General features: G+C 47.7%; 3 protein-coding genes across 4 annotated transcripts in view; 2 read left to right on the plus strand and 1 right to left on the minus strand.

Moving 5' to 3' along the window:
- Positions 1-19839: 19839 nt before the first annotated feature.
- Positions 19840-75095, plus strand: LOC147737282 (uncharacterized). The gene is made up of 4 exons (XM_086924103.1): positions 19840-19970; positions 38448-38498; positions 52839-52958; positions 71865-75095. The coding sequence occupies exon 4, from the start codon at positions 72475-72477 to the stop codon at positions 73750-73752; it is 1278 nt and encodes a 425-aa protein (XP_086780229.1). The 5' UTR covers positions 19840-19970; positions 38448-38498; positions 52839-52958; positions 71865-72474; the 3' UTR covers positions 73753-75095.
- Positions 75096-114050: 38955 nt separating this feature from the next.
- Positions 114051-115598, plus strand: LOC147737283 (endogenous retrovirus group PABLB member 1 Env polyprotein-like). The gene has a single exon (XM_086934614.1). The coding sequence runs from the start codon at positions 114051-114053 to the stop codon at positions 115596-115598; it is 1548 nt and encodes a 515-aa protein (XP_086790740.1).
- A 12544-nt stretch (positions 115599-128142) lies between these two features.
- The window catches only part of LOC147737284 (uncharacterized), a 1685245-nt gene continuing 1669208 nt past the window's right edge, over positions 128143-144179 (minus strand). For both annotated transcript variants that reach the window (XM_086925022.1, XM_086925019.1), the window contains one exon: positions 128143-138290. In XM_086925022.1, coding sequence (XP_086781148.1) covers positions 135745-137040 — 1296 coding nt within the window. In that variant the 5' untranslated portion in view covers positions 137041-138290 and the 3' untranslated portion in view covers positions 128143-135744. The remainder of the gene's footprint in view (positions 138291-144179) is intronic.

Genomic DNA, 144179 nt, shown 5'->3' on the forward strand with positions numbered 1-144179 from the left:
TGTAGAGACTGTGCACTTGTCGGGCATGTGTGAGTGTTGCAGAAGGCATTTTATCTTTGTGCACTGTTGTGGTGCATTCTCCATCTTGTGTAAACAATGAGCGCACCTCAGTATTGTTCCATTAAATGTGGCCACGGTGGTTTGTACAGGTGATGTTGCAAAGCGTGAGTAGGAGGAGAGACCTATGGAAAGTTATGGGAAATATGTGGTTCGAAAATCTTGTTCACAGGCTTTGGGCTGGAAAAGGAATGTTGACAGCAGGGCTATGCATGTGGGGAGCAGGTGAATACATATAAGAACCGGGCCTACCTTTATGGATGAAAGCGGTGAGGGCAGCTGAGGTGTAGGACTTCTGGACAGAGCCATTTGACTTAAGAGATGTTTTTAAGAGAGTATTTTGCGTGCTGGGCATGGTCCAGGAGTGAAAGTATGTTACCATCCGTGCACCATCCGTGCCCTGCTGGTGTGCTATCGCACAAAGCACTAAAGTTAGAGGCGGGACAAGTCAACAACTGACCAGCTCAGCTCAGTCTCCTAGTCCAGCCGGTGATCTCCCACTCCGGTGGATAATACTGGCGAACTAAAAAAGTTTAAAAAAACATTGGAGAAGAGTAAAACCACAAAGTAAATGAAATCAATAAACTGCTGCACTACAGCATAATGTGAGAGCCATTTATTTATTTAAAGATTTACATAGGTGAACATGACTCGAGAGGGTATCGGAGCGCTTTACAAATGATCAGGGTGTGAGAAAGAGGCAAGGCTGACAATAATTAACAATAGTAGCAATCACAAGAACAATACAGGAAGTAGCAATATCCACGCAAGGAGAACTCCTATTAGTGCAAAATAGAGCAACATAAATGATTAGGGTGAGAGAAACCAGTGGTGGCAGGCAAGTTCACCGATTGGAGGGGCGGGCAAATGAGTGGGGGCATAAAATAAATACAAAACATTACTACATAAAATACATTTTGGAAAAAAAAAACTGTCCTCTTCTTTTCCAACGTCACATCCAGGGCCTCAGCTAACCAATCCAGGCAATGCTTTCAGCATGAGAGAAGCTCCAGGATTGGAGGGAGCGGTGTCTATTGTGGCTCCCGAGGACAGTAAAGGAATGTGCCGGCTTTCAACCCATCTGTCTAAGACGGCTGAGTTGAGAGGTTTATAGTGCACTTTTCAGGCTGCCCGTCGGAAGACGGCTGGCCAAAGGGACATGCGCACTAAAAACTATCGCACAGGAAGCCCACCACTGCTGCCACTCAGCAGGCCCGCCCCTTACTGAGTCAGAACCGGTTGACGAAAAATTAAATGGTTATTAATTATCTTCATTATCATTTTTCATCATGATAATGCATCATGGGAACAGGGCAGACCAAACTACCAAGCCAATTCTTATACTGGGAAGGAAACAAGCTACCGGGGACCGGTTTCTGGCATTTCAGCCGTCTTCGGCCCGGCTTGCTTGAATCCTGATGGTGCAATGAGCAAGGGACTCACATCTGAGTATACCCTTCCACACTTATGGTGGACAAAAATGATTCAGAAAAGGGGGGTAGTTTAGTCTGCCCTGTTCCCATGATGCACTGGGCCAGGGACAGACTGATTTGCATATAGCCAGGTTCTGAACTGGGATGGTGCAGTGAGATAAATAATGGTGATGGATCAAGCCCTGATCTTTGGACTGGGTAAGAGTGGTCTGCTTAATTCAGACACTCTGTTCATCACCACCCCCTTTTCTGAATCGTTATTGGCCACGATAGGTGTGGCAGGGTATACTCAGACATGAGTCCCTTTCTCACTGCACCATCAGGATTCAAGCAAGCCGGGCCGAAGACGGCTGAAATACCAGAAACCGGTTCCCGGTAGCTTGTCTCCTTTCTGGTGAAGAATTGGCTTGGTAGTTTAGTCTGCCCTGTTCCCATGATGCACTGGGCCAGGGACAGACTGATTTGCATATAGCCAAGTTCTGAACTGGGATGGTGCAGTGAGATAAATAACGGTGATGGATCAAGCCCTGATCTTTGGACTGGGTAAGAGTGGTCTGCTTAATTCAGACACTCTGTTCATCACCACCCCCTTTTCTGAATCGTTATTGGCCACTATAGGTGTGGCAGGGTATACTCAGACATGAGTCCCTTTCTCACTGCACCATCAGGATTCAAGCAAGCCGGGCCGAAGACGGCTGAAATGCCAGAAACCGGTCCCCGGTAGCTTGTCTCCTTTCTGGTGAAGAATTGGCTTGGTAGTTTAGTCTGCCCTGTTCCCATGATGCACTGGGCCAGGGACAGACTGATTTGCATATAGCCAGGTTCTGAACTGGGATGGTGCAGTGAGATAAATAACGGTGATGGATCAAGCCCTGATCTTTGGACTGGGTAAGAGTGGTCTGCTTAATTCAGACACTCTGTTCATCACCACCCCCTTTTCTGAATTGTTATTGGCCACTATAGGTGTGGCAGGGTATACTCAGACATGAGTCCCTTTCTCACTGCACCATCAGGATTCAAGCAAGCCGGGCCGAAGACGGCTGAAATGCCAGAAACCGGTCCCCGGTAGCTTGTCTCCTTTCTGGTGAAGAATTGGCTTGGTATTTTAGTCTGCCCTGTTCCCATGATGCACTGGGCCAGGGACAGACTGATTTGCATATAGCCAGGTTCTGAACTGGGATGGTGCAGTGAGATAAATAACGGTGATGGATCAAGCCCTGATCTTTGGACTGGGTAAGAGTGGTCTGCTTAATTCAGACACTCTGTTCATCACCACCCCCTTTTCTGAATCGCCAAATAATACCCTTCAAAATCTGGGACCGCCCATCATCCTGCGCCCCTAGGCCTCATCATCATGGCCAGAGCCACCCGCCGCCTACCATTTCCCCAAAGAAACCCCCCACCATGTACCGCAGTGCCCTAAACACCGACCCCGGGATCTCAACCAGCAGCGTCCTGAAGTAATGTAAAAGTCTAGGCAGCGCTACCATCTTCAGCAGCGCTACTCGACCCGCAACCAAGAGCGGCAGAGTGTCCCAGAACACCATACTCCCCTTGATCCCTCGCACTGCTCTATTCACATTGCCCTCCAATAGAGCCGCCTGTTCATGGTAGATGTTTGTTCCCAGGTACTGTAGGCAACTAGGCTCCCATCTCAGCCTCTCCAGCCCTGCGGGAGCTACACATAATCCTGACACCTCCCCAAACTTCCGCAACAGCTCCGTCGTCCCTGTGCCTACCTCATCGGGCTCGGCCAGAAACATCAATAGGTCATCCGCGTAAAGCAATATATAGTGTACTTCCCCACGGACCTCTATCCCAGCATAATACTTCCCAGACCAGGCTTGTCCCGCCAGTGGCTCAATTGCCAATGCAAAAAGAAGCAGAGATAGCAGGCAGCCTGTTGCGTCCCTCGTCCCATTGAACAGGGCACTGATACCGTCCCCCCTGTCCGCACCCGGGCTGTCGCTGAATCATACAAGATGCGGGTCCACCTCACAAAGTTTCGCCCAATCCCACTTTGCGCATTACCTGAAAAAGTAATGGCCATTCCAGGCTATCAAAATGCCTTCTCTATATCCACCGATAAAATTAGGGCCTTCACTGTCGGCTCCTGGCAGTCTTCCAGGATTCACAATAAGCGCCTGACATTGATAGCCGTGCTGCGTTTAGGGATAAACCTCGATTCATCCCGGTGCACTAACTGCGTCATGTTCGGGAGTAGGCGTGTCGCCAGGATCCTACTCAGGATTTTGTAGTCGGTCGCCCACATTGAAAGTGGGCGGTAGGCCTTCACATCCGCTGCTTCCCTACCCGGCTTCAGGAGGGGAATGATAATCACCTCCCTAGTGGTCCCAGGCAGCCTCCTCACCGTGAGTGCCTCCTTATAGACTACTTGCAGTCGCAGGGCCAGAGAGTCCAGGTATTTGGAATAAAATTCAATAGGCAGGGCATCCACCCCAGGTGTCGTGTTCCGGGCCATGTGCCTGATCGCGCATCTGATCTCGCCCACCGTGATCTCACCACCCCGCGAATCTCCCTGCTCAAACTCGGCATCGCAAGCCCTTCCAGATAATTCCCTCTGCATACACGGCCAGCTGAGTGCGGTATAAATTGGCATAATACTCTAGGAGCCACCCATTAATCGCTACCTGCGTGTGCATCAACTCACCTGAGGCCGCCCTTAAGCCTAAGATCGGTTCACCCCTTGGTAGTGGCTTGGCTAGCCACGCCAGAAGAGTGCCCAATTTGTCCCCCTCGCGTGTATCCGTGTCCTAATTTCCTGTAATCGAATGAGCGTAACCTCTTCATCTGCACCGCAACAGCTTCCTCGGCTTCTCGCACCTCAGTGCCTGCCCTGGGTCTCCCCGGTCTGTCCCTCTCCGTTCCCCTCAGTCTGCCCTCCGCTGATTCCAGGTCTGCCAGTAACGTTTTCCTGACCCCTGCCACCTTATTAATGCAAACGCCCCTGACCACAACCTTAAATGCTTCCCATTCTATTACCGCCGATATCGCCGTCCCCATTCTCCTCAAAATATCCGGTAATGCCCACCCCCAACCCTTTACTAAAGACTGGATCTTTCAGCGCCTCTGGGCGGAGGTGCTAGGTCTGTATAAGTGATCTCTCTCGGCTCCATCGTATCCGCACTAACAACGGATTATGGTCAGAGATTGTTCTCGCTAAGTACTCACTATCTGTCACCTTAACATGGACGCCAGGGGTGCACAATATGGCGTCCAGTCGCACATGCATGTCATGGATGCTAGAGTAATATGAGTAATTTAGAGAAACAGTGGTCCCTAGATAGGAAGCGCAGAAGAGACAATAACATATAGACCTTAATAGGTACTATAGATATTCAATGCCCAGCCGGACAAAGAATTTTTAATTTGCAATTGGTCAGTAATAGTTTACATAAGAAACAACAAAACACAATGTAAAAAAGGAACGCAATCCTGCATCCAATGTAGGAGAAAGCAAAACAAAACACATACAACACAAAGGGTTTCAGGCAACAAAAGAGCAATGGCTGCTTGGAATAATCATAGAGTCAAGCAAGCTAGCCAAAACAGAGACCACATTCTTCATATAAATTGCTAAACAATGGTACTATTTTTGAAAATGTCGACGACGTTTCGATCCCTGTCTCTTAACATACAAGGATCATCATCAGGACTAAAGAAATAATTGCCTGGTATTTTTACACAATGCTTTGTAAAAGCGTGGATGCCATCCATAGGGTGAAGGATGACAATCCTGCTGTGATGGATATACTGGGGTAGTCAATAAGGCATTTAAAGTGGAGGAAAGCGCTGTAAGGGCTTCACTTCGGGATTCGAATCATGTATTGGGCCGTGGTATCAGCATAGTTGGAGCAATCGCGAGGAGTTCACGCGTCAGCTGCTACGATGGGCGTGGCACATTGACACTTCTCAGCCATTGAGCGATAAGGATTTTGACCATCATAGCAGCTGACGCGTGAACTCCTCGCGATCACTCCAACTATGCCGATAGTGCAGGATCAATAATGAAGGTCATGGAGCTGCAGCTGTATGATAGCCAGGTTGCGTAACTCACTTCAGAAGAGTTCAAGATCAATAATGAAGGCCCCGGAGCTGCAGCCATATGATTGCCAGGCCGAACACAAGGTGTCTGTTCAGCAGATACAAATTAATAATGAAAGTCTCTGACCCACATGCTGTGTGATAGCCAGGGTGAGCACGCAGCTTCTCTTCAGGAGAGTGAAGAATCATTTATAAATGTCAATGAGCCACATGTTGTGTGATAGTCAGGTTGAGCCCAATAGTTTTCTGCAGAACAGTAAAGGCTCATTAACAAAAGTCACAGAGCCTCACACGGTTTGATAGCCAGGCAAAATCACCATTTTACATTCTTGGACAACAATTTCTAGATGGCTAATGGAGCCAAATTTTGAAAATGATTGCTCCACAAAAGAAATGAAAAACAAAAAGATTGATTGCACAAAAATAATATATAGCTAGAACCAATCACGATGCTATAAAATGTACACAATAATTACTAGCTTTTTACATGTTAAAAAGAAATGCATGTTTTTTGATGTGTAATAGAATTTAAAAAATGATTTGGATTTTGGCATTTGACTCCTGATTGTAAAGAAATGAGATTGCTCCCCTAAACTCAAGATAATTTGTGCTGTCAGCAGGGAGTCTGATAGAGGAGGCAGTAGAAGGGGGTCCTGTCCCGACAGTGTGACTGCTGTCAGCAGGGAGTCTGGCACAATGAAGAGACAACGCTTGAAATGAATGTCTAGAGTCTTCCTCATCGGGAGTTGTGAGGGGCTCGATGTGACACTGTTAGTCAAATCTTCAAGGGGAGGTCACAGAGACTCAAAGCCAATGGATTTCAATGTCGAGCCTGTTTATTGCGACTTAATCATCCACACTGATCGTAATAAGTGATTGGATCAGGCCCTCTCCTACCAAATTGTGTTTAGTATGTATTAGTATTGTTTTTATTTGCGATTTTCTACTGTACCATTCAGCGCATTGATGTTAACTACGATCTCATTGCACTTGTTACTTTCTTATATGATTAGTTGATGTTTGTCCTTCCGTATATATCCTTGTATGTCTTTATATGTTTTACTGTATGTAACTTTGTCTGGAAACAACAAAGAAAAACTTGGTTTGAAATCATAAACCACTAGGACAGCCGCTGATGTCAAACTCTTGAAGGGGGAAGAGTCGCGTTTCCTAAACCGCTGCAGTTTGAGCTGACCCTAGGAAGCCACCCAAACTTCACGTAACTTGGCCTCCACTGGTTCTTTTGGTAGGGCACCGCCAGAACCTCCTTTAGGCTTACTTCAGGAAGTAGTGGGTTTGAAACTCTGTGACTTGGATTACAGTACGTCTTTGTGTAAGTAGCCCTAAAGTTGTAGGGTGCTTCATTGGGTTAGCATTAGAGTTGGAATAGGAATGTCCCCTGCATTTTATTCTGAGTTTTATTAAGCGTGCACTCGAACCGAAGGTATCGGGGATCATAGTGCTTTATCTGAGCCCCAGTTGCGTTACAGATGGACACATTCATTTTTGTTAGGCACAGGGATATTGAATGATTTGCCAAGAATCACAGGATGTCTCACATGACGGATCTGAGTGCCATGCATGAAGTATAGAGCTGGGAATTTTAAAGATTATTACGTCACCAACAGATAGTTGGAACGGTGCACTAATATACCGTCCCTCAGGAACTAAGACCAATTTCACGGACCAACTGATCGATCTAATTGCTATACATGTGCTCTCCTCAAATACATTTCTTTTGTTGGGGGATTTTAATTTTCATGGTGAAAATCATACGAACCCTGAGGTTAATAAACTCCTCTCTACTCTTGACATGATTGAACTCACCCAAAGAGTTACAGGCCCAACTCATCCAGCTGGCCACTCGCTAGACCTAATCTTTTCTAATATTGATCATCTAACCTGTAACCTCCCAGACTCTCTCACTTGGACCGATCATTCAATGATTAGGTTCTCTATCCAACAGCCATGCCCTAAGAGCTCAGACTTAAGTGCAGGGAAAAAACAAGTGGCGCAAGACCTTGGCGAAATCTTTCTGTAGAAGCCTTTAAGAGGATTTTCACCTGGAATCACCAAAGAAGGATAAGTAAGCTCCTACGACTTTGGAAGAATTTAATACCACCTTTGTGACAGTTTTGGATTCTCCCCAATGTCCACCATCAGCCCCCTGGTGCACTTCGGAGCTAAAGATTGAAAAATCCAAATGCAAGTGATTGGAGAGACTTTGGCGAGTTAGTAGAGACCCACAAAACAAACTACGGTTTGAACAATTCTTGTCTAGCTGTAATCTGAATTTAAAATCAGCCAGACTTCTATTTATTATTAACCAAATTGAACGTGCCAGTAACGTCCCAAAGGCCCTTTTTAATATAGTAAAAGACTGTGTATCTCTTCATGTCTGTAGACAATTGCCTATGGAAACCCAAGATTTTTGTAATTCGTTAGCAATCTATTTTCAAGAAAAGATAATTAATATTTATGCTAACTTTTCATCGATCACCTCTCAAGACCTTGAAGCCTCTACTCGAACCGAGGGCTTAGAAAAAATGGCAGCTAGCACCTTAGATTGTTTCGAGTTAACCATGCTTGAGGAAGTTTCCAATGCTCTCTTCTCAAAATCTGGCTCACCCCAAGATCTTTGTCCTCCAAAGACAATGGCCCTATTAGCCACTCGTTGCGTGCCAGCAATTCTAAATATCAATAATTATTCAATACAATCAGGTACCATTCCAATAACATGGAGGGAAGCATTCGTACGTCCAATATTGAAGAAACCGACTGCGGATACCCGAGAACTCAGCAACTACCACCCTATTTTTTTGCTACCCTTATTGGGCAAGCTGCTGGAAAGTATAATTAACAAGCAACTAAGTCTATGCCTGGAGTCCAACGAAATTCTGGATCAATCACAATCCGGGTTTCAACCGGGCTTCAGTACCGAGACTGCCATGCTCGCTGTAACTTCCTCGCTCACACATAAAATAGACATTGGAGGATACTGATCCTTCTAGATCTCTCCGTGGCTTTTGATACCATCTCACAGTTAGTGCTCGCGGAGAGACTAGCTTCCCGTGGCATTCAAGGGGCAGCCTTGAAGTGGTTGCAGAACTTTGTCAGACAGAACGCAAACTATCGTGCTAGGGCCATATCTGTTAGAAAACATTGTAGAACAGCTAGGTTTTGACATAATTTCATAGGCTGATGATACTCAGCTTATATTTACTATTGCCCAAAGATAGAAGCAGAGAAATTGCGGTTCTCCAGTGGAATGCCTGCAATCTCTAGCTGGATGACACAGAACTGCCTCCAGTTGAATCCTGGAAAAACCGAGGTCATGCTAACGGGGAAAGCCTTAGCTAGCTGGTCTGATGAATGGTGGCCCTCACAATTGGGACCAGCTCCTGTTCCTAAAAAATGTGTTAAAAATCTAGGCCTAAAATTAGATCAGTCATTAACCATGAAAGACCACATTGCTGTCACTACTAGCTCCTGCTACTATAGTATGCGTTTACTCCGCAAAATTCTTCCCTACTTGCCCACTAATCACCGCAGAACCTTAGTTCAAGCCATGGTCATCAGCCAATTAGACTATGGTAATGCTCTGTTGGCAGAAGTGGGAGAGACCCTGCTTTACTAAATTACAAGGGATTCAGAACACGGCGGCCAGAATGTTACTGAACCGCCCTGCTGGCTCCCCTTCTGCTCCCTTGCTGAGAGCGCTGCATTGGTTACTGAGCCGCCCTGCTGGCGCCCCTTCTGCTCCCTTGCTGAGAGAGCTGCATTGGTTACTGAGCCGCCCTGCTGGCTTCCCTTCTGCTCCCTTGCTGAGAGAGCTGCATTAGTTACTGAACCGCCCTGCTGGCACCCCTTCTGCTCCCTTTTTGAGAGAGCTGCATTGGTTACTGAGCCGCCCTGCTGGCGCCCCTTCTGCTCCCTTGCTGAGAGAGCTGCATTGGTTACTGAGCCGCCCTGCTGGCACCCCTTCTGCTCCCTTGTTGAGAGAGCTGCATTGGTTACTGAGCCGCCCTGCTGGCTCCCCTTCTGCTCCCTTGCTGAGAGAGCTGCATTGGTTACTGAGCCGCCCTGCTGGCACCCCTTCTGCTCCCTTGCTGAGAGAGCTGCATTGGTTACTGAACCGCCCTGCTGGCGCCCCTTCTGCTCCCTTGCTGAGAGAGCTGCATTGGTTACTGAGCCGCCCTGCTGGCTCCCCTTCTGCTCCCTTGCTGAGAGAGCTGCATTGGTTACTGAGCCGCCCTGCTGGCGCCCCTTCTGCTCCCTTGCTGAGAGAGCTGCATTGGTTACTGAACCGCCCTGCTGGCTCCCCTTCTGCTCCCTTGCTGAGAGAGTTGCATTGGTTACTGAGCCGCCCTGCTGGCGCCCCTTCTGCTCCCTTGCTGAGAGAGCTGCATTGGTTACTGAGCCGCCCTGCTGGCTCCCCTTCTGCTCCCTTGCTGAGAGAGCTGCATTGGTTACTGAGCCGCCCTGCTGGCTCCCCTTCTGCTCCCTTGCTGAGAGAGCTGCATTGGTTACTGAACCGTCCTGCTGGCTCCCCTTCTGCTCCCATGCTGAGAGAGCTGCATTGGTTACTGACCCGCCCTGCTGGCTCCCCTTCTGCTCCCTTGCTGAGAGAGCTGCAATGGTTACTGAACCTCCCTGCTGGCTCCCCTTCTGCTCCCTTGCTGAGAGAGCTGCATTGGTTACTGACCCGCCCTGCTGGCTCCCCTTCTGCTCCCTTGCTGAGAGAGCTGCATTGGTTACTGACCCGCCCTGCTGGCACCCCTTCTGCTCCCTTGCTGAGAGAGCTGCATTGGTTACTGACCCGCCCTGCTGGCACCCCTTCTGCTCCCTTGCTGAGAGAGCTGCATTGGTTACTGAGCCGCCCTGCTGGCTCCCCTTCTGCTCCCTTGCCGAGAGAGCTGCATTGGTTACTGAGCCGCCCTGCTGGCGCCCCTTCTGCTCCCTTGCTGAGAGAGCTGCATTGGTTACTGACCCGCCCTGCTGGCTCCCCTTCTGCTCCCTTGCTGAGAGAGCTGCATTGGTTACTGACCCGCCCTGCTGGCTCCCCTTCTGCTCCCTTGCTGAGAGAGCTGCATTGGTTACTGAGCCGCCCTGCTGGCTCCCCTTCTGCTCCCTTGCTGAGAGAGCTGCATTGGTTACTGACCCGCCCTGCTGGCGCCCCTTCTGCTCCCTTGCTGAGAGAGCTGCATTGGTTACTGAGCCGCCCTGCTGGCTCCCCTTCTGCTCCCTTGCTGAGAGAGCTGCATTGGTTACTGAACCGCCCTGCTGGCTCCCCTTCTGCTCCCTTGCTGAGAGAGCTGCATTGGTTACTGAGCCGCCCTGCTGGCGCCCCTTCTGCTCCCTTGCTGAGAGAGCTGCAATGGTTACTGAGCCGCCCTGCTGGCTCCCCTTCTGCTCCCTTGCTGAGAGAGCTGCATTGGTTACTGAGCCGCCCTGCTGGCTCCCCTTCTGCTCCCTTGCTGAGAGAGCTGCATTGGTTACTGAGCCGCCCTGCTGGCTCCCCTTCTGCTCCCTTGCTGAGAGAGCTGCATTGGTTACTGAGCCGCCCTGCTGGCTCCCCTTCTGCTCCCTTGCTGAGAGAGCTGCATTGGTTACTGAACCGCCCTGCTGGCTCCCCTTCTGCTCCCTTGCTGAGAGAGCTGCATTGGTTACTGACCCGCCCTGCTGGCTCCCCTTCTGCTCCCTTGCTGAGAGAGCTGCATTGGTTACTGACCCGCCCTGCTGGCTCCCCTTCTGCTCCCTTGCTGAGAGAGCTGCATTGGTTACTGAGCCGCCCTGCTGGCGCCCCTTCTGCTCCCTTGCTGAGAGAGCTGCATTGGTTACTGAACCGCCCTGCTGGCGCCCCTTCTGCTCCCTTGTTGAGAGAGCTGCATTGGTTACTGAGCCGCCCTGCTGGCTCCCCTTCTGCTCCCTTGCTGAGAGAGCTGCATTGGTTACTGACCCGCCCTGCTGGCTCCCCTTCTGCTCCCTTGCTGAGAGAGCTGCATTGGTTACTGACCCGCCCTGCTGGCGCCCCTTCTGCTCCCTTGCTGAGAGAGCTGCTTTGGTTACTGAACCGCCCTGCTGGCTCCCCTTCTGCTCCCTTGCTGAGAGAGCTGCATTGGTTACTGAACTGCCCTGCTGGCTCCCCTTCTGCTCCCTTGCTGAGAGAGCTGCATTGGTTACTGACCCGCCCTGCTGGCTCCCCTTCTGCTCCCTTGCTGAGAGAGCTGCATTGGTTACTGACCCGCCCTGCTGGCTCCCCTTCTGCTCCCTTGCTGAGAGAGCTGCATTGGTTACTGACCCGCCCTGCTGGCTCCCCTTCTGCTCCCTTGCCGAGAGAGCTGCATTGATTACTGACCCGCCCTGCTGGCTCCCCTTCTGCTCCCTTGCCGAGAGGGCTGCATTGGTTACTGACCCGCCCTGCTGGCACCCCTTCTGCTCCCTTGCTGAGAGAGCTGCATTGGTTACTGACCCGCCCTGCTGGCTCCCCTTCTGCTCCCTTGCTGAGAGAGCTGCATTGGTTACTGACCCGCCCTGCTGGCTCCCCTTCTGCTCCCTTGCCGAGAGAGCTGCATTGGTTACTGAGCCGCCCTGCTGGCTCCCCTTCTGCTCCCTTGCTGAGAGCTGCATTGGTTACTGACCCGCCCTGCTGGCGCCCCTTCTGCTCCCTTGCTGAGAGAGCTGCATTGGTTACTGAGCCGCCCTGCTGGCTCCCCTTCTGCTCCCTTGCTGAGAGAGCTGCATTGGTTACTGACCCGCCCTGCTGGCTCCCCTTCTGCTCCCTTGCTGAGAGAGCTGCATTGGTTACTGACCCGCCCTGCTGGCTCCCCTTCTGCTCCCTTGCTGAGAGAGCTGCATTGGTTACTGACCCGCCCTGCTGGCTCCCCTTCTGCTCCCTTGCTGAGAGAGCTGCATTGGTTACTGACCCGCCCTGCTGGCGCCCCTTCTGCTCCCTTGCCGAGAGAGCTGCATTGGTTACTGAGCCGTCCTGCTGGCTCCCCTTCTGCTCCCTTGCTGAGAGAGCTGCATTGGTTACTGAACCGCCCTGCTGGCTCCCCTTCGGCTCCCTTGCTGAGAGAGCTGCATTGGTTACTGACCCGCCCTGCTGGCGCCCCTTCTGCTCCCTTGCTGAGAGAGCTGCATTGGTTACTGAGCCGCCCTGCTGGCGCCCCTTCTGCTCCCTTGCTGAGAGAGCTGCAATGGTTACTGAGCCGCCCTGCTGGCGCCCCTTCTGCTCCCTTGCTGAGAGAGCTGCATTGGTTACTGAGCCGCCCTGCTGGCTCCCCTTCTGCTCCCTTGCTGAGAGAGCTGCATTGGTTACTGAACCGCCCTGCTGGCTCCCCTTCTGCTCCCTTGCTGAGAGAGCTGCATTGGTTACTGAACCGCCCTGCTGGCTCCCGTTCTGCTCCCTTGCTGAGAGAGCTGCATTAGTTACTGACCCGCCCTGCTGGCTCCCCTTCTGCTCCCTTGCTGAGAGAGCTGCATTGGTTACTGAGCCGCCCTGCTGGCGCCCCTTCTGCTCCCTTGCTGAGAGAGCTGCATTGGTTACTGAGCCGCCCTGCTGGCGCCCCTTCTGCTCCCTTGTTGAGAGAGCTGCATTGGTTACTGAGCCGCCCTGCTGGCTCCCCTTCTGCTCCCTTGCTGAGAGAGCTGCATTGGTTACTGAGCCGCCCTGCTGGCGCCCCTTCTGCTCCCTTGCTGAGAGAGCTGCATTGGTTACTGAACCGCCCTGCTGGCGCCCCTTCTGCTCCCTTGCTGAGAGAGCTGCATTGGTTACTGAACCGCCCTGCTGGCTCCCCTTCTGCTCCCTTGCTGAGAGAGCTGCATTGGTTACTGAACCACCCTGCTGGCGCCCCTTCTGCTCCCTTGCTGAGAGAGCTGCATTGGTTACTGAGCCGCCCTGCTGGCTCCCCTTCTGCTCCCTTGCTGAGAGAGCTGCATTGGTTACTGACCCGCCCTGCTGGCGCCCCTTCTGCTCCCTTGCTGAGAGCGCTGCATTGGTTACTGACCCGCCCTGCTGGCGCCCCTTCTGCTCCCTTGCTGAGAGAGCTGCATTGGTTACTGAACGGCCCTGCTGGCTCCCCTTCTGCTCCCTTGCTGAGAGAGCTGCATTGGTTACTGAGCCGCCCTGCTGGCTCCCCTTCTGCTCCCTTGCTGAGAGAGCTGCATTGGTTACTGAGCCGCCCTGCTGGCTCCCCTGCTGCTCCCTTGCTGAGAGAGCTGCATTGGTTACTGACCCGCCCTGCTGGCTTCCCTTCTGCTCCCTTGCTGAGAGAGCTGCATTGGTTACTGAGCCGCCCTGCTGGCTCCCCTTCTGCTCCCTTGCTGAGAGCTGCATTGGTTACTGAGCCACCCTGCTGGCGCCCCTTCTGCTCCCTTGCTGAGAGAGCTGCATTGGTTACTGACCCGCCCTGCTGGCTCCCCTTCTGCTCCCTTGCTGAGAGAGCTGCATTGGTTACTGAACCGCCCTGCTGGCTCCCCTTCTGCTCCCTTGCTGAGAGAGCTGCATTGGTTACTGTCCCGCCCTGCTGGCTCCCCTTCTGCTCCCTTGCTGAGAGAGCTGCATTGGTTACTGAACCGCCCTGCTGGCTCCCCTTCTGCTCCCTTGCTGAGAGAGCTGCATTAGTTACTGACCCGCCCTGCTGGCTCCCCTTCTGCTCCCTTGCTGAGAGCGCTGCATTGGTTACTGACCCGCCCTGCTGGCTCCCCTTCTGCTCCCTTGCTGAGAGAGCTGCATTGGTTACTGAGCCGCCCTGCTGGCTCCCCTTCTGCTCCCTTGCTGAGAGAGCTGCATTGGTTACTGAGCCGCCCTGCTGGCTCCCCTTCTGCTCCCTTGCTGAGAGAGCTGCATTGGTTACTGAGCCGCCCTGCTGGCTCCCCTTCTGCTCCCTTGCTGAGAGAGCTGCATTGGTTACTGAGCCGCCCTGCTGGCTCCCCTTCTGCTTCCTTGCTGAGAGAGCTGCATTGGTTACTGAGCCGCTCTGCTGGCGCCCCTTCTGCTCCCTTGCTGAGAGAGCTGCATTGGTTACTGAGCCGCCCTGCTGGCGCCCCTTCTGCTCCCTTGCTGAGAGAGCTGCATTGGTTACTGACCCGCCCTGCTGGCTCCCCTTCTGCTCCCTTGCTGAGAGAGCTGCATTGGTTACTGACCCGCCCTGCTGGCGCCCCTTCTGCTCCCTTGCTGAGAGCGCTGCATTGGTTACTGAACCCCCTGCTGGCTTCCTTTCTGGTCCCTTGCTGAGAGGGCTGCATTGGTTACTGAGCCGCCCTGCTGGCTCCCCTTCTGCTCCCTTGCTGAGAGAGCTGCATTGGTTACTGACCCGCCCTGCTGGCTCCCCTTCTGCTCCCTTGCTGAGAGTGCTGCATTGGTTACTGAGCCGCCCTGCTGGCTCCCCTTCTGCTCCCTTGCTGAGAGAGCTGCATTGGTTACTGAGCCGCCCTGCTGGCTCCCCTTCTGCTCCCTTGCTGAGAGCGCTGCATTGGTTACTGAACCGCCCTGCTGGCTCCCCTTCTGCTCCCTTGCTGAGAGAGCTGCATCGGTTACTGAGCCGCCCTGCTGGCTCCCCTTCTGCTCCCTTGCTGAGAACGCTGCATTGGTTACCTGTAAGGAAGAGATCCTTTTTCAAAATCTGTTGTCTCACTTACTATGCGCTGAATGGCAGAGGCCCTTACTATCTACAAAAGAAACTCACCTTTCATACACCGAACAGAAATCTCAGATCCAGTACTCTAGGCCTTCTACAGGTTCCTCGTATACGTTTGAGTCAGACTGGTGGGAAAGCTTTTTTGTATTTGGCCCCAAGATACTGGAATAAACTACTGCTGTCCCTAAACACAATTTCCATATACAGCACCTTTAGGAAACAACTAAAAGCATTCCTGTTCTAACTCTGTTCTGACTTTCAGTCCTCAGGCCAAATTTCTAGGCGAGCGCAGAGATGCCCCCGGGTCAGTCATGCGCTATAAAAATTAACTTAACATAACAAAATACATAACATGCCTGAATGTAGCTAAACCAGAACCCCTAAATGTGCGCTGCCAGCTTTGCTCAGTTTGACTTCTAATTATTATAGTAGCGCTCCAGCACTTGACAGCTCAGGAAGCCATAAAAATGTGTGTCTTTGCATTTCAGTACGGTGATGCGGACCACCACTTTGAAATGTGTTACTCTAACCCCTGATGCGTGGTACTTGGCAGGCCTGTTCCCCTCAACGCAGGCAACCTTGCAGTATGGTGCAAAGCTGCCTGCATTGGCGATAGGCAGCTAAATTCAGCACCAGCACAGGGAGAAATGCAAGGTTGCATCGTATTCTTGTAAATACGGTGTAGTCCTGCATTTCAGAAGTGGAGAGCGTGGCGTTAAGCCAAGGAGGCCAACGCCGTGCTCCACCACTTCCTTGTAAATATGCCCCTTAATGACAACAGCCTGACCCATTTTATCATGAGACAGAAAATCCTCTCATTTCAGAAGATGCACCGCCTTGATGTAGCATTGCTCCAGGAAACACACCTGTCACCTAGTGAACATAATACAATCAGAAGGGATTGGATGAGTACGGTACTACATGCCAGCAGGATCCTGACTACCCTTACACACCCACCTACTCCTTTGGAACATGGGGAGAGTGGGTTGGACATCTGTTTTCACAAATCCCTGGGGGTTTCCACACTGCAAACATGGTGGGACCACCCTGGGCAGATATATTTTTGTCAAGGTTCAGATTCTCAATGAGTCTTTGTGTGTGGGCTCTATCAATGCCCTGGCGGCTGACCAAACTCCTGCTCTCCTTTGGGGCAGCCAGGGTATTCATGAGGGGGGTGCTGGAATATGGCACCTTGACAAGTCCAGAAACCAAATGACCAGGCAGCCCTGAGACCGGTTAATCCTCTCTGACATTATTGATGATCATGCCGTGATGGATCCATGGTGATTGACGCACCTGAGGGACGCGGACTATACTTTCACCTCCTGCGTCCATTGTAAACGTTTACGCCTTGATCCTCCCAAACAGTACCTCTGATCATGATCTTCTGCTACTCGACCATAAACTTTGATTGTTGAAAACCCCTCAGGCCCGTTGGCGTATGTATACAGCATGGTATAAAGCCTCTGAAAACAAACACAGACGGTTCCAATATCTGAGCCAGTACTTGGAGGAGAACGCTGGGTCCATCTCCTCTGCACAGGTGCTGTGAGCGGGCAGGAAGGCAGATGAACGATTTGGCTGCCTATAAGTGCCACTGTGAGGCATAACAGCGTTGGTTGACTGACCTTGAGTTTCACCTGGCTCAGACGTATAACGCATTGCTGACCCCTGCTTTTCTCAAGGAGCTGCTTGGAGCCAAGTATGATCTGAACTCCGATTACACAGTGGGGGACCAGAGGGATACGCTCTGTGGACGATATAGTAGGGGACGTTGAGTTGGCCCCCTTTGCTACTCTCATGCGTGATTATGGGCTGCCACAATCGCATCACTGACAGTATTGACAGCCTATGCATAGCCTGCGACACATGCTGGGTGCTCCCACTTATGATCTTAAGACTGCCCCAATGTTGAGTTATACTCTGATGTGGAAAGGATTCAAGGACACTAGGGGCCCGATTCTGATGCGGTTTGGAACGCTTCCCGACCAAATGGGTTTGGGAATGGGTTCCAACCAAATCGGATCGGGAGAGTCCAACCAACTAAGTATGATGTTTCGGGATGCTTCCAGATATGATTTGGTAGGACTCCCATTGACGGTAATGGGAGCCTATGTTCCTAACCTCATCTTAATCGGGCCCGAGGTGGGAATGCTTTCCTAATCGCATCGTAATAGGGCCCTCAATTGGTAAGACACGTTCCCCATCGGATTTGGACATAGCAAATGCTGTTAGGAGGCCTTCCTAACCACATCAGAATCAGGCCCTAAGGTGGGATTGTATGTTACAGCTGTGGGCAGCCTTTTTTATAGCATTGCTGCCTACAATCTATGCTGTTTGCTGGAGCAGAGGTTGGGCCTCACTCTCTCTGAGCAGGACTCCCATGACCTTTGGAAAGATTATGGCAGTATACCTCAGGAGGTCAGGTTGAAATCAGTTATTTCAAGTTCCTACACCACTGGCACTGGACACCGGAGTGGATCTATAAAGCACATATGGCAGACGATTCCAAGTGCTGGAGGTGCTGATGGTGTAGCGCACTCGCCTGTGACATTTTGCATTTCCTGTGGTCTGTACAGTACTTTGTGCTACTGGGCACCGTTTGGGATAACTTGGTGACCAACCAAGCGGTGGCACCACAATTCATGGCCCGTCAGACCTTGCTTCACAAAATGTCAATATTCCATGATTTAACTCCCCATGGTAAGAGTAAGCTGGCTATGGCCTTAGTAGTGGGAGTTGTTTTTTTGGGGGGCGACCATGGGTCCTGGCACCCTGTCTTTTCTCTCATGTTTCCATGTCCCTTCCCCTCCTGTTCCCCCTCGTCCTCCTTCCCTTATCTTCTGCGGGATCTTCTAGGACACATCACCTCTATCTGGAGATGTTATTTTATTTATCATTTTTCCTGTTATCAATGTCGTCTCAACAGTTCTTGTTTACACAGTATCTTGGACTCTGCTGAATCGATAAACTTCAATCCCTGTTATATGCTCATTGTGTATGAAAGGCAATAAAAAAATTAGATATTAAAAAAAGACACAGGGAGTGGTGTCACTTAACATTTGACTTTGACAATTCCAAAGGAAAAGACATTACTGAATTTATAGACATGATCAGAACAAATGTCAAGTGATAAAATTAACAATCAAATGTCACTAAAATTGACATTCAATTTAACATTCCACTGAACTATGTGCAATACTCATGGTGAAATATAAGAAAAGTTTTGCCACTAAAATGTGGGACAGAGGGTCTGCTCTGTGCCGAATAGTCACGTGTGAAGTTCTAGTTAATCCCCATAATTTGGAAGAATGAGCCAGGTTTGAGTGACACTTCCGACCGACCTCCAAATGTGTGAGTGTCACTCGTGATGAGTGAGGTTTGAGGGATCTGATGTATGCACGTCGGAACTAATGTTGCTGTCGAGGCATTCAAGACTGCTTGCATGACAATGCTACAAAGAGTTGACGCACTCACTATTCAATGGTGTATTGGTGACGAGTGTACTATGGTGTATTGGTGACGAGTGTACTATGATATAGGGGCCTATGTGAAGGAGTAGAATATTTTCGAGTAATTAAATGCCCCTCCCTTTCCTCAGACCAGAAATACCCACTCATTTTTATGATACAATGCAAACTGTGTGAGAAATTACTCGTTCAAACTTGATATCTCTATCTTAGGAATTAGTTGTTTCAAGGATAAATTGCTTTATTTTTGTCAGTGAATCTTTGTTGAGAGAGGATGGTGGTTACTGTAAACAAAACAACAAAGCCTGGAAGAGACCGCTATCGTAATATTTTAGGAGACAGTTGTGCTCTTAAACCAGAAACTCAAAACCTAATTAGAACCTACAATTCAGTCTTATTCGAGGATATAAAACTGTACCAAATATAAGGAATAAGCCACAGACATAGGAAAATTAGAAATAAGCTGTTCCTTCAGTTGTCGCTTTGACACATGACCTATGCCTCATTGTCACTGATCTGGTGTCTTAAACTTCATGGTATTTACCTCTGTTTACTTTGCTTTCTAGGACGTTGTGGGTTTGAACAACTGCAAATAATATATTTAAAAGAATAAATAAGCTGTCCAGTTTAATTGCAAAACTGACTGAAATACTCATATATTCATTGAAATACAGATATATTCATTGAAATTCAGATATGTTCTTTGAAATACAGATATGTTCATTGAAATACAGATATATTCTTTGAAATACAGACTGCCACTTCCAGTTGTCACCTTTCTGTAACCACTCTCAAGTCCTTTACATCAGTGGTTGGAAGATGCTCATCTGAAGAGAAGCTATAAATACTTTTTTACAGCAGCAACCAAGTGTGAGGCCCTGTACTTGAACTGTCTGACCCTTTAAAACATTCACATCTGTGACATCTGAAATCCCAGTTCTTTACAGGTATAAATGCTTGTTTGTGTGAAATGTATTCACTCCTGGAGCCTGGAGGCGGCGGTTCTGTCTGCCGCCATCAGATGGCGCTCCTCGCCTGCTGAAGAAATCCAATGAGCTGTGCATTGTATGAAATGAAGGGTTTCCTCTTCCGTGTCAGCAGTGGCAGAGACAGCACCAGCAGCGGTGGTGACATCACTTCCGGTTTCTCCTGGTGTTCTCAGCCTGCTGCAGAGGAGGAAGGAGCCCTGTCTGGTGGGCAGTTACCCCCATCTTCAGACCCTCACAGACCCCAGATCTGACCCCCCTCATACCCCAGATCTGCCCCTCAGGAGGAGGAGAGAGCCTGGACAGGTTTCTGCTCAGGTAGGAGAGCTGCCAACTCACTTGGCTGCAATTTATTGATCCCCCCCCCTTGCCTGGCATTCATGGTGAGACCTGTCCAGGGGATGCAGGTGAGGTGAGGCCTGTCCAGGTGGTGCAGAGGAGATGAGGCCTGTCCAGGTGGTGCAGAGGAGGTGAGGCTTGTCCAGGGGTGCAGAGGAGGAGAGGCCTGTCCAGGTGGAAGAGAAGGAGAGGCCTGTCCAGGGGCAGAGGAGGAGAGGCCTGTCCAGGGGCAGAGGAGGTGAGGCCTGTCCAGGAGCAGAGGAGGTGAGGCTTGCCCAGGGGCAGAGGAGGTGAGGCTTGCCCTGGCGCAGAGGAGGTGAGGCCTGTCCAGGGGCAGAGGAGGTGAGGCCAGTCCAGGAGCAGAGGAGGTGAGGCTTGCCCAGGGGCAGAGGAGGTGAGGCCTGTCCAGGGGCAGAGGAGGAGAGGCATATCCGAGGGGCAGAGGAGGAGAGGCCTGTTCAGCGGTGCAGAGGAGGAGAGGCTTGTCCAGGGGCAGAGGAGGAGAGGCCTGTCCAGGAGGCAGAGGAGGTGAGGCCTGTCCAGGGGCAGAGGAGGAGTGGCATGTTCAGGGGTGCAGGGAAGGTGAGGCCTGTCCAGGGGCAGAGGGGGAGAGGCCTGTCCAGGGGTGCAGAGGAGGTGAGGCCTCTCCAGGGGCAGAGGAGGAGAGGCCTGTTCAGCGGTGCAGAGGGGGTGAGGAATGTCCAGGGGGCACAGGAGATGAGGCCTGTCCAGGAGTGCAGAGGAGGAGAGGCCTGTCCAGGGGGGCAGAGGAGGTGAGGCATGTCCAGGGGACAGAGGAGGTGAGGCCTGTCCAGGGGGGCAGAGGAGGTGAGGCCTCTCCAAGGGCAGAGGAGAGGAGGCCTGTCCAGGGGGGGCAGAGGAGGTGAGGCCTATCCATGGGGCAGAAGAGAGGAGGCCTGTCCAGGGGCAGAGGAGGTGAGGCTTGTCCAGGGGGTACAGAGGAGGTGAGGCCTGTCCAGGGGGCAGAGGAGGTGAAGCATGTCCAGGGGTGCAGAGGAGGTGAGTGTGAGAAGTTGGCCTGGCATATGCTCTCCACTAGTTATAGTGGGCACCTTGCACCAGTCCAAACAACCCTTATTGATGATAGATTAAAGAAAACCTTTATTGAAAGCTATCCTAGTGGTAGCTGTGGAAAGCAGCCTTCAGGCTAAGTCTTGAAGGAATATAAAGCAGCTTGTTTTACCAGTCTATAATCTCTTGGGTGGAGGAGGTGAGACCTGTCCAGGGGTGCAGAGGAGGTGAGGCCTTCCCAGGGGTGCAGTGGAGGTGAGGCCTATCCAGGGGGCAGAGGAGGAGAGGCCTGTCCAGGGGTGCAGAGGAGGTAAGGCCTGTCCATGGGTGCAGAGGAGGTGATGCTTTTCTGGTGGGGGGGTTGCAGAAGAGGCCTGTTCTGTGGTGTGGTGCCGTGCAGAGGAGGTGAGGCCTGTCAGGGAAGGGGGTGCTGCAGGCGAGGCCTGTCCAAGGTAGTGCAGAGGAGGTGAGGCCTGTCCAGAGCTGGGGGGTGCAGAATAAGTGAGGGCTGTCCAGGGGGGTGCACAGGAAGTGAGGCCTGTCTAGTGGGGTGCAGAGGATGTTAGGAATGTCCATGGGGTGCAAAGGAGGTGAGGTCTGTCCAGGGGTGCAGAGGAGGTGGGGCCTGTCCATGGAGCTGCATTGTAGGTGAGGCCTGTCCAGGGGGTGTGCAGTGGAGGGGAGGCCTGTCCAGGGGGGTGCAGTGGAGGGGAGGTCTGTCCAGGGGTGCAGAGGAGGTGAGGCCTGTTCAGGGGTGCAGAGGAGGTGAGGCCTGTCCAGGGGTGCAGAGGAGGTGAGACCGGTCCAGGGGTGCAGAGGAGGTAAGGCCTGTTCTGTCCAGGGGGGTGCAGCCTAGGTGAGACCTGTCCGGGTGGTACAGAGAAGGTGAGACCTGTGGAGAGGGGGTGAGGGGCAAAGGAGGTGAGACCTGTGGAGAGGGAGGAGGGGCAGAGGAGGTGAGACCTGTCCTGCCGGGGGGGTTAGAAGAGGTGAAGCCTGTCCAGGGGGAGGCACAAAGAAGGTGAGGCCTGTCCAGCAGGTGCAGAGGAGGGAGGACTGTCCATGGGATGTAGAGGGGGTGAGGCCTGTTTGGAGGTAGGTGCAGAGGAGGCGAGACCTGTCGGGGGATGCAGAGGAAGCAAGGCCTGTCCAGGGGGCTCAGAGGAGATGAGTGAGGCCTGTCCAGGGGGGTGTAGAGGAGGTGAGGCCTGTCTAGGGGTGCAGAGGGGAAGAGGCCTGTTCAAGAGGGTGTAGAGGAGGTGAGGCCTGTCCTGTGTTTGGGTGGTTCAAAGGAGGTGGGGCCTCTCCAGGAGGGATGGAGTGGAGATGAGGCCTGTTCGTCCAGGCGGGGTGGTCGACAGCTGAGTTTAAGTTTGTTAATTGTTCTCCCAAGAGATTTGTGGAATGAGTGTAAGTTGCTTGTAAACTGGCCAATTGAAGAGCCACAGAGTGAAGCTCCTCAAAATATTTTATTATATTACAAGAGATGAATGCAGATTTACAGACAATATTGCAAAGGCAAAGACCGGGTAAAAGAGGGCGCATCTTTTAGCGTTGCATCCAGAGGTTAGTTCACATATCCAGCAAAATGTGAGGGGCTGCAGACCAACATTCCGGAAGAGATGTTGTTTTACGCAAAGTTCTGTAGTGACAATTGTATTACTAAGCAGAAAAATATCAAAGAAAAAATAATGAGCGCTCAGACAAAAATGTTCCAAAGGGGTGACGTAAGTGCTTCTCATGGATTGTATTCTCGTTTTGATTCCGGGTTTGTTGCTGGTGTGAATTTGGATATGCACGGCGTTGGTGTGCAGAGTAATGATGTTCAGTATGAGCAAGGAGGAAATGTTGTTCCTCTGGGTCAGGGCCGGACTGGGAACCCAAACCAGGCCTGACAATTTTGACGGACCAGCCCCTGCCTCTTTTGTTGCTGGGGGTGATATAGCAGCACCACAGCAAAACCAGCCCCCAGTAACAAATACGTTTTCCAGCACTGAAGAATCAGCCCCCACTCTTCCAGCCCCCCGGGGAAACACCCGAAGCCCGTTACGGCCAGTCCGGCCCTGCTCAGGGTATAGGTTTTACTAACAGTGGCAATTTAAATACCTCAAACACTAATATTGTGCAGAATAAGACACAGTCCTTGCGATGTTTGCAGGAACCTGGGAAACTGGAACATGAATCAGATGGCCAGAATGGGATGTCGCAGTCAATGGTCCCAGCCCAACTGGCCTCTGTGCCGAGCTTGCAGAATCAAAGGCAGATATATTGGAACATGCCTTCAGTCCCGATGGTCCCACAGCCCAGTTCAGAATAGAACGCCAAATTCTCAACAATTTCAGTATGTCAACAAAATCCTTCAGTGATTAATAAGGATTTTCCACAACTTCCTCCTACACTAGGAGTTTCTACGGGAATGAATCAGACACAATGACGGTGCCTGAGACGGGAGAAGGATTGCATGCTTGGTGCAGTCCTAGAGGTCACCCAGAGTGGCTCTTTTGTAGAAGAAGTAAATGGGAATCCGGCATCTCTTTTAATCAATAAATGTGCCTCCCGTTCCACAGTCAGACTTACGGGAGCTCACAACCCACCCCTCTTGGGAAAGGAGTCCAAGTTGTAGGCATTTCTAATAAACAACTAATAAGCTGTCAGCAAATGTTCCCGTACAAATTGGGTCAATGATGAATGGCCAGAAATGTATATTGTAATTAAGATCCATTTATTATGTTAGGGAATTACCTTGTAAAATGACTTGTGGCTTTTTGGGGAAGAGTCACCATTAATTATTCATTGTGTAGGTGTGGTTTATTAAATTACATTTTGTTGTGCCATGTTTTCATGAACATTCATTGATTGCTGTAATTTTTACCTCATCGTGAACCATGTCAATAATGTGTTCTTTCTGTCTAAAAACTTAAGAACTTTTCCTTGATTCCTAACTGAGCAGATTCTATGTCAGTTTGCTATTATAAAAAAAATGTTTTCTTATATCTTTGCACACATTTGTTGTGTGTGGTCTGTCTATTGACTTTACGGCTAGAGTTATTTCTGATTCTGGCTTTTGATATACTTTAGAGGTTACCTTTATGTGAGTCTCCTGCAAATATTATGATAATTATTTCTTTGACTGAGTAACCATGTTTATGCCTTCAGTAATTATTTGAAACTTTTAATATAGCTTTGAAGCTTGCTGTAGCTCCAAAGGCAAGGGCCTTTACCAAGGGAGCGGTCCTTTAATGGGCAGTTTTGCCTGCGACGGCTGACTATAAGGCCGTTACACTGTTTGCCCCATGAGGGTAGAATGTGTTAATCCATAAAACAACGGTGTCCCAGAGACAGAGGGGGTTGAAACACCTCCGGTACTGTGAAACCTTTGATTCAAAGCTGTTGCTGTGAAACTTGAACAGTTAACAGTCGCATGCGGGACCACGGCGGTTAATTGTGGAACATTCACAGCAATAGCTGTTAAAGGAGGCTAAAGTCAGACTCTGGTTCTCCCTGGGCTTGGTTGTTTTGTAAATCTAGGACGGTTATTTGTAAAATGTGGTAAAGTGTGATTGTCGTCTGATGCAAAATTATTTCTTTACTTCCTTTCAAGTTATTCTGGGATGACAGGCAGTGCAGCGTGGCTGCCACCCTTGGGGGGAACGAAAAAAATAATTGTCAGGTAAAGACTCCTATGACTCTATATTTCCTTTTCCCCTGGCTTTTTCCACGGCTCGCCAATTGTATGGAGGGAAGTGAGTGTTTCACTCTTGCTGCTCTACTCCACTTCCTGTCCCAGATCGATGGGCAGCGCTCTAGTTATTCCTGACTGGCCCAGCTATTTAATCTGAATGCCGGGCCGGACTCGCAGTGAACGCACGCAGCAGGCACGCCTGTCTGTGTCCGTCTGTGCCAAGTTTACGCCTTGTGCCAGGGACGCTGTCCTTTTTATTGTAGACCCTGGTAAGCCCCGTGTTTACCCGAGAGGACAGCTCTTGGAGCTTCAAGGACAGAAGGATAGAAGGATGTGCACTGCAGGTCGATGAACTGTGAGCATTGGACTAGTAGGGAAGTGTGGCTCAATGGTTAGAGCAGCAGACCCTGATGTAGAGGTCTGGCCCGGGATCAGGGTTCAATTCCCGCCTCGGAGGGTCTTGGGCTCAATTTCCTCGGACCTGATAATTCTCGCCTCGGTGCCTATTCTAATCATGGGTCCCACTCTGCAACTCTGGGCAATAGCTTGCATAATCTCCACAACAGCCCCAACAGCGCTGGGATGCCTGGCTTCACCTTGGGGGTGCTCAGGAGTGGACATTTCACGGGGGAAAAGCCAGGAAGGGTTCCATAGTGGTATGCGTTACAGCGCCAGGACACCCATGGGTATTAGTGCGCTTTACAAGTACAAATTACATTACATTTACATTTACACTTTACATATGAGTGTGTTAACTGTAAGACAGTCATTCTATTGGGGGTAGCTAAAAAACCCAAGGGGAAACGTGTCAGCCGTACCCTTACCCATGAAACAGTCCTTTTCAGGGTATCTCCTGATCTCTGATTAAACATAGAGCAGAATTTATTGATTTTGTCTCCTTCCGTAGGCTTGATTGGGTATTTATTACTGAAACCTGGTCTAGAGATTGCTCAGAGCCTGACCTGGTGGAGGCCATCCCCTCAGGGTATGCGCTGTCCAGACTTGACCTGGTGGAGGCCATCCCCTCAGGGTATGCTCTGTCCAGACTTGATAGGGGGGGTTGGGAGTATTTTATAAAGACACCTTCTCGTGCTTCACTGAGGCCCTCACTACTCCCTCAGATCCCTATCAGGCCCTATATTTCTCCTTAAAGATCCTACCCACTGATAGTTTTGTGGGAGTGGTCAGTTACCGGCCTCCCGGACCCAGAGGAATGTTTAATCCGGACTTCAGCAATCGGATTGAGCCTTATTTGGCTAGATCCAATGTCACTCTTTTGGGTGATTTTAACTTCCATTTGGAGAAAACTCTGTGCTCTGAAACACAGGTTTTCCTGAAAGCTATGGACTCCTGTGGCCTTCCTCAGCTGGTGAGGAGCCCCTCTCATACAACGGGACACATTCTGGACAGGATCTTCTCTAACGATCCGAGGATGGAGGTGAATGATCCCATCCCACTCTCTTGGTCTGATCATAATCCCATTCCATTTTTTCTGCAAATTGCAGAATCCCACCCAGATCCCAATTTTAAGAAAAGGGTGGAGATGAAGAGAAACCTTAGCCGCATAAATAAGGAGGGTCTTCTAATTAAGCTCAGCAGTTATTGCTGTCTCCCCCACCTAGTTGTTAACTCAATCTATGATGATTTTTCCAACTGGCTCTTGGCGGCTCTGGACTCTCTTGCAACTCTTAAGGAGCATTATGTGGCCATAAAACGCCCTTCAGCGCCCTGGTTCACCGAAAGGTTGAGAAACCTTAGGCAGGTATGCCGACAGCAGGAAAGAATATGGCGCCGTGAGCTTATCCCAGCCGAAAGGGACCTGCATAAACTCAGATTGAAGGAATATAGGCTAGCTATTAATGAGGAAAAGATTATCTACTATTCCAAGATGACGAAATCCATTAAATCCCAGAGGGAACTCTTCACTGTGATTAATTCCCTCCTAGCCCCCTCGGCCTCTGCCAACACCGAGGTCTCCCAGGAGCTACGTGATAAAAGGGCATGCTTTTATACTGACAAAATCAAGGACATATATACCTCCCTGGAGATATCCAATGTCGTAGGGACAAAGGCCGATCGTCCTTTGGATTCTCTGGTAGCTCCTCCAAAGGATTGCCGCTTGTGCGCCTTTCCCCCTATACTTCAAGAAGACACGGAGCGGAAGGTAATGGGAATTAGATATGGCTCCCCTATGGAGCCCTGTCCCCTGAAGATCCTGAATCTAGGAATGGAGGCTATTGTTCCTCCTTTGACCGTAGTTCTTAATGCCATTATTACTTCTGGCCAGTATCCGACTGCCTGGAAAATGGCTGTGGTTAAACCTCTCTTAAAGAAGCCCTCTCTGGATCCGGCGGAACTAAAGAACTACAGTTCAATTTCCTGTTGCCCGTCCCAGCTAAAATCTTGGGGAAACACCTGAACCTCCATCTTAGCACCTATCTGGAGGATCATCAGTTGCTCGATGGCTCGCAACATGGGGTCAGAAGTGAGCACACTACCGAGACGGTGTTAACCGTTGTTTTTAACAACATTCGACAACAGCTCGACGCAGGTCACACCACCTTACTGACCCTTCTGTACCTAACGGCAGCCTTCGAGACCATCTCTCCCCTTAGATTGGCTGGGAGGCTCCGGGAAATAGGGATCGAGTGCTACGCCCTTAATTTGCTTACTTCTTTCATTACGGAACAGGCTCAAAGAGTTACGATGGGTCAATTCCTTTCTGCTCCTAAACGGCCTTTCTGCAGAGTTCCCCAGGGATCCTCATTGAATCCCACCCTTTTAACCTTTATGTAGCCCCGCTTGCCAGGGTTGTAAGATCTTTTGGCCTAGAAGTGTTATCCCATGCTGAAGACACTCAAATCATGATTAGCATCACGGAGAGTGTTGAAGCATCAGTAGCAAATGTTAAAAACTGCATGGAGGTGGTAGCTGCATGGATGGTAGAGAACTATCTAAGACTCAATGGGGATAAAACTGAGATTTGAATTTTTGGAGACCATCAGGAGATTTGGTCCAGGGCCTGGAAGCCAGATACGCTTGGATCTGGCCCTCACCCTGGCCTCAGTGCCGAAAATCAAGGCATCACAGTTGATACCTCCCTCTCCTTGGGCCCCCAAATAAATAGAAGTCTCCACCTGCTTCAGAATGATAAGAACTCTCAGAAAGATATGTCAATTTCTCTCCCCCTCCACGCGGAAACAGGCAGTGGTGGCCCTTGTGTTGTCCAGATTGGATTACTGCAATGTCCTTTATGTAGGGATCAATAAGGGTCTCCTACACCGACTCCAACTTGTGCAGAATGCTGCTGCCAGGCTGGTGATGGGCCTTCCTAAATTCCACTCTGTTGCGGCTACCATCAAGAGCCTTCCTTGGCTTCCTTTGGGTCGGAGAACTGAGTTTAAAGTAATTCGGTGACTGTGCCTAGATTCAGAAAATCTAGATGGGGGAAGGTCCTTTTCGCTTGCTGTGGACAATTTTTTGAACTCCCTTCCTCTTTCAATTTCGATTCTGGAAACTCATTCCGTAAGGCCTTGAAGGCCTGGCTCTTTACCAATACGACTCTGTAAGCCCTCTATCTATGGACACCCCTAATCATGACACTGATTGTAAAGGAGTGCGGGGGTAACCGCAGATAGAACATGAGATGGTACGGGAAAGTTCTGATAAAACGCGTAAAGCGGATTATAATGATGCTTTTAAATAGCCAACGAACACTAGTCACAGTAAGCGGGGTATGGGGTTTAATTCTTCGATTGCTTAAACTGGAACAGAGATTAGATGGAGGGCTCAGGGGAAAACTGGGGGTCTTGATGTACTTTAAAGTTTCCCCAAAGGATGCGATTGCCAATCCACTAACATGTAAGTTATATTAACGGTTTAGTTTTCCACATCAAAAAGGGAGCTACGTGATGTATTAAATTGAGGCGGGTATTGTGACCGAGCTGTGGAGTTTGAAAAATGAGCAATGAAATGTTGCACACTGTTTGACTGTTGTAGTAGATAGCACTGATAAATGAGGCTTTAGACTAGGCTTGATGCTTATGTACAGAAACTTAGAAGTTGGATTTTATTGATAGTTGTGTATATATTTTCCCCCAGATAAACCCCTGACGAAGGGTAATCCCGAAATGCATTGAGTGTTCTTGAATAAATTCTGACCTGTGGAAACACGCTTCTCCTGTGTTGTTGTGAAAAGACGTTGACAAAGAAATGAAATGAGTAAAATAAATCGAAGAAAACAAAGGATAAAAAGATTGATACAAATGGAGTAAATATGGATTAACGGAAGTATAACATGAGTTTGATTTATTGGACTTATTTGAAGGCACGGCTGTGAAGCTTGACGGGGTCATAATTGGCTCCTCTTCAGTTTGGCTTCACAATTGCAGCGCAATTGGGCGGAGCGCGGAGCAAGCTTGCACGCCGAACAAAGGTTGAAAATGAATGAATATGGAGAAAGCTAGAAGCGAACAACAAAAAAGGTGTGCATCTCACCAAAACTGTCTTTGCAATGAATGTTCATTGACCCTCATTTTTGGAGCTGGGTAACTATTTTGAAGGGCCTCAGCAAACATTGACAATTTTTTCGCCTGAAAAGTCTGTGTGATGAGAAGATCGACTTGAATTCTGTTTTTGGCTTTCACCAGACTAAAGGGGGGCAGCCCCGTCAATTGAAAGTGAAAGAAAACACTCACAGTCAGCACTGCCGACTGCGCCTCATTGCTACCTAGGCTTGGGCGTGCACAGCATCTTCTGATGTGGCTAAAACTCCCCCTAATATGTCTCAACCTCACTAGGCCCTCAGTAACCAGGTAACGGTCAGCCAATGCCCATCAGGTAAACAAGGATTGGCATGCTCACCATCTCTGAGTGGATGAATTTCAGTCAGCTAAAGCTTAACCACAGCAAGACAGAGTTGGTCTTAACAGGAGGGTCCTCAAACCCTTGGAGTTCCAGCTTTTGGCCCAAAGCTCTTGGCCCTCCACCTTGCCCGGTCAAGTCCGTGAGGAGCCTTGGTGTCATCATTTCTAGTGACCTCTCGATGAGTCCTCAAATCAACACCGTTACCTCGGCCTGCTTTTACCACCTATGCAGAATTTGTAAAATCCGAAGGTTCTTATCTATAGAGGCTCTTATACTTGTTATTATGGCCCTTGTCACCTCTCGCATTGACTATGCCAACTGCTTGAATGTGGGGATTCCTGCTTACCACCTCCATTGGCTCCAGCTGGTACAAAATCAGGCAGCCAGATTGGTTTTCCAACAGCCAAAGCACCAACATGTCATGCCCCTGTTGAAGAGATTGCATTGGCTTCCGGTCGCTTTGCGCTGTATTTTCAAAATGGGCTGTACTGTCTTTAAGTCTCCCTTTGCCCTTGCCCCTGCTTTCACTTCCCTCAGTCTTAAACGTCACATCCCCTCGAGGCATCTTAGGTCTTCTGCCCACAACCTCTTAATCACCCCTAGGTTCAAACGTAAAAAACATGGTGGTTCTTGTTTCTCCTTTCTTGCTCCTTTTACCTGGAATTCCCTCCCTCTTTCAATCCGACTCTCTCCTGGCTATATCACTTGCTGTAAATCTCTTAAAACTTATCTTTTTCAGTTAGTTTATGATTAATCCCTCTGTCCACACCCTACTGCTCTGCTATCTCCGCTTGTCTTTTAAGCGCCATGAAACCAATTGGTGTCCGTGCGCGGTAACACATTTTTTTAACATAACATAACATAACATAGCCAGTAGGTCTCGCCTTTGGGACCTTTTAAGTGTCTGACCCCTCTATCTACACTGATGTAATTGGAAACTTCTCCCCACCACCAATCCTGACGCGCGCTTTCAGGTCCGTATGGAGATAGGCCAAAAAATGAACAAGGGCCTCATCCAGTCCATATTCTAAAAGGATGAACCATAGACGGAACCTATTGACAGAATCGAAAGCTGAGGACTGGTCCATAAAAGCGAAGTAAAGTAGCGAGTGCTGTGAAATAGTGTACTTCCCTATGATCAAATTAAGATTAAGACTATGCTCGTTTGTGCAAACTTTACCCCTGAAACCTAGTTGGCATTGTTCTAAAATCTGATTGTCCTCTGTCCAGGTTAAAAGTTTTGAGTATAAAATGCTGCCTAAAATTTTAAGGGTGTTATCTATGAGGGAGATCGGTCTACAGCAACAAGGTTGTGTGCGATCGTCCTTTTTAGGTCGAGGGACCTATAAGCTGCGCAAAGCGCAGCTTCCGGTCCGGAGATTTAATGTTACTTAGTAGGGCTTTAGAACCCTCCTCCCTGCCCTGTCTCTCCTCCATTGGCTGGCTTCCAAAACGGAGGCCAGCCATTGGAGGAGAGAGCTGTCCCTCCAAAGAAGCTCCGTCTTTTTCGGATTTGGGGGCGTAAGTTTTGCTGTTCTTTAGACAGTGACATTGTCTGTCACTCAAAACAGCAAAACACGCACCCGAATCCGAAAAATTTCGGAAGGGTGAGGCCGCCATTTTGTTTCCTTCGCAGTGAAGGTGAGCCGTTCCTCGCTGTCCTCTTGCCTTCTTCCCCCTGCCTTCTGCCCCGCTGTCCCTGTATGTTTCCCGCCCCCTCCCACTGTCCGTGTCTTTTTCCCGCCCCCTCCCGCTGATGAGGTCGCCAGGGCTGAGAGCCCGGGCTGCTGGGAAGCGAGACGGGCTGTGGGGAGCCGTGAACTGTCCGTGTATGTTTCCCGCCCAGGTTCAGCGCTAGGTGCCTGCTCCCAATGTCTCTTACTATGCCCGGCGCGACTTTCTGCAGCAATGTAAGGTTGAGGAGGTAAATTTCCCAGTGACATTGAGTCATCAAGTAACCGTCATAAAATCTATCTTAGAAGGTAGCGCATAGGGTTTTACAAGGCAAGTGCACAAGAAAAGTCAGCTTGGCTCAAATTAAATGAAAGAGTGCCAGGACTACAAGTCACAGAATGCATTTGGTAGACCAATGAAAGACTCTGTCTGGAAACATACTGGATCCCAGTGACATAAAGCCACCTGGTAACACAACTAAATAAGCATATTTTATGTCCAAAATAAATGTTTAACAACTACATGCCAGGCATATATTGCAGAAATATTGCTCATCTGAAAACACAGGCTCGCGCTCTGTCGCCTCTTCCTGCTTTGCTCGGCGCTTTCCAATTTATACTAATGAGCAATTCTTTTAACAGCTGCCAGTTTTCCCAATTCTGCGGTAATCTCGTCTTTTTTTCATATTTTTTTTTATTGTCAGCGATGTGTGGATGAGCGGGTGGGTGGTCAGCCAGCTTTAGAGCGCAGTCTGCAGCTAACAGATGGAAGGGGAATTTGTTCCAAATCCCTCATGCGCTATCTGTTTGTATTTATGCAAGTCATCTTTGCACCTGTGCTGGGAGAGAAAAAAAAAGGCATCCCAGCTTCCCCCTCCCAAATCCCCCTCCCCCACCAACCCCCAACCCCCCCCCCCCCCCACAGAGGAACAAAGGTGGCAGTGGTTACAAAACGGAGATCGCGCGGAAGGGGCGCGAGCCTTCGCGCTGAATGAATGCTGATCTGGGTCTGCGCGCGAGAGACAGTGCTCGGTGGTGGAATGTTAGATCAGGTCTCTAACAACAGAGTATCCAGGCACGCCCAAAAATCATTTCATTAATTTATTTTACATCATAGTGTGTGGTGTGTCACAAATCCCGTTCCCTGGTTCACGAGGGCTCAACACGTAGCAAAATGCACAAGCTTGCTGCTGCCGAAATGATGTTTCTTTTATTTTGTTATGTTTCTGTAGGCTTTCGTGAACGTTCACTGAGTGGTCACTGTGAGTGCCTTCTACAAAAAAGCTAAAAGCAGGAAATGGTTACCATATTGCTACATGTTAGTGGGACCCATATTACCCTGTCCTGGTTGTCCTTTAAAAAAAAAATCATCATGCTCACGTCGGAACGTGAAAATATGCACTGAAAACATCTTCCAAACCAGACTGCCAAAGCCTTGACCTCACATAAATTTCTCCCTAGAAGTTCAACTAATCATGCGCTTGGTCTACAGATAGTCTAGGGTTGGAGTTACAACAGAGCTCCTGCGTTGCCCATGGGAAAGTACCTAAAGCAATCTAGAGTTTTTCCCTGCACTCTGTAACATTACTCCAAGTTCCAGAATGCAAAGGAAAAACCTAGACTGAATGGGATCCTCACGCATGGACCATGAAAGTTTAAAAGCTCTGGTTAGAATAGTAAATTTACTGATGTGTGGAGGTGAGAGGGGGCGGTGGTGGCCTAGGAAATGGCCAAGTGGCTGAGTTAACATGTAAACACCACCAGATCCACTTCTCTGGCACCCCTTTACCAAGGCCCCAGGTACTACCTAGTGAGAGGTTTGCATTTCACATCCGCTTAAAGCAAAGAGTCTCTGAAATTTTTAACACCAGTTGTAGATCACGTACTGCTGTGCAAAATGTAAGGCTTTACAAAGAATTGCTACAGACTCCAGTCTATGACCACATCTTCAAGACCAGGCCGGGGGGTTCCTAACACCAATAGCTTACAGCTTCACCACAAAAAACAAACAAGCGAGAAATGGATGTAAAAAACCTCGAAAACGTCCTTTTTAGTGCGAGGGACCGTAGGGCTCTGGATCCTCATCAAACTGAACTCAGATTTTAAAGCGCTACAGTATGCTTAACTCAGTAATCCCTACATGGCCACGCTCCTGGGTAGTTGATTTGTTTATGTATGTCCAAAGAAGGTCTAGAAGGGCTGGGTCAATGCCACTGACTACATATATTAATCACTTTAAATTAATTGTGGTAATTTTTTCATTATAAGGATTTCCATATATACGGCTGAAAAATAGCACAAGGCGAGGATAATGAAATTCAACAGTACTGCAAAAGCATGGCTTACATTACAAACAAAGTCTTGCAGTTGCCCATTGTAAATGACAATGCCATTTATTTAACGATTAAGCTATTGGCAATGTAAATGACAATGCCATTTATTTATGATTTAAAGAAAAAAAATGTCATGAGCAATGCCAATAGCTCTACCTTTAATGATGCTGAGACCATTGCATTGTAAATGCTTGTTAAAAATGGGAACGATTGTGCTAGTAGACCATGTCTTAGGCAGTGGGGCATTGGTTAGAATATTAAAAACGGTGGGGCCCAAAAATCTGTTTTTTATTTATTAAGATCGATGGACAACCCATCAGGGCCTGGAGTTTTATTGCCCGCACTCTGACGTATAGCCTCCTCAACCTCGTTTATTGATAATGAGACTCCAGGTGGCACCCTTTTCATAAAAGGGTCGGATTCAAAGGCAGGCTCTTGGTAAATAGTGGAAAAGTGACTTTTCCAGGTAGCGCTCATTATGTTGCAGCTGATGGGAGAGAACGGTTGTCCCATTGATCATAACTCTTTAATAGTAGTCCCAAATATATTCCCATTACTTAAGCTGGCAACATTAATGAGCGCATACCAGTGCTCACCTAATAACTGTTCCTTCCTATTAGCAATAGCCTGCTTATATGTCAACCGTAAGGACTTGACCAAATCATTACACCTAGGGCTTTGAGATAGGGCCTTGCGGAGCTTCCTGTTGACAATTGAGCACTCCTGATTGAACCATCTAGATCGTGCAGTACTGTACAAATGGGTTTAGACAGCAAGGATTTAATGGCTCCACTGAGTTTGGTAAAGGCGCTGATAGCCTCTGGGTGTGCAACAGGGCCTCTAAACAGATGTTAATAAGATTCATGTTTCCACTAGCCAGTTTAGAGTACAACCTTGCAACATTCCAGCTGAAGATGAGGAGGTCTGAATTTGCTGAGGCCTTAGTTTGCATAGGGGGATACGTGGGTTGTGGGAATAGTACACTCAGTTACTGGCAGAGCATGAGGTAACCTAATATCAGGATCAGCATTTTCCGCAAAAGTTGATAGTCAGTCTTGGATCTCTAATCCAGATAAGGCCTGGAACCTAATAGAGGTAGTAATTCAAGAGGAATTGTTGCTGAAAGGAGCATGACTTGGTTTGTAGGAATAACCAAGGGGAAGTGCGCTTATGTTAGTGCTATTAGGTGTTATGAATTCGCAACCCCTTAGTAGGTGTCTCACCAAAGAAAGTCTGCGAAAGTTAATTATAATACTTTACACTGGAACAGACTCCCACCTAGCTTGCGGCCGGAGACCTCAGAATTGGTGTTTCGTAAACAACTAAAAACATACCTCTTCCCTTCAGGGTAGAGGGGGGTGGGCTCCTCTGTGGGGATAGAGATAGAGATACTTGGTACTCTTAACTATTGCTAGCCGTATCATAGAGCGGGGACACACTGGCCTTAGTGTAACCAGGAGCTTTAAAAATTTCTTCTTCTTATTATTATTATTACCCTTCGATATTTTTTGTCGATACACTGACTCACCCAACCCTGCGTGCCATAATAATATCCTTTATTTCGGATATATGGAATCTTCTATGCCTTGATAGCCAGTCCGCACATTTATTGCGTAGCTGATCCCATGGCTCATGCTGATCCCTCTTTAAAGTAGGTACCCCTGCCAGTACCAACACAAAAGGGCAAGCAGCGGGCGGCAGACTCAGGACATCCTGATTAGCCATTCATACTTGGGGCGGCAGGAACATTAATGAACGAGGTACTAGACAACCTGTTCTGATTCGAGCCCCTGGGCCTGTTTAACCTATTAGACCCATCTCTTGGTATTTGAAATGGTTATTGGTATAGGGGTGTTGGGGGACCCTTTCCTATCTATGGGCAATTGAGGTAGCCCCTGGATTGATCGTATATCGGGTGAAGGGTGATTGCGGGAGCAGTAACTCTGGCGGTTTGCAACACAATTTCGGCATCCAATATACTCATACCAACACCTACACTATCGATGGCCCTGCTCCCATCAACCTCTTTGATTTCAGCCACCTTTTCCCCCCACTGTCCCCTTAAAACATTTGGCTACTAAAATAGCCACCCGCCTTCTTATCCAGGGTGGATGAAAAGAACAGCTGGGGAAAGAGTTGTGACCTCATTCTATGCCGGTCTTTGGAGAGGAGCTGTGTCTTTTGGAGGAGGCACACATCTCCCTCCATGTTATCCAGGTAGGAAAGGATGGATCTCCTTTTATTGGGATTGTTGAGGCCTCTCGCATTGAGAGTGAGAATGTTCAGTGTGGGCTGGGAAATAGTGTGTCATAGTGAGTGCACCAGCTTTTGCCTGTATTTGGGTCCCTGTGATCCCTCTTACCCATGAGCTCCCAACGTCTGCCCGGCCTCCATTGCCCTGTGATCCTCTCTTCAACTCCTTTAACCTGCATACCAGTTCTCCACCCTCACGTCCCTAACCCACACTTAGAAACCCATTAACCTCAAATTGTCCAGGGCCAGCCATTCATACGTGGAATTCGGAATAGTTGGCAATGTGTGTGGCCTGTTCCCTGTGTCTCTACACTCCCCGTGTCTCTACGCTCCCCACAGACTTCTTCGCCGCCCAACAAGCCTTGCAAATGTCACTTATCTGTCCCTCAGTCGTTCACGTGTCATCATGGGGGAATGTCTCCTTCGACAATGTCTTCAGCACTGCCAGTCTTTCTTGTGCCATGGTCTTGGGGTCCGGTCTCGTTGCTCACTCTGTTGTACGCCTCCCGTAGACCTTATGCCATCTTTCTCGAAGAGTTTTATTTTGTGGGCCCTCTATCACCTCCTGGATTGGATTCTCGATGCCCAGCACCTGGCAAGTGTCCTGCCTGGATATGAGCTGGAGGAGTTTGCCCTGCCATATGAAAATCAGCCGGAACGGGTGACCCAAAGAATACAGTATTCCTTGATTTCGAAGACGCGTGGTTGCCACTCGGAACACCCAACACTTTTGAAGGGGTATTAGAGCCAGGTCCTGGTACAAAGCTATAGAGTGGTCCTGATATCTTAGTGGTTGCTTGTCCCTGGCAGTACGTAGTGTACACTCTTTTAGTCGAAAGTCTGGAATGTAAGCCAAAATATCCGGTGGGGTTGCCCAGTATGCTCCTGAAGAGACCCTGCAGGTATTGTGTGATGTCTGGCCCTTCTTCTTTAGGTGGAACTTCCTTAACGCGGATGTTGATTCGCCAAGACCGATTCTCCAGGTCTTCTGTGTGTGCCTGGAGATCGCTATGTTGAGCCTTGAGCCCGAATATCTCTTGCTGTAGATGCTCCACCTCCTCTTCCCAGGTTTGCTCCTGATCCTCGAAGGAGGCCACACGATCCCCAACGGCGGGACGTTTATGCTGTTTGGGAACGTGTGGCCTCCATCAGTTATCTCCTTCATCTCCCCCGCTATTTCCCTTTTCAGCGTCTGCAAGCGTCTGCAAGTCGCCTCGTAATGCACCGAATAGCGACTCTAAAAAGGCGTGGGTAACTGGGGCTTCAGAGGTGTCTACCTCTTGGCTGATTTGTGTCGTTGGGGAGAGCCTCCCTTCTCCGCTGCCAGTCATCGGGAGCTTGGTCAGCATCTTTTTTAGATTCTGATCCTTCTTGCTTCTCGCTGAGGACATGGCTGCTATATCTCTTACCACATCACCAGACCAGCCTGCCTTGTTGTGGGAGACCCAGCCCCAGTGGCTGGCAGTCACCGGGTTGTCCTCCCGCTGAGCTCCACTACGCTGTTGCTTGATGGTGAGGGCGGGAGGTGTCACTCCCTTTCAGTCTCATCCGGGCCTTGCTGGCTTCGACCGTCTGCTATTGCCCTGCTGAGCATCTGCTGCTTGTTCTCAATAGTCTAAGCACTTTGCGCCCAAACTTGTAGTGAATCCCCCTGTAGCCCAGCAGCCCTATCTGATCCTGGAGCACTAGATGTCTTTTTGGACCACTGCGGCTAATTCCTGCACCATGTGCTTGCAGGCCGTGTCCTCGGTTTCCTCTGACTTGGCAGTCAGCTCCAGAGAGACTACTCTATGCCTGGGCCCCTCATCCTTTGGCACCTTGTGATTCTTACAGCTTTATAGTTCATATCTAATTCCCCTTAATGGATTTTGTCATTTTAGTGTCATTTTGTGCAATACATTTTACTTTATTTTTCTATTTCGGTTTGGGTTTTTTATTGTTTTGCATTTTGACTTTTACTTGTTTGGTTTCTGCATAAATGTTTTACATATTACCTTAAGTTAAGCCTGCCTGTTCGGTGCTTAGGTACCAGGGGGTTGATCCTAGGTTAATTGAATGGCTTTGAAAGTTCACTCTGACAACGGTTGGGATTGTTCCTCGTCTACCGCAAATAATAATTCAGTTTCTTACAGAAACTATCTGAAATTATCTGCAAAACAGGCAGTTGATAACCTACCAGGGCTGAAACACCCTGTGGACAAATTGGAATATGGGACGAGTATTGTATGGCAATAGAACCTCTAAAAAAATTCAGCTTGCAAATGAACCAAGAATCACGCTTGAATGTCACAACTTTTAAAAACAAGATAGCCAGGAAAGTGTGAGGAATATATTGCAGCTATTTGCATTTTGACAGCCCCAAGCAAATTTGAGAACAGAGTGGATGTATGTAGCAGAGACGAGTCTGTTCACCCAATGTGAGTGGTGATATCCGCTTTGCTGATCTGCCTGAAGTTATGATGCCGCTGACAGTATCGTGCCTGCTAAAAGCGATGGCGTGACTGGTGGAACTATAAAGCCAAATAAGAGAAAGTTATCTTCTGACACCGCAGTCTTCGTGACTGAGACCAGTAACACTGAAGACTCTGAGACTCACAGCAGTAATTTCTCCTTTCAGAGCGTTATTGCTGCAGATGGAGTGAAGCGAAGAAGTGAGCACATTACTAAGGTACCAACAAAGTTTAATATTTTTCAATCATATTAATGTTAATGTTAATGTTAATATTCATTTATTAAGCGGTCGTACGCCCAAGGGCTTCATGGCGCTATAGGAGGGAACACAGCACAGCAGTTAAAAATAGAGATAAAGCAGCTCAGCAATAAGCCTGGGAGAATACCCAGGTTTTGAGAGAGTGTCTAAAGCTCAGAATGTTACCGCTCAATTTCAATTGAAGAGGAAGGGAATTCCAGAAGGTGGCTGCTTCTCTTTTGCAGCTTTTGGAAATGCATTTTCTAGTTTTGTTGCTTTTTGTTTCGTTTTTTCTTGTAGGCTGTTACCTTTGGTTTAAAGGGAAAGATGTTGTAGTGTGTGACCTTCATGCTGCAGTTTGCATTTCATTACCATCATTTGCTTACCCTGGAGAATCTCCAGGGTGTAGGAGTTTTGCTATTCCAGAGTTCTTTCTTCAGCTTCTGGGCAGTTGTCACTCTGTGGCGATCTGTGGCCCTGTTTCTCTGCTCTTCTTGTAGTAGCTCCTATCAGAGCTTCATCCTCCCGACTAACGATAATAAGATGCCAGGCATCACCCAGCATACAACACAACCTATGTTGGGCTAAGTTCATCTGCTTGGCGCAGTTAGAGCGAGGATAAAGTTCTCCGGACCCATCAGCTGTGAATGTAACCTATGGAATTAAGATGAAATGTAGAGCTTACCTCCTTCCTGAGTGGCTCCAGTCTGCTGTGTGCAGACCCGATAGCTGGCAGCACCCTGGAGTATGTATGTATAAATCAGATTATGATGGAAGTAACCTGCAATATAGTGGCAGGCAGCACCCTGCCGTAGAGTAGGATTTCTCATAGTATTTTATTTCCTGACACATTAATGGAGATTGTCTTTTAACAGGCAGAAGAACAACACTGACCCTACATTTTTCTGGGTTTGTCTTTAAAATTACGTACACATTAGGAATGGCATTTCGTTCTGCTGGAATAATAACACAAGTTATCTTGCACTCTATGTTGTTGCATGGATTTTAGGCTGCAATGCATTCCATATTTCATTCAAACATGCTTTCTACAGGGCACATACATGATTTGTTGCTGTCGAGAAATAATGCTCCTGTGTACTGTGGCAGACTCAGAAATATTGAAAAACTTCATGATTTCTCTTTCAGCACTTCAAAGTAAAACATTTCAATTTATGACTCAATAGTTTGGCAGAAACATAACTTAGTATCATTAAAATAGTTGTGATGGGGAACATTCATGTGGGGTTAGGACTGGCTCGACCAGAGTGCTTGCTGACTCGGAGGAGTATGGAGGTGGCCACCTTGCCTGGTCCGGTGTGGAACCAAGCCAGCGATGCTTTGCTGCAGCCTCATTTGCCCTGATAGCTGGTCAACAGTTTGAGGAGGAGGAGGTGAAGAGCTGGCTAAGTGTGCCATGAGGCTGGCAGTTCAGTACATCCCTGAGAAGTGAGCTTTGAGTCATGTAGTGTTCCTCTTATACCACGTGCAATTCATCCTCTCCAAAGCTTCAAGAATTCCTGGGTGTGAAGGGTGGCTGAGTCTGATTGGGTGCTTGATACTTTTCCAGAAACTCATGTTCTTGATTGTTCATGTTTGTCAGTAGTTAAATAAACACGTCCAGGGGTTTTATCTCTTCAGTTGACTCAAGCTGCAATAAAGGTTTCTTTGTCATTGCAAAAAAATATGAACGACTGACGAGCCTCTGTCTGTCAAAGAATGGAAGGGCTGGTGAACTGTCATTCATCTCACTGCTAAGCAGAGCAGTGTCATGCTTCACCCTCACTCAGGCCTCTGATTTTAACCAACATCGCTTAGAACACTGGGACTTTAGAGCCCATCCTTTTAATGAGAAAAACAAAACTATAAGGCCCATAAGCAATAGTGGTGGAAGGTGTCACGCATGACATGGGACAACATCCGATTCAGGACATCCAGTTTCATTTTTAAGTATTTGACACAATATTGAAATTATAACCTTTGTTTTTTATGGTCATGAGTTACCAGAATACTAAAAATGTGTCTTTTATTTTCAGGGTCAATTAAGTAATGGTCACCAGCTTGGAAGCTCTGTTAATTCTTCAGTATTTGCTCAGTGGCATTCCTAAATTCTACCTAGGCCTTCAGCGCCTTCTAGTATTCCTCATTCTTGGTGAGGCCTTTCATAGAGACTTTAAAATTTCCTGCAAGCAGCTTTGAGATAAGATGCAGTGTAAGTGTTAATCCTATCTTCTTCGAAATTAATGTCAACAGATGCAGTGGATGCTGCTTTGCTCATGGTGAAAAACAGTTGGTAGTTCTCAAAAAGCAAAAAGAAGTTCCAAGGAAAATTCTACCAAAAAGTATGTGGTTGCGTTATGGTCTGCACTCACAAGCAGTGTACACCAATCACTGTATATGAGCCACAAATGCAAGTCCAAATACTCACTCCTGACCACCAATGTTGGAAATGGGAGTCTCTAGTTGGCAGAGGTAGGTACCTTTGACCAAATAGGGACCCTTCCTTCTAGTCAGGGTACAGGGCTACACTTCTAACATAACCCCTGCTCACCCCCTTGGTAGCTTGGCACGAGCAGACAAGCTTATCTCAGAGGCAGTGTGAAATTCAGGGGGAGCTGGTGGTGAAGTCTTTGTGTCCTTGAGACTTCAGAACAGGAGGCAAGCTCAGCTTCAAGCCCTTTAAGATCGTCCTCAAGATAGTAAAAGTACACATAAAGTTCTTTTTCTCTTTTCCTTGGCAATAAAGTAACCACTGCAGGCCAACCCCAACAGCACTCCTCCTTCAGCTTCCTTTGTTCTTCTCCTTGGCAAAGGTGTGTCCCGATTCCCAGAAGTGATATAAAGTTCTGGGGTCTGGCCCCAATATTTATACTGCAAAATCCTTTGTCCTCTGAATGCAGAGGTTGCCTGTGTTCAGCCAAAACCAGTTCTGGGTGCACTATGCCAGTGCACAACTTCTTCCTTTGTCAGTGTGGGCCAGGATCATCAGACGCACCACAGGAGGTGGAACCAGCATTGTGGAAGGCAGGCACAGCCCTTTTCCGGCCCGGGTGCTACTCCTCCAACCACTCCCAATGCATATAGGTCTATTCAGCCCAGTTATGACTCACCCTCCCTCCTGGAGTCACCCCAGCCTCTGTCACTCACAAACCAGACATGGAATACACAGCCTAGCAGAGGCAGGCTGGATGGTTAGGTGAGAAAATACCTACTTTTTAAAAGTGGTATTTTCAAACAAAGAATGTTAAAACCAACTTTACGAAAAGGTGTATTTTATCATTCTGAGTTCAGGCATACAACAATTTCTACCTAGTTCCCTGGGTCAGTTGGGATTATAAGATGTTGTTATCGAAATGCCCATTCTGGCCTATGGGAGGAGGTAGCATTGCAATAGTGAAAAACAAAATTGGCTGTAATTCACTATCAGGACATGCCACACACATCAGGGCTTGTCCTACCTTTTACATACAATGCACCATGCCCATGGGGTACCTTGGGCCTCCCTTAGGGGTGACTGATATGTAGAAAAGGGGAAGGTTAAGGACTGGCAAGTGAGTGCACTTGCCAAGTCGACTTGGCAGCCCCAGGCTGCTCACAGGCTCTGCAATGGCAGGCCTGAGTCACATTTTACAAGCTGCTTCTGTGGGTGGCACAACCAGTGCTGCAAGCCCACCGGCAGCGGCTACACCAGCAAAAACATAGGCGGCAACAGCAAAAAATAGAAGGGAGACCCACACCAATGTTATGTTAAATGTTAAAAAATTTGTACCGCGCACGTACACCGAGACGGTTTCTTGGCGCTCACCAATGGTGATAGGTCTAACAGAGCACATGTGTATGAGTGTGAATGAACTGCACCTGTACTATATTCATGCCACTCCTAAATGCACCAAGAGGATAAGAGGGGATCAGACCGGAAGAACAAATCTGATACTAGGGAGGAGAGGGATGGACAGGAGGGAGCGCAGCACCTGCTAACTTAAGAGGCTAGAGATATTGACTTGTTTTTGATTAATGTAGTATGTAGTATTGGGTGCAACTGAGAGAGTAAAGTACATTTTGTTGGCAAGATCAGCAGTGTGCCGGTCATTCATTGTATTAAGACTCTTGGTTTATTGCTCAGCGCTGAGTTCAAGCAGCCGACATTACCAAGCTGAGAATTCTGTAACTGCTCGCCCTCGTTACCTTGAGAGTCAAGTACAAAAAGGATTTACTCAGTCCAGTTTGCACAGTCATTCTGGGATAGGTCTCGGGACATCAAAGGAAAATGACCTCAACCCAGTAGCCCCTGCCTACACCGTGCCTCCGGAACTGGATTGAACATAGAGGCTGGAAAGAAAACCCCTTGCTAGGGTTTGTCAAACTAAGGCCTTTGATCCTTGACAAGGGGCATAGCAGTGTCTTGTCATTTACTTATTCCTATGCAGTAGGTCACATACTGACAGCCTTCTATCTTTTTCTTTTCTCTCCTCTTCTATTTGTCAATGATCAATACTCTGGGCCTGATTTTAGGTCCAACGGGCCGCCTGCCTTGTGTCGAGATTTTCACTGGCCCTGTCAGTTCAGAGGAGCCACAGTGGTTTCTCTGAAGGCATGGAAAGATTGGTGAGCGGCTGCAATGTTTCAGGTGGCCACTCACCAACGTTGGTATTTTTAATAAACACGCTCCCAAAGTGGGTGTTTGTTTCTAAAAACAAATAACTACTCACCCTTGACGTTTTCTCCCAGGGAGTGGGGTTAATTTTAAAGTTTTTCTGTTCATGACCGCCACGTTTTCCCTGGTAGTCCACAAGAAGAGAAAAATACAGACAGCCCGATCTAAAGAGGATGGGCAGCCCTATGTATTTACATCGACGGCACCCAAGTAAGGCTGCACATAAAACAATCCACCGGACTTGCACTAGGTCAGGCAGACCATCCGTTTGTTGGACAGGGTACTCCACCACGCTTGTGAAGGAGTGCCCTGCTCACCAAACTCTAAATCAAGACCTTTATCTTGTCTGTGCTATGCATGCATCTCTAGGTCTGCTTCATTATGTCCATCAGTCTTTGTATTATCTACCCGTTATTGAGGCCTGTGTGTTTAGTACAGGTTTAATCTTGATGTGTGTGTGTGTGTGTGTGTGTATGAGAATGTAGGTGTATTGATACACTGCGTTTTAATATACACTTGTTTATGCCCTTATTATTATAAAGTGGTACGTGCGACCAGATTTCTCCTGTTCGTGACTTCTGAGGAACCCACAGGTTCCTAACTGTACTATAAATGCTTGGGGTCCCGCAGCTAAACCTAACAGTGCTACAAAGGCTTAGGGCCCTACAGGTAAACCTTTCCTAACCCAGTGCTACAAATGCTATGTGCTCACTGCAGCAGGACTGGGCGCTCTAGGGCGCAATTAAGTTGCTTGGCATTCATCTACCCTTAGCTAAGCCACGTTATAAAGGCAGTAGATCAGGATGATTCTCCTCGATCAGAAGTAGCTCTCACTATTGAAAAGGTGAAGACCCCGGTTTAACACAAACGCAGACAGCGGTTAGGCTCTACCAGGACATGTAGTAAACTATTAATTTATTTATCTGTAGGATTAGATTGCATTGCAAGTTAATTCTTATTTCACTATTTTCCGCACACAACATACAACATAGATTCCTCACGTGCGCCCCCTGATGAAGGGAGTACCCCCAAAATGAATTGGGCAGACTGAATTTGAATTTACTTGCGGAACAGTGGATTTTGAAAGTGATTCTATGAGAATAAATATGCTTAAACTGGAATACAAGTGGATTTGCTTCCAAGTGAAGGAGACATTGATGCATTTTTACGGGTACAAGCTGTGGAGCAGGAGACACAGACCTGATCTAGTCTGGCTCTATATAAACAACTGTAGCCAAATACATCTACCTTCTGGCACACGATGAGTGGATTACATAAATACTACTGAGTGTCAGGGGTTGGGCTGCACCTCTCTTAAGTACCGGCCATTCTCTTTCAGCATTTTGTTTCTAGGTGACAGAAGGCCCCTTTGTTTCCAGGACCAGCCAGACACAGGTAAGGGAGGTGGGTGAGGGGAGGAGGGAGTAGCCAGATAAACTGGCTTTTGTTAACTTTTGCATCAGTGCTGGGGCAGTGTTTTACGAAATGCCTCCTTACTGCTTCGATGGCCCAGGGGAGGGGCCCCCTTTCCCTGGGCCTCTAAGCACTAGAGCAAGCTGCAAGGTCCAGGTGTGGGGGCCCCCTTGAAGGCCTTGTAGCCAGTGCTCCCTCTTTCCTTTCCTTTGTTTGTTCCCCAGTGAAATTAATCCAAAATATAAAAACGCTTTTGCTGGAAATGTCGTCTTTTGTCTGACATTTTTCACTTCCAAAGTGCAGCCTTGGGATGGAGAGAAATACAATGTTCAAATTGTAAAAAAGAACTAAAACAAGACAGAGTGGGTCGAAAAGGGGCCAGGTTGATTTTATTCACACCCAAAACACATTAGAGCCACTTTACAGAGTTTGCCGGTGAAGCGCTACTTTTGTTTTCTTGTCTTTCTCTGAACAGCAATGTTTTCCTTGGCTGGGGAAGTGCACCATTCCTGGATGTACTGCAATACCTGCTTGATGGGTGAATTAAAAAACAAAATGCATACCACAGCTCTGTATTCATGAATGCAGTCTTGTTAAACCATATTGCTTACGTTTTGTAAGGATATAAACAATGGACATTGAAACTGGTCCCTTCCGGCCATGTAGTCATGGCCTTAACATTTCATGCAAAAGCACTCATTGATTTCTGAATAATAAGTGCAAAAGCTTTAAGGTAACCATGTTGTTCCTGCTTTCATTTCACATGCTTTTACTTAATCTTACATTCCTTATGAGTGTTTGCTTTTTCCATGATGTTGTCACTTTTTATTTTAGGCAGCATATTGCTCTTGTCTAGTGCGTAATTTCAATTGAGTCGCCTCCAGGTGTTTAGTGGGGCATAATTGGGTTGTAGTTGAAGGCAGTGCGAGTTTCTCTCAGTGGGGCAGTATGGTGTTCAGTGGGGGAGAGGATGTGGCACAATGGTCAGAGCTGCCGAATTTGGAACTGGGGAACCACGTTCAGCCTTCATGACCAGTCCACCAGACCACTCTCCTGAGAGAGCTCAATCCCATGCTAGACCTTTGAAGGCCCGAAAGACCTTATAAAATGGTGTCTGAGCACCAGCAGGTGGACCATAGCGGTGGCAAGTGTGGGTTAACCTTGAAGGCCTGTCCACTACAACCCCTATTGTAGCTCACCACGATTCTTTTGTGCAGGCCTACGGAGCAGCACACCCTAGAGCAACAGTGACTCTGTCACTGAGGTCGCAGGACCCTTGAGCAGGAAGGCTCTAGGGCAGTGTGACCGATGAGATCTCCCTGAGCGCTGACTTTGGGTGGGGGCGTCATCTTCCCTTTCGCCCAGGGCCCCAGAAGTTCTAGGACCGGCCCTGATGCATAGACAAGGTTTGCTCTGTAACCTCTGGACTCCTGTAAACCTTAACAAACACCAGTAATCAGACACCAGGGCCATCACCTGGGATCACACAAACACACACATGGGGAATGGGATTATATGGAATTGTTTGACTAGATACAATAACCGCCCTGCGGGGCCATGACGTCCATTGTCTCTCTTTTGTTTTTCATAAATAACAATTTAAAAAATATTGTTTTTCATAAATAAGAATGACAGTGTCCGCGCGGGGACACAATGAGTGAGATGCAACAACCGCCTCCCGCCGCGGAGCGCGAGGCACCTCGCGCCATAGCACGCGCGGAGATGGATTAAAGTGCAGAGCTCCTCGGGTCGGGAACTCTATGGAAGGGGGAGTGTCTTTCCTCTGCGCAGGCGCAGTGAGGCTGGGCGTCCTCTGGCCAGGGCAGTTTACAATCTACTCCGTGCAAGGTCCTAACTCGGCGATAGGTAGTATTGTGTTTGCCCCTCAAGTGCGCAGCTGTGATGCGCGGTCCTGCGCAGCCGTAGACGCCATTTGTTCGCGCGCCCGATGGTGACTCGTGCAGCGCCGTGAGCACGCGCATCACTCCGGGGGGAAATAACACACCGCGCACCACTCCTCACAGGCAGCCGGACTCAGGCCCCTGGTGTGCCCCCTCTCCTCGAGGCTCCAGGGGAGGTGAGGTGTCCTCAAAGCGCCCAACCATGTGTGTTTTTTTTCGGTTCTTTTTAATTCTTGTGCTTCTTTGTGTCCCTGCGAGGACCCCGTCCCACCTGTGCTGGCACTGAGCTGTCACCCTTTACTGCGCTCCGTGCTGTCGGGGCGTCTGTCCTCCACGCATGCACAGTTCTTCATCCAGGCAGTGTCTGTCCTCAGCTCATGCACAGTTGTTAATCTAGGGCCCTCTTTAACCCGCGCTCGTAGTTCTGTCCTGGGGCTTTCCCGTTTATGATGAAAGACACTGTTGACGGTTCCGGTTGTGTCCTTTCTCGGTGTTGACGGCCCGGTTGTTTCCCCTCTCGGTTGGACTCTGTAGGCCGCGCTTCCCTGCGAGGCTGCGCGATACTCAGTGACACACTCTTACAGTTTCATGCGCTTCACTACACCCAGCGCTTTAGGACTGCGCACTTGAGTCACACCGTGTATCCTGCGCATGCGCAGTTGCAGATCATCAGCGTGGCTCTTGTGTCGCGCGCGGTTTATTGTCCCAGCGGCGCCTCCAGAGCCCCCTCCGCCGGGCTCCACTGCCCCTCCCTCAAGGCCCCCTCCACCGGGCTCCACTGTCCCCTTCAGGGCCCCTCCTCTCTCACAGGCCGAACGCACGAGGGGAGTTAAGGTAAGACATGGCCTCGAGGCAGAGGTCAAGAGCATTAACGTATGAGATCTGCAAGGGGGCAAGGCCTGTGGGGGTGGGGTCTATGAATGAGGGGGCAGGGTCTGTGGGTGCGGTGTCTGTTAATTGGGGCGGTGTCTGTGTCAGTGGGGGCGGGGTTAGTGAATGTTGGTGGGGCGGGGGCTGTGGGGGTGACGTATGTGTGTGGGGGCGGGGTATGTGAATGGGCGGCGTCTGTGGGGCGGAGTCTGGCTCAGTGGGGGCAGGGCCTGTGGGTGTGAGTGCAGGGTCAAAAGTGTTGCTATAAAACAAAAACCTGCACAGCCTGAGGGCGTTGCATTATATATGGAGCGGGCGCCATATGTTTCTGAGTTTGATTTCCTGCGTGCACCGACGCCTGTGCCTGTGCGGCCAGAGTTTGGAACTTGCTTCCTCCATACCTCCCCACCGCCACCTCTTTCCGCATCTTCCGAAAGGACCTTAAAACTCTTCTCTTTCAAAGGCACGGCGACCAATAACTCTGACTGTTTTGTGTTCCTCACTGGAGACTAGTTTGCCCTTACGCTTCATCTGTGGAATGTGTTTTTCTGGAACCCGATTCACTCAAACTTTACTTTACAGTGTGTAATTTTTCGCGGATTTATACTCTGTAAATATGTTGCCATAATATCTAATCCTATATGCTTTGCTCTATTGTAAAGCGCTCTGACACCTCTGGGTAAAGTATGCGCTATAAAAAAATGCCTAAATAAATCCAATGCCCTGCGACCAGGCTGTTGGAGACTCGTCGTGGCCTTGGGGCTCCCAGTCACACGTCCTCAGGTCTATAGACTAAAGACGGTTGCAGCTTGCAACTCAGAACTGTTTAATTCCTCAAGCTCCGGCGGGCTGCTTTTGGAGGCTTCACGCATGATTCTGAATGCCCCAGTAGTCAGCGAATCTCAAGTTGCACATTCTTATCTTTCTCCTGGGCCACCGCAACCACGGACAAGCACTGCTAAGGAGGGGCCTCTTGGAATCGCTCAGGACTTTTGTTTAAACTCATGCATGTTTTGCACTGTTCTCTATTGGCACTTGTGCACGTTTGGTGTCTCCCTTGCAAGAGCACCATCTGTTTTCAATTATCTCGCTCGCGCTTGTGCTGCACGGTAGGTAGCCCTACATGGGCTCATGACCTGTAAATTAAGGGCCACTAGTAGGCTGCAGCACTGCTTGTGCCACCCACTTAAGTAGCCCTTTAAACATATTTCAAGCCTGCCACTGTATGAGACATCCCTAGCAGGATAGGAGGGTGGTAGTGCAACTAACAAGGACCCCCTGTAATTCACTAACTCATCTACACAGACAACGTGATAACAGGAACTCATTGTGGAAGTAATATAACTACATTAAAACATATAGGAAATGTATTTTATTCATTTTTTTAAAAAATTCACACGGAAAAAACAAAGCAAAATTGTGGTGCATCATAATTTAGGTACAATTCAATTGTTATTTGATATGACAGAGCCAAAATGTGGTCTAAAATTGAAAAAAGCACATTAATACATATACATAAACATAATTTGTAACAGTCTTACAAAGACAAATAATATGAGGTGGCTAGCCTGGGTCGAGTGGACGCTGAGTCGCGCTGCAGTTTTTGCGAGGTGAGTCTCCTGTTGCATCACATCATGCCTGGGCTCGCATTTTTTGGGGTCTTGATCTCAGGACCACCCCCGCAGCTGCCGTGGCCCTTGCTATGCGGCTGGTTTGAGGTTCGAGGGCACGGTTTTCCTCTGTCGTTATGCCTTGCTGTCGATCATCACACTGTGATTTCAAGTGCACAGGCTTTTTGAGTGCTGCTGATTGAGCCCACTTATGAAAGATCTTCGGGACCGTACGTGCAAAATGGTGCTGGTGGATTTTTATCTCTACATCAGCCGTGCCGAGAGCAATTTCAATCCCCTCTGAATTTGACCTGCAATTTGAATTGGCCCTTTGAACTCCAGGACAGTGAAATCCCCACCGAACTCCACCTGATTGTGCCTGCCGTAGCATCAATACCAATATCGATACAAGCTCGCTTGGAGAGCCTCGGCAGCCCCCGCTCCTACTGACTGATCCGCGGATGGCTGCCGCCAGCACTCTGCACACTCCCAACTCGGTGCGGAGCCACACCTGCTTCAAGGCCTCCCCGAAATGCACACACGGCCCCTTCACCTGCTGGAACTGCAGCTACACCATCCTCAGAGCCGACGAACCACCCGCCAAGAAGACCCCAACCACCTCCGATGCATACTACTGAACACCTGCTCCGCATGCAAGCATGCCGTCGAGCTCTGGGACCTGCTCGACACAACATCCCCGGACGTCGCCTTCCTGACAGAGACCTGGTTTAACAACTCCTCCGCACCCGACATTCCCATAGCCATCCCAGACAGCTACAAGATCACCCTCAGAGATCGCACCAACGGAGTCGGAGGAGGAATCGCCATCGTCCACAAGAACAACATCAGGATCTCGACTAGCACCGATGACACGCTCAGCACCCCCGTACACATGCATTTCCAGATCCACACAGACCCTAACTCCACCCTCAGAGGCACCCTCGTCCACCGACCCCCCCCGGACCCCACCCCCAGTTCAGCGACTCCATCGCCGACTTGATCAGCACGCACGCCCTGACCTCCACCGACTACATCCTCCTCGGAGACCTGAACTTTCACCTTGAGAACAACAACAACTCCACAACCCTCATCGATAACCTCGCCAACCTCGGACTGAAGCAACTCGTCACAACGCCACCCACTCCGCTGGCCACACGCTCGACCCCGTCGTCTCCTCAAGCCCGCACGTCTCCGTCAGCCACACCACAGAACTTCTCTGGACGGACCACCACTGCATCCACTTCGCCTTCCAGAAACCAACCACACACCACCGCACCCAGCAGATCTCCCGCCGCTGCTGGAGCAAAATCACCGAAGACCAACTACACGCAAAGCTCGCTCTCAGCCCACCCACCAAACCCTCCAACACTGACGACGCTGCTGCCCACAGCCTCAGACGCTGGATCGAGGACTGCGCCAACACCGCGCCCCGCTGAAGAAACCCCCCCACATAGACACCAGCAAGAGGGCCAGCTGGTTCACCCCAGAACTCCTAGCCTCCAAGCAAGCCTGCCAGAACCTAGAGAAGAAATGGCACAGTGAACAAACTCCTTCAAAGACCGCCTCGATAACAACGCACACAATAGCAAGGAGCTCTTCAACATCGCGAAGGAACTCTCCAACCCCAGCTCCAACACCAACGACATCCCGCCGTTGCAAACCCTGTGCGACTCCCTCGCCACCTTCTTCCACAGCAAGATAGCAGACATCCACGGCAGCTCCAACACCCAGACAGCCCCAACAGACAGCAACACAACAGACCCTCCGTACACCATCGACCATGACCCCCTGCTAGCCTGGGCCAGCGTGAGCATTGATAACACCATCAAGAACATGAGCTCAATCCACTCCGGCTCTCCTTCAGATCCATTCCCGCACCACGTCTTCAACAGAGCAAGCAGCTCCATCACACTCCACCTGCGCAACGTCATCAATCTCTCCCTTGAGACGCGACCTTCCCAGAGATCTGGAAACACGCGGAGATCAACGCCCTACTCAAAAAACCTAATGCAGCCCCAAGAGACCTCAATAAGTTTCAGCCCATCTCTCTGCTCCCCATCCCAGCCAAGGTCATCGAGAAAACCGTCAACAGACGGCTAACCCGATACCTCGAAGAAAACCGAATCCTAGACTCTTCCCAGTCAGGGTTCCGCAGCAACCACAGCAGCGAGACTTCCATCATCGCTGCCACCGACGACATCAGGACCCTGCTGGACAACGGAGAGACCTCAGCACTCATCCTCCTAGACCTCTCTGCCGCCTGCGACACCGTCTGCCATCGCACACTACGTGCACGCCTCCACGCCGCAGGGATCAGAGACAAGACTCTGGACTGAACCACCTCCTTCCTCTCCGGCAGAACCCAGAGCGTCCACCTCACCCATTCCGTTCCACAGCGAACACACAACCCCACACAACACAGTCTATAATGGCTACGTATATCTGCTTGGCGCAGTTAGAGCGAGGATAAAGTTCTCCGGGTCTATCAGGCTGTGACTGTAACCTAAGGGCTTAAGATTAAATGAAGAGCTTACCTCCTTCCTGAGTGGCTCAAGACTGCTGTGTGCAGAAACTATAGCTGGCAGCACCCTGGAGTATGTATGTATAAATCAGATTATGTTGGAAGTAACCTGCAATATACTGGCAGGCAGCACCCTGCCAACAAGTAGGATTTCTCATTGTATTTTATTTCCTGACACATTAATGGTGATAGTCTTTTAACTGGCAGAAGAACAACACTGATCGTACATTTTCCTGGGTTTGTCTTTAAAATAATGTACACATTAGAAATGGCATTTCGTTCTGCTGGAATAATAACACAAGTTATCTTGCACTCTGCTATGATGTTGCACAGATTGTTGGCTGCAATGCATTCCATGTTTCATTCAAACGTGCTTTCTACAGGGCACATATATTATTTGCTGCTGTAGAGAAATAATGCTCCTGTGTACTGTGGCAGACTCAGAAATATTGAAAAACGTCATGATTTCTCTTTCAGCATTTCCTAGTAAAACCTTTCACTTTTTGACTCATACATTTAGCAGAAGCATAACTTAGTACCATTAAAATAGTTGTGATGGGGAACATTCATGTGGGGTTAGGACTGGCTCGCCCAGAGTGCTTGCTGACTTGGAGGAGTATGGACTTGACCACCTTGCCTGGTCCGGTGTGGAACCAAGCCAGCGATGCTTTGCTGCAGGCTCATTTGCCCTGATAGCTGGTCAACAGTTTGAGGAGGAGGAGGTGAAGAGCTGGCTAAGTGTGCCATGAGGCTGGCATTTCAGTACATCCCTGAGAAGTGAGCTTTGAGTCGATGTGGTGTTCCTCTTATACCACATACAATTCACCCTCTCCAAAGCCTCAAGAATTCCTGGGTGTGAAGGGCGGCTGATTCTGATTGGGTGCTTGATAGTTTTCCAGAAACTCATGTTTTTGATTGTTCATGTTTGTCAGTAGTTAATTAAACACGCCCAGGAGTTTTATCTCTTCAGTTGACACAAGCTGCAATAAAAGTTTCTTTCTCGTTGCAAAAAAATATGAACGGCTGACGAGCCTCTGTAGATCGAAGAATGGAAGGACTGGGGAACTGTCATTCATCTCACTGCTAAGCAGAGCAGTGTCATGCTTCACCATCTCTCAGGCCTCTGATTTTAACTAACATCGCTTAGAACACTGGGACTTTAGAACCCATCTTTTAAATGAGAAAAACAAAACTACAAGTCCCATAAGCAATAGTGGTGAAAGGTGTCACGCATGACCTGGGGCAACATTCGATTCAGCACATCCAGTTCAATTTTTTAAGTATTTGACACAATATTGAATTTATAACCTTTGTTTTATTTTAGAATACTAAAAACGTGTCTTTTATTTTCAGGGTCAACTAAGTAATGGTCACCAGCTTGGAAGCTCTGTTAATTCTTCAGTATTTGTAATTGATCTCCACGTGTGGCTAGTTTGGGTCTGCCCCATGCATCGTTCCCGATAACTCGCACAGGTAAGGAGCTTGTAGAAGCAACATGATAACCCCATACTCGTCTGTAAGAAGTGCGCTCCGAGGCAGGTATCCGATCATGTTTGTGAAACAAGGAAGGGCCAATATCTGCTATGTACATTTGTTAAAATAAAACAGTCAAATCACAATATACTGTTCCGGAGGTTCAGTCCCAGAGTCATTATCTGTAACTGAACGCATTGGGCTATACTCCTCACCAGGCCGGCGCTACAATGCCTGGCGGGCACCACAAGAGGGCACTTTGTCGGAGATTTTTTATTAAGTATGCTGGATGAGCATAGCAGGACAGAGGATGTTGAGGAGCTAATGGCCCCTATCACTGTGTGAAAGTATTGATCACCTATGGACCTGCTGGTAAGCTGGGGTCTGTACTTCAGGTCAACGTTTTTCATGCCCTCGGTGCTATACCTGAGAAGTCTGGATTGTAGGTTTTTTTCTTCTTGAATTCTGTTTGTTTGAGCAATAGTGTACTGGAGCTTCTGGAGGCTCTCGCACCACATGAGAGCTCCAGTTTCTGAGCGAGGTACAGAGGGTGTTGAAGTGAATGGCTTTGTCTGCCATGCATGCAATTTTTAATTGTATCCGAGCTTCATATGGCACCCAGTTCAAGGACAAAAGGTCAGGGGTGATATGGTTGTATTTCTTAACGCCTGTTACGAGCCTAGCAGCAGAGTTGAGTGTGGCCCTAAGAGGAGCTGTCTTCACTGTAGGTAGGCCGCAGAGGGTTACACTACCTTAGTCCAGCTTAGATATCACTAAGGCTTGCTCTGCCGCCTTGAGTTCATGAGCAGAGAGATAAGGTTTGAGTTTCCTTAGAATACTGAGTTGGAAGTTCGCTCCTTTGGTGAGGGAGCTGATGTGCTTCTGCATATTCAGACTTTTGTCTAAGATAATTCCCAGAGAGGTTGCAGAATCAACAAGGTGCAGCCTACAATTCAGAGCAGTGAGCTGCTTCAACCATTGTTCAATGACCTGGGATTGCTTGTGTGGTGCGATTAGGAGGAATTCTGTTTTGAGAGAGTTTAACTTCAGGGTGGTTGCGTGTCAGCCAGCTTTGAGTTTCCAGTAGGACTGTGTTGAGGGACAGGATGTCCTCAAGGGAGGCAATCTTCAGGTATAGCTGGGTGTCATCCACATACATGTGATAGTGAATGCTGGATGATTTCAGAATTTCTGTCAAAGGCTCTATGAAGAGGTTGAAGAGCGTGGGTGAAAGCGCTGAACCCTGTGGGACCCCAAGAGTGACTGGCGAAGTATTAGAGAGAGACTGGTTGACCTTGAATCGTTTGGGATCTGTTATGAAGGAATGAGGAGAACCAGTTTAATATAGGCAGAGACAGCCCCATTCTATGTTCCAGGAGGTCAATTAGGTTATCGTGTTTGACGGTGTCAAATGCTGATGGAAGGTCGCGAAGGATCAGTAGGTAGGATTCATTTTGATCCAACATTCTTACCACATCATCGACAATGTGAGTTAAAGCAGATTCTGTATTATGGCCCGGGCGAAAACCAGATCGACACTGGTCCAGGAGTTGGAAGTGATGGATGTGGGTACATAGTTGGGCGAGAACACATTTCTCCAGGAGCTTTGCCAATGTGGGGATATTAGAGATTAGGCAAAAGTTATGAAGGTCGGTGTGATCTGCAGATGGTTTCTTTAGAATTCAGGGTAACTTGACCTGATTTTAGGCAATCTGGGATACATTAACGAAGTCCAAAGTGTCCAACGTGGGAGCAGGAGGTTCTAACTTGGGAAAAGAGGTTGGATGGGAGGGGGTCATTGTAGTGATTAGACTGTTTCAGAGTAGCCAGCGTATTGCGTATAGTGGTTTCATCCAAGGTTTGGAAAAGACTCCAAGATGCGTTGTTTTTGAGGAGGTAAGGCTGCATGGGGACAATGACAACCAACCCAGTGGGTCGGAGGGTGTTCAGCGGACCGATCGACAGTTGTTCAAGGCCAGAGAGTAGTTCAACTCTGATCTTAGTGGTCTTAACTATGAAGAAGTCAGCAAATTCATCGCAGTTCGGCAATGGCCCTCGAACCAGGATTGAAATCTCTCAAGAAGATCTGAGTGCCCAGGAAATCTTCATAAGCCGAGATAATATCCATGATCTGTTCAGCAAAGGGAAGGTTGTCTCAAGGCGGGTAGTAGAACGTATGCAGTTTGCATGGGTGATTGTTGCTACCAGCCAACTCGATGCATAGGTATTCACAGGACGGCATGAGGTCCGATTGTAGTGCTTTCACTATCTGAAAGAAACACGTTAGTGATAGATTCCTTACCTTAGAATTCCCCCCAGGCCTCGCATAAAAAAGCACAGAGAGGTAACATAAACATTTCAAAATGCACAAGTGCACAGTAGATGAATCAATCCGGACTTTTCAAATGATGTTAGGCAAAAAAGGTTCAAGACTCCATTGTATTTTGAGAGTGACGGCGGTTCGAGAGACACGGCGTTACGAATGATGGGGATATGAAGTAACAACTGCTGATATTGATTAACCCCAGGTGTATCACCTATCATAGTGATCACCAGAAAATAGAATTTGGATTACACTACAGAATTTGGAATACTGGAGACTTAATACATCACGGTTTTAAGTGATTATGGACCATTTACTCAAAGCAAGATAGAAACTGGAAGAATACTTGCTTTTGTGGAATAAATACGCACCAAATTTGAAAGTTTTGTGCAGTAATTATCTGGGCACCTCTTTGCCCTCATAAGAATGGAGTAACTGGTCGACTGCCCTGAGGTAGCCCTATTCAGGGCGAAACGCGTTGGCTGCACTCTGGGTGTACTATTCATATGTGGTCCAAGAATCCATTAAACTAAAGGATCATGCCTAACATCATTTGAAGAGTCCGGATTGATTCATCTACTGTGCATTTGTGCATTTTAAAATGTTTATATTGCCTCTCTGTGCTTTATTATGTCTACTATAACTGTGTGGTCTCTTGGCAGAAGACCAGTGAGGTGGGCAACTTTGACCTAGAAGTGAGTTTACGATTTGTGTATAACTAGTGTCCCTTTCTGCTTTTGTTCTTGTTATTTACCCCCAAGCGTCAGACTGGATCCGGAAAGTTTTCGTCAGCAGTACCCCTCCGTGTCCTAAGGTGGCGTCATTCTGTTCCTCATCCGTCGTCGGCGTCGTGTTCACCGGCGTCACAGCAGGTACTTAGACGCCACTCTTGCGCGCTGATGGCAGTTCTTTTGTTTTCCACACCAGCAGATCCGGAGAGAGCTTTTTGAAGATTTGTGTCTCTATTTTTCGAGTCTATCGACTCCTGATGCTGGGTAGGGATGACATGACATTGCGGGACCTGTCCCCGCATGATGTCGGTGACTGACCCCCATGACGTGTGTCTCTTCTGCCTGGAACGCGACCATGACCCCAAGTCGTGCTCTGTCGGGCCATGGCAACAAAGACTTTGCGGGAGCGGTCCCGAAAGTTGCTGGAAGCCCAGGAGTCGGCTCCGCGCCGCTCGAGTCCCTGTCAAGGAGGAAGTCAAGGGACCGGTCACGGAGTCACCACCATCGATCTTCAGGATCAAAGTCCTAGGGGTCGGGTAAGTCGAGGCATTCGAAAAAGAAGTCGAAGAAGCATCGTCACCCTTTGACTTACTCTCGCCGGTCGCACAACTCAACTGAAGGTGCGGGTGGTGCCACCCCTGTGACTACTGTGGAGCCTGTGCAGTCAACCCCGTCCTATCCACTTTTTCAGGGCCCAGGAGCGACTCAAGCCCATGTGCACGATTTTCTTCGGGCCGTCGGCCCCCGCCGGAGCGCCTTCAGGCGCCGCGGGCCCATCTGGGGTCCCTGCTTTGTGCTGCTGGCAGCTCTTGCCCCGGCACCGCCAACAACTTTGTTGCCGGCGTTGCAGGACCCCCTTGGGTCCAGGCCTGGATTCCGGTCGACCTCACAACTCCTCCGCCGGCATCGACCCCACCGGCACTGCCCGTGATGCCGTCCGGTCCCTTGGACGACGTCAGCCCCGGTACGGCGCCAGTTCGGTGTTGTTCGATTCCGATGCCGATGGGGGATTTCTATCCCTATGTCCAGTCTCCATCTTTTTGACCTGTTTATCGGGCTATGGTGGGAGGGGAGGACTGGGAGGGGTCTGAGGGCCCTCTCACACAACAGTGTGAGTTGGATTAGGACTGGGCAGAAGAGTTAGGGGATGCCAATGGTTTTGATCAATTGCCTGACCTTGGCTTCCTCCCTCCTTTTACCGTGGCTATAGAGGAGGGTGCGACTTAGGTGTGGTTCTACGTAGGGCAGCCAAGGACCTTGGACTTCCTACGATGGCCGTGACAACTAACCTCCTCACTGAAGCGCTCCAGCAAGCTCCTTGGAGCCTCTACTGCCTTTCAATGAAGCACTGACAGGCGTTCTTCTGGGCACTTGGACCTGGCCCACCACAGGCGGGATAGGACCATCCAATTTGTGGATAGGAACGTGGCCAGGCACAGTCCTTTATTTATTTATTTATTTATTTTTGAGATTTTTATTGCGCAAACAATTACCCTGGGGTGTCTCGGCGCATGTGTGAGCTAGCAGGACCACAATAGTAGAGTTCACTGGTCAAACAGCCATGTCTTTACGAGCCTCCGGAAGCTCATCAGGTTGGGGGCATTTTTGATATTTAGTGGAAGAAGGTTCCAGAGTTTTGGTGCAGCCACTAAAAAGCGACGGTCTCCCCAAGTTGCCGTTCTGGTGCGAGGTACAGGTAGAAGGCAAATGTTAGCAGATCTCAGCAATCTTTTGGGGGTGTTCACCTGGAGTGCCTCAGTCAGGTATTTGGGTCCTGTGCCATGCACTGCCTTGTAGGCAATGCAGAGGGCCTTGAACTTAATACGGCTCTCTACTCTGAGCCAGTGAAGCTGGCGGATGGCAAGGGTAGTAGGCTGGCGGCGAGGGATGTTTAAAAGAATTCTGGCAGCCGCGTTCTGTACAGACTGTAACTTTGACAGCACAGATTTCTGGGTGTTGAGGAAGAGGGCATTTCCATAATCCATTTTGGAGAATACCAGAGTGGTAACTAAAGTCTTCCCGGCAGAGGAGGGGAGATAAGGCAGCAGTTTCTTTATTTTCTTTAGCATGAAGAAAGCAGAGGAGACAACCTTGTTAACATGAAGGTTGAAAGTTAGTTTGCTATCGAAGATGACTCCCAAGTTCCTTGCTTTTACCACTGGGACGGGTGGAGAGCCCAGTTGTTTGGGCCACCAGATGGAAGACCATTCTGGGGCGAGGTTGCCAAAGGTCATAACCTCGGTTTTATCCGAGTTAAGCCTTAGGCAGTTGGAGGACATCCACGTACTGACAGCAAGCATTGCTTCCTGAAAATTAGCTGCCACTGCTGTGCCGTTCTTATGGATCGCCAGCACCAGTTGGGTATCGTCTGCGTCGGAAGTTAATCGCACCCCATAGGCCTTTATTACCCTCGCTAAGTCCGCTACGTAGATGTTAAATAACGTGGGACTTAGCGAGGAGCCTTGTGGTACTCCACATGGTAGTGCAGAGACGGGAGAGTAGAAATTACCCAACTTGACTGTCTGGGTGCGGTCGGCCAGGAAGGATGAAATGAGGTCTCTAGCCGAACCGTCAATCCCCAGAGCTGTGACACGGTCGACCAGAATAGCATGGTCGACCGTGTCAAATGCTGCGGATAGATCCAGAAGAATTAAGATGGCCGTTCCTCCCTGATCCATGATGGTTCTGATTTCATCAGAAGCTTTTATTAGAGCGGTCTCCGTCCCGTGTCCCTTCCTAAAGCCAAACTGCGTTTCGTCTAAGAGTTGGTGCGTATCGACGAACTCTGAGAGCTGTATATTCATCAGAGCTTCGCAGATTTTGGCCGGGAAGGGAAGACAGGCAATGGGTCTATAGCTGACCGGGGCGGAGGGGTCCAGGGAGGGCTTCTTCAGAAGAGGCTTGATCACTGCCTTCTTCCACGGGGCTGGATAACATCCGGTTTGAAAGGCAGTGTTGCAGATTTCCATGAGTGGGTGGGAAATCACCTCACTTAGATTAGCCATCACTGAGGGAGGGCATGGGTCCAGAGGGGATCCAGACTTGGTGATGGAAATGAGTCTGCTAATTTGGTCTTCTGAGGTGTCAGCAAATAAAGAAAGATGGTCATGGTTAGTATGGGGAAGTTCCTTATTGCTGGCAGTGGATCTAGCCCCTGTATCTCCACCAAAGGATGCATAGATATCTGCCACTTTAGTAGTAAAGAAAGTGGACAATGCGTTACAGAACAGTTGGGAGGGTTCTACTCCGAGACCCGATGGAGGTGTAGATAGAGAGTTGACCACAGAAAACAGTTCTCTGGCCGAATTCCTAGCATTGTTTATTTGGGTCAAGAAAAAAGTCATTTTCCGAGTAGTAATGGCCTTTTTATATATAGTCAAGGCATCTTTGTAGGATTGCTTAGCAGTGGGGCAGTAGGATTTCCTCCAGCGTCTTTCTAAATTCCGACAATGTTGTCGGTGAAGTCTAAGCTCTTCTGTATACCATGCCGCCGAAGGCGACCTTCTATTAGGTTGGATAGACTTTTCTGGAGCGACCTGATCAGCAGCGTTCCTAATCCAGTCTTGGAAATCAGAGGCTGAGGGGACAGGATTGGACCCTATAGTAGGGGAGGATAATGTCAGGATATTTGCCATCTGAGGGATGTCAGCATTCTTCCAGGCACGAATTGCTGCTCTGCTAGGTGGTCTAGAGGTGGGGAGGTTGACTGGGCGAGTGTCAATACCAAATATAATGGCCCTATGGTCAGTCCAGGTAAGGGGTAGAGTGTCTAGTATCGTAATGAGAGAGTTGTTAGTGAACACACCGTCTAGTGTGTGTCCCGCCTGGTGAGTAGATCCCTTTACCAATTGTTGGAGTCCTAGAGTAAGGAAGTCAGCAGTGAGTTGGGAGGTGTCGTGATTTCCCTGTTCTTCCAAAGGGAAATTGAAATCTCCCAATACTGTGTAATCAGCGGAGCCTATAGTGTAGTCATTTAGCTCAGAGAGGGACCCAAGAAAGGAATTCCGAGGTCCAGGAGGTCGGTAGAGCAAAATGCCTTTAAAAGTTTGTTTGCAGTTAATGCTGATTGCAAAAGTTGCAGCTTCACAGTTGGTGGATGAAATAGGGTCAAGCGTGGTATGATACTGATTCTTATAAATTATAGCAAGTCCTCCACCTCTTCCTATTTGTCTGTCATGTCTCACAACGCTATAACCATCCGGGGTGGCCTGACAGAAGTCAGGTCCCGAGCCCGCATCTCCCCAAGTTTATGGTGGCAAAAAGAAGGTCGAGATCGTGAGTAATTATAAACTCACTGATATCTAGACTATGACAAGGGAGAGAGCGTGTGTTAATTAACGCCGCTCGACATCCCTGGAGTGGGGTGATGGGCAAACTGGAGGGGGCGTCAGCAACTAGAGAATTGGATAAAAGTGGGGATGTTAATTGATAATTACACCCAGGACACGGGGCGGGATTAATACCCACAGCGGTTGGAGGAGGCAAGGGGATACAGTAGTGGCTAAGAAGGCCCGGATTGAGCAATCTAAGTTGGACCGCGGATTAGCGCACAGAAGGGCCAGGGGTCATGGCCCTGGGTCGTGTCCGGTCGCGGACGGGCGCAGACGGGCTTGGCTTAGGCGTGGCTTCGGCACGCGTCCGGCGCGCCCGCTGCGCCAGCCCGCTGCACCGTCTGGCCATGACACTGCTTATATAGAGTGTAAGGAGGGTGGGAGGCCGGCGCGACTAGAGCGCAGCCCCAGCCACACCTAAGATGGCGCCCGCCGTCGCTTGCAGCCGATACAGTAACAACGGCTGGGCGAGGCAGGGATCAACAAACAGCAGCGTGTAAGGGGTGTCAGTGTGCCTCTTCGAATTCCCTTTTTAGCTAAAAGATTTACAGCCCCCCAGCAGAGAAAATATTAACACGATTTAAAAAGATAAAAAACAATTGTCAGCAATAAGGTAAAATAGTGAGCACAGATATATGGTCCAGCGCTAGCTCGCAGCCCTCGTGTTCTCACCAGGGAGAGCTCAAAAGGCAGCGAAGCGAGATTCAGGCCAAGCTAAATAGCTGAGGAGGGCGGGAGGCCGGCGCGACTAGAGCGCAGCCCCAGCCACACCTAAGATGGCGCCCGCCGTCGCTTGCAGCCGATTCAGTAACAACGGCTGGGCGAGGCAGGGATCAACAAACAGCAGCGTGTAAGGGGTGTCAGTGTGCCTCTTTGAATTCCCTTTTTAGCTAAAAGATTTACAGCCCCCCAGCAGAGAAAATATTAACACGATTTAAAAAGATAAAAAACAATTGTCAGCAATAAGGTAAAATAGTGAGCACAGATATATGGTCCAGCGCTAGCTCGCAGCCCTCGTGTTCTCACCAGGGAGAGCTCAAAAGGCTCACCAGGGAGAGCTCAAAAGGCCTGGGCAACTCTGCTTTTCTGTCCACCCACCCCACCCCAGAGAGCCTAGTTATTCAGGCCTCTACTTCCCAGAGCGCGTTCCCTACCACCCCTCCAGATAGGGAATCCAAGAGCTGGAGCAGTTTGGCAAGAAACTGTTTTCATGTGCCAGCTTAGGGCTGCGATCGGTGAACACTGCATTCCTCTTGTGCCGTTATTCCCACTCTGTGTGAGATAGGGGTGTGCAGGTGCTGCCTCAGTATCCAGAGGAGACCCGAACAGTGCTCTCCCAGGCTGTTGCTGAAGGGAAGGCTGCAGCAAAGTTCGCCATACGGTGTAGACTTGGCACCGCGGACACGCTAGGCAGAGCGATTTCCACGACAGTGACGCTCCATCGTTATGCCTTGCTTCGGTCTACTGGCTTTTCGGGGTATGTCCTAATTTCCCTTATGGATTTACCCTTTGATGGCCGTCGCCTTTTTGTCAACAAAGCAGATAGTGCGCTGGAACGCTTTAAGAACTCCCGAGCTACGGCCAAGTCCTTGGACCTTTCCACCAGGCGCCTGGCCACTTCTGCTTTTCAGCCCTTTTGTGGCTACGGAAGGGACGCCGACACGTTCGTTCAGGCACAGGCCTGCTCAGAACCTGCCTCAGCGCGGCCCGGATGTGGTCCCCGGTGCAGGGAGCCAGCGGGCGGGTCATTCCACCTCCACCTCCGCAGCATCTGCCTCAAAGTCTTCCTAATATACGAGCTTTCAAGCCCATTAAACACCAGTGGGCGGCAGGATTCGCCTTCACCTCCCCCACTGACGCAATATCACTTCGGACAGGTGGGTGTCACAAATTGTCCGAAGGGGTTACTCCCTCCCCTTCAAGACTACCCCTCCAGCCATGCCACCCCAGTACCACTGCATGTCGAGGGATCATTTGGTGCTTCTCCAGCAGGAAGTCACGGCCCCCTTGGCCAAGGGGGCCATCAAGCGCGTTCCTGCGCCAGAAGTAGGTCGTGGTTGCTACTCCCACTAATTTCTGGTGCCCAAGAAGGACAAAGGCCTGCGTCCTATCTTGGACCTCAGGAACATCGACCGCTTCCTCTGAAAAGGAGAAGTTCAAGATGTTGACGCTAGCTCAGGTCCTGTCTGCCCTCGACCCTGGAGAATGGATGGTAGTCTTGGACTTGCAGGACGCTTGTTTCCACATCCCCGTCCTGTCCGCCCACCCGCATTACCTGTGGTTGCCGGTAGGCCAAGAGCACATTCAGTTTACAGTTGTCCCCTTCGGCCTTACCAGCGCCCCTCGGGTGTTCACAAAAGTGATGGCAGTGGTCGCAGCTTATCTGCGCAGATAAGTAGTTCCAGTCTTCCCCTATCTCGACGAGTAGTAGTTGAAGGTGGTCTCGACCGAAAAAGTCATCTCCCACCTCCAGTCCGGGATATTCAGGCTCTGATTCCGATCTTTCAGCCCCCATTCTGGGTTTCGGTCAGGATGACCCTCCGGCTGCTGGGCCTGATGGCCTCCTGCATCCTGCTAGTGGATCATGCCCGATGGCATATGCGGGCTCTGCAGTGGGACCTGAAGTCCCAGTGGGCACAGCATCAGGGCAATCTGTCCGATCACATCCAGATCTCGAAGGGCACTGCACAACACTTGCAGTGGTGGCTAACGAATCGCGATTGGGTCAATGGCAGATCCCTTCCCGACCGGAGCATACAGTATTGACGAACGCGTCCCTCGTGGGAGAGGCGGAGATCAGAGCCCTCTGGTCTGCGGCAGAGTCCTGGCTCCATATCAACTTTCTGGAGCTTTGGGCAATCCGATTTGCACTGAAAGCATTTCTTCCCTTCGTCTGAGGAAGTGTGGTGCAGGTTTTTACAGACAACACCACCGCCATGTGATACTGCAACAAACGGGGTGGGGTGGGGTCTTGGCCCCGATGTCAGGAGGCTCTCCACCTCTGGACATGGCTGGAACATCAGGGCATGTCCCTGGTGGTTCAACACCTGGCAGGTTCTTTGAACGCCAGGGCGGATGAACTCAGCCACAGATGCATGTTGGATCACAAATGGCGTCTGAACTCAGAAGTGGCGCAAGGTCTCTTTCAGCAGTGGGGAGAGCCTTGGTTAGATCTATTCGCCACCGAAGATAACACGCAATGTCCTCAGTTCTGCGCATTGGAATTTCCAAGGCGGAACTCGCTAGACGACGATTTTCTTTGCGAGTGGAGTTGCGGTCTGTTGTTTTAATTTCCACCTATACCACTTCTGCACATGTTCCCTCCTGTTCCTTTCGTAATGCCTCAGTGGGACTTGAATCTTGTCTTAACATATCTTATGTATGCTCCCTTTGAGCCACTTCACAATTGTCATTTACGTCTCCTTACTTTAAAGACTGCTTCCCTGGTAATCATCACCTCTGCCAGAAGAGTGAATGAGCTCCGGGCTCTTTCTTCTACACCACCTTTTCTCTCTGTCCATCCAGACAAAGTTGTTCTAAGGACTCATCCATCTTTTCTGCCAAATGTTGTCACTGCCTTTCACATCGGGCAGACCATCACTTTGCCCACCTTCTTTCCACCTCCGCATCCCTCGAAAGAGGAAGAGAGGCTCCACCATCTGGACCCAAAACGTGCACTCTCATTCTATCTGAACCGAACGCAACTGTTCTGGGTGGATGACCAGCTCTTTGTTGGCTACGTGGGTGCCAAGGAAGGTCGGGCAGTGCACAATTAGACCATCTCTCGGTGGGTAGTTCTGTGCATAAAAGCATGCTATTCTTTGGCTAAAAAAAGAGCCTCCTGTGGGGCTGCGTGCCCATTCTACCAGGGCGACGGCAGCCACTACTGCTTTGGGACGGGGAGTCCTGTTGCATGACATCTGTCAGGCATCTACATGGGCCTCACTGCACACATATACCAAGCACTACTGCCTGGACAGCCAAGTCCGGAGAGACAGCTTCTTTGGCCGTTCTGTTCTCTGGGACTTTCTGCTGTTCTCTTGGTCCGCAGGCCCACTACCTGGGTTGGTATTGCTGGGGTATCTATTCTAAGGTAAGGAATCTATCACTAACGTTTTTCTTTCAGATGAACAAGTTACTTACCTTTGATAACGATATAGCTGCAAGAAACATTAGTTAGTGATAGATTCCTTTCCGCCCCACCCATTCTCCCTGTTATGTAAACTGATTTCTAGGGTCAAGGTCATCCCTTTCAGGTCCCTAGTTTCATTGCATCAGTGGTCAGTTTCTTGCATAGCTCTGCGTTCCTGGCGCGGCATCTAAGTGTCCGCCGCAACGTCATCCCGGGGATCATGACGACAGATGCGGAGCAGACTGACGCCATCTTCCGACGTGTAGGGGCACTGCTGACGAAAGCTTTCCGGATCCAATCTGATGCCTAGGGGGGAATTATAAGGTAAGGAATCTATCACGAACTAATGTTTTTTACTGATATATTGTTACCGAAGGTAAGTAACTTGTTCATTAAGTTGCTGCGATGTAAGCAGGTGATGCCTCCACCATGACCGCTTGCTCTATCCAACCGAATTATATCATAGTTAGTAGGTACTACAATGTTTAGAATGGGAGCAGCTGAGTCATTCAGCCACGTTTCAGTCCGCATTACAAGGTCCAAGTCCTGTGCAGGGATGAGTTATGCAATGTCAGCAGCGTGTTTCACTGCCGATCTACAGTTTCAGGAGCATGGATTTGAGCTTTGTGTTTGTGTCAATTGGTGCAGATAGTGTGGTGGTGACTTACGTGAAGTTGTTCTCATTTAATGCTCTAGAGTCTAGAGTTTAGCCTCGGTTCCCGGAATGGATCAGTGGGGATTGATGCAAGTTGGATATGTTGGAGGAGTGTTCTGGATCATAGAATGGTTGGAGAGAATGGATATCCATATCGGACAGGGAGGATCTACATCTGAATGGCCAGGAAGGGTCGTTAGGATGAGGAGCGGAAGCCCAACTATGGGGTGAGTGGGTGATGTGGGCCAGAGTCCGATGATTTATGAGGGAAGATGGTCGCAAGGTACACACTTTCGATGAGAGCGAGCAAACATATGTCAATGTTTACGACATATGGTTTTGACTTTTATATTAGTGTGTTCCTAGGTAGTTACAACTTACTCTTATTCCCTTTCCCGCCCAGACCCTTGATGGTTGTGGCGAATTCTGCTGCTGTTTCCCCTCGTTGTATTCCTTTTCTGATTTGATTTGACAGATTGCTGCTGCTGTTTCCCCTCGTTGTATTCCTTTTCCTTTTTGATTTGACCGATTGCTGCTGCTGTTTCCCCTCGTTGTATTCCTTTTCCTTTTTGATTTGACCGATTGCTGCTGCTGTTTCCCCTCGTTGTATTCCTTTTCCTTTTTGATTTGACCGATTGCTGCTGCTGTTTCCCCCTCGTTGTATTCCTTTTCTGATTTGATTTGACAGATTGCTGCTACAACTGTTTGCTGCTTGACTTGGATTTATTGGGGCTCAGCTGAGTATTATGAACTACTCTTTATGGGCAGTTCTGTTGCTCTAATTGGGTTTTGAAGCTTTATGCTTTTTTGATTTCACACTCTAAGCCTATTCTATTTTGTGGTGGGCAGACTCTAACACCAAACCTTCACCGCAAGACATGGGCAGTGGGAAAGCTTTAGCCATCTAACGATGATGGTTAGCATTTAATCTTTGTTTTACCAAAATATGCTGGTTGTGAAATCTATACTTAGCCTGGACAGTTTCCACAGCACAGTGGCATATCTCTTGGTGAGAGGAGTTCCTGAGTCCAACCATCAGAACAACTCACAACCCCATTGTGTAGTGACCCAGATGGAAACTTAAATCAAACTAAACACTGGTAGTAAGTATGGGATGATAAAACTGCGCTGCAAAACAATGATCATTTCTTTTGATCCTTGGGGAGAGAACACCTAGTCTCATAATACACTAACTAAAATATGATGTAGTGAGAAAGTGATGAATCCTGAAACAAGGAGTTCTGCTCCGGGGTGTGGGTACTGCTGCTTCATCAATTTTTTTGTAGATAGTCAAATAATATCCTACTATGCCTTTGTGTCCTTAATTTCCATTATTTTATGGAGGTGGGCGAGCCAGTGAAGGACGCCTGGCTTTTGCTCAGCACAGAGTTTACTCGGATCCTTGGGCCAAAGCAGGCCCAGCCATTTGTCTGCCTCAGGAGGCCTTCCTAGGGGTGACAGACATATATTAAAAATCGTGTTTGACTTTACCACACATGGTGAAGGCAGAGTCGAGATCAAGCAGTTTATTCTCTTCTGCAGTCTGCATTGGCCGTCCTCTTGTTAGTAGTTTACTTGGGCTACTCAGGGTGGCATAAATAGTGCTTCAGGCCCTGGTGACTACTTTAACACCCATGCCCTGGGTACCATTGGTAACATGTACTAGGGACTTCTAAGGGTGTTAAAGTCATTGCCAATTGAGGATGCCAATTCACATATAGCAATTTCAGCCTGCTCCAGTGCACTTTCAGAGTCCTAACCAACAGTATCTGGAGCAAAGCGTATGGGTACTTCCCTCCACATGATGCGTCCTCTCTGTTTGTTCTAATCCAAGTGCTCACTCACTTCACGTTGTCTGCATGCTCAGAATGTAGATTTCCCTAAGTGTAAAGATTCAGAAAGTCTTGAGTATTATGCATTTCATCTCTTGCTTTATCCGCATCCAAGTTAAACACAGTTACAAAATGACTACACTTCCTAAAGCCCATTGGAATACAGGACTACGGAGAACTGAACCTGGTGCACCGTCCTGGCACACTAGGTCTCGTTGTTAATCCTCCCGTGCATGCAGCAAGTCCTCTTCTCTGATAATGATCATTGAAAACAAGATGCGTAGGTTTTTCTGTTTTCAGTTTCCATGGGTTCAAAATGATGGTGTTTTAAAAAAAAACATCAACAAGAAAAACGAATTGAGGAATACAGGTTACAGGGAGCATGAATGACATAATATATGTGACATATGTAAACAGATCATGGTTGGGCAGCATTGCCATTTACATCAGTCTCAGAGCAAGATCTACTAAGGTAAATGTGGTGATCTGGCTGGACTGTGTCATCAGCCATGTCAAATGCCCATGTCACCTGAGTCTAGAATGTACAATGCTTTACCTGCCTGAGACATTCTATGTATCTTCAGTTACTCAGGACCTGCTACAGCTGTAACCAATAAATACTTCACTTGATATATCCAGCCTTTGGTGATCCTTTCATCATTACAGTAAAGTATGATCACAAGGCAAGGAGGACGGTGAGGACTACAAAACATGCCAATCCTAATAGCAGACAGTGCATCAATAAAATAATAAATTATAAGGAAGTAGGTGTAAGGGGGATGCTGCAGGGAACACATGTGGATAGATCAACAGGGGAACAGAGATCAGATGAACAGGATGATATACATCATACTTAGGTACAATTGTACAGAAGTTATGCATTCATGAGGTCCCGGACATATTCCCTTCATTGTGTTCGAATATCGTTTTTTGCTCCTATGCTAAGGATATACATATCACAGTTCCCACCCATCCACTCTCCCCACTCCTCCAGTGAGTAGCATGTGTAGTGTGTTGGCCTCTGGTCCTGCACAGTGCAGGTGAGTATGCAGCTGTCTCTTGGTGTTCAGCACAGAGCCTGCTTTCCAAGACATTTATATTTGGCGCTTGTAAAGTGGGAAACGACCTTTACATCGCGGTCATTACACTGTGATACCATTACAACGTGGTTGTTACAACGACCGCGCTGTTACCACACAATGCCATTACAAGGCAGGTCATTACAACGACTTGCAGTAGATGGTGCTCTAACAAAAGGAATAGTATAGTTTACTATTCCAACACCTTCCCTACTGTTACGAAGACTGGAGTTGGAGTAGTAAATTATACATTTCTAATGTTAGCGCGCCATCTACTGCAAGCTGATGTAATGACTTGCATAGTAATGGCATTGCGTGGTAACAAAACGGCTATTGTAACGACCGCGTTGTAATGCCACGCGATGTAATGACTCGTTAACGAGTCATATTCTTGAAAAGTACTTATGCAAGGTCTGTAAACTGGTGTAAGTATTTGCCCCCTCTTTACTTTAGGGTGAAGGCCTAGCAGTCAGGATTCAGGAGTAGGTGACCATGTAAGGTCTGCGAGTTCCGCTATAGTGGCTGTAACTTCAAGCCATGACACCTGTAGTCATGGCTTGAGGTACTCCCACACCATATGTTAGAAGCTGGCATCAGCCACAGTGTGGGCACTCTGGTCTCGAAACAGGAAACATGTGCTGGATACGGTAGGGGGGGGGAGAACTGTGGTGTGTGTAGTTAAACCGTGTGAATTGGAATTGAGGGTTCAAGGAACCCTTCGCAACAAGTTGTAGCACCCGCATGCATGACTTGAGCGGGAGCACAGCATTCCATCTAACCAATGCAGTCCCAGTGTGCAACTGGTGAAAGGTTAGTGGTCGGCATTTAACACACCTTCCTGTTGCCCTGTTCTTCAAACAGTCATTGAAGATTGGCTGAAGTGAGGGGCTCAGTGCAGTGTTATTGGAAGCCATTGTCCTATTACCCAGCTCTTTATCTGAAAATACTTCTGGGCCTGCACCCGCTCTACCTCATATAGGAGAAGCTGCTGAGGAATTATCACACATGCTCTTGGTTTCAGGCTCTTCGGTCTCAAGACGGCCATCCAAAGAGACATGCGCACTACAAACTAGTGCACAGGAAGCCCACCACTGCTGCCACTCATCAGGCCTGCCCCTGCCTGAGTCTCTGAGGGTTTTCTCTGGTGCATTGAAGTGGAGTGATGCTCCATCCCGCCAATGGAGGATCTGCCCGTGAGAGACACAGGTAAGGCAGGCAATAATAAACAATAATAACCATTGCAATAACAGTATCATGTGAGCTAAAGCAAGAATGTGTGCATCAGAAGCACTTTTACGTATCTTTTGAAAGATGCAGGTGAAGAGTTAACTCGGATTTCAGATTGTAGAGAATTCCAGATTCTCGGGCAATTGCCAGAGTAGGCACGATTGTAAGTCTTCTTGAGGTTCTAGAGTCACCAGGCAGCTCCAGTTTTTGTGCAATGAACCTCGGGGTGTTGGAGTGTATGGCTTTGTGTGTCATGCAGGCAATTTAACAATTTATGTGTGCCTCGTAAGGGAGTCAGTTTAGCGATTTCAAATAAGGTGTGATGTGGTTATTGCATTCAGATCCAGTAATAAGCCTTGCAGATGAGTTAAGGGAGGCCCTAAGGGGGGGAACTTTGACCTAGGAAGGCCGCAAAGGGTTACATTTCCATAGTCCAGCCTGGAAAACACTAGGGCTTGAGCAACTGACTTGAAGTCATCAAATGCTGATGACGTGTCAAGGACGCTTAAAAGGCAGGATTAAATTTGAACAAGCATTGTGTAAAACATCGTCAGCTATGTGAGTCATGGCTCATTCAGTGCTGCGTCCCTGAAGGAATCCAGATTGGTATTGATTTAAGAGTTGAAATTGCTCTGTGTTTGCATAGCTGGGTATGGGCACATTTCTAGAGGAGCTTTGAAAGAGTTGGGATGCTAGACATAGGGCGGAAGATATGTAGATCAGTGTGGTCTGCTGTGGGCTTTTTCAGAACGGCAGTTATCTGTCCAGACTTGAGGTAGTCTGGTATGCTGCCTTGAATTAATGAATCATTTACTATTTTGGTGGGAGAAGAGAGGTTTTAATCTCAATTAAGAGATTTGAAGGAAGCGGATCGCTGAAGTGCTTTGAAGGTTTAAGTGTTGACAGGATTTTTAGTATGGTTGTTTCATCAAAGGATTTGAATGAACACCATGCAGCAATATTTTTGGGGGTGTGTGTAGGACGCTCAGGCCACACAGGTGGTTGGGGACTGACGTGTGAAAGCCTCGAGGGGAGATCCAATGCAGTCTTTAAGTCACTTTCAATTTTGTTTGTCTTTCCCAGGAAGAAGGCGGCAAGTTCTTCGCAGTTAGGCTGCAGATAAGACCCAGAAAGTAGGTTGGGTTTCCTGTTAGATTGCAATTTAACGAGTTCAAACAGTTTTTAGGTCGATTCCTGGCATTGTTTAGCAGTTTCCTAAGGAAGTTTGCTTTTGAGCTATGCATGCGTTTGTTTCTTAAATGATTCTTAGAGATCTCAGGTGCTGGAGGTGTTCGAGCAAGGAAGAGAATCTCCATAACACTTCGCTCAATCTTAGATTGCATCTTTCAGCGTTTAGACTACCACTGTACCAAGATGAGAGTAACATTGTGTGCTTGCTTCACGCAGAAAAAGGTAATCCATGGCTAAGGGCACCACATTTTCAGAGTGGAAAGAGGGGAGGGACCGGGGTACTGAATGCTCACGTGGGGGGAAGCTGAGGGGAGATGAGGAGAATGGGTATGGTCAGATGAAGGAAGGAAGGAAGGGACGGGGCAAATCATGAGGTGGCTGGAGGAAAGTTCGATGACTCCGTTCTACAAAGACAGCCCATTAAACAGCAGCATAATGACAGAAGATGTCAAGAAAGAAGGTACTCTCTCTGTTTTAGGCTATCCAGCGTTATGTGCATGTGATTACTAGGTGGAAAACAAAAAATCCTGAGGAGAGGGCTCAGCTGCGAAAAATAAAAAAGGGGAAGTTGAAATACATTAGCTCAAACTAGATTATGCAATTAGGAAGATAAAATCCAGATTAGAGGAATAGGGGGGATAGGATGAACAGTCGCCTAGGATGCACTTGGAAATTCGGTAGACCGAGCCAGTCTGGAAATCTAAGCAGAATTAGTAAACAACATCATTCTAAGATGGCCGCCACCGTGGAAATACTTTGAAGCTATAGAACATGATAGTCCTTCTTTCATGTACATAAGAAGGACATGCTAAATCCTATGTCGATATCTATATTCCTAGAGTCTAAGAGACGCCGCCATTTTAGATTGGGCAGGGACTTTATATGGGGAGAGGATCGATACATGATGCAGGGCCTACAAGGCCCAGATAGAGCCCCTTTATGCCACAAGTGCCCCAAACACAATGAGCGCACAAAAGGCCCCCAATAACCAGGCCTTGAGACAACAGCCAGGGGAATCCTCCTGAAAAAAGAGTTAGTAGTTAGTAGTGAATGGAGCAAGGCACCTCTGTGAACAATAGGATTTGATGTATGGCACAACTTCCTGTCTTGAGTGTTCCTGATCCATCTTTTACTCCAAGAGCTGTTTTTGTTTTAATGTGTGCAATGCGAGTGCCCTTTTTTGCAAAGTTACTCTATGAACACCTTTGCTGAAATAAATAACATTGTGGCATTTTCAAAGAAACTTTTATGCAAATATCTCTGTATGGCTAAATGTGTCTTAAATATGTCTTGATAAGTTTCAACAATAGCAATAAATGAGATGCTTTTACAATCAACTAAAAATTGTATATGCATATTCCGGTATTTTCCATATAAGTAATTTAAATCTCTTTACATCCAACAGAAAACAATCCTTGATTGCACAAAATGTTTAGGAATAATGAAGATAATACTGTAAATCTGCAAAAGCAAAGTCCGAAACATTGAGTTTCAGTATTCAGGAAAACATAAGTGCCCTCAGAGGCAGCCGAACCTGAACATAAACTGAAAGATCTTGGAAGTACCGTCAAGGGCAATTCGGTGGTTCTACGAGTCTCAGCTGTGCAACTCTGTGCCTCAAGTTGGAGAAATTACCTCTAGAAAATGAAGGCAACACTGATCAACCACTTCTTGTGTAAACATATCCAATACCAGCTCTGATCATGAGGTGGTTACTGCAGTACTCTGCTTCCTAAAGTGACATCAGACCACCAGTCAGAGCTAGAGGTGTATTTTAAACTCTTTCAGGCCATTCCATAGCAATCAGCAAAAAGCACAGTTAAATGAAAGTTAAAGGAAATGGGGGTTCTGCTATATAAAACACAGAGTATATTTACCAAGCCCAAAACTGCATCAGAGAACACACACAGGGGAAAAGTCATACAAATGCAATGAATGTCTGAAGAGCTACAGCAAACACACACAGGGGAAAACCATATCATTGCAGTGAATGTGGAAGTAGTTTTACAGAAGTCATGAGTCATCAGCGAACACACAATGGGGAAAAAACATTCAAGTGCAATGAATGTGGGAAGAGCTTTATATATTTATCAGACCTAAAACAGCATCAGAGAACACACACTGGAAAAAAACCATATCCTTGCAGTAAATGTCTGAAGGGCTTCAGACTATTATCAGGCCTAAAACGGCATCAGAGAACACACACTGGAGAAAAACCATATCCTTGCAGTGAATGTCTGAAGAGCTTCAGTCTATTATCAGACCTAAAACAGCATCAGAGAACACACACTGGAAAAAAACCATATCCTTGCAGTGAATGTCAGAAGAGCTTCAGTCTATTATCAGACCTAGAACGGCATCAGAGAACACACACTGGAGAAAAACCATATCCTTGCAGTGAATGTCTGAAGAGCTTCAGTCTAATATCACACCTAAAACACACTGGAGAAAAACCATATCCTTGCAGTGAATGTCTGAAGAGCTTCAATCTATTATCATACCTAAAACGGCATCAGAGAACACACACTGGAGAAAAACCATATCCTTGCAGTGAATGTCTGAAGAGCTTCAGTCTATTATCAGAACTAAAACGGCATCAGAGAACACACACTGGAGAAAAACCATATCCTTGCAGTGAATGTCTGAAGAGCTTCAGTCTATTATCAAACCTAAAACAGCATCAGAGAACACACACTGGAGAAAAACCATATCCTTGCAGTGAATGTCTGAAGAGCTTCAGTCTATTATCAGTCCTAAAACAGCATCAGAGACAACACACTGGAGAAAAACCATATCATTGCAGTGAATGTCTGAAGCGCTTTAATCAATTATCACACCTAAAACAGCATCAGGGAACACACACCGGAGAAAAACCATATAATTGCAGTGAATGTCAGAAGCGTTTTAGTCGATTAACAAACTTAAAACGGCATCAGAAAACACACACAGGGGAAAAACCATATAATTGCAGTAAATGTCTGAAGAGCTTTAGTCAATTAACAAACTTCAAACGGCATCAGAAAACTCACACAGGGGAAAAACCATATCATTGCAGTGAATGTCTGAAGCGCTTTAATCGATTAACAAACTTAAAACAGCATCAGAGAACACACACAGAGGAAAAACCATACCATTGCAGTGAATGTGGAAGTAGTTTTAGATCCTCTTCAGGATTAACGTATCATCACCAAACACACACAGGGGAAAAACCATTCCAGTGCAATGAATGTCCGAAGAGTTTTTATAACTTATGGCAGCTAAAGCAGCATCAGAAAACACACACTGGGGAATAACCATTCCAGTGCAAAGAATGTGGGAAGAGATTTTGTCGCTTATCAGCCCTACATGGACAACAGCGAACACACACTGGAGAAAAACCATATCATGGCAGTGAACGTGCAAAAAGCTCTTGTCAGTCTTCAAACCTAAAATAAAATCAGCGAGCACTCCATCACCATCAATGAACATGTCTATTCTGTGCTATTGTTTATTTCCCTACAGCTAGGAAAAACATGAAATATCACGAAACCCATTGGGAGACTAGCACAAAGTGGACTAAAAGTAAAGAAACCTTGTTGGTTTTTATTCTGTGAGAGAGTTTTAACGAAAGAAATCCAAGAACACCGGACCATGCTACCTGTAAAAGCAACACCATGAAAAATGCTTGGACTAACAAGTCTATTTTCAGCTAATTTTAAAACATATAAACCCAACACACTCAAAACAATTTAACAAGCACAAAATGAAGATTCTTCAGAGCTGGCTGTGGTTGTTGTCATTTTATGCATCATTAATTGTTCTGTGACAGTGGCTAGAGGACTGTGTAGAAAAGCAATAGTGAAAGCAGGAGAATGAGAGCTGCAGCTGTCTGGGTTAACCCTTGCAGTGCATGACATTTACCTTTGAAGCTCTGATGTAGAACTAATGAGGACACAAATTCTTCAGCCATGAAAATAATGATTACGTTTTAACTGTGAAACTATGTGACAACAATTACATTGATGTTACTCTTTTGGTCTGTCCTTACGATGTAACAACTGTTATACAATTATGTTAAAAATTAGACAGTGCATCTATATAGAAATAGGCACTTGGTGAATGTGGAAGTATGCCTGTATATCTTCAGTAGGGACCATGGACCAACTATGTGCTGAATGTTGATCATCTCCATCGCAATTGCATTGCAAATGCTTTTTTAGGTCTCGCACCCAAGGTACGTCGGGGCACTTGGGAGCGCGGTAAATGATATATTTCTCATTTACTCCGGCAATAAATAGCCCGGGCCTGTGTTTTCATCGCAGCCAGCCCTGGGGACTCCCCGGTAAACGAGCGCCAGCTAACTGCGCTGTAATTACAGGTTTGTGCGGATTACTTGGTAAGCGACAAAAACAAATCTCAAAGTATTTGCATGAGACAGCGAATCCCTGCGGAAGGTGGAAAGAGTGCTGGTCGACGATGTTTGTCAAGGTGAGGAATCAGGGCAGAAAGTCAGCTGCACAAGTGCTGTTCACAAGAAGCAGACAGGCCCGCGTCGGCTGAGGCCTTCTGACAAACCCTTTGGGCTGGGGGCGTATTCACAAATTAAGCAATGGGCGCTATGCATGTGTTAATTATAAAAACATTTCTCCAGAACCTTGTTCCATTCTCTGGCACTTTTGTGACTCTGGCACGAGCGCACACTAGGAGCTACGCAACCCCCTGCCCACACCCACACGACTCCAATCCTCATTGTAAACAGAGCTCCCGATGTCTCACAGGACTCCCCTCCCTCATCCCGGGCCCTCAGTCAGCCCAGTGGGTAACCCCTCAAATCACCATTACTGTCAGCTCAACCTCTCACACCCTCACCCCACCATCGCCCCCAGGTCCTTCCACCCCTCTGGTGCCGTGCTCAGCAGTATGGACATGTAGCGCCCCCTCTCCCCTCCACCCCTGTGCGCTTTCCTCCATCACCCCCAGGTCCCCCGCTCACTCACCGTCAGCTCAGGCTCTCACCCTTCTACTCATTGCACCCCCACCACCTCCAGGTCCTTCGACCCCGTAGCGCCTCGCTCAACACAAGGGCCACGTAGCGCCCCCTCCACTCCAGCGCGCACTCCTCCGTCACACCCAGGTCTCTACTCACCATCAGCTCAGAGTCTCACTCTCTCATCCCTCTACTCACCATCGCCCCTCTCCGCCTCCAGGTCCTTCCAGCCCTGTAGCGTCTCGCTCAGCATTAGGGCCACGTAGCGCCCCCTGCGGGCATCGGGATCGGCCGCAGCGCCTCCACCACCAGCCCCCCCCCCTCCCCCCCCCCCCCCGGAACAGCAGGAGAGGCTGGGCAACAGGCGACTGAGTAGAGCCACCAACGGGCACCCTCCGGGGGCCACTCTTCCGCGTGCTCCAGTCCTGACTCCACTCCTTCCCATTCCAGAGAGCAGCGCAAGTTCAGCTGGGGCTCCAGGGAAGGCTGTACACACAAGGTACACACGCTACTGCGGCCCAATACCAGGCCTAAAGGCCACCAGGGAGGGGCACCGAAGCTTAAAGCGAAGAGCAATACGCAGTCCAGCCTCCTCTTGCAGTCCCCAGTGCGGAGAAAAGAGCAGAGCTGTATTGGAGGGTCTGGGGACCTCTGGGTAGGCATACAGAACAATTTCCAGGAGAGGCTAGTGGGGCTGGGTCAGCTGAGGGCCTCTTTTACAGCAGCCGCCTTCCTCTCATTTTCCAGTTCTGGCTGGTTAGAGAGCAGATTTACAGACAGCCAGGGATTCCTCACTGAAACCAGTTTCTACTTTTTTCAGGAGGTGGTGTCTGTCAGTCTGCGTGAGCCCGAAAATAAAGGACACATGAGGTCAAGGTCGGGGTCACCAAAGCTTCCTGATGTGACTATTATATTTGTCACAGTGAGGGCAGCCAGGTAGCGTCGGCAGTAAATGATCTGTAAATCACTGCAGCACCAGAGCCATCAGAGGTAGCAATTTTCTCCTTGACAGCCCTTTCAGTGGTGTTTTTCAGGCCCCGGTCCCTAGTTGCTTTCTTCTACCTCCTGTGCGTTTCATTGCTCAGCGAACTAATACATGTACCCACTGCAGGAATCTGTGTTAGACCCCATAGTCACAGCTTCAAATACGTGCGTGTCTGCTCAGGTCATCAGCTTCCCAATGTCAATAATTCCTCTGTAATTCATCAGACACTGCACTTAACTATCCCCACGGCCAACCATACATATATATCAGTGTAATCAAATCCCATGTCTTCCTATAAGACAATGTATTGGAGGAAACATTTGCTCTATGTCTCAAGTCAGTACTGCTGCCCCATTCCTCCTTCCAAAGCTACTGCCCCGTTCCTTTCTCTCACATTCGCCCTATTCCCTCCCCTGGTTCCACTGTCCCATTCCTTCCCCTTAGTCATTCTGTCCTATTCCCTCCTCCCGGTACTACTGTCCCATTCCTTCCTCCCAAAGCTCCCAGTCGTTCGTTTCTCCCACATTCTGCCCTATTTCCTCTTCCTGGTGCTACTGTCCCATTCCTTCCTCCCAGTCATTCTGCCCTATTCCCTCCTCCTGGCGCTACTACCCCATTACTTCCTCCTAGTCATTCTACCCTATTCCCTCCTTGCAGGGCTACTGCCCCATTCTATCCTTGTTCTTTCTTTTAGCTTGAGTGCCTCTCACCCTGCTAAATACCTGCACCCGACCTCTGTTGCTCCCTTGTGTGCTTCTGTCTTTCGTATGCTTTTCTTATTGCGCTCCACTTTACTCTTTTCCATAGAGGTGATGCTTTTATTACTCCCTCTCTCCATTGCTTTACCAGACTTCGACTCTGCCCGGAAAAAGAGTTTGTAGTATCATCCGTTTCCAACACCTAGAGTGCATCTAAAGCAGCATCGATTTATTTCTCCCCAACCCGCGTACTGTAGTTCAGCACAATAGATCTCGCATTAGCAAGAGTTTAACCTATTGGCATTGTAAATGACAATGCCTTAGACTTAGGTTCTAAAAACCAAAACATAAAGAATAAAGGCATTGTCATTTACAGTGCCAATAGCTCAAACTTGTAAATGCGAGACCTATTGCATTGCAAATGCTTGTTTATACACTGTTGGTATAAACATATATTTTTGATAACTCATTATACTTGGTTGTTCACAATTTGTCTTTTCCTAATTCAAAGGTCCACTTTGTTCTTATATTTCCTCAATTTTTTTTCCACACTTTTTCACACTTCATTTCCATCTAGGAAGAAACTTGGCCCTACGCCTGGCTAGGAAAGACCCAGGCAACAACTGGTCTCTGGACTGGTCGGATAGGATCTCCTTTTACTCCGATGATGATATCCCCTGTACCTGGCCTACCCTCGATCCTCAATTCACAGGTTGTTGCATATTCTTGCCCTCTTTCAACAGTACTTAGGTTATATCATTAACTGGGGCAAGTCATTGATTTATGTCCTCAGTAGAGAGCCCCCACGTCTTCCGCCGGGCAGCAGCGCTGATATAGTCACAGGCGGTTCCCGCTATCTGGGCATTTATGTCATGGGGGACAAGGAAGTTTTCTATCAGAAGAATCTCCTGCCTCCCCTGCAGCGCCTCCTGGCTGATGTGCAGCACTGGAAGACACTGCCCCTTACTCCATTGGATAGAGCTGCCCTTTTTAAAATGAAGGCACTCCCCTGTTTCCTTTATGCCCTGCAGAACACGGCATATCCTGTCTCTGCCCACTACTTCCAGACGGTTGATTCTGAGGTCCGCTCGCTACTATGGAATGGCAGCACGCCCCGAATTGCCCTGACCAAACTTACACAAAGTTGGTATGACGGGGGCATTGCTCTCCCGGCGATTAAAGCATATTACTGGGCCTCACAATTAGTGGTCCTCAATCATTGGGCCCACCGTCCTCTTATGGATCCAGCATACAGGATGGACAGGCTTAATATGACTGCGGGCAATGACCTACGAGCATTGTATGGAGGGCTCGGGCATCTACCCTACTATACCCCGACCTCTACCACAGTTTCGATCTGGCATGCGGCAACCGCCACGTTGGGTTGTAAGGGAAAAATTACGCAGGTTACTCAATTGCTGGAATCGTGCCAATTGGGTATGCTCTCGGGTTATTCAAGGTTTGAAAAGAGGGATTTGATTGGTCTCTCCACGGTTAGGGACCTGTGAGCGAAAGGTGCTGTGGTTCCATTCGGCGAACGACAATTAAAATACCAACTGCATGAGGGGGAAACGTTTAGTTTACTTCAGGCATGCAGTGTATTCTGTAAGGCAATTCCCAAGGGCTCCGATCTATCTTTTCTCCTCGCCTCTGGAAGATAGGCTTCTAGATGATTATGTTCCGGATAAGGCCATCTCCCTAAAATACCGTAAAATACTTAATATTTCACCCGAGACTCTCGACAAACTACGCACAAAATGGTGCGATGACGTGCAAGACTTATGTGATGAAGATTGGAGGGAGGCCCTGGCTTCTCCCCGGGAGGTGGCTGTCCATTCCCGCTTCAAGCTCATACAGCTTAAAAATACTTCACAGGGCCTTTTATACCAGCACAGCACTTGTTAAAATGGGTCTCTCTGATTCCCCACTCTGTCCCCAAGGCTGTGGTTCCACGGGCACCTTCTCTTCAACAGTACTGGAGTGCGATTTTGTCCACCATGTCCCAAATATGCCATAAACCTATAGAAACCTCTCCTCAACTTTGTCTCCTACACATTTGGGACGCCACTGACCTCTCTCAAACTGAACAAACATGGGCTTCACTGGGCTGTATAATAGCAAAACGCAACATAGCCAGAACATGGAAGGGAGGAATGGTGCCCCAACACAGGGACTGGGCGGCCGACATGGACTGGTGCATGCAGGCTGAAAGAGTGGTATATGAGAGCAGGGGATGCCCAGGTAAATGGGCAAAAATATGGGCCCCTGGAACAAAAGCAGAGATCTTCTGTGCACTCCCTTTGACGATGGTTCCCCATTTAATGTTGATAACGAGACACTTAAAGGTTTAATACCAGTATGTGACTGAAATATTATCAGTGACGCTTCTTTCTATTATATTGATTATCGGTACCTTGTGTTTATTTCACATGATTTGACCATCTTGACAACTGCTCTCTTTTTATGTTTTTGTATTCTTTTATATTGTTTTTCGTTGTTTCTCTCAATAAAAAAGTTTTATAAAGAAAATAAAATAATGAAGGTCGCAGAGGTGCAGCCCTGTGTGAGGCAGGCCGTGCACGCAGCTTTAGTTCAGAAGAGTGCAGGATCAATAAGGAAGCAGCAGCTGTGTGATAGCCAGGCCGAGCTCACTTCAGAAGAGTGCAGGATCAATAATGAAGGTCACGGAGCTGCAGCTGTGTGATAGCCAGGCCGGGCACACTTCAGAAGAGTGCAGGATCAATAATGAAGGTCGCAGAGCTGCCGCAGCTGTGTGATAGCCAGGCCGAGCACACTTCAGAAGAGTGAAGGATCAATAATGAAGGTCGCAGAGCTGCTGCTGTGTGATAGCCAGGCTGAGCACACTTCATAAGAGTGCAGGATCAATAATGAAGGTCGCAGAGCTGCTGCTGTGTGATAGCCAGGCTGAGCACTAGGCTTCACTTCAGAAGAGTGGTGGATCAATAATGAAGGTCGCAGAGCTGCAGCTGTGTGAAAGCCAGGCCGAGCACACTGCAGAAGAGTGCAGGATCACTAATGAAGGTCGCAGAGCTGCAGCTGTGTGATAGCCATGCAGAGTACTTCATCCCAGAAGAGTGCAGGATCAATAATGAAGGTCGCAGAGCTGCTGGAGCTGTGTGATAGCCAGGCAGACTTTTGTTCCCCATAGATGAATTATTAACAAAGTCTCCGACCCACATGCTGTGTGATTGCCGGGCTGAGCACAGTGCTTCTCTGCAGAAAAGTGACGGATCATTAACAAAAGTCACAGAGCCTCCCAATGTATGATAGCAAGGCCGAGCACAAAGTGAACAGAATCACCATTGTATATTCGTGGGTGACAGTTGTAAATGGCTGATGGAGCTGCATTTTGAAATGATTGTTCTACAAAGAAAATGAAAAAAAAGAGATTGATTGCACCATACTATTAAATAGTTGGAACTAATCATGACACTATAGAATGTACATAATAATTACTAGATTTTACATGTTAATAAAATTGTATGTTTTGGGATATGTAATAAAACAAAAAATAATTTGGATTTATAGTATTTGACTGCTGATTGTAAAGAATGAGACTGCTCCCCTACACTATCAAGATACTTTGTGCTGCCTGCAGGGAGTCTACAGACAACCCACAAATGATGGAGGGAATACAGAACAAATCAAACATTCATCCACAGTCAGGAGATCTGATTTAAATCCATCGTTCTTTTGCTCATCATGCCATCCCAGTTTAGAACCAGCCATAAGCAAATCCGTCTTGACCCTGCTCCCCATTGGGAACAGTCCAGCCTGAACTGCCAAACCAGGTCCTCCCTGGACCAGAAACGAGCATCCTGAGAACGGTTTTGGCGTATCCCACTTATCAGCCAGGTCAGGTTCAATTCAGTGGCACAGTGAGCCCGGGACTCATGTCTGGCCATACCAGGAGCAAAAGACACACAAATGATGGACAGAATGAGGAACAAATCAAACATTCACACCCAGTCGAGATCTGGGTTCAATCCATCCTTCTCTAGCTCACCATGCCACCCCAATTTAGAGCCAGCCATATGCAACTCAGTATTGACGCTGCTCCTCATGGAAACAATCCAGCCCTAGCTGCCAAGGCAGGCCCTCCCTGGACTAGAAACAAGCATCCTAGGATCAGTTTCGAGGTATCACTCCTCATCAGCCAGGCTAGCCTGAATACTGTGGCACAGTGAGCCTAAAACCAAACTCTGTGCATACCCAGCATAATTAGGGTGAGTCTGCCACAGATGCAGATGAAGGGGTCCAACTTGACAGTGTGTCCCTGGACTGACAAGGTTTCTTTAGTTGGGATGGTACTAGCTCTCCTGTGTGGCTCGAAGGAGAAGTGCTACTGGTAATACAGAGATCTGTACTACACTACTTTTAATTCAGTCATTGTTACCCAACCAATGCATTATTGTTTAGGAACGATAACAATATGCCTGTCGCCTGGCATTCCCCTTGTTAATAATCCATATAAATGCCACAAAATGTTCAGTACTTGAATGTATTTTGCTACAAGAGGGATATAAATATTCAAAAAATGCTTTTTTTTAAGTTTCTTATTTAGTGCAGCTTTATATACTGGGTGTTTGTCGATCGTGATACAGCTAGACCAACGATACTGTGATGGATGTGGAATGAAGGAGCCGAGTACAAAGAGTTTCTCTGAAAGCTATGAGCACCTTAGAAGGGTGAACAGTAATAAAGCTAAGGTTACTTAAGTATTTGGTTTCATATCTAGAATGTTGGTCTACCCATGTCCCGGACTAACAGGGCATTTTACATTTTTTTTATAGTACGTAAGGCTGTTTTTCAAAGCCCTTGTGAGAACATACAGTGCTGAAAGTCTAGCAAAATCTATCCATGGCGCCCTGCACTGGTATTTCTGAGTAGGACCTGCTTGAGCTTCTGTTGTATAGAAAATTCTGTGGGTTGCTCTGGGGGATAATATTTCCATAGTCGTATGGGAGCTTAACTTTAAATGTTTATTGACTGGAATGGAACTAAATGCCCTCCTGAACCTGGCCAAGATATGGGTAAGTAGGTAGTCCATACTGAAGTAAGTCTTTGTTATTGATGAGATCTGCTGAGATTCCAAGGAGAAAGTTCACGGAATCATTTTGATGTTCTTGTTGTCACTGAGTGTAGATGATTAGAACACGGATTACTGTCATCTCACTGTTTATTCGGCTCAAATATGTGTATGGAATTGTGTTAAAATGTCATCATTTCGTGTGCATTTTCACACCAATACTTCTGAAGTTAGTGGACCATATCTATAAATTAATACAGTTGAATACAATTACTAGAGTGGGGCTGAGTCATTTGGTAATTTTAGAGGATCAAAAGATTTGCAACCAATAATTGGAAAAGTAAAATGATTATATATATATTTTTTGTATTCTTTTTTATTAACAAAACAGCAAAGAACATCAGGTGACATTAGCAGATCTTGCTAGTTACATGAGTACATTTCTATACATTCAAAATAATAGACACAGAATATAGGTAAAGGATCAAGGGGACACCTGCGCTTCCACTTCCTCGAAACACATCGGGGGACACACAAACGTATCAGCTGTAGTGATTCCAAGCCTCCCATACCTTCCCCCACTTCGCCGGACACTCCCTAGCCACATACACCGACCTCTCACTGAACATGCACCAATCCAGGTCCTCCTCCCACCTCTCAGCCCGAGGCGGCTGGCTGGCTCCCCACAACTGGGCAATATTCCGCTCAGCTACCATGCAGGCCAGCGTGACCCATTGCTTCCTATATGCAGTCAAATCCGTGGGTTCCCAAATGTTAAGAATACACCTGCGCGCTTCTGGCCGTATCTCCACCCCCAGGACATCTTGTAGCCTATCGTGAATCTTCTCCTTCTCCCAATATGCTTGCACCCCAGAACAATGCCACAGTATATGCATGAATGTTCCAAGTTCCCTGCACCCCCTCCTACACTCCCCGCCCTCCGAGTGACCCATACGGACCAGACGAGGCCTGTGACATATGACCTATGGAGAATCTTTATTGTACTAATCAAAGCCTCATCTGTATCCCCACTATCCGTGGAGAGGAAACCACCTACTGCCAATCCTCGTGATCCAACTCTATTCCATCCTCACCCCAGCGCGTTCTCAAGTGGACCAGCGGGTCTTCCATATGGCTAATAAGTTTCTTATATATTAATGAAATAGTTTTCTCAGGGAGGTAGCTGTCCAGCACTCGGTCCTCGAGAGGGGAGGCGTCGGGAAGCGACGTATCCTTGGAGATATTCGCAAGTAGGGCATGTCCGATCTGGAGGTAGTGGTAATGTTCACAATCGAGAAGATGGTCTTGTCCTTGTTAGACCCGGCCGCCTAGCGTGGCCCTCCGAAGCCCAGCACACACCCTGACCCGTGCACATCCCTCACATCCCACGTACCCGGCCTAGCCAACCCTTCCCTTTTAGGGCACACGCATGCATGAACCCGGACATCCCCGTCCGTGCCCTCCATTTTCACGGCTTAGCCGACCCTTCCCTCTAGGGCACACACGCACGACCCCGGACATTCCCGTCCGTGCCCTCCATTTTCCCCAGCACCACGAGGCCCGTGTGCCCACCTTCGAGCACCTAAGATGGCCACCCAGCCCCAGCGCGGCCCAGGCCTAGCGGCGCCACCCAGTCTGGAAAACAACGCGCTTCATCGAGTGAGAGAGGGAGGAGCAGTATCTCTCACACCTTCGACCTCCCCCTGGGAGATGGGTTTCGATCGCCCCTCCGGCCTCCCTGAGGGCCGGCTCCACGCCTGCTGTGTGTCTGGGACTCCTCCCGAACCGGTCTTGAAAGGATCAAAGGACGACATGGCAGGAAACCCCCAACCAGCAACCCCCAGGTGACAAGACCCCTGCTGGACAGACTCCGGACATCAAAGCGGAGGTGGACAATAACGAGGGGTGCTCTGGGCCTATCTGGCAGATTCAATTCTGGAACAACGAGAGCCCTGCTGACGTGGTCGCGGCTCCCCTGGTAGAGAAGGACTTCTGCCGAACCCTCTGAGCCCTGCTGAGTGACTCGCGGCTCCCCTGCAACCTTGGGACATCTGAGCCCTGCTGAGTGACTCGCGGCTCCCCTGCAACTTTGGAACACCTGAGCCCTGCTGAGTGACTCGTGTCTCCCCTGAACTCGTAAGAACACCGACCTTTTGCTTGAGCCCTGCTGAGTGACTCGCGGCTCCTACGACACTGCCGGTCCGGCTGGACCCTAACGATCGCATCGTATCCCCCGGCTCGAGGATTGTGAGCTGTGCGCCGGATACGCAACTACAGGTGACCCTGATCCACAAAGACTGTCCCGCTACCCTTTACCGTACCGAGACTCTTGAGCCCTCGTGCTCCCTTGTATATATTGCAACCTGCCTGATCATAAAGATCCTTCGATATTTAGATAAAGCTCTATTCTTAAGAATCTACGGTGTGGTGTCTCTTTGTCGTGTGGTGCTTGTGCAGCGTGTACGATCCTAGATTTGAGGCTCTTCCTCCTGAGGAGTCTCTCGCCAGTGCTCGGCTACGATACTTCGAGGGTAGATCCTAGGGTGACCGGGTCCACTTCCTGGCTCCCCTGAGGTCGCCTTCTAACATTGGTGGCAAGCGTCGGGATTACAACCCATAAACTAGAGATCGTACCGTAACGGCTGACACACTACCGTCAGAGACGACGGAAGAAACCACCATGAGTCTCACGGAAAACGATGCGGGTACTGCATTCCAGGTGGAACAATTGGAAGAGTACACGCACAAACAACTAAAAGAATTCTGCAAAGAACTAAGAATCGCTACCACCGGTCTCAACACAAAAGAGGACATGCAAAAGGCACTAAAGGCTTGGGTGGACTCCGGAGCACCCCGCACAGGAGGAGCGACGGAGCCGCACGACGAAGCCGGACTCCCCCAAAGAGAGAGCAGCGGCACCCCGGTACGGAGCTCCGTACCAGACAGGAGCCTATCCCCGGAAGAACTTGCAGATCGAGAAAGAAGTCGCCATCACGAACTGGAACTGGCGAGGTTGAAAATCAAAGGCGAACTAAGACTAGCTGAAAAGAAGCTAGCCATAGAGCAGTTACGGGTTCAAGGAGAACTCGAGGAGAAGAAGCTCCAACGGGAGCAGGAAGACAGACGACTCCAGCTGGAGCACGAGCGAAGCCTGAAAGAACTGGAACTCAATTACCGGAGAGAAGACCCCCAGGGCCCGGAGAGGCCGCGCCCCTGACAGAATGAAAGGTCCACATCCCCAAGGATGTGGTCAAAGAATATTACAAGAATGATGACATTCAACAATGGTTCAAGGCCTACGAGGTCGCCATGACCTCCCACCGAGTCCCGCAGAAGGATTGGGGGGCCGGGTTGTGGGGCCGATTCTTGAGCGAGGGGAGAGATACCCTGCTCGACCTACCATCCTCCATGCAGACCTCATACAGCCACATGAAGGAAGCCCTCCTCACAAGGTACGGCCTCACCCCAGAGATGTACCGCCAACGGTTCCGGGACTGTGTGAAGATTCCTGGCACCACGTGGGTGGAATATGTGAACTTTTTTAGTTGTGCGTTTGATGGGTGGATCAAGGGCAGCAAGGTCACCACCCTAGACGAACTTACTGACCTCATGTTGTGGGAACACCTGGCTTCGAACTGCTTTGTAGAGCTACGCCAGCACCTGCTCGACAGCAAGCTCACTGATCCGAGGAAGCTGGCTGTCGAGGCAGATCGCTGGGTGAACACCCGGGTCTCCCAGGGCCCCGTAGGAGAACACTCCCGCTCTAGTCAGGGTCCCCAGCGCCAGCGAGGGGGGGAACCAGGGGGGACAGAGAGAATCCCAGTCCAGTACGCCCAAGGTCCAACCCCCGAACTTTCCAGCACCCCCGCCAGCTGTATCCGGTCCCCCGGTTAGACGAGCGCACCGGGTGACCATTACCTGTTTCCGTTGCCAGAAGCCTGGCCATTATGACAATGACCCCGAGTGCCCCATGGCCCCGCGCGTCCCCGCTGCAGCGCCCCCAGCCCGACAGATGGCCAATGTCGCCCTAGGGGAGGAAATCGAGGAAGAAGGAGAATGGGAGCAGGAGCCCGTAGCCATGGCCTTAGTTTCCCTGGGAGATAGAGAGATGGTCCCCGGGAATCCCCTACCCCCCAACACGAAGAAGTATAGGCAGATTGTCACGATCAATGGCCAGCAGGCCGAAGCCATTCGCGACACCAGGGCGAGTATTACCGGTGTCCTCAGCCACTTAGTCCGGGAGGATCAGATCCTCCCCCATGTCTTTTGCCCAGTCCTTTCCACAGACAACATTGAGAGCCTATGTAAAGTAGCCCTGGTACACTTCGAATGGGAAGGAGTAGAAGGCAAGTTGAAGGTCGCAGTACGAACCGCCCAGCCGGTTGACTGCCTCCTGGGGAATGATTTGGAGAGTTCCCCATGGCAACAAGTTGAACGCCGGACACACTTAGGAATGATGGGCCTCCCCGAGTGGGTGTGCGCCACCACCCGATCCATGACAGCCCAACTGCCCCCTCCCGGGGAAGCCGAGGACACCCCACCTGAAGAGAACCGGATCGACCCCGTCGAGGTCGCAGATGTCTACCCACGAGGAGAATCTGTCCCCACCGACGAACCCCTACCTTCTGACCCCCTACAAGATGTGTTCCGCTACATCTTGGCCCTCCGGAACCAAACGAGGAAGTTCCGAGAGCTAGCCGAAGCCAACCTGGAGGCGAGCCAGGAAGAAATGAAGCGCTGGTACGACCAGAATGCCACTCTGGTCGAGTTCCAGCCGGGCCAGCAGGTATGGGTCATGGCCCCAGTAAAACCGTGCGCCCTCCAGGACAAGTGGACAGGTCCCTTCAAAGTCATTGAGAGAAAGTGTCAGGTCACATATTTGGTGGACGTCCAGTCCCCCCGGGACCCCCTTCGGGTCCTGCACGTGAACCGCCTCAAGCCTCACTTCGTGCGGACGGAGTTGAGTTTTCTGTTGGCCACAGATGACGGGGCAGAGGAGGAGTCCGATCCTCTCTCCGACCTCCTGTATACCAAGGAGAAGGATGGCTCCGTGGAAGGAGTGCACCTCTCTCCGGCCCTCACGCCCCAGCAGCGCGAAGACTGCCGCCAGCTCCTGGGGCAGTTCTCGGATTTGTTCTCCCTTGTCCCCAACGTCACCGACTGGTGTGTCCACGACGTGGACACCGGAGACAGCCCGCCGGTGAAGCACAGAGCCTACCGAGTCCTTGATCGAGTCAGGTCCTGCATCCAGGCCGAGGTCTCGAAGATGTTGACCTTGGGGGTGATCGAACCCTCAGACAGCCCCTGGGCCAGCCCAGTGGTGCTGGTCCCGAAAGCAGCCGCCCCCGGTGTAGCCCCGGAACTACGATTCTGCGTGGACTACCGGGGCCTCAATGAAGTGACCCGAGCAGACGCTCACCCCATTCCCCGAGCAGACGAGCTCATCGACCGTCTCGGGGCTGCTCGTTTTCTCAGCACCTTCGATTTGACCTGCGGGTACTGGCAAATTGCGCTCACAGAGGGAGCCAAGGAGCGTTCTGCCTTCTCAACCCCGGATGGGCACTATCGCTTTCGCGTAATGCCCTTCGGGATGAAAAATGCCCCGGCCACTTTTCAGCGACTGGTAAACAGAGTCCTGGCCGGGCTGGAAGAGTTCAGCGCCACATATCTGGACGATATTGCGGTTTTCAGTACCGAATGGAGTGAACACCTCCGGATGGTGTTGACGGCCCTGCGCCAGGCAGGCCTCACAGTGAAAGCGAGTAAATGCCAAATTGGCCAAGGTTCGGTGGTTTACTTGGGGCACCAGGTCGGAAGTGGGCAGGTCGCCCCTCTGCAGTCTAAGATCGACGCCATCTTAGCCTGGGAAACACCCACCACTCAGACCGAGGTCCGGGCCTTCCTGGGCCTCACCGGCTACTACCGGAGATTTATCCGGGAGTACGGCAGCATTGTAGGCCCCCTCACCGAACTCAACTCCAAGAAGCACCCCAAGCGTGTGCAATGGACCCCCGCCTGCCAGGAGGCGTTCGACGCCCTGAAAAGAGCCATGTGCACCGCCCCGGTGCTCCAAGCCCCCGACTACTCCCAGGAGTTCGTGGTACAGACCGATGCCTCCGAGCACGGGATCGGAGCGGTACTCTCCCAAGTCAATGCCCAAGGCCTAGACCAGCGTGTGGCTTCCTCAGCCGACGGCTGACGCCCAGAGAACAGAGGTGGAGCACCATCGAGCGTGAGGCATTCGCCGTAGTCTGGGCCCTCAAGAAATTACGACCTTACCTGTTCGGTACCCATTTCAGGGTCCAAACAGACCATCGCCCCCTGCGCTGGCTCATGCAGATGCGTGGAGAAAACCCCAAACTACTGCGGTGGTCATTCTCCCTCCAGGGGATGGATTTCACAGTAGAACATCGCCCAGGTGCAGATCACGCCAACGCTGACGGCCTCTCTAGGTTCTTCCGCCTCAGCGAAGAGAACCCCCAAGAGGATGGGTAGTTCTCTCCGGCTTTCAGCTGGGGGGACGCGTGTTAGACCCGGCCGCCTAGCGTGGCCCTCCGAAGCCCAGCACACACCCTGACCCGTGCACATCCCTCACATCCCACGTACCCGGCCTAGCCAACCCTTCCCTTTTAGGGCACACACATGCATGAACCCGGACATCCCCGTCCGTGCCCTCCATTTTCACGGCTTCGCCGACCCTTCCCTCTAGGGCACACACGCACAACCCCGGACATTCCCGTCCGTGCCCTCCATTTTCCCCACCACCACGAGGCCCGTGTGCCCACCTTCGAGCACCTAAGATGGCCGCCCAGCCCCAGCGCGGCCCAGGCCTAGCGGCGCCACCCAGTCTGGAAAACAACGGGCTTCATCGAGTGAGAGAGGGAGGAGCAGTATCTCTCACAACTTCGACCTCCCCCTGGGAGATGGGTTTCGATCCCCCCTCCGGCCTCCCTGAGGGCCGGCTCCACGTCTGCTGTGTGTCTGGGACTCCTCCCGAACCGGTCCTGAAAGGATCAAAGGACGAAATGGCAGGAAACCCCAACCAGCAACCTCCAGGTGTCAAGACCCCTTCTGGACAGACTCCGGACATCAAAGCGGAGGTGGACTATAACCAGGGGTGCTCTGGGCCTATCTGGCAGATTCGATTCTGGAACGACGAGAGCCCTGCTGACATGGTTGCGGCTCTCCTGGTAGAGAAGGACTTCTGCCGAACCCTCTGAGTCCTGCTGAGTGACTCGCGGCTCCCCTGCAACCTTGGAACATCTGAGCCCTGCTGAGTGACTCGCGGCTCCCCTGCAACTTTCGAACACCTGAGCCCTGCTGAGTGACTCGCTGCTCCCCTGAACTCGTAAGAACTCCGACCTTTTGCTTGAGCCCTGCTGAGTGACTCGCGGCTCCTACAACACTCCCGGTCCGACTGGACCCTAACGATCGCATCGTATCCCCCGGCTCGAGGATTGTGAGCAACTACAGGTGACCCTGATCCACAAAGACTGTCCCGCTACCCTTTACCCTACCGAGACTCTTGAGCCCTCGTGCTCCCTTGTATATATTGCAACCTGCCTGATCATAAAGATCCTTCGATATTTAGATAAAGCTCTATTCTTAAGAATCTACGGTGTGGTGTCTCTTTGTCGTGTGGTGCTTGTGCAGCATGTACGATCCTAGATTTGAGGCTCTTCCTCCTGAGGAGTCTCTCGCCAGTGCTCGGCTACGATACTTCGAGGGTAGATCCTAGGGTGACCGGGTCCACTTCCTGGCTCCCCTGAGGTCGCCTTCTAACATTCCTGAAGTGAATTGAATGTGAGGGCTGTGCCTTTCTCCTAGATATCTTTAATCTATGTAATCCTGAGGAGGTCCCACTTGTCGAACCCCCTAGATTTCCATAGGCTCCCTAACTTCTCCAAATTCCACAACGGGGTGGACAGTGTGAGTCTCCCCTCCCACCTGAGGTGCCTATTCTTCTCGTGCCACACCTGAACGGCGTGTGCTGTTGCTCCCGCGAGGGGAAACCGACGAGGTCCAGCCTAGAGCACTCTAGTGAAATCGCCGCCCAGGACTTGCCAGCGGTCCATATCATACCCTGGGCCCCCAGGGGGGCCCGTGTATTGCATTATTCACCCTGGCCAACTGGGAGGCCCAGTAGTATTTCTGTAGGTCCGGCAGGCCTATCCCCCTGTCATACCAGGGGAGAGTGAGTTGGGAGCACGCTATACGTGGCCTGGAGGACCTCTATCTCCCTAAAGTAGGATGCAGGTACCAAATCCATCGAGTTCTGGAGCGCGTATGAAAACCGGGAAGGGCCAACATCCTAAAAAGCACTGCTCTGCCCAGAAGTGAGAGCGGAAGCGCCTTCCAGCGCGCCACATCCCTCCTTAACCTAATCAAGGGGGCGCCAAGATTATTACCATATCATAGTTCTATTTTTTTTTTTAATAGGTAAACCGTTTTCTGCTCCTGGTTCTCTTTAAAACAGATGCTAGCCGATATGCCTATTACGCTGGTTTGATATACAGCCTAGCACACTAGGTCAATGTCTGGAAGCATAGGATGAGGTCACTTTCAGAACTTGGAATTGAAACATTTAGTTGGTGTTAAATGCTAGAAAGAGCATTGCCCATCCATGGAGCCAGAGTTCCGTCCGCCATGGCATGTTTACTGTGGAGGGCTTTGTGAACCAATGACATTCAAGTAAAAAAATACAAATTCATATCAACTTGGCTGCCTGTCCTGTATGACATGGTGGGTGTTCATAGAAAACTGGCTTCTAAAGCTAGACAGGGGGCACTGGGGATGTTTCTACTAATTTAAGAGATAGTTTGGTTGATAAACAAGACCTCTGTCCCTATCTTTCATTGCAGTGTACAGAATAAGGAGTTCGTCAATTTCTGAAACACCTAGTAGCTGACATCGAGGCGACAGATAAAATTATAACAGAGCAGCAATTTGCCAACAGTTATGTGTTTAGGTACATTTTCACTGTATTAGGGCCCTTAAAATGAAAACACAAGTTTTTTAAGAAAGCTAACGAGAGGGTGTAACTTCCCTCAGATGATCTGGACGTTCTGTAGTCATTAGCCAAAGGAATGAAACCAAGTTAAACTACAGAGTTTTAGGTCAAAAAGTGACTGAATTAGCTAAAGAATGCCCATCACCCATAGATTGAAGGATGCGGCTGGTAACATATCTCTGCAGGTTTCATTTAGCGATCGGTGGATTGAATTATTTTAGTTAGTCTGTTTGTGTATCTTTAAATGTTTAATCAAACGTATAATCATTTTTAGACCTGGATGTGTGTAATCCTTTTGACGCACCAGTGCCTTGTTCCCTACCACTGTTTATAAATTGATTAATTGATGTTAAAATACATTTTAGTCCTTGATGCTTTCTTCTGTGCTATTGTTGTATCAATTTCATGGAATATTTATTAATTCCGAAATAAATATGGTTTGATTCATTCACTCAAATTCTGTCAGCTCTTCTGTGATTTTTTTTACTTAGGACAATGAATGGTTAAAATGTATGTCTAGGGTGGAGGTGTTCAAACTGGGGTGTGCCCCCTTTGGGGGTTCTCTGGTGATCCCAGATGGGGCACCAGGCTCTGGCCAAAACAACATTATACTGATAACAGTGCTTTATTTTTAGCTGAAAATACTGAGCAGCAGTAAGCTGCTCTCCAATGGGCCGTCACTAACATGTTTTGTCGTTTATATCCTAGCTGGGAGTATGTGTCAAAAGGGACGGGACTACAAATGTTCTTCATAACCTCCACCCCCACTTCAAATAAACTCACTGTGGCTACTTGTACCCGTTACTAGAACATTGGAATGTTGGGAGCTCCATTGAAGACAACCGAGTAGCTCCGGGCATGTAATGGCTGGTATAAGTCCGGAGCTCCAACATTCCAATGTTTGTCTTCATGTTTCTCACTTTTTAATTTAGAACATTCTACCCTCAGTGGTTGGAATGTTCTAATACCCTTTAGCCTTTCTGCCTCAGGGTATGCCGGTTGTTAAAGGCCCTGAACCTGAGTTTTAGGCCCGAGCCGCAGGCCCTCGGCAGCAGGCTATTAAGCTATAGTAAGGCCTGCCTGACTAGAACAGTAAGTTGGGAAATCATGGATTTGATTGTATTTTTAAAACAGAATGTGAGAAGTTGGCCTGATATATGATGCTCACTAGTTCTATTGATCACCTTGTAACATGCCAAGCAACCCTTATGGTGTTGGTTGTAAGTCAACCTTATAGGCCAGCTATCCTAGTGGTAGCGTGGACAGAGCAGTCTTAGGCTAAACTCGAGAGGGCATGTGGAGCCAGCTGTTTTACCATATGCAACCCCTTTTAATATCAATTGAAAGGCCACCACACAGGATATATATCGAAAATATATATGTCTTTATTTCTAAAACAATCCCCTATACTCTTTATGAGCACAGAAGCACATACACTTGATTGAATATATAAATGTTGCACAAATATGGATGGGCCCGGGTGCCCCACTAAACTATATACTAAACAAGTGGTGTTAGAACCACGAATCGAACAGTGGTAAGGCCTAGGGCCTTGGGAATAGCTGGGGCTACACTGAGCTAACAATGGTTAGTGAACAGGAGGCCCACGGGATGCGTGTGCAGTGATGAAAATTACACGCGTGCACTCATTGGAAACAATGGGTGCGTAAAAGTCACAAAGTTAAAGATTGGGAGTCTTCCGGATGGTCTAGAACCTAACTACTTGAAACTTAGACACTAGGAGTGTTACACTACACAGGAGCACCAGAGTGCCAGCGTTACCTCATCCACAGGAAGCGGGTGCATAGGTGCCAAAGTGTGTCAGGTTTCTTCGTGGAGTTCTATGGAGCCTTGGAGAAAAGAGGCTGCAGGCGACCAGGCAAGAAGAGTTCCGGTGGATCCAAGGGTGGATCGAAGATGTTGAAGACCTGAAAGCAGAGGGGACAGAGTCTGGGTCACTAGCCAGTGACCAGGAAGGAACCAGGAAGGAACCAGGAAGGAACCAGGAAGGAACCAGGCGATGTCAGGATGCAAGCAGGTGATGTTGAGAAGCTTGTCTCTTCAGCCACATGGACCAGGAGGCGTTGACGACGACCAAAAGTCAGGCACGGACTGTCCCACGAAGGCTCTCGCTGTCGGCGGTGTCGGCTTCAAGATCAGTGCAAATAGGCCTTGGCAAATACAAGCCACATAGGAAACGAAGTTGGCTTCTAATCAGACCAGCAAGGGCCAGTCTGGAGCAACAAGCCCAGCGGTGGAAAATCATAGTTTACTCACCAAAATGGCCACTAACCTGCGGGCAAGTGACCGGGTAGGCGTGTTGAGCAGGAAAACGCAAAAGGGCCACACGCAGAACTCGTGGATGGTGCAGGGCTGATCTTTGCTGCAAAAGTTGCTCAGGGCTGGGGCTTCTCAAACCCCAAAGCACAGCATCGAGAAGGCCTCGGGTGTTGCACAGAAAGAGCTTGCCCATCCATGGAGCCATAATTCCGTCCTCCATGGCATGTTTACTGTGGAAGGCTTTGTGAACCAATGACATTCAAGTAAAAAAATACAACTTCTTATCAACTTGGCTGCCTGTCCTGTATGACATGGTGGGTGTTCATAGAGAACTGGCTGGCCATCTTGAAAAGTCCATGACCTGCTAACTGCAGGTCGTGGACTTTTCAAGATGACCAGTCCCACGTCTCTCGTCGCCTCCACTTGTTCTCAGCTTTGCAGGGACTGTGGATCAGGCTGTTGGATATCTGGGAATCTGGTTCTTGTCGGGCTCCGGGCTCCGGCGGGAGGCGGCGGCAAAGCAAGTCGTTGATCGCTGGATGGTGCCTGCGGCTGCAGGGTGGTCACTCCTTGACCACAATGGAGATTCTTCAGTCTTCTTCTTTGGAAATCGAGTGGTGAAGGTCCAGAGTTTCGTATCAGAGTTTCAGTCAGGATAATCTAAAGTCTTGGGACACAGCTCCTACCTATATACCAAATCTAGGGGCTGGATTACCTACTAGGTCCCTCCTATGGGTGGAACCAGGAACGGGGGTGGTTACACCCCTTTTCCTTTGTCCAGTTTCGCGCCAGATCTGGGGCTGGAGAGCCCCAGCACCGGTCTGAACTGGCATATGCACAGGACACCTTGTGTGCCCCAGGCAATGTCTAATTCTTTTCAGCCCTCCCCATCCCACTACACAAAATCCTGTCTGGGGTGGTGCTAGCACCTCCCAAGGCAGGAAACCCTTTGTCCAAGCCTCCCTCGCTGGAAGGACTCCCAGCAGCAGGAGGTCAGACTTGTGTCTGTGGTGGCAGCATCCATTTTGTAATGCCGAGGCTCTGTTTAACTTTAACCGGGGTTCGTGTTAGGTGCATGTTGTGTCCCTCTAAAAGGGTGGAATGCTACCCCCGTCGCCAGAACTGGCGAGGGGGTAGTATTCCAAATCGTATGACACCTTACTCGACATGTTTTGATAAAGCCAATCCAAAGTTAGCAATAACCACGAGGATTATAATGCACTTAAGAGTATATGGTATGGCTATATCCTTGAACAGCTATAAAGACATGGTTCCGAAAGCTGCAGACAGGCCCAGCTCATGCTAGAGCACCATCTCACATAAAACCAAGCACTCTGCCTCCAGGATTATTAAGGCCTGCCAAATCATGGGGACAGAGAGTCACTTCTGTCGTCTCCCTCGGGGATTCAAGAATAGTCCTGGATTATTTTAAGCGAGGGTAACAGAGTTACTACAAACTTATGATGACGAAGCATTGTCATATGTCGATGCCATCTATCTGACAGATGATGACTTGGATAGGCACTTGAACAGGGTGAACACCATTATATTGGGCTTCGCCTGTGAAGGGTATAAATTAAATTTTAAGAAATCAAATATTGCCCACCTCAATGTCCTTTTGCTAGGATACAAACTTTCAAGTGAAGGCAAAAGACTGGCAGCAAACTTTCTAGAGAAATGAGCGATGCTCCAACCTAGGTTTCCTGAATTTCGGAAGAACTTACATTCTAAATTACGCAGAAAGGGTAAAACCTCTCTACTCATTAATCAAACCTGATTTTAAAACAGTTAATTGGACACAAAAACACACTGAAATTTTGCGTTCATTGCAAACAGACATGTTAGCGACAAAACATTTGCAAACACGCGTAAAAATACGCAACTTAGTGATCCAAATCATTCCAGGACAATGCGGATTCACATACTTAACTTTTAACGAAGGTGAAAAAGTACCAATAGCTTACAAATCACATTTGTACACACAAGCAGAAATGAAATTCACTTCTACAGAAAAAATTCTGGCAGCTGTTCAAACTGCTGTAGCGAAAGAGAGAGCCCTCGCACAGGGTAAGCGCATTATGGTCATTACACCTGCACCTGCCTTAGAGGCAGTGACAAAAGCGAGCATTCCTAATGCTAAAGCTTTACATCCGAGATGGATACAATGTGTTAATTCTCTTGCTGCGACAGACGTTGACTATGACTATGTTTTTGAGCCTTATTTGAAAACACAAGCATTTTTACAATACGAACAAGAATGTCCTCTGCCTACTGAAATTCTGCCTCTAGAACAGTATGAATGTATCATTTATAGTGACGGATCAGCTCAACCTGCTACGGAGGGTAAACAAGCCTATAGAGCAGCCTGCGCGACCGTTAAAGGTTGTTGGCGTGATGGTAAATTCCGACCAATGGTCTCTAAAACTCAATCTCTAAGAGATTGTACAGTTCAGCGAGCTGAACTACAAGCATTCAAGATGGCGCTTGGGAATACGGACCGCGAATTCCCCTCACTCATAGTGTGCGATTTGCATTATTGTGTTCAATCTTACAATTAATACTTCCAAAACTGTATTCAAAACGGTTACTAAGATGCAAAGGGTGGCACAATTAATCAGAAGTTGCTTTGGGAACAAATAGTTCAGTTACAACAAGAACTACAAAACACTCATGTGATACATAGGCTGAGCCATCAACGTGATGGCGTTCACCTTGCAGGGAAATCATTGGCTGATGAAGCCATGAAGGCAGCTGTGCAAACGGCTTCCGTAGCTGCAATCACTCATTCAAAAACAAAAATAAACGGCAAAATAATGTTGCCTGTCAATGCTTCAAGCAAAGGCAGTGGTAAACATTACCAAAAGGGTTTCCACTCAAATACTCATACATAACTGATGCGAACAATGTTCCGTTTGCTCATATCCCTGGAGTGGGGGATAGAGTCATTTCAAAAATGAAACATAGATTAGGTCTAATCTGGAGCAGCCCATGAAGGGTTCGCCTCTGCACATGCACGTGTTTCCGCCACAGTGTCATTATTAAAGCAGAGACACTGGTGGCCATGCATGAGGAAACAAACCAGAAGGAAAATGGTACTTACCAGTATGCATCTGTTCTTGGCATGTAGAGCTGCAGATTACCACACTGTGCATTAGATCACCACCTGATGTTGGGCTCGGATGATTGCATGTTGTTGTCGTATTGGAAGAAGTCTTTTGTAGTCACGAGATAGGTGATTCCTTCCTTGGACGATAGTGCGCATGGGCATCGGCTCCATCCTTAGATTGTTTTTCGCCATGATGGGAAATGATGGAGTTAGTAGAAGTAAATAGAAAGATGTCCATGCATGTGCATCTAAGTAAGATTAAAACTGGAACAGATACAGGTCCCGGGGAGGCGGGAGGGCGTGTAGTATTCTGCAGCTCTACATGCCAAGAACAGATGCATACCGTTCGAGGCATATGAGCTACAGATACTACACTGTGCATCGATTTTGCAGCAGTGTGTCCCTAGCGGTGGTCACCTGTATCTGTTGCAGTAGTTTGAAAGAGTTTTAAGGACAGCTTGGCCTACTGCAGCTTGCTGCTTGGATTGCACATCAACACAGTAGTGTTTAGTGCTGCCTTGCATATGCCTTCTAGGGGGATGTTCCCTAAGAAAGCCATAGAGGTTCCTATTTTGCGTGTGGAGTGCGCTTTAGGAGGAACTGTTAATGTACATTTTGCTTTTTGATAGCATATTTGTATACATTTGATAATCCACCTTGCAATTCCACTCTTAGAGATGGGGATGCCTTTATGTGGTGGAGAGAAAGATACAAACAATTGTTTTTTTTAATTAAGATTTAGTCCTATCTATATAGTAGAGAAGAGCTCTTTTGACATCTAGTGTGTGTAGAGCTCTTTTTGATACAGAGTCAGGGTTTTAGAAAAACACAGGTAACTCTACAGATTGGTTTAATTGAAAAGGAGTAATGACTTTTGGAAGGAATTTAGGATTAGTTCTCAGAACCACTTTGTTACGATGTAGCTGTAAAAAAGGTTCTTGTATTGTGAAAGCTTGTATCTCACTAACTCTCCTAAGAGAGGTAATAGCAATAAGGAAAGCTGTTTTCCATGTGAGGAATTGCAGTCCACATTTGTGTAAAGGTTCAAAAGGTGGTCCCATGAGTCTTGTAAGAACAACATTTAGGTTCCACACTGGAGAAGGTGGTAACCGGGGGGAATGATTCTTTTTAATCCTTCCATAAATGCTTTAATAGCGGGTACTCTAAAAAGAGACTGATGGTGTCTGTTTTGTAAATATGCTGCAATTGCTGCAAGGTGCAGGCGTATGGATAAATATGCCAAGTTATATCTTTGTAAATGTAAAAGGTAGCAAATGATATCCTGGATAGAAGCATCCAGGGGATCTATTTGGTTATTGTTGCAATAAATGGCAAATCTCTTCCATTTAGCAGCATAACAAGCTCTTGTAGTAGGTCTCCTGGCCTCTTTAATAATGTTCATACAGCCTGGAGGTAGGTTAAGATAAGCAAACTCTAAGACTTCAGGAGCCATATCGCCAGATTCAGTTGATTTGGGTCTGGATGTCTGATGTCTCCGTGGTTCTGCGTTAGCAGAGATGGTGTTAGGAGTAACTTTTGGTGTGGAGCTAGATAGAGTTCTAACAGTGTGGTGAACCACGGTTGGCGTGTCTATGTGGAGCTACCAGGATTAATTTGAGAGACTGTTGTGTGAGCTTGCGTACTACTAGTGGTATTGGCGGAAAAGCGTACGCAAATCTGCCCGACCAGTTCATCCATATCACATTGCCCTTGGACAGCGGGTGTGGAAACCTGGCAGCGAAGGTTTGGCATTTTGCGTTTTCGTGTGTGGCGAACAGATCTATGTCTGGATGCCCCCACTTGTGAAAGAATAGTTGAAGAACTTGCGGATGTAGTTCCCATTCGTGAATTTGTTGTGTCTGCCGACTCAACAGATCGGCTATCTAATTGTGAACTCCTGGAAGGTGCTCTGCCAACAGATATATGTTTTGTGGAATGGCCCATCTCCAAATGTTCTGTGCGAGCTGGGACAGTTGTAGAGAGTGTGTCCCCCCCTGTTTTTGTATATAATACATGACTGTCATGTTGTCCGTCCGGATTAAGACAGCTTTGTTTTGTATATGAAGTTGGAATGTTTTGAGTGCTGGGAATATTGCTAACAGCTCCAGATGGTTGACATGGAGCAGTCTTTGTTGAGTGGTCCATTGCCCTTGAGTTGTATGATGTAGGAGATGGGCTCCCCATCCTGTGAGAGATGCGTCTGCTGTGAGTACTATTTGTGGAACTGGTTCGAGGAACGGCCGCCCGTGTCAAGATTTTGGTGTTCCACCACCGCAGAGAGTGATGTGTGCGGCTGTCTACCAACACCAGTTCTGTTAGTTGCCCTTGAGCCTGGTTCCATTGTTGTGCTAGATATTCCTGTAACAGACGCATCTGCAGTCTTGCATATGGTACTATGAAAATGCAAGATGCCTTCATGCCTATCAGTCTCATGAACATACTGGCTTGCAGAGATTGTTCATGTTGGAAGACTGTGACTAAGGACTGAATGCTCGGTATCGTTGCTGGACTGGGATACGCTAGAGCTGTTGACGTGTTTATTGTAGCCCCTAGATACTGATGTATATGAGAGGGTTGCAGGTGTGACTTGGTGTAGGTGATTGTGAACCCTAAGTCGTGCAATGTTTGAATTGTTTGATGTGTATGTTGAACACACTGATTGAATGACTTGGCTTTTATGAGCCAATCGTCTAGATAAGGGAAAACATGTATTAGTTGTCTCCTTAGATGTGCTGCTACTACTGTTACCTCAAAACGAGAATGGGTCCTGGCTCACACTCAGCACGGCTGAGCCAATATAGTCAAAAAACAAGAAGATTGCCACTACTGAGATTTGCTTGTTTGTCAATTCGAAATACTTTCATGAAAGAAAACATGAAATTGTGCTTTAAGAATTGCAATTTAACTCCCAAAAATATTATTCAATACACCTTTATTGCATGAATGTGATACGACTGTGGATCAGACTTACTGATTTGAGTGGCAACTTTGTAGCGTGTTATTATATTTTGTCTTTCATAGATGTTTGTGTAGATACATGTACAGAAATGCATGACTAAAAATGTTTTCCTTTGAAAAAGCACTTAAAAATTTAAAGGTTATTGAATAATATTTTTGGGAGTTAAATTGCAATTCTTAAAGCACAATTTCATGTTTTCTTTCATGAAAGTATTTTGAATTGACAAACAAGCAAATCTCAGTAGTGGCAATCTTCTTGTTTTTTGGCTACTACTGTTAGTCACTTTGTAAATACTATTGGTGCTGATGTAACTCCAAATGGAAGGACTTTAAATTGATAATGTTGTCCTTCTAGTACTAACCTTAGATACTTCCTGTGAGCAGGATGCATAGGAATGTGAAAGTAGGCGTCGTATAGATCTAGTGTTGTAAGGAAATCGCCTTGTTGCAGCAGTGGGAGCACTTGTTGTAAAGTGATCATGTGAAAATGATCTGATTTTATGTAATGATTGAGGGGCCTCATGTCTAGAATTGGTCTTAGTGTCCCATCTTTCTTGGGTATTAGAAAATACTGCGAGTAAACCCCTGTTCCTTGGTGTTGTAAAGGAACTATTTCTATTGCGTCCTTTTGAAGAAGTGACAGGACTTCTGGTTTGAGCAGAGTAAGGTGTTCTGCCGACATTGGATGCTGTCTGGGTGGTATGTGTGGAGGGGTTGTAGTAAGTTCCAGGCAGTAGCCAGACTGGATAATTTGTCTTACCCACTTGTCTGTTGTGATGGAATTCCAGACAGGTAGGAACTGTGTTAATCTGTCCCCCACAGGAGTGGAATGCTGTTGGGGGAGCAGAGGAAAGTCACTGTTTTGTGTTTGAGGAGGTTCGGTTATTGTTGTTACCCCGACCTCTTCCTTTGTTGTTGTTTCCTCCATATCCTCCTCTAAAATATCCTTTGTTAGAGGATGTTTGTGTGTTTGATTTGAAGGATGTTGTATTGTCTGCTCCAGACTGTTTGGAGCCTCCTCTGTAGAAGGAGCGACGAAAGGATCTTTTAACTTGTGTGGACTGTAAAGCTCCCATAGATTTGGCAGTATATGTATCTGTCTTCATCTTTTCAAGTGCTGTGTCTCTACCTCTGGTCCGAACAATTGTTTTTGATTAAATGGTTGATTTAAAATGGTATTTTGTATTTCCTGTTTAAATCCTGAAATGCGTAGCCACGCATGTCTTCTAAGTATGACACTAGTGTTGACAGCTCTGGATGCAGTGTCTGCCACATTAAGTGCACACTTGATTGAGGCATTGGAAATTAGCTTGCCTTCTTGTATAAGGTCATTTGCCTGCACCTTATATTGGTCAGGTAGATGTTCCAGTAGTTTCTCTAACTGATCATAATGAGTCCTATCATATCTTGAGAGGAGGGCTTGTGTGTTAGCTATACGCCATATGTTAGAAGCTTGCGCAGCTATTCTTTTGCCTGAAGCATCTATTACTTTAGATTCTTTGTCAGGTGGTGGTGTCTCACCTGACGTTTGTGAATTTGCCCTTTTCCTAGCATTTGATACAACTCGTGAATCTAATGGTAGTTGCCCTTTAATGTAGGCTGGATCTGCAGGTGCAGGCCTATATTTTTTCTCAATTCTAGGGTTTAGGATCCTAGTACGTACAGGGTCTTTAAATATCTCTGGAGCGTGTTTGATGACCCCTTTAATCATAGGAAGAATTTGAACAGACCTTTGCGATTGTTCAAATGTGTCTTAACGAAAATCTTCCTCTGCCTCATCAGAGTGCATAGTGACTCCATGGTAAATGGCAGCTCTGTTCAGCAGGTCTCCAAAACTAATATTATCTTCTGGGGGAGAAGGTTTTGATGGGTATGACTGCGTGTCAGGAATATCTGGTGCATCCTGTGGGTTCGGGTACTCCCAGTCTGTATCATCTATAGGGTATGGGAAAGGCTTATCTGGGTCTATCCCTCTTCCTAAACTATACTCATCATCATTTTGAGGCAAGTGTGAAGATATAAGAGGAGAATGTGGAGGGGAAATCTGTGGTGAATTGTTAAGAGGAACAGGGGATGAAGGAGAAGGAAGTATAGGAGACGAAGGGTGCAGAGGAGATGTGGCAGAGTCCTTCTTCTTGGCAGGTACTACAGTGAGTGTTGTATCTGCCTTCCTCTTCTTGTGTGGTATGGTGGATACAGCACCTGTCTTTGGATCAATGTAGATCTTCTTTTGCAGAGGATCAGGTTGGAAAAGTTCTTCTCCTTGTGTAACCTTTGTTGGCGCCAATTTTTTCGGATCCGAACGAGTTTGCTGCTTGTCTTTAGCCTTAGGAGGCGTTACAGTGTCCTTTGGCGTAGTTTTCGGCACCGAAGGTGTTGTTTTCGGGGTGGTAGGCTGTTTCGAGCGCTTGGGTGCTTCGGAATCAGGCCTTGTCGGTTTCGATACCGAAGGTGATGGCTTCAGAGTGGAAGCTGGTCTCGTCGGCTTCGAGGCGTCGGACGTTGGCTTCGCACCTTTGTCTTTAGAAGTCGACGGAGCCTCGACTTCTTTCGGTTTCGGTGCCGATGGAGCTGGTGGGATCGACACGTGCGGCTTGCTCGGTAAGGAGCTGCCGGAAGGCTTACTTATTTTCTTCGGAGCCGGGCTCGATGGTGGGGCTTTCGAAGTGATTTTTCGGTCTCGACTGGGCCCAGGAGGCGGAGTGTTGACCTTTGCCTTCAGTTTGGGTGCTGTGTTTGATGCAGGGGCAGTAGTACTCACGCACTGACCCAATGGTATGGAGTCGTCTTCCCTCTGATATGACGATTTGGAGATCATCGGAATCCTCTTCGGGAACGAGCGGAACCTCCTCGTCGAAGATATCCAACGGTTCTGGAGCTGATCTCTGCATGTCGTGTCGACGGGCCCTCCGATCTTGGATGGTTTTCTTGGATCGAAAGGACGCGCAGGCTGTACAGCTGGATTTGTTGTGTTCTGGCGATAAGCACAGGTTACAGACCTCGTGGTGGTCACTGCATGGAAACTGTGCTCCACACAAGGGGCATTTCTTGAATGGCGTCCTTTCCAATAGGTGTAGGCCTCACGGCGTGGATAGGCCCAACGGCCCGCGTCGATGACCGGAATCGAGCTGATGGAGTCGAAAACAATGTTAGTCGATATCGAAGGTAGTTAGGTGAAGTTTTAATACGTTTTTGAGCTTCGAAGTACTTGAAAAGTAGATGTCGAGCCGAAGCGGAAAAAGTTCATCCGAACCCAGTGGCGGAAAAAAACAATCTAAGGATGAAGCCGATGCCCTTGCGCACTATCGTCCAAGGGAGGAGTCACCTATCTTGTGACTACAAAAGACTTCTTTCAAGACGACAACAACATGCAATCATCCGAGGCCAACACCAGCTGGCAATCTAATGCACAGTTTAGTATCTGCAGCTCATATACCTCGAACACTATGTTTTGGAATGTGAAATATGCCAAAAGATGAAAGTCTCTACTGTGAAACGTCCTGCGCAGACGCCCCTGTTGATTTCAGATAAACCATTAGCTTGCGTTTACCTGGACCACTGCGGTCCCATACAGAGTGATGGCAACTATAAATATATCATGATCGCAGTGGATTCGTGTTCAAGATTCATTTGGATGTGGCCTCAGCGCTCGGCTGACACTCGAACTGTTATTAAAGATTTGCGAGTCTTTATCGGCACACTACATTCTGACCAGGGTCCTGCGTTTAGCTTTCGAGCTTACCAGGAGGCCATGGCCAATTTGGGCGTTGTATTGCGGTACTCTAGTCCATTCCATCCTGAGGGAAATTCGGTAGCGGAGAGAAAAAAACGAGACATAAAGCTATCTATAACAGCTAGAGTATTAGGTTCGGGTGACGGGTGGGTCAAACATCAAATAAGTGTCCAACGTAGTCTTAACAATTTGCCAAGAAGTTCTCTAGGGGGTATCACTCCATAGGAAGTCCTTTTTGGGACCAGAATGTTAGTAGCGGACCTCGATTGGTAGACCACAAACTCTTTGATATCAAAGATCGTTTGGCTGTCTTACAGGACTTAAATGAAATAAGAACGAAACAAAGTAATGTGTTCCTGAAGCCAACCACCACTGAAGAGAAACCGACCGTCCCAGCAAGGCCTGTCTGGATCCCAAAGCTTGGTGATCTGGTCAGAGAAAAGATCGCAGACAAGAAGGAATTTGGGCCTTCTTACTGACAACCAGTACCTGTCCTAGCAATCCACGGATCAAGAACAGTATTACTGCCGCCCCTTGCTGGAAAAAAGGAGAACAGGTTTGTGTCTATCAACCTGGTCAAACCACCTCATGTCGCCGATCATAAGCAGTAGGCCAAGTGGACTCCACCAATGTAGCAGATGTCCAGCTCTGGCTACTATCCAAGAGGTTCAAACTGAGAGACTCATCACCTTTGAACAATCTGCAGTGCGAAATGAAGGACTAAGCAACAAATCTATGGAACTTGTACCTCTTGAAACCCAAATAACAGTTTGTCAAGAAAATCCTGTCTACAATGAAGTAGCATCTGACTACACAAATGTTACAAGTAATCCTGAGGTTCCAGCGATTTCAACGAATCCAGATGCAATCCCAACAATTGACAGAACTGCCTCTGGCTATTTCATTAACTTTTATACATTTTCCGAGGATCCAAGCGAACCTAAAACTGCGCCAGTAAAAAGAACTTTGAAAGAACAAGCAACAGACCTTTTTCATCACCTGGAAAAGACCATTTTGGTTTCACCATGGATTGAACTTTAGAATGTGATGGATGTGCTTTTTCTTCAACTTTGGTTGACTCTGGTAATAACTTTGGGAATGCTGATAAATGGAAGATATGTCAAAATGGACACAGCAAGTAAGAACATCAACTTAATTCTCAAGCCACACAAATCATCCCATCGTGAACAAGGAGACTTGTCATCAGTGAACCTCACAGCCGTTGCTATACCAGGGAGTATAGCTTGAGACAGAACTATTTATGAAATTTTTGGCCCGTCAGAGCTGTTGAAGATTCCACACCAGTTCAAGATTTCCTTGAATGACTTTGTTTCATCTAGTACTAGATACTTCCCTCCTGAGGCGGAAAGCCGGGAGAGGAAGAGAACTCTTTTACAACCTTATTGTCACGGAATATTGTTTGTTCGTAATTTGCTTTGTTTTAACTTGTAATTACCTCTCCCTGCATTCGCCGGAGAGCTGGTGCGTCTTTAGAATTGCTGGTTCCCCCGCAGCCGATTCAGGTGCTGTGACGGGGCTCTGATCTCACAAGAGCCGCCATATTGGGGGAATCGGAAGGGTAGCGGTACAGCTGCCTGCTCCCTCCCGCCCTCGGACGTGCCTATAAGAGCGTCATCTTTTCGTGCCACAAATAGCTAGATACTTCCCTCCTGAGGCGGAAAGCCGGGAGAGGAAGAGAACTCTTTTAAAACCTTATTGTCACGGAATATTGTTTGTTCGTAATTTGCTTTGTTATAACTTGTAATTACCTCTCCCTGCATTTGCCGGAGAGCTGGTGCGTCTTTTGAATTGCTGGTCCGCCCCGCAGCCGATTCAGATGCTGTGACGGGGCTCTGATCTCACAAGAGCCACCTTATTGGGGGAATCGGAAGGGTAGCGGTACAGCTGCCTGCTCCCTTCCAACCTCTTCCGCTTTAAATGGCCAGCCCCACTCGGCCCGCAGCGGGCGCGCCAGCGGCGCGCCAAGGCAAGCCCGTCTGCGCCCGTCCGCGACCTTTCCGCGACCAGGGCCAGAGACGCTGCCGGTTTCGACCCTTTGGACACCATCCCATACACTAGACAGAAGCTGCTCTCCCTCAGGCCCAAGGACAGTGCTTACTTACATTCCATTCCCTTTGACCTACCCATTGAGTTTAACCCTCGAAAGCATGTGACCCAAAACACGAAGGAGGCATCTCAGTGCATCAATGTCCCTTAATAAAACCCGCGGCTTCGCCCCAAATTAACCAAAATACTCTAACCCTCAAGGCGGGACTCATTAATTGCCGCTCCTTGGTGAAACACTCTCTAGATATCTTCCAGTCTCTTATTGATAACAAATGGGATTTACTCTTTCTAACAGAAACTTGGTTGGGAGATGAAACTAATCCTGCATTATGCCTAACCATTCCAACAGGCTATAATATCTTGTGTGCCAACCGGCAAAGCAATAAACATGGAGGAGGAGTCGCTATTATTTATAGATCCCATTGGTCGATCTCGTCCTTCCTCTACGATCAAATCGATCTAATCGAAGCTCTGCCCTTCTGTATAAAATTAACTTCCAAAATCACGTGCTCAGGCTTGCTGGTATATCGACCCCCTAAATCCAGCACATCTCATTGACCTAATTTCTTAGACTTTGTACTTCAAGCTAGCTCTCGCTATGCAAATTTCACCTTTCTTGGAGATTTAAACCTCCATGTGGAGGATACTTCTGATATGATAAGTAACAACTTTATATCCACCATGACTGATTGCGGACTTAATCAGCGGATCACCTTCCCCACTCATAAGGCCGGTCATATTTTGGACCTTATTTGTTCCAATCTTATGGATATTACAATCGGGGAACCTAGTCCGGTGATCTGGTCCGATTGAGGTTCCGTGGCAATCATAATGGTGTTTTCGACTCGTTCGAATATGGTCGAGTTTGGTATCTATGAACCGCAAATGACAAGTTTAGCGGGTGTACGCGTTTTCGCTACGCTGCCTTGAATCGTTCGTCTTATTCGTGGGTTTCTTCATCTGAACCCACGGGTTCCATTTTCGATACGGCATCCATTTTGTTTCTTGCCCTCGAGTAGCCAGCGAACGGACACTGTCCGCTTCGTGACCCTGGGATTCCCCAGCTTCTGCGGAAGACACGTGTTGCTTTGAGGGTGTCTTTATGACGAGGGGGATGACACAGCAAAGGCAGATGGCTCCGCTCGAGGCTCATCTTGCCGTGCCGGTCTATTGTTTCAGCCGTGCATGCATTAGGCACGAATCCTTTGATCCTGCAATCATGCTTCCGATATTCCCCCCTACACTCTTTTTCAATCTGTTGACTGTTTCTGTCTTCCTTGCACCTGTCTCTGTTCCTTCTTTTAGCTCATTTACAGCCTAAATGGAATGTGCCTAATGATGGGATAATGTGTTTTTACAGTTGGGAACCGGCGATGTTACTGTAATTATGTTCCAGGCTTCTGAAACATGAATGCGACCCTTTTGAAGTTTTACTGTGAGAACTGGGTTGTAACCTTTTGTTCGCCATGTTGAGCTATGACGAAAAGGGGTATAAAAAGGAGCGATCCACTTTTGCAATTCGAAGCAGACTCTCAGAACTTACACGTTTGTGTACTTCTAGCGATCTCTGTATCCCTGCAGTAAATAAACGCTGATCTTTGACGCCGAAGGAAGTGTCCCGTGTCTCTGTCATTTGTGCGCCAGAACAGGTAACCCACGAAGGTTTCAGGTGTTGTTCCCTGGCACCGCTGGGCCTTAAAATAACCTAGTCCTTCAGTTGGCGCCCAACGTAGGGCGACATCAGCGGTACCGGTCCAAAGCCTGACGATTGTGAGGAACTTCGTGTGAAATCTCCGAGGGAAGGTGCACCCCACTTCATCGATCCTGTTGTCGAAATAAGTGGTCCGAAGATTTTTCCCGCAAAGATTCCCGCTTCCTGACGGCTGCGACGGACTGATGCCCTGACTGTCGACCTGTTTCGGCGCCTGGCGTAGTCCTTTGTACGGCGAGACGATGAACAGGCCTTCCTGGTGACGCCATTGTTCTTTCAGTTAAGTATTTGTGGGTCGCTCCCAGTCCTTAGTTGTTGGTCCTTTTTTGGGACCATTGCTTTGTTGTTGATACTTGGTTGTATGCATGGTTCCATCGCATTTGTGGTTCTTAGTTGTTGGTTCTTAGTTGTTGGGTTTTATTTGACAATTGCAATTGCCAAAAACCGAGGGTCTTGCATTTTTGCGAGGACATCGTAATCCGACAACCCTTGAAGTTTGTAAACTCGGTTAGTGTGCACGATGCCTGGCCGTAGTACTTTGTTTGGTTTCCTTAAAAGTTGTGATATGGATTCCCGATTGGAGGACTCATGTCCGATACCTCCAGTTGGAACTCCAATTTATGAGCTCTATACTCGCCACGGAGTAGGTCCTATCGTATATAATGAATATTGGATCCGCTACACTAAAGACGATGGTGTCCTTAGCTGGCCACCTCATGGTAGTTTCGAAACTGCAATTTTGGATAATCTCGAAGCAAAATTGTTTAAAAAGAAAGCTAGGCCGGCCATGTTTGATTCCTTTCGGTTATGGCGCAAAGAGGCCAAGCAGAAAGAAATCAAACAGATTAAGAAAAATAAGAGAGAAGGTATCATTACGGTGATGCGAAATGCAGAGCAGTTTCAGCGAGACAAAGAAGAGAAGGAAAAGGAAGTTTTTGCTAGACTGCAACATATGGCGGTGGATAAGTGTTATCCGGTTTTACCGTCGAGTTCTGATAAGAAGGGAGAAGATGCGGTAGAGGACCCTTTGCTGTCCTATCTACTGAAATCGCCACCTCCATATGCACAGGATACTACAGTCCCTGTGGTTCCTCCAGTCCCTCAACCTGTTGTTCCGGCGGCTGCTGGTCAGCCTGCCGTTGGTCCTGTTCCTCCGAATCCTCTTGTTCCTCAAGTTGTCCCTGCTCCCTTACCTGCCCTTCTTCCTACTGCTCCACTTCTCAGTCTCTTGTTCCTGCTACTTCTGCTGTCTTGGCTACTCCCACTGCTCCCACTTTCAGTCCTCATGCTGTTGCCCCTGTGCTTCTCTCCTCTTCCCCTTCTGTTCGTAGTCGCATACCTAATGCTGTGGCTAATCTTTACTCTCCGCTATTCAGACCGATACTTGGGTCCGATGTTTCTGATGTCTCTCAGAGACGAAGTCAAATTCCTGGTGGTAGGGAGAGTGAGACGTTAGTGAAAATGACGCGTAAATGGATTAGGCATCCTACTAAGTATACTCCACGTATAGTTTTTGAGACAAGGTTCGTGTTCGAGGGAATGTGTAAGTCCCTAAGAGAAGGGTGGTATAATGATGAGGTAGACTATGTACCGTCTGAAATGACTGAACTCCAGAATCAGTTTTCGAACGGTATGATTGTGGGTAGTAATGTTCGACATGCTTTAGAGCGTCTCCTATCTTTTCGATCTACAGTACAACCTCGAGCATTGTTTAACGATGACACTGAGGAGTGGATGGCACAACCTGGTCAGTATACCATGCGAGAAGTCCCCCCAGTGTGGATGCCAGGTGATCCTGCTGCTAATCCTGCTATTTTGCCACACTTTCAGAGGGTTTGGATACACCTCCCATGGAAGCGGTCGGAAGTGTTGCAGGTGAAGCAATCTTTGCCTGATCCTCGGAAAAATCCGGCGGGTTATTACAGTTAGTGGATGCTACTGTTATGAACCTTGATAATATTGATATGTTGTTCGGTAACGTAGTACTGCAACCAATTTGGGCAAAAATCCGTCAAGAGAATCACGTAGCTGAGTTAGGAGGTGATTGGGCTGCTCTTGCAGCGGCATACGGACGACAAGTTGGTGGAGCTAAGCCCGAACAGCTCATTACTGCTCTTCCCCAGAGGATTATTACACTTATGAAGACACTTATGCCAGCAATGAGAGTTAACTGGGATAAGCTGTCTGCGTGCAAGCAAAAGAAAGACGAGAGTGTCTCCGATTTCTTTACTAGATTTGAGGAGGCGTTTATCGATCACAGTGGTCAGGATATGAGCACCGAGGGAGGTCAACGACTGTTCGTTGACAAATTTGTATAGAATTTGTTGTCTGAACTCAGCAACAAATTGAAAAATTCCAAAAGTTTGTGGGCTGTTTCTACCACTATTAGCTAAGGCTCAATATTATGAAAATAGAGAAAAGGAGGAAAGTGATTGCGTAGATAAGAAAACAAAGGAGCTTAAAACTAAGGTTTTATTGCAGCAAGCGTATCCTCCGTCCTCTAATCCAAATGACTCACAACAGCAAAATCGATCACACACACAGTCTTCCAGGACGCAGTCGCGTACTGACTCCTCTACACCAAGATCTATGCTTGGGTATAATCAGTGTGCGTATTGTAGGGGTGAGGGCCATTTGAAGTTTAATTGTCCGGTTTTACGTGACCGAAATAATGGTGTTTCGGCCCGAGGAGGTCGTATTGGTCCTCAGCAGGCTTCTCGAGGTAGAGGCCGTGATGTCTCTCAAAATCAGAATGAGCTTTCTACTACTTCGTCGGACTCGAACAACTGCTTTGATCAGCGCGATTCATCGTCCGGTAGATCTGCACAGTATCATGTGGATGACTATTACGTCGAGCATGACATTGATGCTGATGGTAATTACTAGGACAGCCACAGACAAAGAGAGGGAGTAGTATCAGTTCCGGTTGATCAGAGAGGGCCTTACGTCGCAGTTGCCACATCAGGCGTAGTTGAGCCTTTTCTGTTGGACACTGGTGCAGCGAAAAGTTCCATCATGCATTCGAAACTCCCTGGCGCACCTTTGTCTGGATTAACGAATGTTTCCATTGGATTCTCTGGCGCCCCGGTTAGCAATCCGGTCTCTAGCCCTTTGCCCCTTACAATTGGGCCTCGTGAGCTAGAAGCTCCTTTGATTTTAACTACTGGTTGTGGTGAGAATCTTTTGGGCCTGGATTTGTTGAAGCGGTTATATGCGACTCTGTATTGTTCTCCTACGGGAGTGGAGCTTACATTGAGTCAGAGAGTGATTTCTCCTATGTACTTGTCAATGGATAAGCTCCCACCGGAATTGAGTTCTCTTCCTGAGTCTTTGTGGGCAACAGGTCCCAATGATGTGGGCCTGCTGGACATATCACCTTATGTCGTCCAATTGAAATCTAATGTGCGATTGCCACGCATTCCCCAATATCGTATCTCTCTTGATGGTGAGCGAGCGCTATTAGCGATCATTTATGATTTGATCAAGAAGGATGTTATTGAGGAAACTCGGGGAAACGTGTAATAGTCCTGTGTTACCTATTTTAAAACGAACTGATCCATCCAAACCTCCTGTGTACCGTTTTGTCATTGATTTAAGAAGGGTAAATAAAATTGTGATTCCACAATTTCCTGTGGTGCCTGACATTACGGCTTTACTGACTCTGATTCCAGCCTCTGCCTTTTGGTTCTCGGTAATCGATTTGAAGAATGCTTTCTTTAGCATTCCGATTGCTGAGGAAAGCAGGGATCTATTCGGCTTTTCATTAGGTGGCCGCAGCTTTAGGTTTAAACGCGCTCCTCAAGGCTATTGTGAGAGTCCATCGATCTACAGCCAAGCTCTTAAGAGTCAACTTGATGCGTTTGTGTTGCCAGTGGGTGCAGCCTTGTTTCAATATGTTGATGATCTGTTAGTGGCTGCCGACACTGAGCCGATTTGCAAAATTGCTACAGTATCGTTGTTGCAGCATTTATGTGACTTACATCACAAGGTGTCACCTTCTAAGCTGCAATATTGTCGTCAAGAAGTAACCTATTTAGGTTACTTATTGTCAAAGGAGGGAAGAAGGTTGACCCCAGAGAGAATTGCAGCGATCGCTCGAATGACTGTGCCAACAACTCAGAGAGAAGTGCGTGCCTTTCTAGGTATCACGTCATACTGCAGGCAATGGATTCCAAATTTTTCATTACTAGCGAAGTCATTGGTAGCCCTCACGTGCAAGGATGTTCCGACTCCTTTGCCATGGACTGAAGAGTGTCAGAAAAGTTTTTCTGAATTACGTGATGCGTTGTGTTCGGCTCCTGTGTTAGGTACTCCTGACTACAGTAAGCCGTTTACACTATACGTGCACGAGAGGGAAGTTTGTGCGTTGAGTGTCCTGACGCAACAATTCGGCGGTAAGCAGCGTCCAAGTGCATATTTTTCCTCAACCTTGAACCCAGTAGCTAGAGCATTGCCGAGTTGTCTAAGGGCGACAGCGGCAGCTGCGGTGTCCATCCGGCAATCTGCAGGACTGGTCATGGATAATATGCTTACGGTGATGGTTCCGCATGCAGTTGACACTCTCTTGAATCGGACGAAAACTCAACATTTGACAAGCGCAAGGTTGTCTGGTTATGAGTTGACGCTTTTGACAAGTCATATACAGATCAAGCGTTGTAATGTGCTAAATCCGGCGACATTGTTGCCGACCAGTATGGAATCAGATGATGTAGCACCACATGATTGTTATTTAAGAACTGAAGAAGAAACAAAGGGTCGTGTTGACCTAAAAAACACTCCATTGGCAGATCCCGATGGTATTTTGTATGTTGATGGTTCATGCTTTAAGTTGCCGAGTGGTGATGTGACGACTGCGTATGCTGTAGTGACGTTGAGTACGGTTGTGGAAACTGCGAGATTGAGTCAGAGCTCGGCTCAAGCAGCAGAGTTGATAGCATTGACGAGAGCGTGTGTTTTGTCTAAGGGAAAACGAGTGAATGTGTTTACAGATAGTCAATATGCGTTTGGCGTTGCACATAGCTTTGGTCAATTGTGGAGAGAAAGGGGATTTATGACATCGCATGGTACAAAGATCCAACACGGACAGCTCGTGAACGATCTTTTGGATGCACTTACATTGCCTAAGCAGGTGGCAATTATTAAATGCAGCGCGCATCAAAAGATTACGGATGATGTTGGTCGTGGTAACGCGTTTGCGGATGAGATTGCAAAGGAAACAGCTAAGAATTTTGCAACCCGAATGTATGTTACGAGTTCAGTAAGGTGGCCTGCGGAGACTGGTATGTGTGAGGACACTGTCGAAAGCGTGAAAGCGATTCAGAATGAGGCCACTGAAACTGAAAAGACTAAGTGGAAAGAAAGCACGGGGAAGTTAGGTGCGCATGGATGTTGGATTGATTTGTCGGAATATCAGAGGTGGATGTTACCGGATGCATATGTGCTAGCCGTTGTGACTATGGCTCACGGTTTGTCACATATTAGCGCGAAAGGTATATGTAAGTTGTTGTCCCCCGTATGGAAGAATGATGGTATTGCTAAGTGTGCTGAGAGAGTGGTTAAGAATTGTATGGTATGTATGATGTACAATCCTGGCAAGGGTACCCCCACTCCACCTGGCCATTTTGCTCCTCCTACATGTCCCTTTGAGGTTATCCAATTGGACTTCATCCATATGGAGAGATGCAATAACCTGAAGTACATTTTAGTTGTGGTTTGCACGTTCTCCAGATGGATTGAGGCCTACCCTCTGAAAGATAATACTGCCCTGTCAACAGCAAAAGTCCTACTGAAGGAATACTTTCCTCGGTATGGAATGCCACGGATTGTATGGTCGGATAACGGAAGTGAGTTTGTGGGGAGTGTGATGAAGAATGTGTGTAAGGGCCTTGGAATACAACAGAAGTTCCATAGCGCCAATCATCCCCAGTCAGCAGGTTTAGTTGAAGGGTACAATGGCACTCTGAAACTGAAACTTGCTAAGATTCAAGCGACGACTGGTCTGTCATGGCCCGATGTCCTGCCTCTAGCTCTCTTATCGACCAGGGCGAATGTACACTCTCGAGTAGGGCTTAGCCCATATGAGATTGTGTTCGGCCGTCCTGCGAACATTTGGGGAGTCCCGAGGCCTAAGGTTTTTGATAGTCTTGAATATCCAATGTTAATTGATTATCTTCATGATCTGACTGCTAAACTGAGGTTAATTCATCAACAGGTCTTTGAAGCTCTACCGGCACAGACAGAGGGTCCTGGACATCGGCTCCAACTGGGTGACTGGGTTGTCACCCGCAACTTTGGGAGAAAACGTAACTTGGAGCCGAGATTTGTGGGTCCCTTCCAAGTCCTGCTGGCTACAAGGACTGCAGTTTGTTTGGAAGGCAGAAAGAATTGGGTGCATGCCACCCACACCAAAAAAGTTTCGATCCCTCTGCCAGCAGATTCTTGGGTTCGAACTGGGATTGCCGCAATGGAAACTGAGACCCCAATACGTTTTGTGCCGTTTAGTGATGCTCAACCTGTAGGAGACACTTCATTGCAGCCAGATAAATTTGTTGAATCGTCGACATTGGAGAATTCAAGGTCTGAATTGTTATCAAAACGATCGAACACTGGTTCGCAACCTGACCAATTATTTGAAGAACAGACTTGTCCTGGAAGAAGCAGATATTTCCTTCGTTCTCGTGACAAAGACTAATAAAAGAAATCCCTTTTGTTTTCCCTTTGAATTCATATTACCCCCATTGCTGTTGCCACGAACATTATGAACAATTGCATCCTCTATTTATTCTTGAGTTCTTTTTCATGTGTGTTCCTTTTTTACAGCTAAGAGATTTATGTTAAAAATTGAATGTTTGTTTTTTAAAAACCTTTTCATCCGGGTTGACCGTAGGGCCATGCGGGTACTTCCTTCTGTTTAGCAGGTTCCTGACACTAGGTCGGTTACTTTTGTCGATTCCTGGGAACTCCTGGGAGTTGATAATCGCTACTCAGAACGAAGTGCGTCAAGAACGTTACGGACGGTTTTTAGAGGATGGAGGTCTCTAAGCTGTCGGAAGTAGAGAGGATGTCGGTGCAAAGATCCAAGCTTCATAAGGTTATCCGAACAAAATGTTTCCTGTTTTCGTTATTCCTGCTATTCCTGACTGTTTCTATGTTACTAGTGGGTGGAGTGTATTTTGGAATACAGTTGTTATTGCCTTCTGTTTCACCTACTTTTTCTTCTAAACCGAAATCTATTCCCACTATTTCTCCACATTCTTTTCACCTTCTACCCCAACATGAACAGGTTAGACGTGCGGAATTCATGAACAACTCCTTTGTCCAGCTCCTACATCAGCATCAGTTGGTGATGAATACTACTAACTGTTGGGTGTGTGGGTTAATGCCGCATACCATGGATAGGGGTATTCCGTATTTGGTTCTTCCTTATAGCTCCCAGGGGTCAGCTAGAGCATTCCAAACTATGTTCCGTAGCGCACTAGATTCCTACCCCCATCGAGAGCCACGCTCTGCAGATCCTGGTCCCGGCCCATACCACAAGCCTTTGGCAAGAGCGATTGTTGACTTAGATAGAGATATTTTTGATGGATCACTTATTCCAGAGGAAGAGGTGCGAGCATACAAGGATCCGAGTGAGGCTGAGTATACCATATCAGTGGGTGATAGACAGCTTAAGAGCTCGTCTCCGATCTGGGTCGTACCCCATCTTGGTAATTTCTGCTTGCAAGGACTTGGTCGAAATCCACGAGCTCAGCTTGGGAAGAGTGCTTGCACTGAAACATATGTTTTATCAATGCTCTCTTCCCCTGTTTTCCTGACTGCCAAGGGTACATACTTTGTATGTTATGATCGCGCATATACATGGTTGCCCCGTGACTTTTCGGGCACCTGTTATATTGCGAATCTTTTGCCACCGACTTTCACAGTTGCCTCGGACTATCACAGGACTAGAGTTGTGAGAGGTGTTATTAGCAAAGAGGACACTGCCGGTCAAGAAGCAGGAGACTTCTTTAAAGGTTTCCTGCCGTTTTGGGGACCTATGGTTAATAGTAGGAACCTGAGACAGTTGACTCGTGTGGTAGAATCGACTGCTAATATAACTGCAAGTGCTCTTGGTAATCTAACAGCAGAGCTTCAGGCGGATAGGCTTATGACGTTGCAGAACCGTATGGTTCTAGACGTTGTTCTTGCAGATAGAGGTGGTGTGTGGAAGGTGATCCATTCGAGTTGCTGTATTTTCATTCCTGATAATGCTCCAACTGTATATCAAGCCATCTCGAAGTTGCATAAGATCTCCGAGTCCATACACGTGGACGTAGGTGATTGGACGCTACTAGGATGGTTTTGGGGCCTAATGTCGACGTGGGGTTGGAAGATTCTGATGATCATTGGGGTTGTTGTAGCGTTTCTGTTCACGTGTTGTCTTTGCGTGCAGTGTGGTCCTGCCTTATGTGGTCTTTGTGCTACAACGTGTATAAGGCGGCCATCTGTTACCAAAGAAGCATTGATGGATAGAATAATGTTGCAGCAACATCTGAACGATCTGATGAATATCGAGATCGATTCTGATATCGATTAGTGCTTGCCTACTTGAGGGCAAAAGGAGCGTCTGAGGTTCCGTGGCAATCATAATGGTGTTTTCGACTCGTTCGAATATGGACGAGTTTGGTATCTATGAACCGCAAATGACGAGTTTAGCGGGTGTACGCGTTTTCGCTACGCTGCCTTGAATCGTTCGTCTTATTCGTGGGTTTCTTCATCTGAACTCACGGGTTCCATTTTCGATACGGCATCCATTTTGTTTCTTGCCCTCGAGTAGCCAGCGAACGGACACTGTCCGCTTCGTGACCCTGGGATTCCCCAGCTTCTGCGGAAGACACGTGTTCCTTTGAGGGTGTCTTTATGACGAGGGGGATGACACAGCAAAGGCAGATGGCTCCGCTCGAGGCTCATCTTGCCGTGCCGGTCTATTGTTTCAGCCGTGCATGCATTAGGCACGAATCCTTTGATCCTGCAATCATGCTTCCGATATTCCCCCTACACTCTTTTTCAATCTGTTGACTGTTTCTGTCTTCCTTGCACCTGTCTCTGTTCCTTCTTTTAGCTCGTTTACAGCCTAAATGGAATGTGCCTAATGATGGGATAATGTGTTTTTACAGTTGGGAACCAGCGATGTTACTGTAATTATGTTCCGGGCTTCTGAAACATGAATGCAACCCTTTTGAAGTTTTACTGTGAGAACTGGGTTGTAACCTTTTGTTCGCCATGTTGAGCTATGACGAAAAGGGGTATAAAAAGGAGCGATCCACTTTTGCAATTCGAAGCAGACTCTCAGAACTTACACGTTTGTGTACTTCTAGCGATCTCTGTATCCCTGCAGTAAATAAACGCTGATCTTTGACGCCGAAGGAAGTGTCCCGTGTCTCTGTCATTTGTGTGCCAGAACAGGTAACCCACGAAGGTTTCAGGTGTTGTTCCCTGGCACCGCTGGGCCTTAAAATAACCCAGTCCTTCACGATCATTACTTCATTCCCTTCTCTATCCTCCTGAACCAACAGGACAGACCTAGGATTTGGGCTAAGGAGTATGGCAGAAACTGGAGCAAGATTTCCCCGGACAGTGTAGTCAATCATCTTCCCTCTGCTGATCCTCCAGGAGCATTAGATTTGGACTCACGCTTGGTCATTCTAAACAACTGGGTATCCAAGGCCATCGATTCCATTGCCCCTCTTCGGCCTATAAAGACCTACCGTTCAGCTCCCGCCGCGCCCTGGTATTCTGATGAACTGCGCAAATGTAAATCTGCATGTAAACTTTTGGAACATGGTTGGAGACAGTCCTATTCAGCGGATAGTAAATCATTATACAAAGCTGCCCTCAAAGATTATCGGAAAAAGATCATAAATCATAAACGGAGCAACCTTGCTCCTTTAGGGAGATTTTTAACACGGTCAAAACATTCACAGATCCACAGGCTCTTCATCGTCAATCCCCAGTGTCGCAGTCTCTTTGTAATCAACATTCTGATTACTTTGAGGAGAAAATAGCATCCATCTATGACTCCTTCCCCACTATTGACAGCAACGGAACCGGGGAAACACCATCTGTTTTTCAGATTCCATCTTCTATCTTCTCTGAATTTGAGGAGATCTCGGAAGACCGTTCTCTCTCAGAGCTCCTCAAGTGCAAGTCTGGATCACCTAGTGATCCCTGGCCGGCTAAGCAATATAAAGTCCTTGCTCCACTTCTTAACCCCCATCCTAATGGCATCTGGAATGATTCTCTTCGCACCGGGATTTACCCGGATTCCTGGAAACACGCCCGTCTGATTCCCATCTTGAAAAAGGCCAAAGCCGACCCAGAGAACCCGGCTAACTACAGGCCTATTTCTCTACTTCCTGCTCCGGCCAAGATTCTTGAAAAGCTGGCACACCAGCAACTTGCCGGATTCATAGAATCTAATGGACTACTTCATGATTCCCAACATGGATTCAGACCCGGGTACAGCACTGAGTCGGTACGCTGGACACTCGACAGGGGTGCAAGGGCAGTGTTGGTGCTGTTGGATCTTTCCGCAGCATTCAACACTGTCTCTCACCCTGTCCTGCTGAACCGCCTCCGGTCAATAGGCATCCAGGGTAAGGCTCTTAGCTGGATCTCTTCTTTTCTGTCCAACCGTACACAAGCAGTGTTTACTCCACCATACACTTCCATCTGTCCCCCGCTCAAATGGGGCGTTCCCCAAGGCTCTTCACTGAGTCCTCTTTTATTCAATGTGTACTTCTCTCCTCTGGTCGAGTTAATTGCCCAGTCAGGAATAAAAGTGGCATCGTATGCTGATGACATTCAGCTGTTGTTCACATATGACAACCCCACCCTGACTACATTTGATCCTCTGAAAGACTGCCTCCGTGATATAGCGCACTGGATGGATAATAACTTCCTGAGATTGAACGCACAGTGTCACTGCATCATAATCAATAAATAGAAAGGTGTACACAGCCATTCAGCCAACAACAGGTGGTGTTCCATCACTGCAATTAAAGATTTTACCTTTAAGAGACATTCTGCATAGGCAGCATGCACAATACAAAGGGATCTCCTTGAGTCCTGTCCCTGTCACTCCCGGCAGAGAACACTCCCATAGTCTATCCGTGTGCGGGATCCTCAGTGCTCTCCTTGTTCGCCAACAATGTGTGGTACAAACCCCAGAAATTCTTGGGCCTACTAGTGGTGGGCTGCAGTTCACTATAATTTTCAGACTGGGTACAACAGTAAAGCATGTCGTGTGCCCAGCGTTTCAGAGTTGGCAGCGGGCCACTCATCCAGCAACAGGCCAAAACTCGGCGGCACATCAGCAGGCCCATATCTACTAGGCGTCTAATCGCCCTTGGCAGTTGTTTAGTGTACCCTAGCAGGGCTACTAAAGGGTTTGGTGTAATGACGACCTCAGTCAACTTGCTTATGTCAGCGAATACCTTCTACCAGAAGTCCCAAACACCAGGACACTGCCAAGCAAGATGCAAAAAATCAGCTTCCGGGGCACTACATCTCTCACGGGCAGAGTCCCGCAACCCATACCTGTAGAGTCGAGCTGGAGTGCAGTATACACGGTTCAAGAATTTGAAATGGATCAGCCGATGCCGGCCATTAAGTGGGACTTTCTTAGTGATGGTGCAGCAATATCGCCAAGTGTCATCGTCTAGTACAGTGTCCAAGTCAGTCTGCCTTGATAGTCGTGCCTTAGTGTAGGGGTATCGTGTGTCTGTCTGTGTTAGTTTGTAGAGACTGGACAGTAGCTTCTTGGGCGATGTGGTTTTGATTACATGCATGAGCTCGGGGACCTCCGGAGGCTCCGCCATGCCGCCACCCAGTAAGTCACCCAAGGCACTGCGTACCCTGTGGAATTGCAAACGAGTTAGTAGCGGGGGTGTTTCACAGGCTCCCAGTGCCTGCTCCCAGGTCTTGGCCACTCCTTCAGTGAACAGATCACCAGCCGTATGTATATTCAATGTGCTTAAGGCATTTACTACTCCCTTTCCCGTGATCGACCGCAGCCATCTAATCCAGTCTATTGGCATTGCCGGTGAGTATAAAAGTGCACCGTTTTGCATCTGTAATAGGCTGTGCCATGCATGGTTAGTGGCTGTCAATGAGTCTAATACACCCGTTCTGCGATCTAGAGGGTGAAAGATCGTGTGCTGAAGTGTATCAGGGGCAGCAAAGAGAGCCTCCATGCGTACATGTGGGATTCTGCTGTCTCCATGCAGCCATGTGTGTAGATGTGACACCTGGGCTACTCGGTAGTATGCCTCCAAATCGGGGGCACCAAGTCCCCCATAGAGTACGGCATGGTGAGTGTCGTCCAGCAGACACGTGGTTGTCCGCCCGCCCAGGCCAGCTTTATCATTTGTTGTTGCAGTCTTGCAAAGAATGGCTTGGGGAGTACAATTGGTAGGGTCGTAAACAAAAACAAGAAACGGGGGAGCACAACCATTTTCATTATGGATATGTGCCCCATTAAGGACAACGGGAGCTTACTCCAAATTAGCACATCATCCTCCAGCTTGCTAAAGGCTGTACCATAGTTGTCTCTAAAGAGGATGTCCACATCAGTATGCAGCTGTATCCCCAGATAGCGGACCGCGTCTGTGGTCCATTTGAGGGGATATTCCATTGTCACCGGTTGCATGATCGGCGTAAGTGGGAAGGCCAGCGACTTGGCCCAGTTGACCCGCAATCCAGAGAGCGCCCCAAATCGGACCACTTCCCTAAGGACTGATGATAGATTATTATCGGGGTCGCGTACATATAGCAGGGTGTCATCTGCATACATTGACACTATGAGCTTGTACCCCGGGAAGCCTATGCCCTCGTTTACGTGGTATTCTCGCAGGGCACATGCCAACGGCTCTGCCACAAGGGCATAGAGGAGGGGCGAGAGGGGGCATCCCTGTCTGGTCCCTCTGCTAATAGGAAAGGAGTCCGTAACTAGATCTCCCAAGCGTAGCCACGCCCTCGGCTCGTGATATAGCGCCCCTAGCATTTGTAGGAACGGCTGCCCCAGCCCATACGCTGCAGTACGTTGCGCATGAAAGGCCACTCCACGGAGTCAAAGGCCTTCTCCATACCTAGGAAGACGGCCAACGCTTTTCTGTCAGGTCTCACATGTTGAATCACCCCCAAAACAGTTCATATGTTGTAGACCAGGTTTCTGCTAGGGATAAATCCTGCCTGTTCCGGGGCTACCAGGCTACCAGCAAAGAGCGCAAATCGGGTGGCCAGCACCTAAGCAAAGAGTTTGGTGTCTACATTTAAAAGAGACAAGGGTCGATATGAACTGCACTCATCGTGTGGCTTCCCTGGCTTCAAGATGGTAACTAGGAGTGCCTCCCTCATAGATTGCGGCATGCTGCTCTCAACGCAGATGTCATCAAATAGAGTCGGTAGGTGTGGGAGCAGTTGGTCCTTAAAGGCTTTGTAAAAGCCCGTAGTGAGACCATCTGCACCCGGAGCGCTACAAGATTTCATGCTGGCCAGGGCGTCTAAAATCTCATCCTTATCTATAGTTTGCATGAGGAATTCCCTGTCAGAATTGGATAGGACAGCGAGGTCAATGTGACCTAGGTAGTCCTGAATTTCCCCCTCCATATTGCCGTTCTTGGAGGAGTACAGATCGGAGTAGTACCTTCTAAAGACCTCAGCAATGTCCCTCTCGTCAATAGTCGGTTCTCCCTCCGGGGTGTTAACTACCGTGACCAGCTGGCGCCGTCGCGCTCCCTTCATGAGGTTTGCCAGTACCGAACTTGGCCGCTCCCCTTCGCCATATACCCTGGCAGTGGAGTATTTGCTCATGTGTTGGACCTCCCTGTCCACTTCATCATTATACTCCGCTAGTAGGGTTTTAATCTCGTCTCCCACAGTGTCGTCCGCTGCGCTACACTGCCTGCGCTCCAACTGATCCAGTTGTCTCTCAAGGTCCGTCAACCTCCGCCGAATGGATTTAAGTATGCCCGAGTGCTTTGACATGGCAACACCTCGGATATAGACCTTGAAGGCCTCCCACACTACCTGGAAGCTCTCGACCGAGCCTATGTTGTGTTCGAAAAATGTTCCTATGGCCTCAGCAAGTTCTCCCCTAAACACAGGGTCTAGTAGAGAATTAGGCGGGAACCACCACGTAAATGGCGGCACAGACCTACCTGGCACGCACATTTCCTGCAAGACTGGTGAGTGATCAGACAATGTTCTAGGAAAGACCCTGCAGTCTTTTATTCGGCCTATTAGGGAGGAGGAAGCGAGCCAGTAGTCTATCCTAGTGTGGATATTGTGATATGCAGAGTATTGCGTGTACCCGCCCTGATGTGGATTCCGTGAGCGCCAGATATCCCCCAATCCCAGGCAAGTTATCGCACTTTGGAGTTCTAGTGCAGCGGCTGTGGGCCTGCGAGCAGGGCCAGCCGACCGGTCTAGGGTCGAGTCCAGAACAAGGTTAAAATCGCCCCCCCAAAGTAGCAGGCTACTCTGAGCAGCTCGCTTAATCTTGGCAGTGAGGGTCTTGAAAAACTCCGGCGAGTCAAAGTTCGGACCGTAGGTGTTTACCACCGTGACGTCCACGGCAGGACCGTGACACCTACAAATCACAAATCTACCATCAGTATCCTTCTCCAGTGTTTGTATCTTCAGTTTGGATTTGGGGTTCACCCATGGCAAAACTCCTCTGGAGCTAGAGGTAAATCCTGCTGCCGAGACGTTGCCATCTAGCCCCCTGGTTCTAAGCATGTGGCTGTATGCAGGGAGATGTGTTTCCTGGAGCAGGGTTATATCTATGTGCTGGCGTTGCAGATAGCTGAGGACCTTTCTGACTTTGCGGTGGTCATTAAGGCCACGAACATTCCAGGTGATGGCTGTTAGTCCAGGCTTATGTACACCCCCATTACCAGTATCAGTGTCAGCCATCGCGCCATACGGCAGTGTATGTGTGTAGCTGTTGTGTAGAAGCGCAAGCTAAGGACATAAAATGCAAAATCAGGCTGGGCAAGGCCTCAACAGGCATGTAAAAAACTCCTCCTAAGTGAAACAGAACAATCAGTGGTTGCAGTGAATCCAGTGTGTCCTCACTAAATAAGCAAGGGTAGTCCCTCCCCCTAGCTCCCCCTCCCCCTGCCCCTAGCTGACCAACCCCAACTCGGCCATTAACTCCCCCCAGAGCCCCTCCAACCCCTCCCACAGCAGACCTACCCCAATTTGGCATAGCATGTAAATGTCTCCCTCCCAGTACTCCCCCAAGAAACTCAAGGAAACCCAAAGGGGAACCAAAAGTGCTCACAGCACAGGGGCCGAGGTTGCCAGGTGTATCAATCCCAACTTCGACTATTCCCTGTGCACAAATCTCCTTCGTCACCAACACCAGAATTAAGCGTCCCAGCGCTAGCGGTCATGGTATCAAGCAGTTACAATAGCTAATATTACAGTTGGTGCCCACACCGCCAAAGGTGTCCCAAATCAAGTTCGGCACATGATCTATGCCCGCTGCATTACACAAGCAGCAGTTTATCAATCGCAAACAGCTTACCTATGGCTGTAATAGGAAGATCAAAACAGTCTCACCAGCAGGACAAATCTTCAGGACCCTCACAGTCCCCCCTCAGGGACTCGGACGCCACGCACGTAGGTGCGTATATGGGCCGCGCAGCGGGGTCGCGCTCCCAATCCAAAACAGGGCAACTAATAAACTGTCAAATCTCAGTGCAGAGTAGAGTTCCTAGTTAATGTAGAGAACTTAGTCCTGTTTATTCAGCTGGCTGCCGTCTTCCTCCCCGTCATTCTGGCTCCTGGGGCTGCCACTATTTTCCTTTGTCCATACTTTCAAAGCCTTGTGGAGGTCCTTCGGGTCCGTGAAGATATGCGAATAGCCCTGCCGATTGATTCTTAATTTTGCTGGATACAGCATGGCGTAATCAAGTCCGAGGTCCCTGAGCTGCCGCTTATAAGGGGCAAAGTGCCTTCGTTCTTCTTGTACCTTCGCAGTGAAATCCGGATACAAGGAGATGTCAGACCCCTCAAATTGCAGCATCTTCTTTTCCCGTGCTATCCGCAGGGCCGTGTCTCTGTCCCGGCTTCGGACGCGGGCCCACCGAGCGGTGCGCCCTCTCTACTATGAACATCGGCGACAATGCGTCAGCTCCCAGAAGCGAGGTCAAGAGCTTCTCGACAAACAGCTCCATCTTTCCTGTTTGGGTGGTCTCCGACACTTCCGTAATGCATATGTTCGATCTGCGAGAGCGGGCATCTAAGTCCTCCGATTTTTCTTGGATTACTTGCAGGATCCTATCATGCTGCTTGCGAACTCTGTCTTGTTCCGTTTGTGCTTCCTCCACCTCCGTTATGCGTCTTTCCGCCATGTCCAAGCGCTCCGCATGCTTATCCACTCTTTCAGACATGCGGTCCATTCGATAGGAGAGCGCATCGATCTTAGAGCCCAGAGAGGCCATGCTGTCCTGTAGGCCCTTTTCCATCGTTACCAACAGGGCTTTAATGTCAGCATAAAAATAGCTTTCCGCCCCCCCAGACTGTGGAACAGACTCCATTTCTGGCACTTCTGGGGCCCTAGCGCGGCGCTGTTCGAAGGGCAGCTTGGTTTGGGTTTTGTCCCCCTTACCCATGCTGTAGCTGGTTCGCAGGGCAGCTCCAGACGGGATCAGCCAAAGCGTCTTCACGTCAAGTAGTTAGGTATTGGTAAGTCCGTCTTGTCCCCTGTCTCTGAGTTATCAGGTCAACTCAGGCCCAAGGACACAGCCCGTCCACACCTCTAGGGCCGTCTGCGCCGCTGTTGCGAAGAGTCAGAGCGCTCCCCCGCTGCACTCCTAAGGCTCCGCCAGGGCTCACCACCACACAGCCGCCAGGGCAGGCTACCCGTCCCGCCCAGGGTTGTATAACGCAGCCTTATCTTCAACTGCACAGCAGGAATAAATTTCACAAAGCGGGCTCTCCAGGCAGCAGTCAGCCACAAGTGTCCAGGGAGCCCCGCGTAGTAGTTTCCAGGGACCTACGCCACCATCAGGCATGCCACAAGCACCGCAGTGCGCGATCACCAAATCCTGCAATGCCGAGGGGGGCGCCACGTGTCTCCTCCAGGCAGGGGGAGGCCAAGGGAGCTCCGGGCACTCAGTCCCAACGGCCGCTGATCCTGACTCTGAATGGGCGCGTGTGTGATCCAGAGGGGACTCCCCCCTGCAGCGGGACAGATCCGCGCAAGCAGCGCTATCTCCTCTTGCCTCCCTTCAGCACCGCGGTGAGGATTCTCGCACTCCCCCAGTCACCGCCGCCCCACCGGGCAAAAGTCCAGTCCGGCAGCCGCACGTCAGGGCACGCACGTTGGACTACGTGCAAAATCCAGGCCGGGGAGGAGCGGCCCTGTGGAACGGCTCTCGCCGGCAGTAGCTCTGCGTGTTGCCGCGTCACCGATTCAACTTGCAGCCGGCAGCGGAGGGCAGTAGCAGTGTAGTCACACCTCGTAGTCCCCTTCAGGCTTCGTGGGGCAGGATTATTGAAGGATTATATCGGCGTTGTCACGGAGCTCTGAGATCAGGCATCCGCCATGAGCGCTGGCAAGCTCCGCCCCCTTCTACACCAGCAACACTAGGAAAACAATAGTCCAGGCCTTAATTACTTCTCACCTGGATTATGCTAACGGCCGCTATCTCGGACTCACTTCGGGTCTGAGCCATAGACTACAAATAGTTCAGAAAGCCACTGTTCGGCTAGTCTGTGGCATCTCTCACCGAGAAAATATATCACCTTCCCTGCGGAGGCTGCACTGGCTGCCGATCCATAAAAGGGCAGAGTTTAAAGTGTTGACTCTGGCACATCGGGCAATAAAAGGACGCAGATCTGCCTATCTTTCGTCCTGTCTCCGTCCCTATAGCAATGTTAGAAACCTTTGTTCCAATTCTAAGTTATTGCTGACCACACCCAGATTTAAAAAAGTTCGCTCTGGGGGCAGAACTTTCCAGGTGTGTGCCTCTTCTCAATGGAACAAACCTTCTATCTCCCTCCGTAAAATCCAGGAGGAGTTACCTTTCCGTAAAGCACTTAAAACATTTCTCTTCTGCTAAATCCTTCTGGACTAGATCTAGTATTCTAAGCACCAGCGCCGGGACACCCCGTTGGGGTAGCTGTGCGCTATACAAAATACACAAATATAAATATAAATATATAGTACCTTTTCTGATGATTGGGACTTTGAGACTGTTAATAATATGATGTCAGACTTTACAAATCATGAATACTTAGAAGGTTCATCAGATTATTAACAAATGTATTGTTATAATCTTTATGGTCATCATTTCTTGCACAAATCTGCAAATCCTAGAAATGTATTAATGTATAACCAATGGGAACATTGTCCTACGCCACCAAAGGGTAGCTCAAAAACATTTTTTAGAAAATGTCCGTACTTTTCAGGGTTCAATGTATCCAATCCGGAATCATTTTACTTTAAAAATGTAAACAAAAACAGGAATGAAAAATATGTTGACAAATACGAAGCAAATTTATTCTACAGCCTTTTATGCTCAACTGTCTTCACTAGGTTTTGAATCTTGGAAAGACAACATTGAGACAAAAAACTGTCTGGGGCACAAAATATTGACAAGTGCAGGGGATAGAAGCTTTATTTAGAGCCTGCATCATCCCTGAGCAAATTATGTTTTTGAATGACACTGTCTAAGAGACGTCTTGTCTTGGGTTAGCCAAGATAAAAGACTTGAACAATCCGTCTTTACCTACACCTACACCTGTTAGTGATAACACTTCAGAGGGGGGAGTCGACGTACATACTATTTTGCATCACAACAGAACAGATCCAGATTGGAATAAATGGTTTATCTGGCCCACAGACATAAAGAACTGACAAGATAGATTCCTGAATAAAACAAAGGGGTTCACATTCATTAGGCCAGAACCAAGATATGTTCAAAGACAGCATCCAGGAATAGTAACAACATACAGTGTAGGGAAACTTTGCCTTGATTGGCTACATAGATCTACACTTAAGGATGTGAAGCAACACTTATCTTTACTTAAAGATGGCGCTGATCTTAGGGAATTGTTGCTAGCACCAAGAACACCACGTCATAAACGTTTTATATATGCCGGCATCTTTGCTGCTTATAATGAAGCATGGAAAATTACGCAAGCAGAGATTGCAGAACGAATACAAGAAATTGATTGTATTAATTTAGAAAAATCTCTATCTGTGGTTGACAATGGGTTAACGACTCTATGGTCCAGGATATATTCTTTAGACAGAAAAGAGTCTTCTGACATAGACATCATGGAACAGGACTTGGTCATGTTGCAACATGGTCAGTCGCAATTACGTTCTATCATGCTATTAGGCTGGACATTGCAAAACCTTCATTCAGGTTATGTGCCTTGACGTTTAATCAATACTACGTCACTGTTTTCAGAATTCAATCTCACTGATAAACAGATCAAATTGGCACAAAGGGGAGCAGACAATACGGTGCTGAGCATTGAAAAACTGGAAAGATTGCCATTTACTGTAGCTGAAAGCCAGTTAAGGAATGGATTATACATTGGAACATTCACTCAGTCTGTTACAATTTTCCATTTTCAATATTGCCTACAACATATACCAGCAGGCACATATAAAAGGTTGGGTAAAGAATACATCAAGACATCCTGGGAATTGCCGTACACATACAGATGTTGGAGTGGGGGGTCGTGAAGTATTTCTTAGTGGGGAAAATTGTGAAAATCCAATCCAATTTTTGGACAACTCTCGAATGGGAGTTACCTTACGTTGAATGATCGCAGCTGCTGTGGCATGTTGCCAGGAATACCATATCTAGTAACTGTGTCAGCCAGGGTCACTTGCTGTATGCAAGTATTGTTTCCTAAAACCAAGACAGCCGGGAGTCGCCACTTTGGCCTTCACTGAACATCTCTTCTATACAAATTGATACTTTAAGCAGAATGAAAGCCATTCAATGAAAGCCATTCCTTTGCAAAAAACAGTGCCACTGACCCCGGCCAAGAAACCTATGATCTGCAAAGCGTAAGGACTTCTGCAGAGTTACATGCCTTCTTAACTACACATTGCCCTATACATTTCTCAGAAATGTTAAGTCGTATCTTAAACATGTATGATACGAGTGGTATTGTACATGTATTTAAGACCGTATTTTCTGGACTGTTAGCACCTTTTGAAGCAGTCCAGGTAATATTTCCAAACTTTGTGCACTCTGTGTTTGGCGGATTGCCTATCATTTTGGGACTCGCTGCAGGAATACTATTTTTGCTCCTATTGCTGCGATATGGCAAGTCATTTCACAAACGACACCTAGTTCTCCATGGAGACATATCTACTGGCGATGAAGTGTCGTCAGCGCATCGTCCAAATTTTGGGACTACCTCGTCTAAGAGAATTAAATACCACATGGTTTCTGTCATTCAGACCAATTTGGCAAGATTGCATCCTACCTGTTCTACGCTGCCTGCTATGCGGAGAAGAATGCGTGTTAGACACATGTCTCACACTCCCATCAGTCATGCCAACGGATGTTGATACTTTGCTTGAACCAGTAACAGCCCATGCACTGTGTTGTCCCCAGCGGCTACCGATTCTGATGACGGCATTCATTGAGATCTCACAGACGCAAAAAGCTACTGCTGTAATTCATGAATGTTTATCTTGTGTTCTGATTAACTTGGCCATATTATATTTGTCAATCTGTAACTTGGAAGATGTTTTTCTTTTATAAAACCAAATAAAGTTTGTTGATAATAATCACTAGGGGATTCATTTACAGGGTAGCATGGTATCCCTCACACTAACTCCAGGAGTCACAGTCCACACAATGGACATGCTTTGTTCCCCCTACTTCCAACCTTACATGTACCCCTAATCACCTGCCCAAACCTCTCCCTGCTGATGCCAATGTGGTCCTCAGTCATCCCACAGACCATATTTTTGGCCGCTTTGAAACTGCCCATACAATAAAAATGCTGCAGTTGTAAATACATATCAACTACCATTTGTTGTGTTTGAAACATTTTATTTGAATAATAAAACCTAATAAACATAAGCTGATTATTAAAGCAAAACAAAACATCAGTTGCCATACACATAAGAGACAAAATTAGTACATAAAAATCAACTACTGTAACACAGCAAAGTTATGAAGAGCACAATTCCTAATTTCGGGCAATCTTTAAAGTTCAACAATAGAAACGTTCATAAAGTTCAAAATCACGTGCCCAAACCTCTCCCTGCTGATGCCAATGTGGTCCTCCGTCATCCCACAGACCATATTTTTGGCCGCTTTGAAACTGCTCATACAATAAAAAATGCTGCAGTTGTAAATACATATCAACTACCATTTGTTGTGTTTGAAACATTTTATTGAATAATAAAACCTAATAAACATAAGCTGATTATTAAAGCAAAACAAAACATCAGGTGCCATACACATAAGAGACCAAAGTAGTACATAAAAATCAACATACTGTAACACAGCAAAGTTATGTAGAGCACAATTCCTAATTTCGGCCAATCTTTAAAGTTCAACAATAGAAACGTTCATAAAGAACAGGAAAGGTAACACAGAAGGTGGGATACAGTGATTTCAATAATGTAATGCTTCCTACATATAGAAAAACAAATACTAATTATTTTGCTTAAGCAATAAAGTCCTCACATTAAAATACTAAGAGAAATATATTGAACAATTAACATTTCATATGTAATTAGAATTCAATTTGAATAGTGTAACCTCCTCAGCATTATTTGACTCATGATTACAACCTGAATGCTTTCTGGAAAGGAACCGCCTCATGGGGTTCAAAATCACATCTTTTCTAACAATAGGATTCAAATGATGAACTTGAATTTCAATTCAATTTATTTATTTAGGCCACTTTGGAGATCAAAATACTGACGCCAGTTCCTGGTTTCTCTTATATCATTTAGCTTTCTCACTAAAACAAGCACAATATTGATTTGAAAGAGGTGATTATTGTAGTCATACGCACTGGGGTTAGTTTAGAAAAGACCAATTCCTTAATCTTTTGAAATAATACTTGGAAAAGTTTATGTTCAATAATTTCAGATAACTTACTGATAAAGATATCAGAAAAAAATCCCCAAATTTCTTATACCTTGTGGTATCAAAAATATGCTAGAATTAACATTCTAGTTATATTTGTGATGATCAACTTTCTGTTATTTTAACAAATTTTGTCAGTGCACAGAGTATTTTCCCTACATAGATCACATTTCATGCAATGGTCTGTGCTTGAACGTACAATGAAGGGGTAAAAATGCATTTCTACCACAATCAAGAAACCCTTGGGTCTCTGAGGATTACTGTTGCAAATGAAGACCTAGCTAAGATGAAATATCCCTTTAAAAGGACAATTTCCCTCACCCACCATAGTTGGCATGCTTCCTTTTTGGGAATCTCCTTGCACCATGAAACAACCCCCTCACTGAGAGGGAGGAGTTCAGGCATATTTTGTTATAGAGAAAGGTATACTAAATACCACCATAATGAGCTCAGGGTAGTGGGGGCAGCAGAGTGAAAGTTAAAACTTGCTAAAGGGTTTGTGGTTTCCATTATTTGTACACCCCTGGGCCAGAATTAAAAATAGGACACTGTGGGAGAAATATATATGCACTGTTAGAGTCAATAAGAGGTCAACATGTTTCAGCCTATTAACCCTCCAAATAGGTGTTTGCAGCATTCTTCAGGACTTAATCAAAAGTTCTGCCGCTCAATGTACTCAATCAATAACAAGCATTGTCATAGCCAATAGGTCTCGCCTTTGGGACCTTATAAGTGCTTAGCCATGCATATTCAGTAACAATGTGAAATAATTACTATTAAAAAAAAGAAGACTATAAAGTAACTAAGCTAGACGTGACTTTATAACTGGTTAATCAAGCGTTTCTGGAGGTTTAGTATATATAAACAACTCCTTTTTTCTATGGTGTGTCATATAAAGTTGATGCTTTAAATTTTGGTAAGAGTACACAACGTCAAAAAATTCAATACTGCTTTTATATTAATATACCTTTGAAAGCTTGAAGTGAAAGACAATTCTAAGTGGCATTTGGTTATGAGTAGGCGCTAATGACTATTTCCGGATGACAATGTAATTAGCATTTTTTGTATAAGATGTGTTAAAAGTATGGGTGGGGAAAATGGCTATTTTGGCCAAAGGCTGCCCTTTCTATATGCATGCCAGTTTTAATTTGTAAACAGAATCACAATTTGTTATGTGGTACACTGTAATATTAGATGAATCTGTTTTACCCTTCTGATAAGCAAGGGATGACAATGAACCGTTTTTTTCGTCCCTGGTTTTAAATGGATTCAGGTTGGAACAGAAGAGGTGTTGGTTGACTTTACCTCAGAAAATGGTTGTTTCCAGCATGCTGCTTTTATGCGACTTAAATCCCTTCAGAGGAAGAGGCGGCTGCATGCCTGCATATATGGCCAGATCAGTACTTGGCTGTTTTGGTTCTCCAGTGGGGCTAGAATAGAAGCTGTTAAGGGCAGGGGCTTAGCTTCCCATTGGTGCAGCAGGTGCAGTGGCACCAGGTCCCAGATACCATAAAGGCCCACTGAACCCTGATAACTGCTGTTTGTCACAGTTCAAACAGAGGCCTGAGGGGCCCACAGAACAATTATTATTGCTGTTTTCCACAGTCCAAATAAACAGCAGAGGTCACATTTCCTTTTTTGCCTTGGGGCCCAACGCACACTGGCTAGGCCACTGGTTAAGGATGCAGTGGGGAAGAAGTGGCAAGACAGGTGGATTATCTAAACAGCTCGACGATGACTTCATGCCTGGGTATTAAAGTATTCATTACAATTAAAGACTTAAGCAGCAATAGAAATCATAATATAGGAAGGCCTATGTACAAATGCAGCTCGATTAGCGGCTGCCTTTAACTTTTCACTTATCACCTCTCCTAATTTACAGTTTTATATTAGATGCAGACATAAATCGTGACCTATGAATATGTTTATCTATCTTTAGGTTCAAATGACCCATCTTTTCCATATGCAAGTATCAGACAGGTCGGAAACGCCTAATGGCTTTAAACTTGATAAAGCCACATTAATCACTGGTCTTGAAATACAAATGGCAGCATTAGGCACGCAGAGGTGTATTCTACGTAATCTCATTATGTTCAGGGTACGGGAGAGTATTTAGGGCATAAAGCACTTTGACAAAAACATTTCTGCCACCATAGAAATTCAATCTTCCTTGTCCTACCCTAGTATACAAGTAGTACCACATTCTTTGTATACCTGAATTAAATAGGCACACAAAATAGTACCGTATTCAAAGGCCCAGTTCAGAATTACATGGAAGGTGCACTGTCCCAGACTACACAACTGTGCCGTTTTCAGTGGGTGCTATCATCCAACACAGGGGGGAGCACACCAGATTATGCTGGAAAAAACATGTGGTGCCCCAATGTAGGCGCAGTTGTAAACCACCAGTCTGCTTACATAGTAAAGCGTCTGGCAGCTATTAAGTGAGGTGGCACGTTTCCCCTGTAGGTGGTTGGGGTCTGTCACCATCCTGTCAGGTGGGGGGTATACAATCAGTGCGCCTCCTGACTGCTTGTTTGCCTTTTCGCCCGTGTCAATAATACAGTGCAGTCATTGGAGGAGTAGTCAATTTGTATTCATGAAAGACACTTGTGTTTCTCGGATGCGTAATCCCCAGATGATGCCTGAACTGTTCCCCAATGGGCTATTTGTACATCGTATTGAATTGTATGGTCTTATGAGGACTGTTAATAATAATAAAAAAGATTTAGTGAGTGTTTATTGCCCTCTATGTCACTCTACTTCTAAGCACCTAATACAGCTTGTACAGTGCTTACTGTCATCTGCTCACTTACATTATGCTTATTATGCTTAATATAAATAGTGCACAATTTAGGCGTTTGTGTCTGCCTACAACGTGGACCTGATACAAATAGCAGTACCTACAAGGTGGATGGTACAATTCAACAAGAGTCTAAGATACTCCAGCGCAGATGACTTTGCATCAACATTACGGGGCATCAGTCTTGATGGCAAGCCAACTTAAAACTTATCAGTATTGTATACATTATTATCAGAGACTATACTTGCATCTTGGATACAACTTTACAACGGAATTTTATTAATTTGTGTACAGTTGTGTCTATACAATAAAACAACCTCCCCACCATAATTGATCTGTCTGTTCATCTTTTTGGGATCTGGAGTAGCATGCTACTCGCCGAAAAGCACTTCAAAACTTCATCAGGGGTAGCAAGCGTTATATAAATGCAAAACCTTTCCTCTTCTATCCCCCCACAATCTTTTTTAACCCAACTAACAGACCAACATGTCCAGCTCTACTATAAATTTTATATTTCCCTATACTAATTCACCACTAATCATTTTTGGATCCTAGAGTAGTGTGCTACTCGCCGAAAAAGCGCTTCAAAGTTCGTATGGGGTAGTAAGTGTTATGTAAATCTAAATACATTACAATTACTGTTTACATCGGGCTGCACTAACACGAGGATAGAAGTAGAGTGGGGATTAGAGTTTATCTGCCCAGAACAAAGCATACTACAGAAAGTGTGTGAACAGTCTATATGTTGTGCGCCTGGCAGAGAAAAACACAGCAGAGGTGGGAAGAAGGTAGGTAATCTGATGGTCAGACCTATGTGGAAAGAGGCAACCACTGTGGGCAGAAAAGAGGGCTTACACGGAGGACTACTTTGTTCGGATGGACAGCAAGAAAGGGAGGTCTGGAAGATAAGCCTGAAGCTCACTCATCCTGCAAGCAGAGGTGATGGCAAGCAAAAAAGCAATTCTTCTAAGGAGGTGAAGAGGACAATTATGTAGGCGCTCAAAAGGAGCACACATAAGATAAGTGAGGTCAACTCCCACTAGGGCATTACGAAAGGAGAAGGAGTAAAGAGATGAGTAATGCACTTCAGAAATCTGTTAACAATAGGATCGAAGGCCATGCTCAAGAGCTCGGGGTACCAGACTTGGGACTGATCGCGTTTGATCTTCTTCAGCAATCTTGGCAGAAGTGGTACAGGCACAACTCCACTCGCGACGGAAAGGGTAGCCGATCGAGAGCCGCCTTGGAAACTCTAACACGCAGAACTGCTGACATTGAGCATTCTCTTCGATGGCGAATAGATCTAACCAAGGCTATCCCCACTACTGAAAGAGACCTAGCACGACCTTCGAGTGAAGATGCCATTTGTGATCCATCATGCACTGGCGGCTGAGTTTGTCCGTCCTTGCGTTCAGTGAACCTGTTAAGTGTTGAACCACCAGAGATATGCCCTGATGTTCCAGCTATGTCCAAAGGCGAAGAGCCTCTTGACATACGATCCATGACCCCACCCTGCCCTGTTTGTTGCAGTACCACATGGCGGTGGTGTTGTCCGTGAACACCTGCACCACTCTTCCTTTGACAGAAAGAAGGAATGCCTTCAGTGCAAGATGAATTGCCCGGAGCTCCAGAGGGTTGATGTGGTGCCTGGACTCCGTCAGAGACCAGAGGTCTTTGATCTCCACCATTCCCATATGGCTGCCCCAACCCAGGAGTGACGCATCCGTCACTACTGTGAACTCAGGTTGGGGAAGGTAGAGGGATCTGCTGTTGACCCAATCCTGGTTCGTGAACCACCACTGCAACTGACTTGCAGTCCCCTCCGAAATCTGAACGTCATCGGAAAGATTCCCCTGGTGCTGCGCCCACTGAAACTTCAGGTCCCACTGCAGAGCACGTATATGCCATCTGGCATGATGCACCAGCAGGATGCAGGAGGCCATGAGGCCCAGCAGCCTCAGGGTCATTCTCACCGAACACCGGGATGGAGGCTGAAACATCGGTATCATAGCCCCAATATACTGGACTTGCTGCTAGGGAGGATAGACCCAAAACTGTGCTGTGTCCAGAACCGCTCCGATGAAAAGGAGCTTATCGGATGGAATCAGGTGCGACTTCAGCACGTTAACTGAGAACCCCAGCAAATGCAGGAAGTCCGTCGTAGTCTGGAGGTGGGAGCCTTCAACAGCCAGTCGTCGAGATAGAGGAAGACTGGAACCCCTGATCTGCGCAGATGAGCTGCGACCACCGCCATCACTTTCGTGAACACCCGGGGGAGGGGGGGGGGAGCTGGTAAGGTCAAAGGGGAGCGTGGTAAACTGAAAATACGTGTGGCCTACTGTGAACCGTAGGTAATGCCGGTGAGCAGGCAAGACGTGGATGTGAAAGTAAGTGTCCTGCAAGTCCAACGCTACCATCAAATCTCCAGGGTCGAAGGCAGATAAGACCTGAGCCAAGGTTAACAACTTGAACCTCTCCTTTCGGAGAAAGCGGTTGATGTCCCTGAGGACTAAGCTAGGATGCAGGCCTTTGTCCTTCTTGGGTACCAAGAAGTAGTGGGAGTAGTAACCCCGACCTACTTCTGGCACAGGGACGCGTTTGACAAAGAGATCCATAACTTCCTGGAAGAGAAGGGCCAAATGATCCTCCGACATGGGATGAAATCACCACAAACTGCATGACCCTTACGCACTCCGCTGCTTGCGGAACCCCGCGTAGACCTCCAGAGTTTTTTTGTCACTTTGCGGAGTTCCTCACTGAGGAACTCCGCATAGGCTTAATCTTATCAAGAACAAATAGATATCAGTCATATGTTAAGAAACAAGGGTGAGTAGAAACCTTTTGGGTGGAGTAAAATTTAAGACATTATTATTGAGATTTTTTGGGCAATTAGTTGATTTTTGCAAGCACTAACACTTCTCTGTGTAAAGTAAAGACCTTGAGAGTTTTGTAACTTTCAGATACTCAAATTGTGGATTCTGTTTGAATGAAAAATATTTCCAGGCATGAAATTTCTTTGGAGGTTGCATTCGGGTAGCCTAAGTTATCCTGCAAGAGTTTCCTGATGAATTCTATCGCAACTACAATATGTGCTCTATCATGTAAAGTAAGTTTGTTAGAAGCTTTTCTGCAACTCAAGATACGCCTTACTTTTCACCTGGTGTGGATGCATTTCTCATGTTTAGTGATATCTCCTTTCTGAGTATAATGTTTCTGGCTTTCCCCTCCTGTATATGGCTTTAGTCCAGTGTGAATTCTTTCATGTGAAATGACATTGTATTCAAGACTAAACCTTATCTGACATTCAGAACACACATAAGGCTTTTTTACCCCGTGTGAGTTTGCTCATGTCAAGTGAGAAGTAATTTGTACCCAAAACATTGCTTGCATTTCGAGCACTCATAAGGTTTTTCCCCAGAGTGAGATCGCTCATAAAGCATAACACTGTCTTTCAGATTCAACCTTTTATGGCATAAGGGTTTTCTCTAGTGTGGAGTTTCTCATGGTGAAATAGCGTTTTTTTCTGCAGCTTTTCTGGCATTCAGAGCCCTCATAAGGTTTTTCATCAGTATGGAGTCGCTTATGGTTAGTGAGGCTGTGCCTATCAAATATGAATTTCTGGCATTCACAGAAATTGGTAATGTTTTTCCCCTGTGTGCGTCTGCTCATGTAGAGTGAGATTGACTTTAAAATGTATGCTTTTCTGGCATTCAGAGAACTGATTATTTTGTTGGTGTGTTTTCTTATGGCGCTTGTAACGATCTCTACCTCTGAATCTTTTCTGACATTTAGAGCACTGATAATTTTTTTTCTCCAGTGTGGATTTTCACATGTTCAGTGAGATGAGATGTTTGTCTGAAACATTTTTGGCATTCGGAGCACTGATAAGGTTTTTCCCCAGTGTGGGTTCTTATATGCTGAGTGAGACGGCTTTTTACACTGAAACATATCTGGCATTCAGAGCACTGATAAGGTTTTTCCCCAGTGTGGATTCTTATATGATTAGTGAGACTGCTTTTTTGAATGAAACATATCTGGCATTCAGAACACTGATAAGGTTTTTCCCCAGTGTGGGTTCTTATATGCTGAGTGAGACTGCTTTTTGCACTGAAACATATGTGGCATTCAGAGCACTGATAAGGTTTTTCCCCAGTGTGGGTTCTTATATGCTCAGTGAGATCGTTTTTTTGACTGAAACATATCTGGCATTCAGAGCACTGATGAGGTTTTTCCCCAGTGTGTATTCTTATATGCTCATTGAGACTGCTTTTTTGACTGAAACATATCTGGCATTCAGAGCACTGATAAGGTTTTTCCCCAGTGTGGATTCTTATATGCTCAGTGAGATTGCATTTTTGACTGAAACATTTGTGGCATTCAGAGCACTGATAAGGTTTTTCTCCAGTGTGGGTTCTTATATGCTGAGTGAGACTGCTTTTTTCACTGAAACATTTGTCGCATTCAGTGCACCGATAACGTTTTACCCAAGTGTGGGTCCTTGTATGTTTAGTGAGTCTTATTTTGTCACTGAAACATCTCTGGCATTCAGAGCACTGATAAGGTTTTTCCCCAGTGTGGAATCTCACATGTGCAGTTAGAAGTGATTTAAGTTTGAAATCTTTTGGGCATTCGGAGCACTGATAAGGTTTTTCCCCAGTGTGGGTTCTTATATGCAGCGTGAGATGTCTTTTTTCATTGAAACATTTCTGGCATTCAGAGCACTGATAAGGTGTTTCCCCAGTGTGGAATCTCATATGTTCAGTGAGTTTAGATTTACGGCAGAAACTTTTTTGGCATTCAGAGCACTGGTAAGGTTTTTCCACAGAGTGGGTTAATGCATGTTGATATAGACTCGCTTTGAATCTAAAGCTTTTCTGGCATTCAGAGCACTGAAAAGGTTTTTCCCCAGTGTGGCTTCTCATATGCTCAGTGAGATAAGATTTACGCCTGAAACTTTTTTGGCATACTTTGCACGGAGAGTGTTTCCCCCCAGTGTGGATTCTCATATGTTCAGTGAGGTAAGATTTACGCCTGAAACTTTTTTGGCATACTTTGCACTGAGAGTGGTTTTCCCCTGTGTGCATTCTGTCAAATTCTGTGAGATCAGATTTATGGCTGTATCTTTTTGGGCACAGGTAACTTTTTTCCCTAACTTCGGTTATTTTGCCTCGATTTTAGAGTCGGGCTTGTTTAGATGATGTTCAGCACTTATCTCTAAAAGAAATTGTGTGTAATCTTCTCAACACTTGAATTGAGCAAAAAATGTCAGGAAGCAGTCCTGTAACACCTGTTGAAATTTTTCTAACAGATAATAGTCTTTAGGTAATAGCCTCTCCGGCAGCAACTTAATTTGTGACTGAAGTTTTTCTCAAATCTATTTGTATAGGTTCTTAGCAATGCAGTAATAAGGTGTTAGTCTGATATTTAATGATTAAACTGATAAGTACCTTTTTGCACTGGTGTAATGGCAGTAACTGAGGGCGTTAGAACGTGCAGAGTACTATTGTGGATCATTAGTCGGAGAACATCAGTTCCTTCTACCCTTTCTATGTTTGGGGTAAGTTTAAGGTTTGTAGTTCTGAGGATGAGGATTTATTTACATTAGATATAGCGCAACAGAGCTCCTTTAATCCATTTTTATATTTAACAGTTTTACATATCACTCCTGCACAACAGATAATGTTGAGGCGATTTACATAGAATTACAGAACAGTACACAATAAAAAGGAAACATTCTGAGATGGTCATTAACAAAATAAAGTGGTGAATTTTTAAGGTTTTCGCAAGAAAGAGCAGAGTGGTTCAAGGTGTTGTATCCCGAGGCAGATAGTCTCAAACTTCTGTAACTGGTTAAAAACGGTTGTTGAACAAAGGTGATTTTCCAATCTTTTGGTTGTTAACGTGTCAGCTTCGGAGTCTTCTTTCAGCGTCTTTTCTTTGATGGTATCCAGAAGAAACCTTTAGTTGTAACTTTCTTTTATGTAGTGTGTGCTTCCTCTCTAGAATTACATGATGCTTTAGATGAACGTTATTCTGTCATGCTGAGGGAATTTGTATTTCTGATAATATTTCAGATGAGTATGCTGAAGCGGTCTTTCTACATTATTTCTGATGCTGTGTGCATAGATATGGCTTTGCTCTGAATTAATGAAATGCAAAATTAGAGACTTCACTTACAGTTATAGTACTTTCCTCGCCACACTTAGATTTTTGGAAATTGTTTAAACGTAGAATGCTGGATGTCCTTCAGTTTTTCAAAATAATCCTTCCTATGGCACTGACATTCAGTTGCTTAGTGCTAAATCTTGCTTTCTTCGTCCGTAATTTCAATCACCTATAGTATTAAAATTAAATAGTTAATACATGTACATTTCCAAAAATATAATTTACAAGCCAAATCAATGCAGAATTTTGAATATGCTGAGCTGTTTTTCAGACAGAGCAGAGTGCAGAATGGTAGCATGAGAGTACTTGGAAGTAGGAGTGAGGTTTTGTAGAATTTTCAACATTTTATTAAGCTCACAAAGGATACATGTACCCTATGGAGTTGCAACATCGAATCCCAAAGGCAGATTTGAAAGTCATATGGACTGGCACCAAACAGATATAAAAAAACTATATACTAATAATTAATTTGTAATGCAGATTTCTGGGAAGGGAATGACTCCTCCACGGACAACAGGCGTTTTCCCCTGCCCTGAGTTACCACCTACTTGTATCTGGTTTCCTGATTTTCGAGTTTTGGCCTCTGCCTCAAGCAAATCTATTGTGTGCTGCGAGGACTATGCCTAGACCGGGGGTCTCCAACCTTTTGTGTAGTCAGAGCTACTTCTGGCAAGTGAAAATCGTCGTGAGCTACTGAACCTGAAGCAACTCGCGCATTTTTCCGAGAGACCCCCCATGCCGTTTCATTGACTTTAAGCCTAATTTCATCAGAGCCCATACTGTGCTTTTCTGCCCTCCGTTTCACTCGTTTTTTGTGACTTTCTGCCCTCTGTTTCACTCGGTTTCCCCTTGTTTTTTGTGGCTTCTGCTCTCTGTTTCACTAGTTTCCCCCTTGTTTTCTGTGCCCTTCTGTCCTCTGTTTCACTTGTTTTTGTGCCCTTCTGTCCTGTTTCACTCGTTTTTTGTGCTCTTCTGCCCTCTGTTCCCTTTGTTTTTTGTGCCTTTCTGCCCTCTGTTTCCCTCGTTTTTTGTGCGTTTCTGCCCCATGTTCCACCCGTTTTCCCCTTGTTTTTGTGGCCTTCTGCCGTCTGTTTCACTCGTTTTCCCCTTGTTTTTTGTGCCCTTCTGCCCTGTTTCCCTTGTTTTCTGTGGCCTTCTGCTCTCTGTTTCACTCGTTTTCCCCTTGTTTTGTGCCCTTCTGCCCTCTGTTTCCCCCGTTTTTCATGCCTTTCTGCCCTCTGTTTCCCTCGTTTATTGTGGCCTTCTGCCCTCTGTTTCACTCGTTTTCCCCTTGTTTTTTTGTGCCCTTCTGCCCTCTGTTTCCCTCGTTTTTTGTGGCCTTCTGCTCTCTGTTTCACTTGTTTTTTTGGCCCTCTGCTCTCTGTTTCACTTGTTTTCCCCTTGTTTTTTGTGCCCTTCTGCCCTCTGTTTCACTCGTTTTCCCCTTGTTTTTTATGCCCTTCTGCCCTCATTTTCCCTCATTTTTTGTGCCTTTCTACCTTCTGTTCCACCTGTTTTCCCCTTGATTTTGTGCCCTTCTGCCCTGTTTCACTCGTTTTCCCCTTGTTTTTTGTTGCCTTCTGCCCTGTTTCCCTCGTTTTTGTGCCTTTCTGCCCTCTGTTTCACCCGTTTTCCCCTTGTTTTTGTGCCCTTTTGCCCTCTGTTTCACTCATTTTCCCCTTGTTTTTCGTGCCCTTCTGCCCTGTTTCCCTTGTTTTCTGTGGCCTTCTGCTCTGTTTCACTCGTTTTCCCCTTGTTTTTCGTGCCCTTCTGTCCTGTTTCCCTCGTTTTTCTTGCCCTTCTGCCTCTGTTTCCCTCATTTTTTGTGGCCTTCTGCCCTCTTTTTCCCTCGTTTCCCCCTTGTTTTTTGTGCCCTTCTGCCCTCGTTTTCCCTCGTTTTTTGTGCCCGTCTGCCCTGTTTCCCTCGTTTTTTGTGCCCTTCTGTTTCCCTCGTTTTTTGTGGCCTTCTGTCTTCTGTTGCACTTGTTTTCCCCTTGTTTTCTGTGCCCTTCTGCCTTCTGTTTCCCTCTTTTTATGTGGCCTTCTGCCCTCTTTCACTTGTTTTCCACTTGTTTTTCGTGCCCTTCTGCCCTCTGTTATCCCCCTTTTTTTCGTGCACTTCTGCCCTGTTTTCCTTGTTTTTTGTGGCCTTTTGCTTTCTGTTTCACTCATTTTCCCCTTGTTTTTTGTGCCTTTCTGCCCTCTGTTTCCCTTGTTTTTTGTTTGTGCCCTTCTGCACTCTGTTTCCCTCGTTTTTCGTGCCCTTCTTCCCTCTGTTTCCCTCGTGTTTCGTGCCCTTCTGCCCTCTGTTTCCCTCGTTTTTTGTGCCTTTCTGCCCTCTGTTCCACCCATTTTCCCCTTGTTTTTGTGGCCTTCTGCCCTCTGTTTCACTCGTTTTCCCCTTGTTTTTTGTGCCCTTCTGCTCTGTTTCCCTTGTTTTCTGTGGCCTTCTGCTCTCTGTTTCACTCGTTTTCCCCTTGTTTTGTGCCCTTCTGCCCTCTGTTTCCCTTGTTTTTTGTGGCTTTCTGCCCACTGTTTCACTCGTTTTCCCCTTGTTTTTTGTTTCCTTCTGCCCTCTGTTTCCCTCGTTTTTTGTGGCCTTCTGCTCTCTGTTTCACTTGGTTTTTTTGGCCTTCTGCTCTGTTTCACTCGTTTTCCCCTTGTTTTTTGTGCCCTTCTGCCCTCTGTTTCACTCGTTTTCCCCTTGTTTTTTGTGCCTTTCTGCCCTCTGTTCCACCCGTTTTCCCCATGTTTTTGTGCCCTTCTGCCCTCTGTTTCACTTGTTTTCCCCTTGTTTTTTGTGCCCTTCTGCCCTCTGTTTCCCTCGTTTTTGTGCCTTTCTGCCCTCTGTTCTACCCGTTTTCCCCTTATTTTTGTGCCCTTCTGCCCTCTGTTTCACTCGTTTTCCCCTTGTTTTCCGTGCCCTTCTGCCCTGTTTCCCTTGTTTTCTGTGGCCTTCTGCTCTCTGTTTTACTCGTTTTCCCCTTGTTTTGTGCCCTTCTGCCATCTGTTTCCCTCGTTTTTCGTGCCCTTTTGCCTCTGTTTCCCTCGTTTTTTGTGGCCTTCTGCCCTGTGTTTCACTCGTTTTCCCCTTGTTTTTTGGGACCTTCTGCCCTCTGTTTCCCTCGTTTTTGTGCCCTTCTGCCCTGTTTCCCCCGTTTTTTGCCCCTTGTTTTTTGGGACCTTCTGCCCTCTGTTTCCCTCGTTTTTGTGCCCTTCTGCCCTGTTTCCCCCGTTTTTTGTGCCCTTCTGCCCTCTGTTTCCCTTGTTTTTTGTGGCTTTCTGCCCTCTGTTTCACTCCTTTTCCCCTTGTTTTTTGTTTCCTTCTGCCCTCTGTTTCCCTCGTTTTTTGTGGCCTTCTGCTCTCTGTTTCACTTGTTTTTTTTGGCTTTCTGCTCTGTTTCACGTCGTTTTCCCCTTGTTTTTTGTGCCCTTCTGCCCTCTGTTTCACTTGTTTTCCCCTTGTTTTTTGTGCCTTTCTGCCCTCTGTTCCACCCGTTTTCCCCATGTTTTTGTGCCCTTCTGCCCTCTGTTTCACTTGTTTTCCCCTTGTTTTTTGTGCCCTTCTGCCCTCTGTTTCCCTCGTTTTTTGTGCCTTTCTGCCCTCTGTTTTACCTGTTTTCCCCTTATTTTTGTGCCCTTCTGCCCTCTGTTTCACTCGTTTTCCCCTTGTTTTTCGTGCCCTTCTGCCCTGTTTCCCTTGTTTTTTGTGCCCTTCTGCCCTCTGTTTCCCTCGTTTTTTGTGCCTTTCTGCCCTCTGTTCTACCCGTTTCCCCTTGTTTTGTGCCCTTCTGCCATCTGTTTCCCTCGTTTTTCGTGCCCTTTTGCCTCTGTTTCCCTCGTTTTTTGTGGCCTTCTGCCCTGTGTTTCACTCGTTTTCCCCTTGTTTTTTGGGACCTTCTGCCCTCTGTTTCCCTCGTTTTTTGTGCCCTTCTGCCCTGTTTCCCCAGTTTTTCGTGCCCTTCTGCCCTCTTGTTTCCCTTGTTTTTTGTGGCCTTCTGTCCTCTGTTGCACTCGTTTTCCCTTTGTTTTCCGTGCCCTTCTGCCTTCGGCCCTGTTTCACTAGTTTTCCACTTGTTTTTCGTGCCCTTCTGCCCTCTGTTTCCCTCATCTTTTGTGCCCTCCTGCCCCCTGTTTTCCTTGTTTTTTGTGCCCTTCTGCCCTCTGTTTCCCTTGTTTTTTGTGGCCATCTGCCCTGTCTCACTTGTTTTCCCCTTGTTTTTTGTGCCGTTCTGCCCTCTGTTTCCCTCGTTTTTTGTGCCTTTCTACCTTCTGTTCCACCCGTTTTCCCCTTGATTTTGTGCCCTTCTGCCCTGTTTCACTCGTTTTCCCCTTGTTTTTTGTGCCCTTCTGCCCTGTTTCCCTCGTTTTTGTGCCTTTCTGCCCTCTGTTTCACCCGTTTTCCCCTTGTTTTTGTGCCCTTTTGCCCTCTGTTTCACTCATTTTCCCCTTGTTTTTCGTGCCCTTCTGCCCTGTTTCCCTTGTTTTCTGTGGCCTTCTGCTCTGTTTCACTCGTTTTCCCCTTGTTTTGTGCCCTTCTGCCCTCTGTTTCCCTCGTTTTTCTTGCCCTTCTGCCTCTGTTTCCCTCGTTTTTTGTGGCCTTCTGCCCTCTGTTTCCCTCGTTTTCCCCTTGTTTTTTGTGCCCTTCTGCCCTCGTTTTCCCGCGTTTTTTGTGCCCTTCTGCCCTGTTTCCCTCGTTTTTTGTGCCCTTCTGCCCTCTGTTTCCCTCGTTTTTTGTGGCCTTCTGTCTTCTGTTGCACTTGTTTTCCCCTTGTTTTCTGTGCCCTTCTGCCTTCTGTTTCCCTCTTTTTATGTGGCCTTCTGCCCCGTTTCACTCGTTTTCCACTTGTTTTTCGTGCCCTTCTGCCCTCTGTTATCCCCCTTTTTTCGTGCACTTCTGCCCTGTTTTCCTTGTTTTTTGTGGCCTTTTGCTTTCTGTTTCACTCATTTTCCCCTTGTTTTTTGTGCCTTTCTGCCCTCTGTTTCTCTCGTTTTTTGTTTGTGCCCTTCTGCACTCTGTTTCCCTCGTTTTTCGTGCCCTTCTTCCCTCTGTTTCTCTCGTGTTTCGTGCCCTTCTGCCCTCTGTTTCCCTCGTTTTTTGTGCCTTTCTGCCCTCTGTTCCACCCATTTTCCACTTGTTTTTGTGGCCTTCTGCCCTCTGTTTCACTCGTTTTCCCCTTGTTTTTTGTGCCCTTCTGCTCTGTTTCCCTTGTTTTCTGTGGCCTTCTGCTCTCTGTTTCACTCGTTTTCCCCTTGTTTTGTGCCCTTCTGCCCTCTGTTTCCCTTGTTTTTTGTGGCTTTCTGCCCACTGTTTCACTCGTTTTCCCCTTGTTTTTTGTTTCCTTCTGCCCTCTGTTTCCCTCGTTTTTTGTGGCCTTCTGCTCTCTGTTTCACTTGGTTTTTTTGGCCTTCTGCTCTGTTTCACTCGTTTTCCCCTTGTTTTTTGTGCCCTTCTGCCCTCTGTTTCACTCGTTTTCCCCTTGTTTTTTGTGCCTTTCTGCCCTCTGTTCCACCCGTTTTCCCCATGTTTTTGTGCCCTTCTGCCCTCTGTTTCACTTGTTTTCCCCTTGTTTTTTGTGCCCTTCTGCCCTCTGTTGCACTTGTTTTCCCCTTGTTTTCTGTGCCCTTCTGCCTTCTGTTTCCCTCTTTTTATGTGGCCTTCTGCCCTGTTTCACTCGTTTTCCACTTGTTTTTCGTGCCCTTCTGCCCTCTGTTATCCCCCTTTTTTCGTGCACTTCTGCCCTGTTTTCCTTGTTTTTTGTAGCCTTTTGCTTTCTGTTTCACTCATTTTCCCCTTGTTTTTTGTGCCTTTCTGCCCTCTGTTTCCCTCGTTTTTTGTTTGTGCCCTTCTGCACTCTGTTTCCCTCGTTTTTCGTGCCCTTCTTCCCTCTGTTTCCCTCGTGTTTCGTGCCCTTCTGCCCTCTGTTTCCCTCGTTTTTTGTGCCTTTCTGCCCTCTGTTCCACCCATTTTCCACTTGTTTTTGTGGCCTTCTGCCCTCTGTTTCACTCGTTTTCCCCTTGTTTTTTGTGCCCTTCTGCTCTGTTTCCCTTGTTTTCT

The sequence above is a fragment of the Lissotriton vulgaris genome, chromosome 1_1 (genome assembly GCF_964263255.1).
Source record: "Lissotriton vulgaris chromosome 1_1, aLisVul1.2, whole genome shotgun sequence".
In the NCBI taxonomy this organism is placed as follows: Eukaryota; Metazoa; Chordata; class Amphibia; order Caudata; family Salamandridae; genus Lissotriton; species Lissotriton vulgaris.

Coding starts and splice junctions, on each gene's coding strand:
- LOC147737283 (XM_086934614.1), top strand. CDS start 114,051: ATGGAGGTCTCTAAGCTGTCGGAAGTAGAGAGGATGTCGGTGCAAAGA.
- LOC147737282 (XM_086924103.1), top strand. CDS start 72,475: ATGAGTCATCAGCGAACACACAATGGGGAAAAAACATTCAAGTGCAAT.